Genomic DNA, 144,179 nt, shown 5'->3' on the forward strand with positions numbered 1-144,179 from the left:
ACCTCAGACCGTGCTGCTTGATTTCAAAACGTGCAAAAGGCATGTACTAATTCTGCCATCACACAGTGGGAACACAGTGTATTGTGGTCACACAAATCAGTGTATTTATTTTTTAGAAGAAAAGGATGCCTGGAGCTATAGACCATAGATCAGGGGTGTCCAAACTTTTTTGTTGGGGGCCAGAAGAAGAAATATATTTGAAGTCACGGGCCACAGACTCTGTAATAAAACAAATAATGAAATATACCACTTTAAATAATACTTTTTCCTGATTATTTCATTTACACACCATTTTACTTGACTAACTATCTTTATCTTTGACAGTGTTGTGTAAACTAAGATTTTTCAAAGTGATGTTTAATTTCATGATGTCTCTTAATATAAAACTCCTTAATTATGGCAACTTTTAGACTCTTTTCTGCGCTAGAAATGCACACTCTCTCCGCTTTTAGACTCTTTTGCCCCGTTTTTCTGTGCTACAACTGCGCACCCTCTCCGCTTTTAGACTCTTTGGCCCGTTTTTCTGCGCTAGAAATGCGCACTCCCTCCCACTCTTTGGCCCATTTCTGACATCTAGCATTCAAACTTTGAATCTCACATTATAAAAACCTGCTTAACAGCGGGCCAACTTTCATTCTATTTCTAAAATACCTCGCGGGCCGCTCCAAAAAAGGAAACGGGCCGCAAATGGCCCGCGGGCCGTAGTTTGGACACCCCTGCCATAGATGAAAAGGAGCATCCAGACTGTTATCAGTGACAAGTTTAGAAGCTAAGGTCTGTCATGAGATGGGGGTGACTATAGTTCTGTGATGGAGCATCAATGCAGGTTTGTATTGCTAGTGATACCAGTAGATAACAGCGCATTATGCAGTATTTTGTGATAATAATAAACTGTATAATACTATTGCTTTACTGTTGATGTGTGGAGCAGCCATCTTGGATTCTTAACTTGGGGTTGTAGAGATTTGTCCGACTTTCCCAGCAGGAAATCCAGTTACAATTTCCTTCTCGGAACTAGGGAATTTTGACATCCCAGTTCAAATAAAACAGAGCATGAGAGCAATATTTTGGGCCTTTTTTAGTATACACAGTGCAAGTACGCAAGTACGCTCATTGCTATCTTACCACCATTTTTATGCCTACCACTTGCCTCGTTTAAATAGCAATGGTGCTTTTGAATACATCTAAGCTGATGGACGTGGAGGTCTGAAAATAATGTGTGTTCAGGTAAATTTCTGGCGTATTGTTATCTTGGCGATGAAAAACACAGGGGCACCAACGAGTAAAAACATATATAAAATGTATTTTATAGAGATTTTACTTGATGGACCAACACAAAGTAGCTCATGATTGTGAAGTGAAATAAAAATAATACACTGTTTTTAAAATTAAAATTTTTTAAATGCAGTGCACTTAATTAGAAGTCACTTAATTAGTTAGAGTCCAGCTGTGTGTAATTTATAAATACAGCTGTTCTGTGAAGACCTCAGTGGTTTGTTAGAGAACACTAGTGAACAAACAGCATCAAAGAAGACCAAGGAACTCACCAGACAGGTCAGAGATAAAGTTGTGGAGAAGTTTAAAGCAGGGTTAAGTTATAAAATAATATCACAAGCTTTAAGCATCCCAAGCAACACTGTTCCACAATCCATCATTAAAAAATAGAAAAAGTATTCTACACCTGCAAACCCAACAATTCATGGCCATTTACTCAAACTGACAGATGAAGCAAGGAGAGCACTGTTCAGAGAAGCAGACAAGAGGTCCATGGTCACTCTGGAGGAGCTGCAGAAATCCACAACTCAGGTGGGAGAATCTGTCGACCAGACCACTATCATAATCATGCGCTCCACAAATATGGCCTTAATGAAAGAGTGCCATAAAGAAATCCATTATTAAAAGAAACATATGAGTTGCAGTTTGCAGTTGCAGCAAACATGCGGAAGAAAGTTCTGTGGTCAGATGAGGCCAACGTTGAACAACTTTCTGGCCTTAATGCAAAAGCGCAATATGAGGAGAAAAGTAAAACAGCTCATCATCCCGAACACACCATCCCCACTGTGAAACATGGTGGTGGCAGCATCATGCTGTAGATATGCTTTTATTCAGCAGGGACAGAGTTGGGAATCTAGTCTGAGTTAATGGGAAGATGGATGGAGATAAATACAGAGCAATCCTGGAAGAAAACCTGTTAAAGGCAACAACTAAACTGCGCCTTATCAGCAGTTTAGCTCAAATAAATTGACTATATTTGATGACTGGATCAGATCAAGAACGGATTATGCTCTCATCACAAGCGTTTGGGACCCGAACCCCAATGCAATTACTGTTTTCGCACCTGCTCAATTGAACCACACTAAAGTTACAAACGACCGGACCAAATAGTGCTGGTGTGAAAACGCCCATAGCCATTCTGATCGAGGATGACAGTTGCGATGGGCAGGGCTGGGCTCAGCCAGACTGTAACTGTTACTGGTTGCATCCCGGACGAGCCCCCATTTAGTAACAACCCGGTCTATGGTCAGGTCGTAACAGTAAATTGAGGTGGGCTCCCCAGACTCTCTACCCAGAATAAACACCGGACACTTAAAATGATAAAATAGATGGGAAGTACTGCTTCATGAGTGAGCATAAGCTAAGATAGTAAAAAAAAAACTAACCAACCAACAACTAACTAACCTGAAAATAAAACAAAGCTCACAAAACTACCCTATTTCCCTGTTAGCAAACCAGGAGGCAAAGGACTTGAGACTGGGAAGGAGATTCACCATCCAGCAAGACAATGACCCTAAACCTAAACATACAGCCAGAGCTACAGTGGAATGGTTTAAATCAAAGAATACTCGTGTTATAATGTCCCAGTCTTAACCTAAGTTTCCTTCAGGATGAATAAAGTATCTATCTATCCATCCATCCATCCATCCAGTCTTAAATCACATTGAGCTTTTGTGGAAAGACATGAAAACTGCAGTTCACAGATGCTCTCCATCCAACCTGGCTGAGCTTGAGCTGTTTTGTAAAGAACAATGGGGCAAATATCTCAGTCTCTAGATGCACAAAGCTGGTAGAGACATACCCCAAAGCACTTACAGTTGTAATTGCAGCGAATGGTGGCTCTACTAAGTATACTTTTGAATACTGAATACTTTTTTGCACGTCACACTTTTCAGATTTTTATTTGATAAAAGATTTAAAAAACCATGTATCATTTTCTTTGTGTTGGTCTTTTTTTGAAGGCTTTTAAAACATCAGGCCTTTTACACTACTATCACTATGTGTCATGTCTTATTAGTTGCTCGTAATCTTCTAATGGGTTTTATCGACATTTAGATTTGTTTACAATCTATTTCTGATGCTGATCTCTTGTCTTATATAACAGTAACTACATTTCAGCTAATGAGGCCTGCCATTAATTTCCACTCTTCCACTCTTCGACTCCGTGTCGCCACCTGGCCTTTACCTTTCTCTGTGGATTGAGCTGCTCGGGCCCACCTGCTCTATACCCCACTGACCCCTTGGTTGGGCAGGGATTTTCTCTAGGCTATTTGTGGCGTTTGGAAGCCCCAGTATATTGGATTACCCCTTTAGAGCCAATTATGATGCTTTCAGGACAACAATATATTCCGTCTCCTTGTTCTGGGTGTGCTCTGGGACTTGCCCAGCATTTCTCCAGCCACATAGGATCAAGAAACAGACGATACAGGCTTGCGTAACGTCTTTATACTTTGATCTGATTCACTGGCACAGGTTTAAAGTTGGCTAAAAAAACAAACCGGTGCTTTATTTGGATTGAGATCTTCATTAAAGCTGCTCACATTTACAGTACATTTACATTTACTACATGTGATTCTAAAAGTACACTGATTACACTGTTTACACTGATTACACTGATCTAGCTTTAACACTTTTCTACTGTATCTTGTGATTCATAATAAATTGATTTAAATGTACCAATACCTTCCAAATAATTACTGACACACAGTATGTACTGTTTAATTACACTGGAAAATACTCTACACACATCTGTACATCCGTCACTTACATACTTTACCACCTGCTGAAGATTCACCTTAAAGACACTGACTGTCTCAGAGTGTGTGGTCTAAATATATATATATATACTCATCCTCAGGAAGATTTCTGGCGGAATGAGCTGTGTGAGACGTATGAGGTTGTGTAAGAGGGTGTTTCCTCCCATAATCCCTCTAATGCATTTGTTTTCAAGTACTGTAAATGTGATGAAGCGAGAGGCAAGTGTTATGCTGTCTACTCTAGGATAGTGCTGCAGGTTAGATAAGAAGATCTGAGAGACTGAAGAAGCACAGAGAGAGAGACAGCTCAGAGATACAAAAGTCAGATTCATTCACTTATTAATTCACTATAACTCAGGGAATCATGCTAGGCCTCCAAACATATTGCAGCTACTGTATCCACTGCCTGAGTAATATTTTAGTATGGGTTTTCTTTGGATGTATGTTTTTATTCTAATTTATTTCTAATTGTCTAATTTCCCTCCCTAATTTAAGCTGTCCATAAACTACACGACTTTAAAAAGACAATGAAAAGACTTTAACAGACTGAAGTCTGACACCCTCTCACATCTAAAGAATGCAACTAGATTATTTCCCCTCATGCTTCTGGTGGAGTTTATATACAATACATATTACATACTAAGTTACAAATAATGTGTATATCAATACTGTGATTTATCAGAGACTCATCAACAGTACATTTTTCTGCCACACTGTTAGTTCTTGATATTTTTTTAATAAAATGCATTTTGTGTTTATCTCTGCCTATAAGCTTTATTACCCCCTTATAACCTTAAATAGCAAAGAATCGCAGTTTCACTGCTGTACATTTGCCTTTATTTTAGATAGAATTAATGCAATAAATCATTCTTGCAAAATGTGTATTTATTAAACTTCTATGTTTTGGGTCGTTGTCCTGTTGCATCATCCATCCTCTGTTGAGCTTCAGTTGGTGGACAGATGGTCTTAAGTTTTCCTGCAAAATGTTTTGGTAAACTTGGGAATTAATTTTTCCGTTGATGACGGCAATCCGTTCAGGTCCTGAGGCAGCAAAGCAGCCCAAACCACAATGCCCCCTCCACCATGTTTCACAGTTGGGATGAGGTTATGATGATGGTGTGCTGTGTGTGTTTTTTCTCCACACATAGCTTTGTGGGTTCCTTCCAAACAACTCAATTTGGTTTCATCTGTTCACAGTATATTTAGCCAGCAGTGCTGTGGAACATCCAGGTGAATTTTTGCAAACTATAAACGTGCAGCAGTGTTTTTTTTTTGGACAGCAGTGACTTCCTTTGTGGTGTCCTCCCATGAATTCTTGTTTCATTCTTGTTTCATGTTTTCCTTATTGTAGATTTATGTAAGCATGTGTCAGAGATTTCTATAAGTCTTTAGCTGACACTCTAGGATTCTTCCTCACCTCATTGATCATTCTGCGCTGTGCTCTTGCAGTCATCTTTACAGGATGACCACGCCTAGGGAGAGTTTCATGATTCACATCAAGCAATGCTTCTTAAGAACAGCAAGCTGAAGAACAAAAAACTGGTGTGCTCTTAGAAAAGTCATTAGCCTAGGGGTTCACGTATTTTTTCCACCCTCACTGTGAATGTTAACATGTTGTGTTCAATAAAACCATGCAAACATAATTTTTTCGGTGGTATTAGTTCAAGCAGACTGTGTTTGTCTATTGTTGTGACTTAGATGAAGATCAGAACACATTTAATGACCAATTTATGCAGAAATTCAAGTAATCCCAAAGGGTTTATATACTTTATATATATATATATATATATATATATATATATTATATATAAATATATTATATACTTTGGAAAAACTATTTTTTGAGATTATTTTGTCTCCCTAAATGTTAGCCACACAGACAGGCGTTTCGTACAATGACTCAAAGACTGCTTTTGTCCTGACAAGACAAATCAGGCGAACAGAAACAGGATAAGCACACAAGAGAAACACCAACAGAGCCGAGCGAGGAGGGAAATTTCTGCTTAAAGACACATACACAAACACTCTCTCTCTCTCTCTTTAGCTTTCAGCCCAGAAAACAATGCGTCCCCTCAAAAACCCACCCTGTCCCGAGTCCTGAGTGCGGGAGGGTGAGAGGGGCGAGCGAGGGATGGAGGGAGCAGAGGAAGGGAGTGGGTTAGATAAATAGGAGGTAATGGCTCATAATGAAGCTTAATGACAGACGCGGCTTTCCTTCAGGACGCAAAAAAAAATGGTGGAAACAAACAAATGATAAGGAAAATAATAACATCAGGCTGGCCCTGCGCCGACACCAGCACATCTGCAGGTGGGGACGTGCCAAATAAAGGGCCACGGCTCCGGACCCTGCAGCCCCAGTCTGCACTTCCTCCCGCTGAGAGCAGGTATCCTTCAGAGAGCTTTTTTCAGAGAGATTTTTGGGGGATTTTGGGACATTTTGGGTCATTTTCATCCAGTGCACATTACAGCTGTCAGTGTAACGGCTGACCATGAAGCACTGCTGCAGCTCTCAGGGCCACTCTGCTTCTCTTACAGCCTGATTTCTGACACATCTGTAGAGGAGCGTAGAGGAACATATCACCTTCCTTCTTCAGATGAACTGTGAAATCGCTGGTTTATATTTGTGAGAGGAGGTAAGTGAAGCATTACTGTTTCTGTTATTTTTGTTCTTTACATTAAGATTTTAGTGTAATTTATCGTAGATTTATGAATTTTGTAAACTGAAAAAGTTAAAAAAAAGTTAAAGAAGTCTATATTCTAGTCTATGTTCTTTACTTTTTTATTAAAAACATTTTTATTTAATAAATTCAACAATATACAGCAAATGGTATCAATTCAACACACATAATATACATATATATATATATATATATATATTCTCCATGAAATTTCAAAATTGTCCATAAGTGTCCTTTATTCATTTTATAGTGCATCTTAGTGCATCAGTTCTTTTCACAACTCATTCACTTGATACAAAAAGTTGATCTGTAGTTATTTTACATCTTGTCTTCTATAATTTGTATTTCGTTCTATTTGAGATAAAGAATCATCTAATAATCCAAATGCTAATGTTTTCATGTTTATTACAAGTTATTTTTTTATTATTTCATTACGATTGCCCCAGACTATATTTAATTTAGGGCATTCTAATAAAAATGTTCTAGCGTTTAATCTCCATTGCAATTAGGCTTCATAAAACAACTCCATTTGACCACAGCTTGAACTGGTAATCTTCTCACACTAATTAACCAAGTGATATATCTCATCTTAAAAAAAAATGTATTCAAAATATGTTTTACTATCATTTTTGTTCATGTACTTCTAAATCTCTATACTTAACCCTCTGGGTTTTTATATCTAGTTTCATGAGACCAATGTAAAGATTTTAATAAGAAGAAGAAATTTAATGTATAGACATTTAGAAATCCAATATATGAAGAAAAACAATTGAAATTATAAAGTAAATTAAAAAGTGTTAAACAAACCAGAATATGTTCCACCAGAATATGTTTTATTTATATTTTAGATTCTTCAAAGTAGCACCTCTTGCTTAGATGACAACTTTTTCACATCTTGTGTGGTAGAGTTGGTGAAATACAGTGAATAGCTCTGTTTGATTAATGTTCGAATCCATATTATGGCAAAAAACTACTCAACTAAATAAAGGAAAAACTACTTTTAAGAAATGAAGGTCAGTTAATCCGAAACATTTCAAGAACTCTGAAAAAGTATCCTCAAGTGCAGTCAAATAGACCAACAAAATGTTATGATGAAACTGGCTTTCATCAGGCCCGCCTTATGAAAGAAAGAGCAAGAGTTCCCTGGCCTTTTCACAACCACTATGTGGCCTCTTGAGAAAATGAATTGCCCACATTTGCTTTTTACCAAATATAAGGTGATTTCTTTTACAAAAAAAGTAAACATTTTTTTCTTCTACTGAACTGCTTAAAGAACTGTAATAGCACCTGTATTGCAATGGGTGTAGCATGTAGCAGTATAGAAGTTTAGATAGTTTAGAGTTTAGAGTCTGAGAACAGGTTCAAACTGTATTCCATCAGACGAAAGTTTATCCAATACATCGTTAAAGAAGAACTCGCCCGATTGTAAAATGGACTTTTGGTGTAGTAAAACATGCTAAAAAAGTTCTTACCTTTGATGAATAGCACACTTCCACTCTCCCACAGTGTTCCAAGATCTAGAAATTTTAACAGTTTGTTCAAACACCCTTCAGACTGGGCAACACGGGGCATAATTTGCCCTGATAAATCCCTTTTTCCACCATTATCCAGCTCAAAATAGCTCCACACCTCTTTGCTACAATCCGGAGAGCCCTGACATTTAAAATGAGGCAATAATTACTTAAAAAGTGCACAAGAAGCTTATTAAAAACCACAGCTTCAGCTCTGTGCGCCGCCATTACTGAACTGAAAATAACTTAGACATATATATACATAGACTGCGCACAACCTGCCTTCTGACGCAAGCTGCTATGCTACGCAGAGTCTATGTATATATATATATATGCCTATGTTATTTTCAGTTCAGTAATGGCGGCGCACTGAGGTAAAGCTAGCGTTATGGGATGTAAACAGTGGTTTTTAATAAGGTTCTTGTGCACTTTTTAAGTAATTAATGCCTCATTTTAAATGTCAGGGCTCTCTGGGTTCTAGCAAGGAGGTTTGGAGCTACTTTGAGCTGGATAATGGTGGAAAAAGTGATTTATCTGGGCAAATTATGACCCGTGTCACTCAGTCTGAAGAGTGTTTGAACAAACTGTTAAAATTTCTGGATCTCAGAACACTGTGGGAGAACGGAGGGGTGCTATTCATCAAAGGTAAGTACTTTTTATCATGTTTTACTACAGCAAAAGTCCATTTTAAACCAGAGTTCTCCTTTAAATTCCAAATACACTTGTGTTTTGGGGGCTGTATGCTTTGCAGTGCGCACTGCTAGACCTGTAAATAAATCCCCAGTGAAAAAACAGAATTGAATGCAAACCTTTTAAAAACTGTGGGTGTGTGAATGCACGTCACCAAGCAGCACAACTTCACAGAACCCAGCGGCTAAGCTAAGCTATGCTAAATCAAGCTAAGCTGGCCAAGATGTGTTAGTGCTAAGTAAATATGATGCTTTTTGACTAGTCAAAATGATAGTTTAAAATAAAAAAGATTGATTGTCAAGATTTAAACACATAACATAAGATATCTGTAAACAACTGTTTTATCAACTTTGTCGAGGGCCCAGCATTAGCCTTACCAATCACCTAGCAACACCTCAGCAACCACCTAGCAACTGCTTAGCAACATCTTAGCAACCACTACAGATACCATAGCAATGCCTTAGCAACCACCTAGCAACCCCATAGCAACCACCACAGACACGATAGCAACACCTTAGCAACCACCTAGCAACCGCTTAGCAACCTCCACAGACACCATAGCAAGCGCCTAGCAACATCATAGCAACACCCATAGCGGACAGTGGAAGCCATGTAATTGTGTGTAATTTTGTTGATTTTGTATACCACCATCAAAATTAGTATTTTTTTTAATGAGAACAAAATCCTATGAGTGAATAAAAATCCAGGTCATTACAGCCTCAGCTAAAAAATGTGCTACATCCAGCCAATAAGTAATATATCATATATTAAATGTGGGTTATCTGCACTTATCTGAAGTTCCATCTTTTAGACCGTATCCTTACTTACCTAACTTTTCCCTTCCATACCTATCCAGGCTTTTGGGAAAATAGACGCACATATCCGAAGTTAATCAAACCAGTACCAAGAGAAAATCCAAGCTGGACCTGAAAGAAGACAGCAGGCAGAATTAAGATCAACTGTCCATCTGCATCACTCTGCATCTGGAATCAACCCGGACTGGGAGTTTCCTCACTACAAGACAGCGAATCTCCTCCAAATCTTCTAGGAGACGATTGCAACATCTAACCTAATCAAAACCTACAAAAGTAATCATCTAAGTGACTTATGGTAATCAAGTAATGTTGAAGACATTTAAGACCACTGAACCAAAGCTATAAAAACAAGCCAAGACATATAAGAGATGTTTGGGACAACTGAAAAAAGTCAAGCTATCTAAAAAAAAACATTTGGGACCACTGACAATCAAACAATCTAATCAAACAGGTGATGTTTAGACCTACATAACAAGCCAAAACATCTAAGAGACATTCGTAATCAAGTAATATTAGAGCTGCTTAGGGCTACTGATCCTTGTCAAGCAATCTAAAAGACTTCTGGGATCACAGTACCTAATCAAGCCATTGAAAATACGTTTAGACCACTAAACCTAATCCAGTTATTGAGGTGTTGTTTAGACAGAGTCCAAGACATATAAAAGATGTTTGGGACCACTGAAAAAAGTCAGGCTATCTAAAAACGTTTGGGACCACTGACCCTAATCAATTCACCTAGGTGTTGTTTAGACCTACAAAACCAGCCAAAACATCTAAGAGACGTTCGTACTCAAGTAATATTAGAGCTGCTTAGGGCTACTGAACCTTGTCAAGCAATCTAAACGTTTTCTGGGATCACTGTACCCAATCAAACCTTCAAAAAGACGTTTGGACCACTAAACCTAATTAAGTCACCTAGTTGTTGTTTAGACCTATAAAACAAGCCAAAACATCTAAGAGACGTTGGTAATCAGTTAATATTAGAGCTGTTTAGGGCTACTGATCCTTTGTCAAGCAATCTAAACGTTTTCTGGGATCACTGTACCTAATCAAACCTTTAAAAAGACGTTTGGACCACTAAATCTAATCAAGTCACCCAGGAGTTGTTTAAACCTATAAAGACATCCAAGATATGTTTGTTATTCAAGACATCTAACAAACATTTGGAACTACTGAACCTGATAAAGGCATCTAAATATCTGATAATCAAAACATCTAAGAGACATCTGTAATCAAGTAGTATTAAAGCTGTTTAGGACTACTGAACCTAATCAAGCAATCTAAAAGACTTCTGGGATCACTGTACCTTGTTTATACCTATAAAACTTGCCAAGACATCTGAAATATGTTTGGTATTAGAGACATCTAAGAAACATTTGGAACTACTGAACCTGATAAAGGCATCAAAATATCTGATAATCAAAGCCTCTAAGAGACTTTTGGGACGACTAAGACTAAACGAGTCATCTAAAAGGCGTCCAAAAGACTATAAGTGATTATGGAAATCCTGGATCCCTCAGCCCTGCCTGACCCCGCTACCCCCACAGTGACGTTTGACCCCAGGTCTGAGACGGTCACCTTCCCCAGCAGGGTGGTCTCGGTGGCGGGCGTGACCGTGATTACCGGGGGCACGGAGATGTCGTGGGGCTCCTGTATCCTGGCGTTCGGGTTCTGGGGCACTCTGATTGGGCTGAGTATGGTCTGTGTGGGGCTGTGGGATTACTCCGTGCAGAAGGGTGGAGACCACTCCCTGCTGCTGGTTTTGGGTTTGGTGGTTCTGGCGGTGAGCTCGGGTTTTGTGCTGGGGGTGTTCGGGTTCAGGCTGCTGATGAAGAAGAGGAGAAGAATAAGGAGATCGAGAGAAGAAGGAAAGGTTGTGTTGGTGTCTGAGGAAGGAATGAACGTCATAAAAACGGTGACTGTGTAAAAAAAGATCAGGTTCCCACAAATTTACTTTAAAGATTTTAAGTTAATGAGAACCACAAAATGCATTTTATACTCATCACTTAATAGAATTGATATTAAACTTTTAATTTATATTGTTGCTGCTATTGTAAACTGTATATTTGTCCGTTTTTATTAAACGTATATTTTTTCTCCAAACATAGCAGAGTTTTATATGAAATCGCATTTTCAACACACACTCACTCACAGTTTTACTTTTATCCCGTCACAGCATTTAGTTTACCATAAATAAAACCCTGTCCCACTCAACCCCATCGCACTCAACCCTGTCACATCCAACCATTGCACACTCAACTACACCATACTTAAACCCTCTTACAATCAACCCCGTCACACTCAACCCCATCACAGTCAATCTGTCCCACTCAACCCTGTCATATTAAACCCTGTCACACTTAACCTGGTTACATTTAACCCTGCTACATTCAACCCCATCACATTCAACCCCTTTACACGCAACCCCGTTACCTTTAACCCAGTCACATTTAACTCTGTCACATTCAATCATTTCACACTCAACCACACCACACTTAACTCCATTACATTCAACCCTCTCACAATCAATCAACTCCATCACATTATACCCTGTCACACTTAATCCCGTTTCATTTAATCTTGTCACATTCAAACCCCTCACACTCAAACCTGTTACACTTAACCCCATCACATCCAACCCATCATATCCAACCCCGTCACACTCAACCCCGTCACATTTAACCATCTCACACTTAACCACACCACACTCAATCCCTGCTACATTCAACCCCATCACATTCAACCCCATCACATTAAATCCTGCTACATTCAACACCATTACATTTAACCCCATCACAATCAACCCTGCTACATTCAAGCCTGCTACATTCAACACCATCACATTCAATCCTGCTACATTCAACCCTGCTACATTCAACCCCATCACATTCAACCCTGCTACATTCAACCCTGCTACATTCAAACCTGCTACATTCAACCCTGCTACATTCAACCCCATCACATTAAATCCTGCTACATTCAACACCATTACATTTAACCCCATCACATTAAATCCTGCTACATTCAACACCATTACATTTAACCCCATCACATTCAATCCTGCTATATTCAACACCATTACATTTAACCCCATCACATTAAATCCTGCTATATTCAACACCATTACATTTAACCCCATCACATTAAATCCTGCTACATTCAACACCATTACATTTAACCCCATCACATTCAATCCTGCTACATTCAACACCATTACATTTAACCCCATCACATTCAATCCTGCTATATTCAACACCATTACATTTAACCCCATCACATTAAATCCTGCTACATTCAACAACATTACATTTAACCCCATCACATTCAAGCCTGCTACATTCAACGCCATTACATTTAACCCCATCACATTAAATCCTGCTACATTCAACACCATTACATTTAACCCCATCACATTCAATCCTGCTATATTCAACACCATTAAATTTAACCTATCACATTCAATCCTGCTACATTCAACACCATTAAATTTAACCCCATCACATTCAATCCTGCTACGTTCAACACCATTACATTCAACCCCATCACATTCAGCCCTGCTACATTCAACCCTGCTACATTCAACACCATTACATTCAACCCTGCTACATTCAACACCATTACATTTAACCCCATCACATTCAATCCTGCTACATTCAACACCATTACATTCAACCCTGCTACATTCAACCCCATCACATTCAACCCTGCTACAGTCAACCCTGCTACATTCAACACCATTACATTCAACCCTGCTACATTTAACCCTGCTACATTCAACCCTGCTACATTAACATCATTACATTCAACCCCATCACATTCAACACTGTTACACTCAACCCCTTTACATTCAACCCCGTTTTATTCCACCCTGTTAGGACTTTATGATGATGTGCAGGGCAGTGCTGTGTGCCCACATGTGATAAAGGTTTGTGTCCAAGAATAATGTTTATGCTTGTTGAATATGTGTTGTTGAACTATTAAAAAAAAAAAAAAATATATATATATATATATATATATATATATATATATATATATATATATATATATATATATATATATTTTTTTTTTTTTTTAATAGTTCATATATATATAATAGTTATATATATATAAAATCATTTTAATTAACGTTAATGTTAGCATTATCGTCAAAGAACTAAAGAATATAATTATATTTTAGTATTAGTTTTTGTTTTAAAGCCCAGGTTTATCACGTTACAAAGTTGTTTCTTTGAGCTGCTAACTGGACAGACTTACAGGAAATAATTTGCTGCATTTCCTGTGAGCAGAGGGAAAAGAATTTGGCATTTCCTGTGTAGCACAACAGTAAACACACTTGTGTGTTTTTTATTTTTTTTTTGTAAATAAGAATAGGATAAGAATAACAGAATGCAGTACTGAACAGAATGCAGTATACTGTATTTAACAATGGTTATAACATTATTTGCAGTATTTGTACAGATTATTTTATAGCTGTACATTTTTAGACGGCATTTTATTATAAAAAATATCTTTGTTTTTTATGCTACAAAAATCAATCTTATAGTTTTAAATCAATTTTAATATAAAAACCACTTCCTATAAATACTGTATTCATAATGCATCATGAATGCATGTATAATGCATTATATGGCATATATAATGATTGTCTGTTATAATAATTTCCATAAACTTGCATAACAACTTATAAGTACTTACAGTGATATACATGTTGGATAAGACTACACACTGTTGATAAGTTAGGCTTAGGGGGAAACCTTTTATGCAAATAAATTATGCCAGAACCCAATTTTGAAATTATGTTTTGTTTTATGTATATGAAAATAAAAATAAATAAATCATGAAGGGGCAAATACTTTTTACACCACTGTAAGTAAAATATTTATACATCCTAAAGAACAGGAAATTAACAAAACACAAAACAATATAATATAAACTGTATAATAATTAAAAGAACTCTTAAATCAGGCTAAAAAGAAGTTTAAACTGTAACACAGACTTTATAAAGAACTGTGAAATAATCTGCTGCTATAAAGGTAATGCTGAATGATATGTCTCCATCTGCTGACTGATTCCAGCATGACTGATTGCACAGAAAAAAATGGCATCTAAAATTTAAAGGTAAATGCAAATTTTAAGGCCATTCTTGAGAATTTTTGATGTAGCATTTAAAATGTAATTTTGAGCTGAAATTGAACGTTAATATTAATTAATGTTGAACAGGAAATAGATTTTACCATTTCATGGAAAATTTAAAAACTCAGAACTTGATGGAAGGAACATTTTCACATACTATATACAGACCCGTTTTTAGGCCGTTTTCACACCAGCACTATCTGATCCTGTTACAACAGACTCTGATTTGTTTGCACTCTTGGTGCAGTTTGGTTCTGCAGGTGTGAAATTAGTAATGACACTCAGGTGTGGACCAGAACAATCTCACCGAGGCCTGCGAGAGGAGATGTTCTCAGTCCAGTTCCAAGCAAATTACAGAGGGCCTGTCACAATCTGACCCGACTTTCGAACATACTCCTTTCATTTGAGCTAAACGGCTGTTCAGGTGCAGTTTATCCTGATATATTAGCCATGTAACTACAATAGCTATGTCTCTGATGCTGCTGGTAACGCTTTATAATACTCTCTAATCTCTGGATGAACCAGTACATTCAAAATACTTACAGAGTCCTACAGGTACTTTAACTGTAGGTCGAAATAGAGTACAACCAGGAACAAGGGTGTAACAACTAGATAACTTTCTGAAACCTACCTTGTACTTTTCCAACACTTATGGTGTAACTGTTCTCTATGAATCAGTAAATACAAAATACTTAAATTTAGGTACCAATAAAGCACCGGAGAACCTACAATTTTCATATAAAATAATATATAATCATTTTGCCCTTTGTTCATGGCAGTTATGAAGGCTTTATTACAGTGACACTCCAGGGATTTATAATTCTAATAATTTCATGAGTTTGAAAAAGATGAGAATTTGATTTATGCTTTTAAAACTGTTAAGGGTGGAGCAGCTAAAAACAGTCAGGGTGGAGCAGGAAGAAATTGTATAGTTTGTAAGTCAAGACTAAAATATAATGATATTGATATATCTTCAATAGCACAATCAGGAATGCTGAAATTTTAAGAAAATGTAATCATTAATATACAGAAACAACAAGGTTTTATATTAATGGTTAATAAACGCACACCTCACCTGATTTTTACTGTTGTTACTCTATAAATACACAGTACTTACTCAGTAAACACTCAGAAACAACAGGGAGCTGTGGGCTGTATTATGTAGTGTACAGTGTTTTACCATTCTTAGTGTGTAGGTACACAGTACTTACCCTCTAAAACACAGGCTGTATTAAAAAGCGCTGCCGCAAAATTTTTTTTGTATTAAGTGTTCTATCAGCTTTACACTGCACAACTATACACGCTATTCTGAAACATAGAACCTTATTTCTGTATTTACTTTCTTGCTTCCGCACCAGACAGCTCTGACCAATCAAGGAAGACAACATGCTCACGTGGTTTATGGGTGAGCATTTTGGTGCGTTTAGGTTTGTGCCGGTGTCAAACCAAACCAACACAAGGAGGGAAACACTCCAAGCAAACAAATTCATCAACTGATTCGGACCAGAGAAACAAACTACCGGTGTAAAATAGCCGTCTCCAATTTGGGAGCATGTTGAGAGCATGAAATAATCCAAAATCGCTTGGTATGCTTAAGCATTAAGAGTTCATTTTACTGGAGCTAACTGACTAAAATGGAAAACAACCCTATACCATAATCCCCCCTCTACCAAACTTTGCACATGGCAAAATACAGTGTGACAAGTTCTCCTGGCAACTGCCAAATCCAGATCCATCAGATTACCAGATGAAGAAGCGTGATTCATCACTCCAGAGAACACAACTCCACTGCTCTAGAGTCCAGTGACTCTGAAGGTCACATGAAGTTTGGAGGTCTGTAGTAATAGATAGATAGTAGTAATAGATTAGTTATTATTTATTAGTTTATTGTACTGTATTGTATTGTATTAATTAGTTTATTTCTAACAGAAAATGTGCCATTTGCATTAAACCAAAATTTTACCGGTGCAAAAGTATGGGCACCCTTATCATTTTATTGATTTGAATACTTCAAACTACTTTTTACTGACTTACTGAAGTACAAAATTGGTTTGGTAACCTCATTGAGCTTTGAACCTCATAGCCAGGTGTATCCAATCATGAGAAAAGGTATTTAAGGTGGCCAATTGCAAGTTGAATCTCCTCTGAAGAGTGGCATCATGGGCTCATCAAAACTCTCAAATGATCTAAAAACAAAGATTGTTCAACATAGTTTTTCAGGGGAAGGATACAAAAAGTCGTCTCAGAGATTTAACGAAGCCATTTCTGCAAGCACGCCACAAACAGAGTCGCCTGAGGTATGCAAAAGCATAAATATTACTGTGTCCATCAGTTATTAGATATATTAAACTGAAATGGCTGTTGCAAACACCCAAATATTTAGAACTAAAAATGATTAAGATTAATAGGGGTGCCCAAACTTTTTCATATGAATGTAGATAGTACACTATTTTCAGTATGTGATGTAATTGCAGGCCTGCATATCAGAGCAGTGATTTCCCACAACCCTAAACCAAAGTACACTTCAGCATTCAGCATGAGGAAGTTCAGACTTCACCTTAGCCCGTCCTTGTTTTACACACACACACACACACCTCAACACCGCAGTGTATGAATGTGACTGACCACAATAGCATGAAGTAACATAAACTAACCATGGACAGAACTTTCCTGACCACCCTGACCCTCGTCCTGCTAACAGGTAAAACATGATTCATTTAAAACTCATTATTAATTAGTGATATATAGCTGAAAACTGAATAAACAGATACAGCTAGAACAGATACAGATAAAACCGATACCTGGACAGGTGTGTGTTTGCTTTGCTGCTATAAATATGCCAAAGAATGGAGTGAATCAGTGTCTTTATAGTGTTTTAATAAGTGAACTCTGAAAGTTTTCAAAAACATTAATATATAAATAAGGATTTCAATCATTTTTGAGAAATGACTTGAGAAATCCTCTTTTCTGTACACGTAAAGGACCAATAAGGATTCTTTTTTCTGTAGTAATTCATGAAATAATCAGAATAAAAAAAAAACAATAATAAATTCAATCACTGGCATATCCTGACAGCAGAGCTTCAGTCAGTATGTTCTTACTTAAACCTGCCCAGGGCCCATTCTCCAGTCCCATTTCCACACTCTGGGTTGCTAGGTATAGAACACTAGCAGGCAAAAAGTTTAGGCAGATATAGAAAATAGTAAGCAAACTGGTTCAGCATTATGGTTCTACACAGAGACAAAAAGAGTAAAATGAGAGTAAATATTGTTAATGAGTTCGGCAGCTTCAGAAAAGGTCCCTAACCAAATCTCTATAATTTATCACAACAACCACTAAGATAGTAAGGAGGGGCAGGAGCAGATGTGCCACAGCTGATTACTGCCTCATAACAGAAACATAAGACAGAAACTGACAGTTACTTTCTTTACTGAGGAGTCACTCCAAGTACACAATGTTTTTATTTTCAGAGCAGTGGGCTTTTTAGGGTTAAATGAGCAACAGGGTTATATAAAATCCGCATGAGCTGGTTTATAATGTGCAAACAATAAAATCGCTGCACCGTCTCTGGGGAGGGTGGGCGGGGCAGTGTTTGGAATTCTGTATATATGATATCTTCAAAATGATTTCTCAGTTTCTTTTAATGTACAATTTATAGATGAATATTTCTACTGACAACATTATTTCCTAATTCCAAATAAAAATATTGTAATGTAGACCATTTATTTTCAGAAATTAATAAATGGGCAAATAATAAAAAAGACCTTTCATGTTTTAAGAGTTCATAAATCATTATTTTAGTTCATAAAACAGTATATCCCTTATTTTATATCATAGCTTTCATGCATCTTGGCATGCTCTCCACCAGTCTTACACACTGCTTTTAAGGGACCTTGTGTCAATTCAAGTTCAGATTTGTTTTATGTCTTGTTTGATGGATACCCATCCATCTTCCTCCTGATTACATCCAGAGGTTTTCAATGAGGTTCAGGTCTGGTGATTGACCTTCAACTTATTTAACCCTTGTGTGGTGTTCATATTTTTGTTACTCGTTTACTTTGTTACTCGTATTTAATTCAGCGAAATTAAGCAATTTTACATTAAAATGCTTTACACATGCTTGCTTCACCTAAATTGCAAGCAATAGAAACAGCTTACATGGTTAATATTTGCCCTTTACCTTTCTTATGTTACATTTCTTTCAAAAAGTGCTACTCTTTTTTTATTAGTTTTTTAATAAAATGTAAAAGAAAATAAATTAAACTCAAGATATGAGTAGAACATTTGTTTAGTTTCAAATTTACAAATGAAGCAATGTTTATTAGCCCTTGGCTAAACATACTGAATGTAATATAAATGTGTGTGTGTGTGTGGGGGGGGGGGGGGGGGGGCTGTGTACAGTGTGTGTTTATCGAAAATGTGTTTTGATATATGTTTTTCACAAAAAATGAGCCAATGCCAATGAGTTTGAGGTTTTTTAGTATCATTTGATGAAAAATGAAAACGGACCCGAACACCATACAAGGGTTAAATGTCAAGTGACCTACAAAAAGAATAGAAAATGGCAACTTGGGTAAAGTTTAGGTAAAAAACAGCCAGAAAAATATTGTTTGTAGTTTATAAAATAAAACAACAATGATAATTTTACTCAAACAAATACCGATAAATAGTAATATCTAAGAAACCAGTCATTTTGAAGTGGTCTCTTGTTTTTGGAACTGTATCGTCTCAGGAATAATAATTACTAATTTTCTTTTAAACAATTAATACAGGATCAGTAAATATTTGATCAAATGCTTTTTTGTTATTTTAAAATCTTTACTTTTAAACGTAATATTTTGGAAAATAAGAATCTAAATATAAATAGGTAAATAAAAGAGAATTATTACTAAGCTTACGGTGCTCAGAGGGAGCAAAATTGGCCCTGCTCCCTCCGGGTGGATAGATGGTGCTCTCTCCCCACATCACTCCTAGGGTGATGTCCCCAGCACAGGGCGTCTGTGAGCTGATGTATCAGAACCGAGTCTCTGCGCTTTCCTCCTAGTGCGCTGTGATGCTGCTCGGCAATGCTGGTGGCTGACTTCACATGTATCAGAGGAGGCATGTGTTAGTCTTCACCCTCCTGGTGTGTTGGGGCATCACTAGTGATAGGTGGAGTCCTAGTGAGTGGGTTGGGTAATTGGCTGTGTAAATTGGGGAGAAAATGGAAAAAATTGTAAATAAAATTATAAATAAAAAATGAGAATTATTAAATTTTTTAGATACAAAGAACATTTTAAAAATGAAAGGATTTGGAATAAAACATTGAGACAATACTTTAAGAAAATCCAAAAATAATTAAAAGTCATTGTTTTAATTTAAATTTAGTAAAAATATTCAGAATGTGTGCCATGTGTTATCTGGTCCTCAGGGTCACTGTCTGCTGTTGTCATCATCGGTCCGGAGGATGCTCTGATTGAGAATAAAAGCTGGGCTAATCTCACATGTGTAGGAAATAACATGGACCTCGTCCTCACCGTGGAGTGGATGAAGAATGGGCGGAGTCTGTCTCCATCCGACAGAATCCAGTTCTCACCAGATAACACCTCAATACTGATCCAACCAGTGAACAGAACAGACAGCGGAGTCTATGAATGTACCCTTAACAAGAACAGCAGCGCCACCTACAGCCTCACTGTCAACTGTCAGTTCACTACACATCAAAACACAGGCTGCTAATTCAATTATTACATTATTTATTGCATTACAATACAGTAATTACCTAGTTTTTATTTATTCAGATTATTATAACTTAATTCTGGATATTAATGCCATTAGAAGTTTATTCTGGAAATGATTGTTGCTAGACTGTGAATGTCATTGTGAGTATAAATGATATTAGAATGTGACTGAGTATTGTTGTTAGAATGTGATTGTTGGTATTATTGTTTGTTAAAATGTGATTGTTGTTGTTAGAATGTGGTTGTAGGTATTACTGTTGTTAGAGTGTGATTTAAGGTATTACTGTTGTAAAAATGTGATTTTAGGTTTTATTGGTGTTAGAATGTGATTGTAGGTATTACTGTTTTTAGAGTGTGATTAAAGATATTAGTGTTCTTAGAATGTGATTGTGGGTATTGCAGTTGTTAGAGTGTGATTGAAGGTATTAGTGTTGTTAGAATGTGATTGTGGGTATTATTGTTGTTAGAATGTGATTGTGAGTATTATTGTTGTTAGAATGTGATTGTGGGTATTATTGTTGTTAGAATGTGATTGTAGGTATTATTGTTATTAGAATGTGATCAAAGGTATTATGGTTGTTGGAATGTGATTGCGAGTATTACTGTTGATAGAATGTGATTGTGAGTATTAATGCTATTATAATGTGATTGTGGGTATTATTGTTGTTAGAATGTGATTGTGAGTATTATTGTTGTTAGAATGTGATTGTGAGTATTATTGTTGTTAGAATGTGATTGTGAGTATTATTGTTGATAGAATGTGATTGCAAGTATTACTGTTGTTAGAATGTGATTGTGGGTATTATTGTTGTTAGAATGTGATTGCAAGTATTACTGTTGTTAGAATGTGATTGTGGGTATTATTATTGTTATTAGAATGTGATTGTGGGTATTATTATTGTTATTAGAATGTGATTGTAGGTATAACTGTTGTTAGAATGTGATTGCGGGTATTGTTATTGTTAGAAGGTGATTGTAGGTATTATTTTTGTTGGAATGTCATTATGGGTATTATTGTTGTTATTAGAATGTGATTGTGGGTATAACTGTTGTTAGAATGTGATTGTGGGTATTATTATTGTTGTTAGAATGTGATTGCAGGTATAACTGTTGTTAGAATGTGATTGTGAGTATTATTATTGTTATTAGAATGTGATTGTAGGTATTACTTTTGTTGGAATGTCATTATGGGTATTATTGTTGTTAGAATGTGATTGTAGGTATAACTGTTGTTAGAATGTGATTGCGGGTATTGTTATTGTTAGAATGTGATTGTAGATATTATTGTTGTTGGAATGTGATTGTAGATATTATTGTTGTTGGAATGTGATTGTGAGTATTATTGTTGTAAGAATGTAATTGTGGTTGTTAATGTTATTCGAATGTAATCATGGGTATTACTGATATTAGAATGTAACCGTGGGTATTGTTGATATTGTGATGTGATTGTGTATTATTATTATTATTATTATTATTATTATTATGTGATCATGGATATTTCTGTTGTTAGAATGTGATCGTGGGCATTATTGTTCTTGTGTTTCAACTGTGTGTATTGTATATATAATGTTATTAGAATGTGATTGTGGTTAATTTTTTGTTATTGTGATTAGTGTGGTTATATTGTTATTGTGATGCGAATGTGATTACGACTGTGGTGTGTGTGTGTGTGTGTGTGTGTGTGCAGATGGGCCAGACGTAATGGTTTTGGGTGCGACTCGTCTGGAGGAAGGTTCTGATATTGTGTTCCACTGCTGGGCTGATTCTTACCCCTTGGTCTCCATAAACTGGACAGTAAATGATAAAACTGTTGAAGACCCTCAGCTGATATTAATCCCCAACTGTGATTCCAGCAACAGTGGAAACTACACCTGCACTGCGTTCAACAACATCACCGGAATTACAGGGTCTGCACAGCACTTCCTGACTGTCACAGGTACTATAGTGAAACTGACTGTGTTCAATCTTTAAGGCTACGTTCACATTACCAGACTGAAGTGACTCAAACCTGATTTTTTGCTCAATGTGGCTCAGATATGATTTTTCCATGGCTGGGTGTACGTGTCAAATCAGATTTCTTTAAATCAGATCTGAGCCACTTCTATATGTGGTCCTAAATCGAATACATATCTGATCCATGGACATACGACATGAATGTGAACGGTCAAATTTATGGAATTCATGTGTCTTTTATCTTTTACACATGCGCTATGTGCTTCTCTCTTGTACCCACACTGCATCTCTTGGTGCAGCTGTGCAGCTATAGCTGCAAAAACAGCAAAAGCAAACCACCTGGCCAACTGTTTACTCTCCACTCCAGCTAAAGATGACCCACACATGAGCTGCTAACTCATCCATTTCCCTTTATTAAGCTCATATTTAAAGAGTCATCTCTTGAATATGAGATTTTTATTGTTGGTGAAGAAGGCAACGTTTATACACGTATCAACGTGCACATGTGAGGCGTTTCAGGGACAGATACAGATCACTTACCTTTGTGAATGTGAACCGTCAACATATTCAAAAATGAAATGAGTAAAAAATCGGATTTGAACAATGTGGCTTGTAATGTGAACGTAGCCAAGGAGTTGAATTTAATTCGGTCCTGGATTAAATATGTTCCAACTCTATACAGTGTTAAAATAATTTTACCAAAATTAATATTGTGGGTATTACTGTTATTGAAGTGGGATTGTGGGTATTAGTACTTTTGAAATGTGATTTATAGTATTCTTGTTGTTAGAATGTGATTGTGAGTATTATTGTTATCGAAGTTTGATTGTGGTTTCAATGCTATTAGAGTGTGTTTGTGGGTATTGTAAGAATGTGATTGTGAGTATTAACATTAATAGGATTTGATATTGAGTATTATTGCTTTTAGAATGTGATTGTGGGTATTATCATAAATGGAATTTGATTGTGAGTATTATTGCTATTAGAGTGTGATTGTGAGTATTATTGTTGTTAGAATGTGATTGTGAGTATTTTCATTATTGGAATATGATTGTGAGTATTATCATTAATGGAATTTGATTGTGAGTATTATTGCTGTTAGAATGTGATTGTGGGTATTGTTATTTTAATGTGGTCATTAATGTTATTAGAATGTAATTGTGGGTATTGTTATTGTGATGGGATTGTGTATAATAACTCTGTCCCTGTTACATCTAGTTAAACTTTTTACAGTCTACTAAAATAGTTAATATTTTTGAGTTAAATCAACATGTTATTAAGATATATATTAACTCACATTTTTTCCCACAGTTTCTACAACTTTCAAACCTTTTGTCCTTAAATGTTAATATTTTTCACACCTTTGCTGTGTGTGTGTGTGTGTGTGTGTGTGTGTGTGTAGGTAAACACTCAGGGGGGCTCAGTCCTGGGGCTGCAGCCGGAATCACAGCAGGTGTTATTCTGGGATTAGAAGCTTTGATTGTGCTCCTGTTTTTCCTCATAATGCACTTTAAGTAAGTCTGTATCACAGTCAGGCACTATCAGCATTAGCATTTTAATAGTAAGCATCACAGTATCACATAAATGTAAAAATATTTTGGTATAATTAATGTCATTATTACTTTTTGTTTTTACAGAAAGTCATCTGAGCCCATCTGTACAATCCCAAAACCAAGTGAGTAATAAGTACATCTACAGCATTTCTAACACAACATTAGCAATATTGGAAGAGGCTGGTAGCTGCATAAAAACACACAGTTTTCCATTAAGCATTTAATTAGCTGGGCGGTTGTGTGTTAATGTGACAGGGTTGAATGTGTCACAGTTAAATGTGAGTGTTAGGAATGTCTCTGACTCCAAGTCATTTCATTTTCATCCTGATGCAATACTTTGACAATGCAGTAAAAAATAACAAATCCAAGTTGTCCCTTAAGGTTCTTTGAAGGAATTTTTATTTAATTACCGTATTTTTCTGACTATACAATCTCACCGGATTATAAAGTGCACTATTAATGAATGTCTAACTTCTGGTCTATTTTCATACATAAGGCACACTAGATTATAAGGCGCATTAAACAACACTAGTAAAATGTATACTTGAACAAGAACAAGAGTGTTGCCATGATTCCCCTTCTAATTCAGCAGCTCTTGTCGCTGGGGAAAACGCCAGTAAGTAAACAAAACTGTAATAATTTTAAAAACACTTTTCTTTCAAAGACAAACAAGCGCTGGATGTTAATCTATAAGGATTTCTCTCTTGCAAACTGTTTATTTGGGGGAGTAAAGCACCTCCGTTTACAGTAAGCTTAGAATTCAAGTATTTTGTACAAGGATCAGTGCTAGTCGCTATTAGCAAGCACTCGGCCAGCCCCAGTGGTTAGCAGCGCTAGTCAGCCCCAGTTAGCAGCGCTAGCCAGCCATGGTTAGCAGCGCTAGCCAGCCATGGTTAGCAGTGCTAGTCAGTCGCTGTTAGCAGCGCTAGCCAGCTCCAGTTAGCGCTAGTAAATGCTTCCTGCTAGCGGTAGACTTAAAAACCCTGAGTGTTCCGGTAAACCAGCGTTTCATCCCACGAAGCTTGTTTTAACAATGTAAACATGCAGACTACAGTCTGATATACTCACCTCTGAACAGCAAAAGAGCTAGCTAACGCTGCTGTTAGCGGCTAATGCTAATACTGCTCCAGCCTCAGTGCTGGAGAACTAAACAGAAACTGCTGTATAACGCTGTACTTCAGCAGAGTGGCTTTACTGCTCCTTACAATCTGACTGGTAAAATTCATACATAAATACATAAAGCGCACAGGATTATAAGGTGCACTGATGATTTTTGGAAGAATTTAAGGATTTAAAGTACGCCTTATAGTGTGAAAAATATTGCATTATTAAAACGGTGTCAAAACATATAATTTTATCACAAAATAACAAGTACTATTCACAACTAAATATACATAGTTTCATAAATAAACTAATTGTTTGATGAGGAGATGCATATTCCTTGTGAATCTGTTGAAATAATGCATAAATAGTTTAATATTACCACTTTGATATATCTGTTTCTATATTCTGACTTACCAGAGGGAAATAAATAAGGGTGATGCACGCAAACACAGACACAAAGGGAGAGAAGTGTGTTAGCAGTGCTGTGACTAATTTTACTGTCCAGAGCCTTTCGGTAATAAATAAAAGGGAAGTTCTACCTCAGACTCAAAACTGGTTATTTTTCCAACCCCTGTCTGAATGATACCCCACTCAAATATTATGAATTAAATGGGTCATAGAGCCTTAATGACGCGACTAGTGCTAGTCTATTGTTTACTGTCTACTGGTGCTATGCTCCCATTCACTGCTTTCTGTAAATCTGTGATGTTTATAGCATGGACGTATGGACAACGTAACATTTAATTTTTTATAAATCAGTGATCCATATCTTTTCCACCCGATTCCGATGCTTTGAAAATGATTGATTGTGATTTTACCCGATTTTCAATCACATGATCGAAACGGGGACATCCATTAACGATGTTGATTGTGATAGTGTTAAATGTTACAGGGTTGAATGTTACAGGGTTGATTATGAAAGTATGGAATATGTTGTTGTTTAATGTGACGTTGTTGAATATGACAGTGTTAAATGTAATGGGGTTGAGTTTTGTGGGGTTGAATGTGGCAGTGATGAATGTGATGAGGTTGTATGTGATGGGGTTGAATGTTACAGGGTTGAATGTAACTGGGTTTGGTGTGATGGAGTTGATTTTCTTTAGCTAATCCATATTCAGCTAAGATAGTAGCACCACGTGGTTTAAACCCTTTGAACTCTAGGCTATTTTGGTGTATTTTTTCTCTGTTTTTGTCAGTTCCTCTTTTTCAGGTCTTATAACACAGTAATTATATCAGACAGTCACATGCCCTGATCTCTTTTACTCCAGAAGACATACGGCTGCTCAAAAATATAATCATTTAAAATGTAAAAGGAAGCAGAATTGTTATATTTTCCTGGAACTGATCATGTTTTGCTTAACATTTCAAAAATTGATTTGGCTTATTACTTTGACAAAATACATAGAGAGCATCAGGCAAACATATTTTTCTTAATAATCACACCTCTAGGATACATGTAGATACTAAAAACCTGACACTCAGAGCAGCCTATACCTTTCAGTATCAGGTCCAATATATCCAAAAGTCCATTTAATAGCAAGACTGATTTACTATACTAGATATTTATTTTCTGCTGCTTATAATAATAAATATTATAAGAGGTATTTCACAAAATGATGAGAAAACACTATTTTTTAGGACACACAGTAAAAAAATATATATAAAAATGTAAACGTTTTAGTCTAAATAAAAATGTAAAAATTGGGGAGAAAATGGGAAAAAAATAAATAAAAAGATGATGGTCAGTGGGACAGATATGAGTTGGACAGTACTGTGTGTAGGACTGAATTTGTGAGACAATAATAGATAGAAGTGTTAATATACAGTATAATACTACTGCTTTACTACTGATGACTGGAATGAATGGAATTTAAAAGGAGTCTCTATTCAGATGGACTGTATGAGTTTTGGCCGATAATGTGTCTGATCGTGTTGAACTTCACAGAGAAAGGCAAGCAGAAGCGCAAAGTGTCCAGGAGCTCCACAGGGCTGGAGTTTAAAAACCCTAACACTACACGAGCCACACCCAAAGCTCGAACTGAAAGTAAGTAATATAGATAGGATGGGAGGGAGGGAGGTATTTATGATGTGAGTGAAGTAAACTTGGTTGACTGGATATGGATTTTTATTTACTGAACGTTTTCTACTCAGGTCGTCCAGCTACACCTTTGCCAGCTATAACTCGTGAAAACGTGAGTTCTGAATTTAATCTAAATTTCTGAAAACCTGAAAAAAATTATATAATTCATAATAAGAATTTTAAATCAAAAGTATCTGATCTTATTTTTTTTTTTTTGTAAATCACATTTATTAACTTCAGACATTGATAAAGATTCAGCTACTATCTGTTAGAATACTCATTATCCTTTTCTTCTGCTTTAGAAACCAAAAGAGTCCATTTATGAGAACATCCGTGAGGTAAAAAAAATTCTCCTAATGCCACCCCTCTCTCTCTCTCTTTTTTCTTTCTCTCTCCCCCTCTTTCTCTCTTTCTGTTTACAGTATGTATCCATATACACAACTCACATTTGAATGTATTCAGTGTGCAGCTTCTAACAAAAACATGAACTTTATTCTTCTTGACCCATCCTTCGATAGAACGACTTGTGTTTTTAGGGTAACACTTTATTTTAAGGAACACAAATTGGGCGCTTATTAATGTCTTATTATTTGCTTAATAAAGCCTTAATTAGTAATACATTTAGGGATCTATTATGTGGAAATGATTAATAATGGCTGTATTAGTTCTTATAGTGTGTTTATGTATGTATAATCTGTTAAGCAGATTATTAAGCATTAACTCTTAGCTAATTCTACATGTTATTAGTGTTATTATAATTGGCAGCGGTTTGAGTTTATCTATGTGAGTTTGGCAAGGTTATGGCTGTGCTGGAGTTTATTGAGTTTATAAGAGGTTAATAAATCACTAATAGACCAAGATGTGACTAAAGTACCATATTCTAAAATGAGGTTCTGTTCATCACTAATTAGACATGAAAAAGAACTAAATAAATATTTCATCAATTACAGACCCCTAATTAAGCACCAATAACACTTACACAGAATAAAGCCTAATATGTAGTGAATAAATCATTTACAAATGTCTTATTATGGCTTTATTAAGCAAATAATAAGACATTAATAAGTGTTTTTTTTTATTTGTGTTCCTTAAAATAAAATGTCCATTTTTAGGCTCATTGTTTGATTGATTGAGAATTTTCAAATTCTCTGATATAATTCAGAATTTATGGTTCCATCAATGAAGGCAAGCAAGCAGTCCTGGCCCAGCTGCAGCAAAACAGTCCAAACCGTGATACTACCACCACCATGTTTCACAGATAGCATAAAGCTCTCATGCTGGAATGCAGTGTTTTCCTTTCTCCAAACATAACACTTTTCCTTCAAACACAAAATGTTTTATTTTGGTTTCATGCATCAAAAAACTTTCTTCCAGTGTCCTGCTGCCTTGTCCTTGTGATCTTTAGCGAACTGCAGATGAGCAGTAATGTATTTTTTTGGAGAACAGTAGCTTTCTACCTGCAACCCTTCCATGCATACCATTGTTGTTCAGTGTTCTCCTGATGGTGGACTCGTGAATATTAATATTAGCCAAGGTAAGGGAGGCCTTCAGTTGCTTAGAAGTTACCCTGGCGTTCTTTTAACCTTGCCTTACTGTGGATTGGTGGAGTCCAAAGTCTTTAGAGATGGTTTTGTAAGCTTGAGGCTCTCAGAAATGTGCTTTTTTCATGCCATGATACACTTACAGATACATGTAATGTGAAGAGCAGACTTTAATAGATCCCTGTTCTCTCATCACACTGATTGAAAACACCTGACTCTAATTTTACCTTCAGATTAACTGCTAATCCTAGAGGTTCACATGCTTTTGCCACTCATAAATACGTAATATGGGTTAATTCCCCTCAATAAATAAATGACCAAGTATAATATTTTTTTATTGTTCAATTGGGTTCTCTTTATCTACCTTCAGGAAAGTTTTGATTATCTTTAAGGTCATATTTGTGCATATTTGTGCACTCACTCCTGTTACTGGAACCCACCCCTGTTACTGGCACTCATTCCTGTTACTGGCACTCATTCCTGTTACTTTTTATGTTTTGAGTAACAGAAATAAAAGTAACAGGAATAAGTTTTTAGCATAGAATTAGCAAAAACATTTAAAATAGCTAAATGATTGCTATGCAAATAGCGTGAGGACACTGAGCACATTCTAGTGATTTTCCCCAAAACATCTAATTACTAATTTAGGTAACAGAAATGAATGTTGAGATTGAGCTCCTCAGACAATGAGATCAAATATAGAGAAAAACTAATAAGGAAACTTTATTTTGGTTTTCTCATGATCTTTAAAAGAACCAACGGATGTCACTTCCTGTTGTATTGGATTTTCAGAATGAAGTGTACTGCACTACTTTACCTGGACGTTAGAAGATGAGGTAGGTTCAGCTGTGCTTTGCCCTGCAGTAATAATGCTGTGCAGATGATTGGAGGAATTTAATAGACTTACTGATAATTTAGACCACATCTAAAGTTAAAATAAAAAGTTTGAATATTATGTAATAATTATCTTTTTGTCTGTGTTTTTAGCTTTTGGACCACGAGAACAAGAGAGGAGAAGACTTTCTCTTTCATTTTGAACAAAAAATTAAATCACTGGAATTTTCTAAAATTGTGTGTTTTTTTCTGGTTTTCTGACAATAAAAAATCTATTAAAGAACTGTAGAAAAAAGAAAAGAAAAAGCCAGTGATGTTTGATTTTCACAAATATTAGATGTATACTAGATGGTTCTGATGATCAGGTGTATTATTTGGTGGCAGAGAGGCGAGGCTGTGGTGATTCAGTGACCTTTGATCATATAGAGAGTAATAAACAGTAGATGCAGTATGATTTTATATCTGTACACAGGCACACATATATTACTGTAACTGGAAAAACAGGTGACTCCACACTGTGAACACAATAGTGTAGAGTTGTGATCAGGGCTAAACTGGGAACTAAATTAAAAGCCCTTGACTTTATTCTATATTAGAAAACTACAATCACATCTACACTTAAAAAACGTGTAAAAACACACAGCTTCCCTTATCAGTGGGACAAACCTTAAATTCAGTGTTTTTTCCCCTAGTGAAAAAAAAATTAGGTTAAAGTACACTAAGCATTATTATGCTACAGTGCACTAAAGTGTACAGCTGTTTCAAGTGTTTGTTTTTTCTTTAAATAATACATATATAGGCTAATACAATAAATTAATAATTGATAAATAAATTATTTTAACAAAATCACAATATATTTATGTAGCAATAGCATTATACGGATGTTTTAAACTTTAACATTTTCTTTAAAAATGCTCATATAAAGTAAACGCATAAATAAATGAATTAATTCATGAATTAAGAACAATACAAAACATCAAATAATAATATGTCTGCGTATCAGGAGAATTCTACAGATGTTTAAAACTGGGGATTTGGCATTTTATCAAAAAAAAAACACATATAAGGCAAAAGAAAAAAATAAGGAGAAGCATATAGTATATGTTTAGTTTTATATATATATATATTTATTATTGATTGTTTTAATGCATTTTTAATGCTTGGATATTATGTAAGTAAAGTATAATTTTCAAATATAAATATTTTGAGAGATTTTACTGGAAAATAACTTAATTATTTAAAATAAAAATAATTACAAAATTATGTTTATGTCTAAATAGAATTTGACAGATGTTTAAAACAGTTGTATTTCAGATTTTGTCTTGTTCTTACAACCTACAACATAGAAACCAGGCGATGACACACCCAGTATGCAAATAATTTGGAAAAGAAGCTGCCGATTTCAACGGATTTATCTCAGTTTAAATATATGTGTGCCCACAAATTTTCGCCTAATTTAAAATAGTTGAGTAATATTTGGAAAATCCAATTTGATATATTTATTATAACTTAGTTTATTTAAGTTCAAACTAATTGTGGGTTTAGAGTTTAATGGTCTGTTTCATTTTGTTCACAGTGTTTTCTGTTTACTCTATATTGTTCTGTATTTTATGGTTCCAGAGGAACTACTTTTTGTTCCTCTCTCAGCCTCATTGTTTGTGCCCTCTAGTGTTCAGTTTAATTTCCTATACTGACTTTCTGATTCTCAGAATTCTACTGAAGCTCATTCACCTTTATTACATCACAGGCATGTGAACATTATACACTATTACACTGACTGATTCTAAATCTTACATTATTAACCAAGAGCAAAGACATTAATAATAAAATAACCTGAATTAAATTCAGTAGTGAAAGTGTGGGGTTCTGTGTAAGGCTAAAAGTGTTTGTATCTGCCCTGGTGAAAAAAAATATATACTTAATTGCACTTAAAACATATTGAGAAATGTGTAAGTATGCTGTAAATATACTAATAGATTTATGTACTTACCTAAAATATATTAAAAAGTACATTGATATTATGCAAAGTAAACTTTGATTATACTTTTTAAAAAGTACAATATAGTGTATTTAAAAAAAAAGACTTTTACACTTTTTTTTACCTTTTTAGTTTAATGTCATTCAATATAATTCTAAAATACTTATTTCCAAATATACTTAAGTACATTTTTAGCAAAAGTGTGTTAAAAACAACTGTTACAGTAGTTCACTTAAAGTACAATGTATCATGTATTTTTTTTTTTAAGTAAATTAAATTCCATTACATTGGTAAAAAGTTAAAAAATTAAATAATATGATACCGTTATTAAATAGCACATTTAAATGTCAAATAAAAATATTAAGTAAATTTGCAACACGCCAAAAATTATAGTACAGTATATTAAAATATATTTTTATACCCAACGAATTATACTAGGAGTGTGCTACCTACAAAACACAGGAACAAGAAGCAAATTTGTACTCTAATGTAAATATATTTAACATCAATTCTTAGTACATTTCTAATATACCTGGTGTATAATAGTGATACAGTTGTAATAATCATTAAATGTATTTTAATTTTACTAATATGGGATTATATACATGAAGTAATATGTTTAAATGTTGCAAAAGTATATTAAAAATAGTTCCATTTTAGTAGAGTTAAATAAAGACTTTTGTACTATTTTTATACAATTAAAGTTTAATAAGTACAAAAAAGTTAAATAAAAGCTGAATAATAATGTGGCTACAAAAAGGACACTGTAGTGCACTATAGCATAATAAGCTTAGTATACTTTAATCTCCTTTTTTACTAGGGTGGTAGTTGGAACAGGAACATGTTTAAATAAACAGCAGTAACCAGATTAAACTTTTCAATTTAACATGAAAAATGTTAGATGTTCTTTTTTACAGGCAGCTTATTGTGATAATTATACACTTTATTGCCAAAAGTATTCGCCCACCAATCAAAATCCTTACATTCAGGTGTTCCAATCACTTCCATGGCCACATGTGTGTAAAGCCAAGCACCTAAGCATGCAGACTAATTCTTGGAAAAAATAAGTGAAAGAAAGAATAACATAAGGTAATAAAATGAATAAATTAATTAAAAAAGTATGTTAATAATAAATATAAAGAATTACATTATGTTTACATATCAACAGAATTGCACAGCTGTTTAAAGTGTTTGTATATGATATATGATATATGATAATAAAATTAATTAATAATTAAGAAATAAATTATTTTTAAAAAATCACAATATATTTATGTATCAATAGGATTATACAGATGTTTAAAATTTTTGTTTGGTTTTTCTTTTAAAATACTTATATAAAGTAATAAAATAAATAAATTAATAAATTCATTACTTTAATTAATTAATTAATTATCAGTAAAGTTATACAGATGTTTGAAACTTTTGCTTTAAACTTTAACTTTTTTCTTTAAAACATACACACATAAAGTAATAAAATAAAGTAAATCAGATATTTTTTTAAATATTGATTGTATTAAAGCATTTGTATTACTTGGATATTCTATATTCTATAAGTGTAATTATAAATCTTTAAAAAATAAATGAAATTCGGTTTTGAAAAAGTTTATTGGAAAATAACTTAATTTAACTTAATTCAATTTAACTTCATTTGTGCTTAATTTAAAATAAAAATAATTACGGAATGATGTTCATGTGTACATAGAATTCTACAGATGTATTTCGGATTTTTCCGAATGTATATAAAATTTATATAATAATAAAAAATGTATTATTTAAAATAAAAATCATCTCATAATGATATGTATCAATATAATTACATTTGGTTTTGAGAGATATTATTGGAAAAAAAAGTTGAGAGTACCATATGGATTGATCTATTTGATGTATTGTTTAATTTTCGAGGTGATAAATTGGAAGCGAAAAGAAATGTATCTCACACAGTTGGTTTCTGATATTAGGGAAACTTCATAAATCATTGCTTCACTGTAGCTTGACTCGCCTCTCTGAGCAACATCAGATGGATCCCCTGACTTTAACTCCGCCCATCTAGACCTCCTATTGGCTGCTCGATCTGGAGTCCATCCTCGTCCGATCGCTCTGTCCAATGGGAGCGCTCATACGTCACATGATGCCGTCTCTTCCAGGGCTCACCAGAGCGGTTGCACAGGTGCTTGGTAGTTGTAGTTTGCGGGTGCCTGTGTAAAACTTATGTGAAGGGCGGGGAAAACTACAATACCCATAATTCCATCGGCTTAACCTGACATTTGTGTCTTCTTAGGCAAAATAAAAGCACACTGTGCAGTAGTAGTAATGGTCTTAGCCCTGTCATTGGATTAGAGGAGGACAGCAGAGAAAATGGTGAGATTTAATACGAGCGTCTTTTGTTTTTTTATTATTATTTATGTGCAGTTTATCGTTTTAACTAAGTGTTTTAACCTTAAAGTAACTTTTATGTTGTACCAGGGCTGAACTTGCTCTCTTTTCTTAATTTTCCGTTCCACCTTAAATCCTGCCGTTTGGACCATCAGGCACCTGATTAGCCACATTAGTATATAACTATTGCAGCATTTAAAGTGGAACGAATAATTTGACCAAGACCTCAAGTTCAGTTTTTCCCTGTAGCAGCCGTGTTTACCACTGTCTGTGAGGTGACTACTAAGAATAGAAACAAGCTGACAGATATTAAGGTGGTCAGCTGTAGGAAAATGAGTCTGATTTAAGGTGGAATATTATGGTTTTAGATTGTGACGCTCTTTCTATTTATGTCAGAAGCAACTGAGGGATTATTTGCTCTTCTATTAAAGATTTTAGTTTAATTTGTATTTATTTGTTAGATAGGTTTCAGTGTTTACATGTACAGTAGCCTATGCAACCAGTAGTCAAACTGTAAAACTAGTGACTGGACAGTAATGTTTTGTTGCTTAACATTAACAACATGTTTTTGTAAATGAATGAATACTGAACTCATTCAGCGTATGAAGGAACACATAAGGAATCATTTAGTAACTTAAAAGTGCTAAACAAAGTGCAACAGAGGTAATTCTTGGGGCTCTAGCTTATCTTTTCACTCCTTCCACCTTAGATGTTTAAATAGCAACGGTGCTTTTGCATATATCTACGCTGATGTGCCTGCTGGTCTAGAGGTGATGTGTGTTCAGGTAAATTTCTGGCACATTGTTATCTTGGCAGCGGAAAACACAGGTTCACCACTGACTGATCAAATCCCTGAGAACAGTCATCAGTCAGACATTCATTGCTATCTTGGCAAATCCACGCATACACCCCTGCTCGTTATGCACACAAGCACAGGTTCATTTCACGATACGCCCACATAACACTGATGATTAATTAAGAGAATTAGTACATGTCTTTCATGCAGTTCGAGCCGTGCATACTTTTCCTGTCATTACGATAGCAAAGACACAATGACACACCTAAAATCAAGCTGCACAATGCGCGGTCTTGGTCCTTAATTCATTTCAGGTCTTTTTTTTTCTTTACTTAGTTGAGTAGTTCTTGCCATAATATAGTTTGTATGTCTTTAGTATTAATCTACAATGCAGAACAAAACAGAAAAAAACCTATATTGTCATTTTAAGACCATTAAATGCCACTAACACAATAGCAGAACAAAGCATTCATAACCTTTGAAGAAAACTAATAAATGTGTAATTAATCATAGATTGGGAAATAAATAATTTTTCCCTCACTTTGTATATCGAGTAACAAGTCATGATCCAATACTTTGGTGATGCAGTAAAAAAAAAATTGTTTAAGTAATTTTTTTATTATTATTTAAACAGAAAGAGCGCACTCGAGAGCATTCATCAAATTGAGAGTGCGGAAATTTGCAGTGCACACTTGCAGCTTGCAGAGTCTATAGTGGAATAACAGTTTAACATTATGTTTTTGATAAATTGGTGATCCAGATTTATCCACCAGATTCCCATCCTTTTAGGTAATTGGCCCGATTATCGATCACATGATTGGATCGGTCATAACCCTACTGTTCACAGTTCTAAATGTGAACAAACATACAAATTAACACAATAGACAACATCACCTTTATTAAATATTGTTGAGATCATGTCCATTTATTATATGATTAGTCGATAATGTAATTACCGTGACATACAGTTTTTAATTAGTTTTGATGTCTGCAATATTAATGTACAATGTAGAAAATAATAAAAATAAAGAAATCCCCATTGTGGGATTAATAAAGGATTATCTTATCTTATCTTATCTTAACAATGATTTGAACTTCTGACTGTTACTGTATACAGGCAGTAGTGTGATGAACACTGCTCTGTACTGTTTTCTCCCTCTTGTGTTCTCACTGCTGCCTGTATACCCATTGTTTTCAGGGAGACCCCAATGGCGTCCAGTTATCTGACTCAAAGCTTTTCGACAGGCAGTTTGAGAAGCTGGTGTGTGAGCTGACGGAGCAGGATATGACTGATCCAGTCCTCACTGACGCTCTGAACAGACTCCGCGAGGTGAGTGTAATTATACTGAACCCAGTGAACTGTGGGTCTGGGTAGAGAAATGTTTAGATTAATTTACAGTGAAGGTGAACAGAACCATATATATAGCAACTAATAATTTATAATTTATTATATAGTCGATTTATATATTAGGGGTGTCACGATTCTCTTAATCCTCAATTCGATTTTTATTTCTGATTTTAGGGTCACGATTCGATTCAATTCTCGATTTTCTTTTTTTTTTATACAGCAGAGAGGCCTATGCCAGTTTTAGATTAGTCTATGATCAGTCATTGGTTTGATTCATCAAATTTACAATATCTTATTTCAAAAGGTGGGCTTGATATAAGTGATACAATAGATCTGTAAAACACCAAATTTAAATAATTTAAATAATGTGCATAACAAAAGAAATAATAAAAAACAGGATCAGTCATGTACAAAATAATAGAACAATTAGAGCCTTAACAAACTGAACCCTATCCTACTATACCAGGTAAACATGAAAAATAAGACTTTAAGACTTTCGGTCAAGTTTTTTTATATTATTAACTTTATCTAAAAAAAGGTACCAAAACTATTAACATATTTGAGGGTAGAAAAAAACAGCTGTTATTTTTATATTTTCAAGTTTGTCTTTAAGGAGATGAGAATGTCCACATTTTCTGGAGAAAGGGCTGCTCTTTGAGCAGTCACAATATCTGCGGCGTTGGCAGCGGCGATGAAATATCGAAATCATGACACCCCCAATAAATATATATATATATATATATATATATATATATATATATATATATATATACATTTACGTCCTCACTCCCGCACCAAGATTAAGCTTTTTTGTAAAGCACATCATTCTGCTTTTCAGATCATGAAATCTGAAGATTAAGGATTTTAAAGGTTTGCAGTGTATGACCCAGTGTCAGAAAGCTGGGTTTGCGTCCTAGGGCATGGGTCTTCCAGCAGGACAATGACCCCAAACATATCTCAAATCAAACCCAGAGACAGATGGAAACAAAGCGCTGGAGATTTCCGAAGTGACTAGAACACCAGTGAATGATGTTAATATTTGCTTTTGGGAGAAGGTACTCTTCAAATATGAGAGTTCTGGAGCAGTTTGCAAAAGAAAAGTGGGCCAAAATTCCAGTTAAATCTTCTTGATGAATATATTAAGTATTTGATTTTAGTTATTTTATCCAAAAGGTGTGCAACCAAATATTAAGTTGAAAGTGGCAATCATTTTGCCTGGCTTAGTTTTTCCTAAAAATATAGATATATATTTTTTCCTATGTTGCTCTTGTTCACACAACATGAACATTTGTTATATTAAAGATTTCAGAGGTTCACTTTCACCGATGACTGCAGATGTTGCAAACCTAATATTGATTCTATTCTTTACATTTAAATATATACCATTCAAATCTTAAGTCTTAAGAGGAAGAAAAATTATAATTTTTGTCAATCGATTTACAGCACTAATAGTTATATGAGAATGAGGAAATAAAGTATGGGGTTTGGGGCATATTTTTGTGTGTGACTATGTATTCACCTGCTTGTTTCTGATCTGTAGATTTTACATTATAACGCTCCAGGAGGTAAGAGGAACCGGGGCTTATCTGTGATTGGCTCACTACGGGAATTTGTCCCTCCCTCTAAGCTGACACCTGAAGAAGTAGAGCGCGCCCTGCTGGTCGGATGGTGCATCGAGCTGGTAACTGCCAAAGGCTTTTTATTCAAAGATTCAATTATTAGAGCTTCATTCTGGATATAAATGTTAGTTATACACTGTATACACTCTATACACCATATAACATTGCTTAGATACACCACTGTTTAAACACAGTAACAGAGCTCCAGTAACATATGATTTAAAGTTTTTTTTCTTCTTCTTTTTATCTCTTCTCAGCTCCAGGCGTTCTTCTTGGTTGCTGATGATATAATGGACGCATCTGTAACCCGGAGAGGTCAGCCATGCTGGTACAAGAAGGTGAGACACTACTGGGCTTTAATAAATTTATATAAATATATATATATATATATTTTTTTTATACTTATATTTTATTGATTTATCAAAGCTTATTATTTAAAAGAACATACAAACAAGGCTGCCAGGGAACAAATAACAGTACAATTGACATTATGGTGGTATTATCCAAAAATAAGAAAAATCTTGCTTACAAATCAAGAATAAAATGAGCAAACATGGGTTAAGAAAAAAAATATAAAAATATATATATATACATATATGCATACATACACACCTGCATATATCCATGCACATACATACACATTCACAAAGAGACCAGGGTTAGGGTAAAATTCTCCAACATTCAAGGCTATTAAATACAGTCAGGTGTTAATGTAGTCTAGCCACTTTCCCCATTTCTTTTTAATTTTAACTTTGTTTAATCTCAGGACAAAGGTAAGGGATTCCATCTCATATATCTCATTAACAATATCTTTCCACAGCTCTATGGTAGGGGGATCAGCCTGCAGCCATTTTCAAGTAATTGCTTTCTTGCTGGCTACTAAAAAAATCTGCATCAGGTATCTATCTGCTCCGACAAGACAATCTGGTAGATTTCCCATACAAAGCACCAAGAACTCCTTGGGAATATCCAGCGAGAGGATTTTGGTAATATGGTTCCAGACTTCATCCCAGTAGTAGTGGATTTTAATACATTCCCAAAAAATATGGAATTGTCCTACGTCAAGGCAGCCACAGTTCTTATGTAAATATTAATATGATTATCGTCCATGATTGGATTATGCCATGCTGCTAGTAGATACCAAATAAAGGAGTTTAAATTTCACCATAATTTAATTCTAATCTTTTAATGATTATATTTATTTATTTGTTTGTTTGTTTTTATTGATTATGTTTAAAATGTATGTGTAGCAAACTAAGCTACAGAACCAAATATTTTTTAATGTATTAATTTGAACAAAGAAAACACTGCTTATCTGGTATCAAGACGTGCAATCTTTGATGTTGCTGTTTCTGTATTGAAGTATTTATAATTAAATAAACTAATGTTAATTAAGAAAATAGTTTATAAAAAAAACGATATTATGAAAAAATGTGATTAATAACAATAATCCATAAATTCTGCAGCTGAATCTCCATCTTCGGATAACTGCAACAAAGAGCAAACTTTGTATAGAGTGATATATAAAATCAGGTTATGGCTGCAGATGTCTAATGACTACATTAGGATTACATGTATTATGGTGATGATGTAATATTTGTTTACTAATATGTGTTTATTTGTCTGTTTATCAGGAAGGCATTGGGCTGGACGCCATTAATGACGCTTTTCTTTTGGAGGGGTCCATCTACCGCCTTCTGCGCAGGCACTGCAGAGGACAGCCCTACTATCTCCATCTACTGGAGCTTTTTACTGAGGTAACATAACCTGCATATTATTGTTATTACAACTTCATACTGGATATTAATGTTATTATAAGAGCTACTTTCTGGATATTAATGTTATTAGAGATTCATACTGGATATTAATGTTATTAGAACTTCATTCTGGATATTAATGTTATTAGAACTTCTTTCTGGATATTAATGTTATTAGAGCTTCATTCTGGATATTAATGTTATTAGAGCTTCATTCTGGATATTAATGTTATTATTAGAGCTTCATTCTGGATATTAATGTTATTAGAGCTTCATTCTGGATATTAATGTTATTAGAACTTCATTCTGGATATTAATGTTATTAGAGCTTCATACTGGATATTAATGTTATTATTAGAGCTTCATACTGGATATTAATGTTATTAGAGCTTCATACTGGATATTAATGTTATTAGAGCTTCATTCTGGATATTAATGTTATTAGAGCTTCATTCTAGATATTAATGTTATTAGAGCTTCATTCTAGATATTAATGTTATTAGAGCTTCATTCTAGATATTAATGTTATTAGAGCTTCATACTGGATATTAATGTTATTAGAGCTTCATTCTGGATATTAATGTTATTAGAGCTTCATTCTGGATATTAATGTTATTAGAGCTTCATTCTGGATATTAATGTTATTAGAGCTTCATACTGGATATTAATGTTATTAGAGCTTCATTCTGGATATTAATGTTATTAGAGCTTCATTCTGGATATTAATGTTATTAGAGCTTCATTCTGGATATTAATGTTATTAGAGCTTCATTCTAGATATTAATGTTATTAGAGCTTCATTCTAGATATTAATGTTATTAGAGCTTCATTCTAGATATTAATGTTATTAGAGTGTCATTCTGGATATTATTGTTATTAGAGTGTCATTCTGGATATTAATATTATTAGAGCTTCATTCTGGATATTAATGTTATTAGAGCTTCATTCTAGATATTAATGTTATTAGAGCTTCTTCATTCTGGATATTAATGTTATTAGAGCTTCATTCTGGATATTAATGTTATTAGAGCTTCATTCTGGATATTAATGTTATTAAAGCTTCTTTCTGGATATTAATGTTATTAGAGCTTCATTCTGGATATTAATGTTATTAGAGCTTCATACTGGATATTAATGTTATTAGAGCTTCATTCTGGATATTAATGTTATTAGAGCTTCATTCTGGATATTAATATGATTAGCGCTTCATTTAGGATATTATGTTGTGTTATTTCTTTAGACGTCGTTCCAGACAGAACTGGGTCAGGCGCTGGATCTGATGACCGCTCCTCCTCACAAGGTGGACTTGGACCGTTTTACAGTAGAGAGGTGAGAATCAGATGGAAGTTCTGGATGATTAAGGATTTATTGGAGAGAAATGTATTTATTAATGTAGAATGATTGACTCTGTCTGTGTGCAGATATAAAGCCATAGTGAAATATAAGACTGCTTTCTACTCATTTTACCTGCCAGTGGCTGCAGCCATGTACATGGTGAGTAGATCTAATTCATTTCAATTATCCCTATTGAATCCCTATGTATTAGTTCAGCTCAGACATTTGTTCATTTGTTCATTGTGCAGCAGAGCTACAAGGCTAATGTTAATAGTTTTGGAAACTATTGCTCTACCAGTTAGCATGGCTAAGTACAAAAATAATTACTCACTCCCTTTAAACTACAGTACTAAAAGTCAAAGGTTCAGACACACCTTCTCATTTCTGTATATAATTTTTGCTCTACATTGTAGATTAATATTAAAGACACGAAAACATGTATTAAGTGACCCCTGATAATTTGTATTAATTTTCTTAAGAAATCATTGGTTGTTTGGATCAGCAATTTAGCAGATGAACACAGTGATATTTAAGCTTATAGTATTTATAGTATTTATAGAAAGTGTGCAACAATTCTTTAAAGGAGAACTCTGGTGTAAAATGGACTTTTGTTGTAATAATATATAATAAAAAGTACTTTCCTTTGATGAATAGCACACCTCCGTTCTTCCACAGCGTTCCAAACACCCTTCAGACTGGGTGACTTAGGGCATAATTTGCCTTGATAAATCACTTTTTTTTACCGTTATCCAGCTCAAAGTAGCTCCACAACTCCTTGCTAGAATCCGGAGAGCCCTGACATTTAAAACAAGGCATTAATAACTTAAAAAGTACAGAAGAAGCTTATTAAAAAGCTTCAGCTCCGAGCGCCGCCATTACTCCAGGCACCGCCTGCTACGCTATGCAGAGTCTATGTATAGCGTAGCAGCTGGCGCCAGGAGTAATGGCGGCGCTCGGAGCTGAAGCTAGCATTATAGGATCTCCAGATTCTAGCAAAAAGGTGTGGAGCTAATTTGAGCTGGATAACGGTGGATAACGCTGGATAACGGGGGCAAATTATGCCCTAAGTCACCCAGTCTAAAGGGTGTTTGGACAAACTGTTAAAATTTCTAGATCTTGTAACGCTGTGGGAGAGCGGAGGTGTGCTATTCATCAAAGGTAAGTACTTTTTATCATGTTTTACTACAACAAAAGTCCATTTTACACCAGAGTTCTCCTTTAAACTAAATTAGGCAGGTGCATACATTTGGGAACCCCAACAGAAAAATTACATTAATATTTTTTTAGATCCTCCTTTTGCAGAAATAACAGCCTCTAAACATTTCCTACAGCTTCCAATGAGAGTTTGACTTTTGGTTAAATGCTTAATGCTTAGAGCAGACCACTCTGTATTTAATACATCTATATACTATATGAATTTCACATTTTTAACTGAATTACTAAAATAAAGTAACATTTTAATGATATTCTGTATTTTTGAGATGCAGCTGTAAGTATGATATTATCACATTAGTACAGTATATGTTTCTCATCGTTGTCGTCTATGTCTAAGTCTCTGCTGCTATCGTTTATCACAGGCAGGAATTGACAGTGAGGTGGAACACAGCAATGCTAAACACATCTTACTGGAAATGGGCGAGTTCTTTCAGATCCAGGTATGAACCTGCAGCACATTCACTCACTGTTTATTTACAGCTAATCCACTGCAGTATGTTACACACTGTGTGTGTGTGTGTGTGTGTGTCTGTCTGTGTGTGTCTGTGTGTGTGTGTGTGTTGGTGCAGGATGACTATTTGGACTGCTATGGTGACCCTGCAGTGACGGGGAAGATCGGCACTGATATCCAAGATAACAAGTGCAGCTGGCTGGTGGTAACGGCTCTGGGCATTATGACTCCAGAGCAGAGGGCGGAGCTAGAGGTGAGATACGGGCTCAGTTTCAAAACTTCAGACAGAGGTTTATCTCTCCTTCTGTCTCAGTTTAACACTAATCACTATACAGGGTATGTATGGTAGATGTACAGTCATATGAAAAAGTTTGGGCACCCCTATTAATCTTAATCATTTTTAGTTCTAAATATTTGGGTGATTGCAACAGCCATTTCAGTTTGATATATCTAATAACTGATTGTTGTTAGCGCAGAAAAACGGGCCAAAGATTCTAATAGCGGAGAGAGTGCGCAGTTGTTGCGCAGAAAAACGGGCCAAAGAGTCTAATAGCGGAGAGGGTGAAGTTGTAGCGAAGAAAAACGGGCCAAAGAGTCTAAAAGCGGAGAGGGTGCGCAGTTGTAGCGAAGAAAAACGGGCCAAAGAGTCTAAAAACAAAGAGGGTGCGCATTTCTAGTGCAGAAAAACAGACCAAAGGGTCTAAAAGCGGAGAGGGTGCGCATTTCTAGCGCAGAAAAACGGGCCAAAGAGTCTAAAAGCAGAGAGAGTGCGCATTTCTAGAGCAGAAAAACAGGCCAAAGGGTCTAAAAGCAGAGAGGGTGCGCATTTCTAGCGCAGAAAAACGGGGCAAAGAGTCTAAAAGCAGAGAGAGTGCGCAGTTGTAGCACAGAAAAACGGGCCAAAGAGAGAGTGTTCAGTTGTTGTGCAGAAAAAGGGCAAAAGAGTCTAAAAGTTGCCGTAATTAAGAAATTTAATATCAAGAGACATCAAAAAATGAAACATCAATTTGAAAAATCTTCACTGTCAAAGATAAAGATAGTGAGTCAAGTAAAATGGTGTGTAAATGAAATAATCAGGAAAAAAGTATTATTTGAAGTGGTATATTTCATTATTTGTTTTATTACAGAGTGTGGCCCGTGACTTCAAATATATTTCTCCTTCTGGCCCCCAACAAAAAAAGTTTGGACACCCCTAATGTGTCTAGAACTGTAGATAATGCTTATTATTCTCTCTCTCAGGTGTGTTATGGAAAGACCGATGCTGAAAGTGTGGAGCGAGTGAAGGCTCTGTATGACACTCTGGAAATGCCAGTTAGATATCACCAGTACGAGGAGGAGAGCTACCGGCGCCTCCAGAACCTCATCCAGCAGCACGCGCAGAACCTCCCTCATGCCGTCTTCCTCAACTTCGCCAAAAAGATCTACAAGAGGAACAAGTGAGGCCGGGTTCTGTGGATTGAGGCGAATATTCTGGACTTTTTTCTGCTGCTGTGGAGGCGGGTCAAGCGTGCTAAGGACGGGCTGGAGTGTGGTTCAACACTGCGTAGTAATTGTACAAAATATTGGGTCTGTGTGTTTTTATCAGTGTATAGTATAAATGATGGCCAGAGTGTGGATTTTTCTGCCTGGAATGTTTAAAAAACAGTATATAAAGTACTATATATGTCACTAAAACTGTATTGATATGGTTGTATGGATACATAGAAATGATCGTAGAAATTATTTGCATTTAACTGGATTGAAATTAAAGGTTTTCCAGTAACACAATGGTAATAACATTACCACACTAACAGTTTTATCATATACACATATCAGTTAAGGTAAGATGTACGTTTGTATACAGTAAGTAATCAGGAGAATAAGATACAACCTAAAAAGCATGCATGTGGGATGTGGCATAGGAATTACACTGCCTCGCCAAAAAAAATAAGTCGCCACCTGGATTTAAGTAAGTAAATAATGTGGGGGTTGATGCTGCAGTTGGTCTGCAGGTTTAGGTTCAGCAACAGTATGTGCTGAAAGAATGAGGTCAGCTGACTACCTGAATATACTGAATAAAGACCAGGTTATTCCATCAATTGATTTTTTTTTCTCTGATGAACACGAACATATTCCAAGATGACAATGTCAGGATTCATGGGGCTGGAACTGTAAAAGAGTGATTCAGGGAGCATGAGATCATCATTTTCACACATGGATTGTTCACCACAGAGTCCAGATCTTATTGTGTTATGGTATGTTATGGTATTCCAGCTAAATGAGTCTCAATTCACAATAGAAGATGAAGCTCCAAAACTGCAAACAGTCAAGTGATGTCCGGAGAGTTCAGACTCCTTTATCCTTATAAAGAAGGTGAACAGTAGTCTTAAGCTTGTGCTGGTGGGTTTGGCTAAATAAAGCCTTATTTTTCATGCTGTAATTAATTACGATTCATTTAATATTAGTCACTGTTTGGAAGCGGCTGTGTTTTAAAGCCATTATTTGAAGCCATTTGATTCAGCTGGACACCAAACACACACAGCCCAGCACTGCTCACCAGCGAAACGCCTCATCTCCACAGCATGTGCTCAGCTTTATGAATAGCGTTCTGGATGCTGCTACAGGTCACAGGGTCATTCGTTCAGTTTTTTACGTTTATTACAGTTGTTTAAGTGTATGACTCACTGCAAGTTTGAGAAAGTTTATTGCTGGATAAAAACTGATGTAATAAAATAAAAAAAATGGCATTAAAGTTTGAGCTCATTTCCTTACAACTACAATATATATATAATTCATTTTTGCAAAAGTATCAAATCACTTGAACTTTTTCACATGTTGTCACCTTACAACCACAAACTTGTATTTTATTGATTTTTTTTTTAAGTACCATTATTGTAAAATGAAGTGAAATGAAAAAGATTCATAGTTTTTAAAATATTTATCAAATAACAAATCTAAAACGTGTAAAGTGCAAAAATCTTTACCCTCCCTATATCAATTCTTAGTAGTGCCACCTTTTGCTGCAATTACAGCTGCAAGTCTTTTGGGGTTTGTCTCTACCATCTTTGCGCAGCTAAAAAAGCATGACTTATAGTCGTCCAGTGAACAGATTCTCCCACCAGAGCTGTGGATTTCTGCAGCTCTTCCAGAGTGACCATGGGCCTCTTGGCTGCTTCCCTGATCAGTGCTCTTCTTGCTCGATCTGTCAGTTTGGGTGGACGCCATATCTTGGTAGGTTTGCAGTTGTAGAATATTTTTTCCATTTTTGGATGATGGATTGGGGAACAGTGCTCATCGGGATGCTAAGAGCTCGGGATATGTTTTTATAACCTAACCCTGCTTTTAAACTTCTCCACAACTTTATCTCTGATCTGTCTGGTGAGTTCATTGGTCTTCATGATGCTGTTTGTTCAGTAGTGTTCTCTAACAAACCACTGTGGTCCTCACAGAACAGCTGTATTTATACTGAGACTAAATTACACACAGCTGGACTCTATTAACTAAGTAAATGGCTTTTGAAGGTTTTTGAACTAATTGCACTGAACTTTGTTTAGGGGGTCAGAGTAATAGAGTAATGCATTAAAATTGGGAAAACCATGTATCATTTTTGTTCCACTTCACAATTGTGTGCTACTTTGTGTTGGTCCATCACCCAAAATCTCAATAAAATACATTTAAGTTTGTGGTTGTAAGGTGACAAAATGTAAAAAGGTAAAAAAAATATATATCTCACAGCCATCAATCTCTTTTTCAATTTGTTCAACCTCTGCAGCAATGCTGGCAGCACTCATGCATGTCTTTTTTTTTTAACTAACTTCTGGATATGACGCAGAAAATGTGGAATCAGCTTCTTTGGTCGACCCTGGCGATGCCAGTTCTGATTAAAACAGGTCCTGGAAAACTACAGTATGACCTTGGCCATCGTGTTGTAGCTCAGTTTCAGGGTGTTGGCAGTCTTATTATAGCCTAGGTCATCTTTGTGGAGGGCAACACTTCTGTTCCTCATATCCTCAGAGAGTTATTTGCCATGAGGTGCCATGTTGAATATCCATTAGCCAGAATGAAATAATTGGAACAGCCCTGCTCCCCATTCACACATGGAACCATGCAAGTCCAACGAGCCTCATGACACCAGGGAGGGACAGCAACACTATTGGGCACAATTTGGACACATTCACTGTGAAGTGTACTCAATTGTGTTGCCAGATATTACAGGACAGCAAAGCTATACTGATGATAATAATATACATAAATATAAAACCAGTCAAACGTTTCTTATTCAACTTACTCTTCCTTTACCGGAGCATTTCTAAAGTCTTTGTGATTAAATTTGAGGATACTTTCAGAGTTCTTGAGATGTCATTTTAGAACATTACTCAAATAGAGCTATTCACTGTATTATACCAACTCTACCTCTTTACAACTTTACAACTGATGGATGCTCTCAAACACATTAAAAGGCAAGAAATTCAAGTAAATAACTCTTGACGAGTTCAGCACAGCTGTTAACTGAAAGGTATTCCATGTGATTTTACCTCATAAAGCTTACTGAAAAAATGCTAATATGTGCAAACTGTCAGAACTGTTAAGAGGTTCTACTTTAAATAATCTATGATATATTTAAAAAATCTGGTTTGTTTAACCCTTGTGTGGTGTTCCTATTTTTGTTACTCGTTTACTTTGTTACTTGTATTTAATTTAGCAAAATGAAGCAATTTTACATTAAAATGCTTTACACATGCTTGCTTCACCTAAAAGCAATATAAACAGCTTACATGGTTAATATTTGCCTGTTACCTTTCTTATGTTACATTTCTTTAAAAAAATGCTACTCTTTTTTTTATTAGTCTTTAACAAAATGTAAAAGAAAATGAATTAAACTCAAGATATGAGTAGAAAATTTGTTTAGTTTCAAATTTACAAATGAAGCAATGTTTATTAGCCCTTGGCCAAACATACTGTATGTAATATAAATGGGGGGGGTGTACAGTGTGTGTTTATCGAAAATGTGTTTTGATATATGTTTTTCACAAAAAATGAGCCAATGCCAATGAGTTTGAGTTAGAAAAAATTTTTTTTTAGTATCATTTGATGAAAAATGAAAACGGGTCCCACAGACCCGAACACCACACGAGGGTTAACGCTTTTTTTTGCTAAATAATTCCATATTTTTTTATTTATAGTTTTAATCTACAATTCAGAACATTTTAAAATAGTGAAAAACAAGTGTGTGTGTGTGTGTGTGTGAGCTGTACCAGGCTGTGTGATGCTGTGTTGAGGGGTGTGGTTAGAGGGGCAGCAGAAGGAGGGGTGGATGACGGAGGGAACAGCAGGCAGGGCAGGAAGAGCTTCTCCTCCTCCAGCATCCATCACTGCTCCTGCTCCCATCCATCCAGCGTCCGGAGCGTCCCGACCACCCAACCGCCCGACCACCAGACCCTCTGTACCCTGTTACCTGCTGACGGTGGGTTTACTATATACTACATATATAACATATAGATATACATATATATGCATATAGCTGCATTCTGGGATATTTTATCGGTTTATTATTTTTTTATTTGGATATCTCTTTATAATATCGACTGTGTTTGAGGTGAGATGATCTGAATGCTCGTTTTAATTCGAATTAGTGACGATGTATCCTGAGTATTTCGCTAATATCTCGATTATGGGCTGGAAGCGCTGGAGATACGTGTTGTTTGCAGCATCAGCAGCAGCAGCAGTAGCAGCGCAGAGCGGGGGATGGATGTAGCCGGACGGAGCCATTAGCATCATCCACCCCAGCACCACCTCCATCACTATCCACCATCATTCAGCCTGATTATATATCATATACTAATATAATAAACATACATGTGCAGAATAGTCGCCTATATTTGGTATTATGGTCTGTTCACAGCATCTTTTTGTGTGTAACGTTATATATAGCTAGCTAGTTGAGGGCTAGGCCTGCTGTGTGTGTGTGTGTGTGTGTGTGTGTGTGTGTATATATATATATTTATATACGTGTGTGTGTGTGATAATGTGTGTGTGTGAGTAGGCCCAGCATCAGCATCCAAGGACACTGGGTGGATGTAAGCCCAACCTACAATGCATGTGCAAAAAAAGAAAAAAAGAAGAAAAAGAAAAGAAAAATAGAAAATTCGACATTAGCCATAACATTAAAACCACCCACCTATTAGCATGTAGCCAAAATAGCTCTGACTGACTCCTGTTTTGTCGAGGCCTCCCAATAACAGAGCTCTGAAGGTGTCCTGAGAAATCTGACACCAATACGTTTCCTTCACCACATGTAAGTCACAGGGCCAGTCAAAAGTTTGGACACACCCAGAATTCAGTGATTTTTATTATTTAAAAAATGTTCTGAGTTGTAGATTAATACTAAGTCATCCAAACTATGAAGAACAACATATGTAATTAATTAGTAAACAAAATTGTTAAACAAACCAGAATATATTTTATATTTTAGATTCTCCAATGTCGCACCTGGGACATTCCAGGATTTTGGTACTTTTCAGGGGTGATCACTTCTGAAAATTTGATCTTCAGTTTGATTATTTTTAGTCATATATTTATTAAATAAAGGTAATAAACTATCAAAAAGTTTGATTCGTCAAGCTCAGGTATCAAAGCAGTTTTTTTAATTAGATTATGCAATATATTTGGTAACTTACAGTAACAGGGTTGCGAGTAACAGGGTTGCGGTTGTGGTTGTAACAGGGTTGCGGTTGTGGTTGTAACAGGGTTGCGGATTCTAACTGTAAAATTTAGCTATGTATACAAGATCAAGGACAAACATGGTTATATAAGTATATAAAGTAAATTTTGACTCTACTCATTATTAGTCTTACAATATGAGTAACAGGGTTGCGTTGAATGACACAAACAAACTTGGACAAACATGCTTGGAAAAAAAACTTGAAAATTGTTAGAGCACTTACTCTTGATCTTGCCATGGGGGCAGAAAATGTCCTTGCGATTTAACTTTAACCTTTGTGCCAGTAGACAAATATTTTTAATTCTTTCTCTGCCAGGTAAAATTCCTTATGGTAACAGGGTTGAGGGCATGTTGTGGGACACAAATTAATAGCGTAAAAACTGTAACATGCAAAACAATGTAGACCAAAGAAGTTGTTTTCATAAGTAAAGGAGATGCAGATCAACAATATACAAGAGGAAGTCATTTATTTAGAGCTTATTTTAATTGTTAAATTTGCCAAAAGAGTTGGTCACGCAATGTGTGGGACAGGAGAAAACGGATATTTTTGAGGTGGTCCAAAGGTATTCAGTCTTTTGAATAATATCTAAGGAGCTTATTTTTCTACCATATTTTACAGTTTGTTAACAAGTACATTTTTCACAAAAAAAGTAATTTAGATATTTTGGATATGTACATTTGAAATTTAAGTGGTGGGACAGGAAATGTACCAAAATCCTGGAATGTCCCACCTCTTGCTTAGATTAAACAATCCACATCTCCGTAAAATTTGCCAGCAGATGGAAGAAGCATGGAGTGCTGCTGTAACAAACAAAACTGCACTGACTTTGGACTTATAAATATAAAACACAGTGGATCAACACCAGCAGATGGCATGTCTCTTTATCCAAACCATCACTGATCATCAGTAAATTTTACTTTATTTCATTTGTAAATCAAGGGATCAGAGTCTGGAGGAAGAGTGGAGAGACACATAGTCCAAACTGCTCGAGGTCTAGTGTGAAGTTTCCACCAATCAGTGATGGTTTGGAGAGACATGTCTCTCATCTGCTGGTGTTGATCCACTGTGTTCTATCAAGTCCAATATCAAGTCAGTGCAGTTTTGTTTTCCCACAAAATCTTACAGCACTTCATGCTTCCCTCTGCTGAATTTTTTTATGTAGATGCAGATTTTATTTTCCAGCAGGACTTGGCACACTGCCAAAAGTACCAATTGGTCTTATATAATATTCTAAATTTCTGAGACACTGGTTTTTGGGTTTTGGCATTAACCAAAAACATGAACATAAATTGCAGCAAACTCTTTCTAACAAATCAGTTTATTAATGTCCTTCAATCCTTAATTCAGCACAGCAATTTGCTTCAGTGCGTATCATCCATTCACTTAGATATACCACATGCATATTGGTATATTCTGAATTTGGATTTTGTTTTGCTTTGCAATGCTTGTGGCTATTGGAAGCTAGTTATTTGCGAGTTATTACATTCCCACACCAAACAGCCAGCTAACACAAAGAAAACAGAAAACAGTATGATTTGGGCATTTGTAGTCAGTACAGAACCTAAAAAACCGAATTCACAGTTTTTGGTTATCATATTCTGTATTTATATCTGAATTCCACTTATATTCCTCAATTCCGTGATTCTGTTTCTGTTCTTCTCATTGCGGGAATCCTATAGCCTCGGGTCCTTAGTTTTTGAGCTCAGTGTACTGGTAGGTATCAATCGGCTCAATTTAAGTGAACATTGGAACTCAGCAGTATGCTGATGCTAACTGTTTTCCCACAAATTTTTAAAAAGACTTACTTTTTTAGATACTCAGGTCTTCAGCATGTAGTTATCGGCTCAATGCGGCCCTCAAAATATCAAAAATGTCTTATTATATTACTGTTATTAAAATGTTTTCTATCGCAATAAATAATTCTGTGTCTGTTTTCTTGATGTTTCAGGAGCAGAACTGAAACAGGATGTGACCGAAAGGTGGAATAAGTCTGATCGGGAACTCCGTATCCCTTTTTTCGAAAGTTGTAAAGTTAAGACTTTTTGCTCTAAATTCTCACAATGCACTCAGCTCGGCCCTCCGTTCCTCCGAGGGCGCGCCGGTATGACCATGGTAGGCGCACAGAAGCGCAGAAACCGCCCAACCACGCAGGCAGGAGGGAGGACAAAAGCGTAAGCAGTGTTGCCTCGTCCCCTCGCCGTGTCACTCGAGGACCTCCTGAGCCTTCCAGGTTAAAGAGCCAGGCTCCACGCTCCTCTGTGACCCAGCCTAGACTGGCCCGGCTGCAGAAAAACGGCGCTCAGCCTGTGGCGGGAAACCCCAAACCAAAAGTCGGACATGCTGCAAAAACCAACAACGTTGGCCCAGCCGCGGTGGATCCGAACTGCAATGAACCCGGTCTGCCTTGCCTGTGTTGCGATGGCCAATCCCACCAGGATAGCAATAGCCTGTTCAATCACAATCATAACAACAATAACACTGTAGCCATCAGGCAACAGCTAAAGCTAGCATCTCCACCTCTAAAGGACAAGGAGGAAGAGAAGAAGCCAGAAGTAGGAAGGAAAGCCAAAAGTAAGCCAGAGGAAGAGCAGCAGCCGGTGTCTCTCGATGTTCCTGTGGTCAACAACGTGGAAGACAAAGAGGAGAAAAATGGCAATGAGGACAAACAGGATAAAGCTGACCTCAAAGATGATGAAGCTGGTGCTAATCTGAAAGGCAAAGTAGATGAGAACGGCAACGATCACAATCACAATGAAGCTCCTGCTGAAGAGGTTGTTGAGGACGCTGTGGTGAACGACGTGGTTGTTGATGATAATGCTGATGATGGTGATGCTGATGACGTTGATGATGCCGATGATGACGATGACGACGATGATGATGACGATGAGGATGACAACACCCTTGTACCTTCATGCTGCGACTGTCCGGCATCCATGCTGGACTTTTCTCTCACCTCTTCTACCTCATCTTCATCCACCTCCATCAGTAGCTGCTCAGATCTGGAGTCTGATTGCCCCGATACGTTTTCATTGTCGCTGCAGGAGCACAAGCAGGAGGAGCACTATCCTGCCGCACCTCACTACCCAGAATCCCACTCCAGTTTTTTCCAACCTTGCTCCCTGCCTCTGGACCTTAGTACCTCCGTCAGACCACCACCATCACCTTGCTCCCCTGATGAAGGATACCCTTCAGCCCCCTCGTCTCCCTCTTCTGACTTCATTGAAAGCAAGAGATCAGAGGAAGACAAGGGGATCAAAGTAGATCTTCTCAACTTTTTGGACTCTATAGATGAACTTGGCAAGGTTGATCGCTTCTATCGAATTGTTCAAGTGGCGCGCTGGGAGCTTGAGACTGACCTGGATCTGAGAGACAGGCTGGTTCACCAGGAAAGGCTTGAGAAGGTCAACAAGCAGGTGAAACTTGTCCATCTGGAAAGACTTCAGGAAGCCGGCCTTGAATTAGACGAGGAAGATCTTTCTGGTGTGCTAGACGAAATGGGCAATATTGACCTTTCCTGGAAGATGTACAAAAGTGATCAATCAAGCGATTCCCAGGAATACAGTGATGCAGGGGTAGATATGACAGCCCCATCTGACCTTGATGAACCTTCTGCGCCCGATTCCCTTGTGCCATCTCCTGTGGATCCTCCTCCAAGGCCACCTAAACCTCCGGCGAGGCACATCAGTGCACAACCAGAATTGCACACATACATGAACATCAGTGGGAACACTCCTTCAGTTTCTTCACCCTCCTCCCCAGTCAAGTCGTTTAGTCTTGTGGTTTCTGCGTCTGAACCTCCACCACCACCTTCGGCATCGGCTTTGGCATCAAAACCTCCTGCTTTGCCTCCTCCACCATCCCAGCCTGTTCCTTACTTCACCCTTTATTCTGATTCGCCCTCCTTCCCTTCTCCTACTCCACCTATTCCACCTCCTAGAAGGCGCCACAAAGCCCGATTGGAGGCTCAGAGGCTTGCTGAACTTGCGAAAGAGAAGACACCGCAATCTCTTCCTGCTCCAACCTCCAGACCCCCACCGCTACCACCGCCACCAACCGTCCAGCCGTCTCCTCCTGTCATTCCACCTCCTCCATCACTCCCACCTCCTCCATCCTTCCACGCTCTGGACGTGGAGATCCGTAAACTGCTGGCACTGGCTGGGATCACTCAAGCTGAGCTGCTGAGGCTTAGCCCAGAGCTGGGGGTTTGTGTGGATGGTGTACTGGAGGAGAGTGAGATGTCTGAGATCTCAAAGACACACAAAGACATGCAGAAGGAGGATGTTGACCAGGGGAGCGATTTAAGCTGGAGGGATGAGCTTAGAAAAGAAGATCAGCTTGGGAAAGGTGTGAAAGATTTAGAAACATCCAATAAAGAAAAAAATGAAGAGTCTGTGGAAGAAATGAAAGAAAGGAGCAAGGACACTTTCAAAACGACGTCCTTTACTGAGATGGCTCGCCGACGCAGGCGAAATGGAGGCAGCAGCAACTCTAGCTGTGGATACAGTTATGGAGATAATGATAGCTTGGCCTCTGACTCATATTACAGCACTGATATTAGCAATAAGCATCTCCCAAATGTAAGCCATGGCAGTTTTGATTATGCCTCAATGATACCCGATTCCCCGCCTCCTCCTCCCCCTCCTCGGCCTCTACCACCACGGCCACAGATACTGTCCAACCCCCCTGAGCTTCCACCTATAAAGCCGTGCACTCTGATGGCCAACGCATCCCGGCCAGACCGATTCGACTGGCTGATAGCCTTCACCCCGGACACAGAGACTCCACCGCTGGCTGTTAAAAAGTCTACCGAAGCTGTACCCCAAAAAGCAAGCACTGGTCCAAAAGTCACCACCTTTAAAGAACTGCGAAACAGAGGCAAACAGGTTTCCCCACCAACCCAAGTCCAAGATCCCGAGCCGTCTGTTGTCACCCCAGACCCAGATTTCCTCTACAACCTCAAGTGGAGGCGAGAGAAAGCAGATGGGGATGGCACACAGTGGGAATACACGTCCCAAGCACAGGCCACTTTCCTCCAGCCTCCACCTACACCTGCTTCACTGGCCCTGTTCAGGGAAATGCGCCACCTGAACTTTCAAGGAGATGCTTCTCTGCAGCACAGTATCCAAAATCCCACCAGTAGGCACGATTCGCATGGTTTTGACCAAAAAGCAGAGCGCAAAGAAGATGAGCTGGAGAAGACAGAGGTCAGGGGCACGGCCGATGGAGGACGAACGCTGGAATCAAGAACAAGAGGTCAGTTAATTTTTGAAAATTTCCTTTATGACTGCAAAGAATGGCCTTATTTCCTATTGTTTTAGTTGTAAGAAAAACAACATTTTCTTGCTTCAAATACTGCCAGACAAGGTGGACACCCAGTTAACCCAGATTTGCAAACTTTTTGAATTGTTCACACGTACATTGGGGAAAGTTTTAACAGACATCTCGCCCTCCTCTAACTGCTTTCTCATATATATATATATATATATATAGCACATTTTCTGTAAATTTAGTTTTTATTTTATTTTTTTAATTAATCACACAGAAGACATATTTCTCATTACATATTTAGTTACAGCCAACAAGTAAAAGTATTTTCTCATATTTTATTATACTTCTCATTTTATCTCATGAGAACGTTTCAACTGAAATAAAATTGCGCATATATCTAACAACAGCATGCATTTAGTTTTGCAAAAAGGTTGTTGCATTTTGCAACAATATTCTCAATAGAGCATCATACAGGACACAATATATGTTTTTCTATTATCAAACTAAATATATTGTCATATCGCACAGCGTCATTGTTTCTTGTGTCATTGTTTTTATTTATTAACACTTCCTCATGATTTATTTATGAGTGTGGAAGTAGAAAGTTTTCAAAATTACCAGAAAAAAACTCTTTTTACATTGACTTATATTGAAAGTTAAGAAGGTTTATCTCTTGCTTGTAAACTTACTGTTTTTTTATAGTTTAACAGATAACAAAGAGAGACAGAGAGAGAGAGACAGAGAGAGAGATGTCGGTGTGGGCACAGGTGTGTGGTGCAGGTGAAACACTATAGTGTGTCAGGACCCGAGTTGGAAAACACTTAATTAGATAGCTCCAGGCCAACTCCAGGCTGCTGTGTTTGGGTGTCAAATCCTACATGGCTCCCTACACCCTAGAAAATGTATAAAAAGATTACAAAAGTATTTTACCTACAATGAAATCCTGCACACTATGTCCAATAGGGAAATGTGCTGTGTGTGCTTCAAATATTATTGTTGCACTTCTATGCTCTCTTAGCTAACCAAAAATAAAAATGCTGGTATAAGACTTGTTTCCATGTTAAGTTCACAGACTAAATTAATCACTGATGTTTGATAACATATAGCCATAAGGTGGATTCTGAGTGATATTAAAATTGAAAAAATATGTTCAAAAATGATATCCCTATTGGCTTCAAGTGGTCCAGCGGACTAAGGCGCTGCCACAATGATCGGGAGATTGAAGTTTGAATCCCATTCATGTAGCTTGCCATCGGCTACCGGAGCCCCAAAACAACACAACTGGCCTTGCTCTCTCTGGGTGGGTAGATGGCACTCTCTCCCCACATTACTCCAAAGGGTGATGTCAATCAGCACAAGGCGTCTGTGAGCTGATGTATCGGAACCGAGTCGCTGCGCTTTCCTCCGGTAATGCTCGGCAGCAGTTGGAAAAGAGGCGGTGGCTGATTTCATATGTGTCGGAGGAGGCATGTGCTAGGCTTTATCCTCCTGGTGTTGGGGCATCACTAATGATAGGGCGAGTCCTAATGAGCAGGTTGGATAGTTGGCCTTGTAAATTGGGAAGAAAATGGGATAAAAATTTGAAATAAAAATGTAAAAAAAATGATATCACCATTATTTAAATATTTGCTATTGCGATAAATATCGATATCCAATTAGTGTTCAGCCCTAATTGTATTCAGCCCCGCCCTCAATAAGCCCTTAGTATTGGCAATCAGTATCAACCCCTGAATCACTGATCGGTCCATGTCCATAGAGCATAGTCCATGTCTCCAGTTATTGCAGGAACGCAGGTACAGCCAGCATATAAAACTGGGTCAGGTGACTCTTATAGACATACAGAAATAAAGACACCAAATTAGAGAGAGAGAAGGACAGAGAGAGAAAGAGAGAGAGTGAGAAAGAGAAAGTGAGTGAGAGTTAAAGAGTGAGAAAGAGAGAGAGAGAGAAATGCCATTAGCCTTCAAGCCTGCAGAGCGCATGAATAATTGAATAACCTGAGATGACATCACGGGACGCAGCAGAGCAGGATGGAGATCTCTGCTGAGAGTCTATCAGCCCTCCTGTGCTCTCATGTGCGGGCAGCACCGATCAGCCCATCTGTCCCAGAATTTACCTCTCGTCATCCTGAGTCACCACCTCCCCGTTCCCTGAGCTCACATCATTCTCCTGTATTCCTGAGGTCACTGATCTTCTGTTGCAGAGATCCATCTCAGATTTAAAGGCCCACAAAGTGCTGGGAAACCCTACCGTGTGTCAGAATTCATATTTACACAACCATTTCCTAACTTTTCTTTATGCTTTAGAATGAAGCAGACTTTTACCTGAGCAGTCAGGAAATTAAACAGAATTTTTATTTATTCTTATGTGAAAATCTGAAATCTAGTGCCACTTGCTCGTAGACACTGTTGTTTCTTTTCAGTATAAATAAAATCCCATTGTGATTATTTTATTTTAAGTTTAAATATTGATTATTGAATATTGAAGTATTAATGAATGAAATGCAATTTATCTTTATTAATCAAGGCAAATTGTGTAAATAATTTTAATCATGTTTTTTTTTTATCAATCAACAGCCCATATATAATCGCTGTCCAATGAACACAGACACAGACACACCCGTCGTAAAAAATTGCCAAAATTACCCCAAATAAAGTTGCTGTTGTTTTGCACAACAGTATGATAATTTACCAGATAACAGAGAGAGATGTTGGAGTTAAAGAGAGAGAGAGAGAGAGAGAGAGAGAGTGAGTAAGTGAGTGAGTGAGTGAGTGAGTGAGAGTGTGAGTGTGAGTGTGAGTGTGAGTGTGAGTGTGAGTGTGAGTGTGTGTGTGTGTGTGTGTGTGTGTGTGTGTGTGTGTGTGTGTGTGTGTGTGTGTGTGTGTGTGTGTGTGTGTGCGCCTTTAAGAGGGAGAGGGGGCGTGTCCAAAGCTCTCCCCAGCCAATGACAGAGCAGAAAGTGCAACAGAAGCAAAACAGGAAAAGCAAAGCAAAGCAAAACTGTGGAAGGATCAGGCAGGGAGAGCAGCACAGTAAGGTAACTCTGCTTTCCTGTAAATCAGATTAACACAGGGGTGACTGTGCAGCTCTGTGTTCTGCCCTGTGTGGAGGTCAGCCCAAGCTCAGGGTCTCAGAAGCCTGGGTTTAAGGAAACTCAGCCTGGGACAGTGTAGAGCTGTAGTCACTGTGCAGATGGAGAAAGTGCTTAGAAGTGCTTGTTTATGGCCGGTGTGTCTCTTAGCTCACCGGTGCGGTCAGCAGGGCTGCTTAAGCTGTTGAAATCTGACCCCAGATCAGGTCCATGAGGATGGTTTAGCTTTCAGAGGGTGATAAACACAGCAGCAGAGTCAGCACTGCTCCTGAGCTGATTTAGTACACATTTCTCTTTAAGAATCTAACAGTGGGAGTGGTCTTTTAAATTACATGGTTTATTTGTAGTTGATACATTATGTTTTAGGTTAAAGGTGTTGTGGGGTGGTCAAAATGTGAATACTGCAGTAATAAAGTCCTAAATTATAATTATGTTTGTTTACAGTTAGCTTGTTGTAGACTGAATTAAACCTCATTGTTAGAGTTAAACCTGTTAGCCAGCTAGTTAAAGTTATCTTGTCTTAGTCTGAGTTAAACCAGTAAACTGGATTAAGGTTGGCTTAGTGCATGTTAAACTGTGTTAATCTAGTAAGCTAGACTTAGACTTAGCTCGAGTTAACTTGTTTTAGTCTGTGTAAATCCCTTTAGCCTGATTTGAGTTAATTTAGCTTGACTTATACCTGAATATACACTGACTTATACACTGAATTATACCTGTTCAGCTTGAGTTTCATTGGCTTAGATTTAAAAGCCCTTTTAGCTAAAGTTAGCTTGTCATAGACTGAATGAAACACTTTAGCTAGTCTTAGCTTGTCTTAATAAGTTTTAAGCCCTAATAGTGATAATTTATAAATAGTGATAGCTTGTTATAGACTGAGTTAAACCAGTTAGATAGATAAAGTTAGCTTTCAAAGACTCAATTAAACAATTTAGCTAGTCTTAGCTTGTCTTAATAAGTTTTAAGCCCTTTAAATAGTGATAGCTTGTCCTAGACTGAGTTAAACCCTTCATCTAGAGTTAAACCTTTTAAGCACTATCCGGACGAGATTTTATGGGAGGGGATGAACATGTATGTGTTTTTCTCAGATGTCCTCTGAGAAAATTACAGGCTGAATTACCTACTGTTTTTCGCTGAACTCCGTGGTCGTCCGGTAATTTTAGTCCCGTCACCTCAGATTTAATAAATTAACTTGTCATAGTATGTGTTAAGCCCTGGGAAGAGTTAAAACTAGGAAGAGGAAGAGTTAAAACAGCTAAAGTTAGCTTGTCATAAACTGAATTAAACCCCTTATCTAAAGTAACGTTAAATATATTAGCTAGAATTAGCTTGTCTTAGTCTGAAGTGATCCTTTTAGCTAAAGTAAGCTTGTTTTAGTCTGTGTTAAAACCTTTTAGCTAACGTTAGCTTTCATAAATGAATTAAACATGTTAGCTAGAGGTAAACCTGTTTAACTAGACTTAGCTTGTCTAAACCGTCTTTAAGCTCTTTAGCTAGAGGTAAACATATTTAGTTAAACTTAGCTTGTCATAATAAACCCTTTATCTAGAGTTTCACCTCTTAGCTAGGTTTAGCTTGTCTTAGTCTGAAGTGAACCTTTTAGCTAGCGTTAGCTTGATACCTGTTTAGCTTAAATTTAATTGTCTTAGTCTTTGAGCCTTTTAGCTTTCATAAGCTGAATTAAACATGTTAGCTAGAGTTAAACCTGTTTAGCTAGACTTGTTTTAAGTCTGTGTAAAACCCTTTTGATAGATTTAAACTTATTCGTTAAACTTAGCTTGTCTTAATTGGTTTCAATCCCTTTAACTACTGATAGCTTGTCATGAACAGAGTTTAACATCTTAGCAAGAGGTAAACCTGTTTAACTAGACTTAGCTTTATACAGGCATTAAGGCCTTTAGGTAGAGCTAAACATATTTAGTTACGCTTAGCTTGTCATAGTATGTGTTAAGCCCTGAAGCTAGAGTTAAAACACTTTGTTAGCTAAAGTTAGCTTGTCATAGATTTAAATCCCTTATTTAGAGTTAAACCTCTTAGCTATGTTAAGACCTTTAGCTAGATTTAAGCCTGTTTAACTATACTTAGCATGTTCTACACTGAATTATTTTAGCCTGTTTAGCTTGAGTTAGATTGTCTTAGTCTTAAAAGTAGTATGGAAGCTAAAGTTAGATTTCATAGGCTGAATTAAACCCCTTAGCTAGAGTTAAACCTTTTAGCTAAAGTTTGCTTGTCTTAGTCTGAAGTAAAACTTTAAGCTAAAGTTAGCTTGTCATAGATGAATTAAACATGTTTAGCTTGAGTGTTTATCACATACTATTAGCTGTTAGCTAAAGTTAGCTTTCACATGTTAGCTAGAGGTAAACTGGTTTAACTAGATTTAGCTTGCCTTAACCGGTTTTAAGCCCTTTAGCTAGAGGTTAAAATATTTAGTTAAACTTAGGTTGTAATAGTATGTTTTAGTTAGTTTGTTTTATACTGAATTATTCCCCTGAGTTAAAACTGTTTATCTTGCTAGCTTGGTCTGTGTTGACCACTGAGCTAAACCTATTAATTAAATAAATAAATAAATAGTTTAGCTGGCCTTAGCTTGTCTTAGGTCTTGTTAGTAAACCTGTTCATTTCAAGATATCAAACATGTCTTTTTGAGGACCATTGATCAGTCATGTTGACTTTTATTGATATATTGGTGAACTGTTCCTTTATACCAACCATATGCTTGAAGTCTTCGAGAAGACTGCCACTCTCTAACATCCAAAGACAATTTGTCATTGCTCAGCAAAGACCAAAGATTTTGCAAAGTCACTGGTGGACTAGTGGACAGCCCTGGTGTAAATTTACAAGAACAGAAACTGTTGTACAGTGGAGCACAAACAGAAGGGTTTTTTGGCCATAACTGTCCTTGTGTGTGCAGAGAATTGTTAGTAAAAAGATGCTATAGCTGTCGCAGCTCTACTATTGGTTATTCACAATTTACTGTGCACAATAATCAGGTTGATTTTGAGGGTGATTTGCTCTCTGAAAATCCAAAATTCTGGTTGATAGTAAATTATGATCTTCCCAGATGATCCAGTAGTGGAAGGAATCTTTAGTCTCAAGACATTTTTCCAGAGCATGTGCTTCGCTCCAGTTGTGAATTGTAAATATGAAACCTTTAATATTTATGACTTCTTATGCTGTAGTGTGGGGTGGAAAAAGTGACTTGTACCTCATATTGGTTATAGGGGTGGGAATCACAGGGCATTTCACAATATGATATTATCATAATATGTTGCCCGCTATAATGATGTTATCACAATACTATGATCTTGTGATACTTGATATATCCCAAGACAATTCTCTATGATACTTCACAGCATTTGTGTTAAGGAAGTTGTCTTAAGGACTTTAGAGCACTTTGTTTTAATTAAAATATTAATATTTGATGTCGTAATACAATATGATCGATATTATATGATATATTGCAATATCAGTATTCAATATATATTAGTATATTAGTATTGTCCCACCCCTATTGTTTTCATGCAGTTTGTGAGAAACTCTGGCGAGGTTTTGCCGATGTGAGCCACCAGCTGGGAATGTATAATCTTAAAGCATGTGGTGTTTAATTCAGTTCAGATGGGCACGATTAAAGACAGAACATTCTGTGAAAAAACTTTTTCAACATTAAGTTAATTTTGTCAGTGACTGTGAAATGGCTTAAATTGTTTAGTGTAAGGCCAGTACAGTCTGATTCAGAAAATCTTAACACAAGGGTCCCAGACAGGGATTTAGTCTAGTCTTGCACTACACAGCATTTTGAATGTACATTTACCATTGAAAGGAATGTTTAGTCTAGTTAAGTTTAGTCTAGTCTAGTCCAGGCTTAATTCCCCTCTGGGAAGCTGATCCTAAAAGGCTTGGCCTGAGGTAATATGTCCTGAAGAAATTGCAAAAATGCCAAATTCACTGATTTATTGTTGTTATTTTTATGTATGTCCATCTTTATGTTTCATTAATATTTGCTCTATCCATATAATATTGAAATGTTATTTATTATCTGCTCATTCCTGCTGCCAAAATCTGATATATATGTGTGAGATGCTATGGTGTTGGGGTGCTATGATGTGTGTGTGTTTTGTTATGAAGATGATTTGCTCTTGTATAGAACAGGCATGCTTATTATTACGGTGCTACTTTCCTCCATTTCACTTGTGCATTTATTGCTCTCTCAAAATGACGCTATTAACATTCTCTCCATTTTTCTTCTCTTTTTCTCCCTTTTCCTTTGCTGTGTGCTTGTCTGGAACATTCTAAACTTTTCCATCTTCTTCCCATTCTACCGGTTTACTCGTTCACTGCTGCACCCATTCCTTCTTTTCTGTGTTTTGTTGCACTTCTTGCTGCTGCACCTTGCCAACATGCAACCGCTACCGCTAAAAAGTATCCTCACCTCCTCTGTCTTTAGCCTTTCCTGATCCTTTACCTTCCTCTCCCTATTACCTCCACTCCACTCCTCCTTCCCAGCCGCCCTTGTTCTATCGTTCTGACTTTTATAGGAGCCAGTCTAAGGCCTATCCTTTTCCGCAGGTCTCCAGAATTCCCACTGATTCCATTAGAGACACCTACCCTGACTCGCTGTACCGCTCTGAAAACGGCGGGGAATTTTCCTGTCGCCATAAAAATCCTTTCAGCGCTAATGCTAACAGCAGTTCGAGCAGCATTATAGATTCCTTATACCAGTACTCTCAATATTCTGAAAAGAAAGCTAAACTTCAAAGCTATGACTATGAAAAGGACTCCATCCATGCTAGCAACCACTTTACTTCAGAGGGTGCTAGCTGCTACGATTCCAACTGCAACGTAGACTCACTTTACTGCGACAACAAATACAAGACAAAAACCTTGACGTTTGTAGACTTTCCCCAACCGGATATTAGCACGCTCACTGATGGCAACACCACCCCATACAAAAACATTGACATGATAAATTTGATAAACGCAGGAAAGCTCAACGATTTAAGCGATGCTAGCGCTAAAGATAGTTCTAAAGTTGAAGAAAGCAGCACCTCATGGTTTGCTACGAGAAGTTATGAGAAGGCTAGCGACAAAACAATGGAAAACAAACCACAAATGTTCCCCACCCTCTACCTCTACCACCCTAAAAACTGCCCCATGCACAAGGGCGCCCCCCCACGCCTGTCTCCAGTTGGAGCTATCTCACCCCCCTTCAGAGCCGGCTCTCTCTCCCCAGGTGCCGACGTATCCCGCTTGGCCTCGCCCCTTTTCCCCCGCAGCCACACCCTCCCTGCTCTTGCTGCCCCACTTTACTACCCCTACCTTTACACCCCCCGTGCTCCGGCTCCGCTACCTGAGCCCAAACTCCACTCTCAGCAGCGTCCATCACCACCACTCTCTCTGAGTAAGGCATCGATCAGTACATCTTTCTCATTCTTACTCTGTTTGTTCTTTATCGCCCCGTCATCCCCTTTATTTTACGTTGATGGTTTGGTTAAAAATAAAACTGCAGATCTTTGGCTTTACTCCAAATGTAGCCATCAGTCAGGTTATGTCTGGTGTTGTATTTAGCCTCTGTAGCAACAAGGCTAATGCAGCTTATTACAAGGATAATGTTATTCTATTAAAAAGTGAGTGTTTTTAGCATTTTTCACGATAGAAACACCAAGGTGCATATTGTCTATAGAAACATGCTATGTTTATATACAATTTTTCCAAAAAATGAAGTATTTCTTCCAGAAAATTATTGCAATTACACATGCTTTGTTATTCATGTTTATTTATTTTGTGTCTATTGGTAAACAAAGATAACGGAGAAAAATACCAAAATTGACAATTTCATGCAAAACTCTCAACTGGAATCTGCTCCAGGTCTTGAAGGGTTCCTTCTCCCATAAGCAATTTAATATCTCTTCAGATGCTGGCCACTCCAGAAATCGCCAGACATTTCCATTCATCTCTGGGTGCTTTTTGACCTATGTTTGCGGTCACTGTCCTCCTGGAAGACCCATGACCTAGGACACTGGGTCCTACATTGTGACTTTAAATCCTTTAATAATCTTTAGATTTCAAGATGCCTTGAACAGTGAAACCAACAAGTGACATAAGCAGCAAAACAACCCCAAAACATAATTTAACCTTCACTGTATTTAACTGTAGCTTTTGTTGTTCTTTTATTGTTTTATTTGGATCCTCATTAGCTGCTATCCCAATAGGTCCAACCGATTTGTCAAACTGCAGTCAAGCTTTTTTTCTGTCTGTGGGGTCCTCCAGGGTCTCCTGCCGTAGCTTTACTTTTCAATAAAATGTCGACAGATAGTTTGTGCTGACACTGATGCACCCTGAGCCTGCAGGACAGCTTGAATTTATTTGAAGCTTAGTTGGGGCTGCTTATCCACTATTCACCTTGCAACTTACTTCTGTCTACATCCAGTGAAATTAGCTTTTTAAACTTTTTGATTATAATTCTACACCATGTACAAATGAGCATCAAGATCTCTGGCTAATTTTTTTGTGTGAAATTATGTCAAATTTGCCTATTTTTTCTGCTTTGTTGTGTTGTCTCAATACAAACAGGAAATAAACATGCCTATAATTGCAATAATTTTCTGGAGAAAAAAAAATCACGGGTGCCAACATATTTGGGCATAACTGTATAAGGATTAATAAGATTCTATTATTTTTCATCATTAAATATCGAATGTAACTGTTTAAATGTAAAATATTTTATAATAATGCCACTGTGACAACAATACCTCTTGTTTATTTTTTATTTACACCTTTTACTGACATGCTAGTTTAGCAAATAGCGCGTGCTTCTCTAGTTATCTACATTAGCCTGTAGCTCAGGGGTTTAAATAGAAAAACACAGTTTAGACAACAAAACATGACATGGCTGATTGGCTACATTTGGAGTGAAGTGAAAAACGTAAATTAGATTTTTTAGTCAAACTGTCGCTGTCTGTCACATATCTTTTTGCCCATTTTTTTCTCTGTTTAATCACACTCTTGTTTTTTGAAAAGAATTAGCGCTGTAGGTGATTTCTGTTGGATTTTCTGTGCATGGACTTCCCCATAATCTGATTAAGTTTTTGTTGGTTTTTAAATGTTTTTATGTATATAATTAAAGCCATTTGGAGCTCTGATAATCATGACAATGCTGTCTTTGATTATTGTTGCCTGTGATACTGTGTAATCTTTTCAATATAAATGTTGTTTTAAGTACTGATGCTTTTTTCTACTATTAATTTGCTTTTTTATATGAACTTGCATGTGCTGTTTTCCCTTTCCTCCTTTTACTGTATTCATGGTGACATTGGATTTTTCAGTAACCAAAATATGTTTCCAGGTGAACTTTATTTCACCTCTTCAGTCCATAGATATGGTAATTCATACACAAATTCTACAACTGGTTTGTAAAATACCGGTCAACATTTTTAGAACACCCCTATTGTTTAGTAATTCAGTAATGGTGGTGTATGACCCAAGCAGTTTTTTTTTTTTTTTATCTTAGCAATGATTTTATTACTGCACTTCACCGGTCAGACCTAATTCTTCTCTTCACTGCTGAAACTGAGACTTAGTCTAAGCTGAGCTAAAGGTTTCAGTTTTCTCCAGTTTCTGAGAGTTTCGTGAAGGTATAAGGCCAATTGAGCTCTCTCAGGGCTCCGGCAGCTGATGGCAAGCTGAATGACCGGGATTTGAACCAGTGATCTTCCGATTATAGTGGCAGCGGTGCTACTTACCAGCTGTGAACTGTTAACTAATATTTAAATTACTTTTTTCCATTTGTAGCTTATTTGTTTTTATTATAGGGCCTGGCAGTTTACTGCGAAATTTGTACACTGGATTTTGTAACATTTCCACTTGTTGAGTGAACCTGAAGAGCTTAAATGGCAAAAATAAATTGGGGTGTTGTAAAACTTTTGACCGGTAGTGTATGTTTAATTTATAGATTTACTCCAGTTATCTCTAAAAGTGAAAAATGCATAATTGTGATTGCATTATGATATTTAGTATACTATTCAGTAAGATATACAATTATTTATTTTATCTGATTTCTTTGTCAGATTAAAACAATCATATGTAGTTGACTTACATAACACATGTACAACCCTCATAAATATTTAGTGAAATGTTTGAGAAGGTGGGCTGATTATGGGTTGTGTTTGCTGGTGTCTGCAGCGGTCCGCAGCCTGTCCTTCGCTGGTTCTGCAGCTAAAGCGGCGTGGATGGGCAGCGATGTGAGGCCCCCACTGAGAGGTGATGGGCTGTCCTCCCTCTTCCTGCAGGAAAAAAGAGGTTATTATACTCTGCACAGACACCTATATTTAGTACATCTCACAGTGAACTTGTCCAAATTGTGCCCAATTGTGTCATTGTCCCTACCTGGTTTCAAATGTGAATGGAAAGCAGGTGTGTTAAATTTGATGTTTTGGGTAAATTATCTTCTACTGGTTACTGGATATTCAACAGGGTTCCACTCATGGCAAATAACTCTCTGAGGATGTAAGAAACAGAATTGTTGCTCTCCACAAAGATGACCTAGGCTATAAGAAGATTACTAGCACCCTAAAACTGAGATGATAGGAGTGATGGTCAAGGTCATACACAATTTGTCCAAGACAGGCCTTGCTAGGGTCGACCAAAAAATATATAACCAGGTTGAGGAAGCGAAAGGTCATTCTGCAGTGCCATGACCATACGCCACACACTGTATCAACTCTGTCTGCATGGCCATCATTCCAGAAGGTAGCCTCTACTGAAGCTGAAGCTTGCAAACAGTTTGCGGAAATCAAGCAGTCCAAGAGCATGAATTACTGGAACCATGTTTTGTGGTCTGAAAAGACCAAGATAAACTTGGCTCAGATGGTATCCAGCATTTATGACGGCGCCCTGGTGATGAGTACCAAGACAACTGTCCCTTGTCTAGAGTCAAGCATGGTGGTGGTAGCATCATGGTCTTGCACTGGCAAGCTGAATTCCAACATGTACTGTGATATTCTGTTTATTCCTAATTTTTTCCCAATTTCTCTAGCCAATTTTCATGGTTCAAACGGAAGGTGGAGGAGTGCAAGGTGTCTAACATCCATCAGCTCTGTGATGTCATCATGGAGAAGTGCAAGAGGATTCTAGTAGCAACCTTTGCAGCTCTGGTTCCATGCCCAGGGTTATTTAGGCAATGCTAGATATTAATAGGGGTCACACAAAACTTTTTGGCTGCAGTTTGGACATGTTCACTGGGAGGAACACTCAAATATATTTGTATAATATGTAAAATAATACTATATATAATTGTATTAGAATATATTTCTGGATAAAGTTGCACTAGAATATTCTTTTATCTGAAAAGGTTTTATATTACTGATAACTCACTGTGACTGATGTTCTGACTGTGACTAAACATGTATAATGTTTTGCTTGTTTCCAGCTTTGGTCAGTGTGGTCAGTGTGGCGGTGGAGGCCATTCTGGCTCAGTTCAGTTCATCTAGGACTCTGGTGCAGAAGGTCAGTTTCAGTGAAACTGTAAAGTGTCTCCTGTTACTACCAAAGCTTCATTTATTTTCTGTTATTTATATCCTGTTATTTGTAAATGCTGCAGTGTAGACCTGTCACAATAAATACTTTTATTATAATTAACAATAATTATTTATACTTAAATAGACATAAGATGAACATGACCTCAATATTTCCACAAGTCCATAATCCCCCCTCCACCAAACTTTACACTTGGCACAATGCAGTCAGACCAAGTGCCGTTCTCCTCCTATATCATTCATCGGATTGCCAGACAGAGAAGGTGATTCATCACTCCATCTGCATTGACTGCATCTGATGCTTTGCATTACGTTTGGTGATTTTATACTTAGATGGAGATGCTCTGCCATAAAAACCCATTCCATGAAACTCTCTACTTTTTACTGTTCTTGATCTAATCTGAAGCCACATGAAGTTTGGAGGTCTGTAGTGTTTAACTCTGCAGAAAATTGGAGATCACTGTGCACTCAGCTCCTCAGTATCCGCTCACCCTGCTCTGTTATTAATAATATCACTGACAGTTGGCTGTGGAATATTTAGTAGTGAGTAGTGAAATTTCACGACTGGACTTGTTGCACAGGTGCTGCATCCTGTCACGGTATCACACTGGAATTCACTGATTTCCTTTCAGTGACCCATTATTTCACTGATGTGTGTAGAAGCAGTCTGCATACCTTGGGTGCTTGATGGTGGGTAATATAGTGTATTATAATTAGGTCAATTATTTTTCTGACAATATATATCGTCAGAAAATATATATATTCTGACAATATTTCATCAAAATCGATCAAAATTATGTCATGGTCTCGAGCCTCGAAGTCAAAAAGAGGATCGACAATCCCTCCCTCTAAGCTACGCAAATGGCGCAGCACACTGTAGCCGACACCGCGGTCATTGTGACTGCTCAAAGAGGATGTGGACATTCTCATCTTCTAAAAGATAAACTTGAAAATATAAAAATAACAGTTGTTTTGTCTAGCCTTAAATATGTTAATAGTTTTGGTACCTTAAAGAGCATCTTTCTCTCAGATAAAGTTAAAAATATATCTTCATTAAAGAAAAAAACTTTTAATTCTCAGGGACCGAAAAAGTCTTAAAGTCTTATTTTTCATGTTTAACTGTTATAGTGGGATAGAGTTCAGTTTGTTAATGCTCTAATTGTTCTATTATTTTGTACATGGCTGTTCTGTTTTTTATTATTTATTTTGTTATGTTGCACATTGCTGTGTTAATAGTGCACACTGCTGCTACCAAAAAAGCCACTAGATGGCATTACATATATATCTTAATTAAATTATTTAAATTTGACCATTAGTACCTAATGTGGTGTATTACAGATCACTTGTATCACTTTGCATCACTTATATCAAGCCCACCTTTTGAAATAAGATATTGTAAATTTGATGACTGACCATAGACTAATCTAAAGCTGGCATAGGCCTCTCTGCTGTAAAAAAAAAAATCGAGAATCGAATGGAATTGTGACCCTAAAATCGGAAATAAAATCGAGGATTTAGAGAATCGTGACACCCCTAATAAATACAAAAATACAAATAAACATAATAGATACTGTCACGATAATCAACTATTATTGAGGTCATGTTCATTTATTGTACGATAAGTCGATAATGTAATTATTGTGACAGGTCAATGACAGGCCTATAAGAATGTGATATTATGCGTTTTTTTACCCTTTACTCTATCTTTGTCTTTGCTTTACATTTCTGTTTTTATCTTCCTTTGTTCTGTCTTGCATTCCATTTTGCTTTGCATTTGCTTTACACTCGATTTCTTTTTCCTTTCGTTCTCTCTTCAGTTCCCCTCAGTAGAACAGGTATTTTAAACGTTCATAAACATCTTTGCTTGATCGGTAACGTCACTAACCCACTTGCGCCGCTCCTTTGTTTTCCGTCCTTTCGTCTTTTCTTTTCCTCACATTTTCTCTTCTTTCTCATGTCCAAAATGCCTCCCTCCCTGCTCCTCTCCACTCCTGCCTCGCCCTGCCTCTCTCTCTCTCTCTCTCCCTTTCTCTCTCTCTCTCTCGCTCTATCTCTCTCTCTTTCAGGCTCTCTCCGGGGACAGCAGTGTGAACCCGACGTTGGGCCGGTTGGTGCTGCAGTGTCTTTGTCCCGCTCTGCGTGATCTCCTCAGCGACGGACTCAAACCACATCAGAGTGACCTCATCGCTGGCAGGAGGCCAAATTCGCCATGGGGTTTGGTTCAGGCCTCCACCAAACCCGGTACGAATCCGTGATCGGTGTAGTTCTTCACACTAGTGGCTGTATAGACGCATGAGCAGTACAGTATTAATCAATAGTAAAGCCATTACCCTGGTTCAGAGTGGTCTATCAGACTAAAGTGCCGCCACTATGAACCAAGGATTTGAATCCTGGATCATGTTTCTGCTACATCAGCAGCAGAAGTCAGAGAGAGCACAATAGGTCATGCTCTTTCTGGGTGGGTAGATTCATTACACTCCTAGTGTAATTTTGGTCAGCACAGGCTTCTGTTAGCTGATGTATCAGAGCTGGGTCGCTGCGCTTTCCTCCAAATGTGCTGCAATGCTACTCATTGATGTTGCATCAGCATCAGTAGTTAGAAAAGAGGCAGAGTTTGTCTCCTCCAATACATGTGAAGTCAGTCACCGTCGTGAGGAGAGAGCACCATCTAACCCACCCAGAGAAAGCAAGGCCAATTGTGCTCTCTCAGGGCTCCAGCAGCTGATGGCAAGCTGCAATGAACTACCTAGCGCCCCGAATCATGTAGTAACTTTAAAGAGATAAACTAACCAAAATACTCTGTGAAGCATTTAGGTGCTCTTATCTGGGGGAGCAGTTAACTTGCGCTTTCTGAGGCTGGTAACTCTGATGAACTTATACTGTACAACAGAGAGAACTCTTGCTCTTCCTTTCCTGGGGCGGTCCTGATGAGAGCCAGTTTCATCATAACGTTTTTCATCTTGTCTCGTCTTTGCGACTGCAACTGAGAATTTAAATGTTTCTGATTGACTGACTGATTGAATTTTTTAGTCATTTTTTCTTTATATAGTTGAGTAGTTTTTGCCATAATCTGGATTCGAACATTACTCAAATAGAGCTATTCACTGTATACCTGTAACTCTACCTCTTCACTACTTTACAACTGATGCTCTCAAACACATTAAGAGACAAGAAGTTCAAGTAATTAAAGTATCTCTTAATAAGTTGAAAGCCTAACTGACACTACCTCATAAAGCTGGGATGATATGTTTTTCTTCATAGTTTAGTTTTAGTTTAGTAATAATCTACAATGCTGAACATTTTATAATGATAAAGTCAAATAAGGAAAATCGGAAAATGATACACATAAAGGTGAATTCATAATATTATATTATATGATTATAATACATTTTGGTGTAATATTCAGACACTTTTTGTGTCAAAAATATAGATATTGAATAGCTGAAAGTGCTAAATTGTCCATGCCTAGTAACAAATTCCTCCACACGCTTCTTTCTCTCGCTCTCTCTTCCTTTTAAACCATCTTCCTCTGTGTCTCTCTGTTTTTCTGCAGTGTTGAATCACCCATTCGTCATCCCTCCGACTCCTCTGTTTTCTCTCCCCTGCCTGTCCAAGACTGTGACTAATTTAGGTTGCAGTTTATAAGGCAGAAGGAAATGAGGGCTGCAGCTGACAGTAGTTTCTATAATATACTGTGCATGCTGTTGAATGTTGATCAAATATAGTTCATTATAGTGCATCCCCATGCTTCCTATAGTGTGTAGAATTTATGTAGATTGAGACTGTAGATCAAATGAACATTATAATGCTCCTAATACACTTTATGTAGTCTATTACAGTTTGTCATAATGAGCTTGTGGATCATGTTACCATTACACAGCAATATACAACTCCCCCTACAGTTCATGTAGTTTATTACAGTCTGTCAGAATGAGCTTATAAATTATATAAACATTTTAGGGAATTATAGAGCTCCCCCTACACTTCCTGTAGTGTATTACAATCTGTCAGAATGAGCTAGTGGATCTTATAAACATTACACAACATAATACAGCGCTCGCTACATTTCTTGTAATGTATTTCAGTCTGTCAGAATGAGCGTGTCGATCATGTGAACATAATAGAGCGCCCCCTACACATCCTGTAGGGTATTACAGTCTGTCAGAATGAGCGTGTCGATCATATGAACATTATAGAGCATTATAGAGAGCCCCTGCACTTCCTGTAGTGTATTACAGTCTGTCAGAATGAGCGTGTAGATTATATGAACATTATAGAGCATTATATTGCGCCCCCTACACTTCCTGTAGTTTATTACAGTCTGTCAGAATAAGTGTGTTTGTCTTCCAGGCTCCAACACCCAGGCCCTGTACATCCTGCAGGCTAAAGTAGCTGCTCTTCCCCAGTTGAAGCACAGCCGTCACAGGTTCAACTCCTTCCTTCTGGGCCTCCTCAAGTAAGCACCAAATCACAGTTTTGCACTTTTATATTGTAAAAAAAAAAAAAAAAAAAAAAAGCTAATATTTTTACAGGTATGAGGTATGAATATTGGGCCTGACTGATATAACTGTTGGCTGATGTTTCTCCAAAAACATGATTAAACAGCTTGACTGGAAAGAATCTGCTAATACCATAATCACCAATATTTATATCTGCTTATTTATTATTTATTTTGAATATTTTTCCACAGCTTTTTATCTCTTTCAATTTAACTGAACTACGACTCTTATGCAATATGGGCTGAAATACTGCTAATCACTTCAGTATGTATGGGTGGAGCTTGTGTATATACACCCTGCCTGGCCAAAAAAAGGTCACCACCATGATTTAACTGAACTAACAGGTAAGAGCCTCCTCTAATTGGACATTTGGAAAACGGCATGGGTGATTATGTTTCAGTTGGCAACAACTTGTTGAACCCTAATTGATGCAGTGAGTAGCTTCTCATTTATTAAACAACCATATGGAAAGATAATTGGGTTAAGAACAATCTAACACATTATTAAATATTGGAGTGCCAGTTCGGAAACAACATATTCCAGAAAGGAATGTCGTTGGAAAAAATCTTGGATCATGGTGATTTGTGATCAATTAAACGTTTGGTTAAATCAAAATATAAAAAAACAACACTACAACTCAGGGAATGTTTAATAGTGAAAGTAAGAGCATTTCCAGAAACACAGTGTGAAGGGAACTGATGGCATTGGGACTAAACAGTTGTGTAGCCTTAAGAAAACCACTTACCAGTGAGGATAAGAAGTGAGGCAGGTGAAGTGATGCACCCATCATGCCTAGTGCTACTGTACAAGTGTATGGGGGTGGTGCTATGATCGAGGGTTGCTGCAGTTGGTCTGCAGGTCTAGGTTCAGCAACAGTAAGTGCTGAAAGAATGAGGTCAGCTGACTAAGATCTTGGGGAAAAGATTATGCAACTCTGGACAGAAATACATAATACAGAATTGCTAGAGGGCACTCCAACCAAATATTAGAGTGTGTGACCTGTTTTCGGCCAGGCAGTCTATATTTGCTGATGTGTATATGAAAATAAATAACAATATCAGTATGCCTAGAAATGTTAACAGCACCTACATAGTACACTAAGTTAGTAAAACACTCTATATATATACTGATATGTTTAACTTGACTTTTGTTCATTCCTATCTTGTTTGTCCTCATCTATATCTGTCTGTCTTTCACAGTATCAAGCGCCTTGATTTCTGGCTTTCCCATCTGCAGTCCTGCAGTGGTAAGTGCTTTACTGGTTTGGTTTCTCAAAAAGAATTGCTGACATGTTTTCTTTTTTTTTTTTTTACACTTCATATGTCTTATGAACATTATAAAGCTCCATCTATCAAGAGAACTATTAAGAAGTTTCTAGAACTGTCCAGAACTGTAAAGGACTTTCTACAAAATATATATTGGCAAAAAAATCAACAAAATATATGTAACTTTAAGACATAAATGTTTATATTAATGGGGTAAGCACATTTTTCTTAAGATGTCTTTAAATAAGCAATCTCAATCTTAAAATGAGTGAAGTAAGACTGAATTATAGACTGAAAATAAAAATTACTGAATTATCAGAACAACTTGACCAATGAGTTTTGCACTATAGGCTTCTGTGGCTCAGCCTTAGCTTTTGTCCTTAATGGCTTTATTTTTTCACCTTACATTACTTTTACTTTTATACTTTTAGCATTTTTCAAAGCAGTACTTTTACTCTTTTACTTAAAGAGTAAAAAGCTTGAGTTGATACTTAAACTTAAAATTTTTATTGAAACATAAGTGCCCTAAACTCTTTAAGACTCTTTATAGTGGCGCTATAATTAAATGAATATGGTAAACCTGCGGTAAAAACCTTGGTTTTTAAGTTCTGTGAAACTGACACCAATGAATCCGAAATTTCTGGTATTTTCTTATTTAGGAGTATTTTATCCGCTTCAGTAACACAGATGCTGTGAAGTATCATACTGAACTATCTTGTGATATAGAGAGATGAGAGATGTCCCAAAATCCCTGTAATGCTCATTCCTAATCCTTTCTCTCTCCTCTCTTTCCTCAGATGTGTTGGAGACATACTACCGCCCCACCGCCTTCATGCGCCTTTCATCTACTTCCTGCCAGCATCTCTTTGAGGAGCTCCTCCTCCTGCTGCAGCCACTGTCCCTCCTGACCTTCAACCTCGACCTTCTCTTCCAGCACCACCATCTCGACCCCTCTTCTCCCGACCTCACCCCAGTTACCTACAGCAGCCCCGGCATGAGCAGACCACCCAACCGGGGCTTCAGCTTCCACCTGCTGCCCACCTACCAGTCTGAAGCCAGTGCCGGGCATCTGAAGGGCGCGTCCAAACAGGAACCTGCTGGTGTCCAGAGTGGCCTGAAATCAAGCTCCTCTACGCTCTCCTTCAGTCCAGCTCCCGTCCAGGTCCAGTGCAGACCACCAGCAGCCATAGCTAAGGGGGAGACCAGCCCTCAACTGCAGTGGCTGAAGGAGAAGGAGATAGAAGCGCCACCAAGTGACGGAAGCGGGAACAGCCTCTCTCAGCAGGCGGGTCAGGCTCTGCAGCAAGGCTGGGGGGCAGTGATGCGCTGGGGGGAGCGATTAGGGCAGAATTTGGGTGGGCTGGCGTCTGCCGGCTGGTCAGAAGAAGGTAAAGGGTTTGACACAGTGAGGGATCTGAATACCTACCCCGCTACAAATGCCCTGAAGAGCCCGGGCCAGGAAGACATGATGGTGGACGGTGTTCCTTGGGGTTTGGGTCGGCTGTTCGGAGCTTCCAAAAGCCCCAGCAATCCACCATCAAAAAGGTGAGGTGGGAGAAGGAGCGATTTTTATTTGATTTTTTTGTGAAAACAGTATACAGTCGTGACTAGGTATGGAAAAAAATATATATTGATATTTTGATATATTGTATCGATACGTATTATCAATATATTATCAATATGTGGCATTTCCTGCTTTGCTACAATTTTAAAGCAAAAATTTCCATTCACTTTTTTTTAGGGTTGAATTCACTCTATATTTTTAGTACATATGTAACAAACTGAACAGCTGAGATGCTAAATAAGCTTACATACCTTATATTCTGTAGTACACTATAAAGAAAGGACAACTTCCCTGTCATTTCCTTACATCATTTCTTTGTATGGCGGGCATGTCTCTATCCTTTTCTCACCATCAGTGTGTAGGTATGCACTGCAAATTGAATAGAGCTGCGAAAACACAAAACATATCCATCAGAATGACAACACAGGTGCTGCAAATACAGAAACGTGCTGCAAAAACAAAACTTGCGACACCACAGAATTTCTCCAAGGGACCCCAAAAGATGCTGTACCTCTACGCCACGTCTTTAATAACGTCTGGGACTTTGCTGTGTGTACAGAGGACTATTAGTGGGAACTGAACTTCTTATGTTATGTTACAGTTATGTTTGTTAACTGTGATTACCACGGTTGTACGCATATTAAAAGTGGTGCTCCGAACGTTATTGAAGATTAGGCTCCCTGTCATGGTGGGGCACAGAATACAGACACTCGCGGAACCAGTCAAGGATTTTATTAAAAACCCACAGGGTACAGAGAATGAGATTAGCAGTAGAAACAAAACACCAGTAAAGGTATACCTGGGAGCGGAGAGCTTAACAGGATAGTGAGGCAGTCCAGTGGTCATACACGAAGTAAGCAGTATCAGAGGCAATCCAAAAACAGAAACGATAAACAGTCCAATGGTCATATACAAGGCAGGCAGTATCAAAGGTGATCCGAAAAACATAAACGATAAACAGTCCAGGGTAATACACGAAAAAATCCACAACGAAGGCAAAGGCAAAAATCGGTAGTCAAAAAGCAAGGTCATACACAGAAAATAATCACAGAAATAACGCTTTGTAATGTCGGACGAAACCTAGGCAATACGCGGCGCAGATGAGCGTCTGAGCAGTGCTTTTATACTAATGCTAATACTCAGGGCTTCCTGGCCGGAGCAGGTGAGGTGTCACGTGATCAGCAGTGTGTGTGTTGTCAGCGGGTGGTGCATTCTGGGTATTGTAGTTGTTAGGCTGACAACCTCCGTTGGAGACCAGTGTGGAAGGACAGGAAGTGCCTACAGCACCAGACATGACACTCCCCTGGGGAAATTCTGCTCTGTTGTGACTCATTTCCGTGTAGGGGCTATATTTGAAAAGTTTGATTCCAAAACTCGATAAACGCCGTTTTAAAAAAAATTGAGTTAGAGCCAGAATCATAATGTTATGTGACCACTCTTGAAAAGCTAATATTCAATTTTCATCAAAACGCCACATCCACCGTGTAATACTGCCCTGCTTTCTCCCTTTCTTTCCAAAATGCAACAAACGCCAGTCTTGTTTTCCCTCAGAACGCCACATCTCCACTCATCCAATCACAGTGCAGCATTCAACGAGCTATGGAATGTAAACATCATAGCACGCGCCCTGTTGAGCCGGCCGGTATTTCGTGTAGCCTACTTTCACTTTCGTTTTTCACTCTCAAAGTCCGCAAAAATGATCGGGTTTGATGGTATAGAGGAGCCTGTTCGTGAAGCAGTTATTGGAAAAAAGAGAAAGCCATCAAAAGAGTCTCATGTAGGTGAAAAGGTAAAGAAAATGAGGCATTCAGGAGGGGGGGAAAATGCCGACTGTCATCTGCAGTTCACACACACATGCACGCACACACACACACACACACACACACACACAATACACACTATACTACACTACACTACACTACACTACAGCACATGAATGTAACGTGATTTTGGGGATTTTATAGTCTTAATGTCTTGTTCGTTAATGAAATTTTGCACTTTTTCGAAAATGTTTTGAAATTTGTGTTTTTAGGCCCAATGGTCAAACTATTATATTCAGATGTACAATTTACTCTTATTTATTATTGTATTTTGCACATTTTCAGTAAAAAAAAAATGTTCTATTGATGCCAAAGGATATGTAAGACATTTTGAAAAAAAAAACCATGGCATGGATTTATTGCGTTTTGCGAAAAAACGAATTATTTTTAAAAATAAATCTTTAATTATTAAAATCTTGATTTGATTTTTTTGTGTTATTTTAACCTTAGTATGGTACTTTCTTGCTAAAGAAAACACATTTTTACTTAAATTGATAAAAATGGATTTATAGCATTTTGGGACCAAACTCTTCATTTGCAGCACGTTTCTGTATTTGCAGTGTTGTTTCTGTATTTTGCAGTGCCTGTGTTATCATTTTGATGGATATGTTATTTTCAATTTGATGTGTGTTAGGCCTCCTTAGCCACCATAGTCTTTTAAACTCCTTTCCTGAATAAATGATGGTAGGTCAAATTAAGTAACTAAAAACAAATGTGACATAGAACCACTAAAACCTTCATATTTGCCCCTCCTTGAGCCTGCATTTAGCCCCACCTTTTCCATGTAAAGTTACAGGGGTTGGACAATGAAACTGAAACACCGTCATTTAGTGTGGGAGGTTTCATCATGGCTAAATTGGAGCAGCCTGGTGGCCAATCTTCATTAATTGCACATTATTGCACCAGTAAGAGCAGAGTGTGAAGGTTGGTTCAATTAGCAGGGTAAGAGCTCTTATTTCTAAATATTGCAATGCGCTCAACATTATGGGTGACATAACAGAGTTCAAAATAGGACAAATTGTTGGTGCACGTCTTGCTGGAGCACCTGTGACCAAGACAGCAAGTCTTTGTGATGCATCAAGAGCCACGATATCCAGGGTAATGTCAGCATACCACCAAGAAGGACCAACCACATCCAACAGGATTAACTGTGGACGCTGTTAGAGGAAGCTGTCTGAAAGGGATGTTTGGGTGCTAAACCGGATTGTATCCAAAAAACATAAAACCACGGCTGATCAAATCACGGCAGAATTCAATGTGCACCTCAACTCTCCTGTTTCCACCAGAACTGTCCGTCACCACAATAAATTATTGTGGTCTAAAACAAGGTGTTTCAGTTTCATTGTCCAACCCCTGTATATACTGTTAAGTTCTGTTAAGTAAGTTACTGTAAGTATCTACAGTTACTTACATTTTGGTAATTCACTGTCATTTCCATAACGGGAACATTGATAGTAATTAAAGCGTGTGTTTGTGCATGTGTGGGTGTGTGAGAAAGTGTCCAGAAACTTGTTTTATCCTCCATCTGTGCATAACAAGCCACAGTTATGTAATGAAGTTGTGTCTCTCTCTCAGGCGTCCCTCTCAGTGGCTGTCTCCTGGTATAACGGCTCTTACCCGGATGACGGGAGCAGGTCATGCTTTCCTACCTGACAAGATTGAACCTGGAAGAAAAGAAGAGAAGGAGAAAGACAGAAACGAAGAGAGAAAACAGGCTGACGATCAGCCAAAACCCTTGAGGTACAACTGTCCTTCATTTACTTACTGTAGAGAATATTACTGTATTAATACTATATATTTATGCTAATGAGAGAGTGTAGCTATACCTTAGATTATATCATGTATATCTCCATTTAAAGTGTTATTTTACGCACTGTATATTTACCCTAATGAGAGACTGTAGCTCCTCCTCCTCTTGAGGGTATAACATCACAATATCTACATTTAGAGTGTTATTAATATACGACTGTGTATTCACCCTAATGAGAGACAGTAGCTCCTCCTCCTCAGTGTATAACATCACAATAACTACATTTAGAATGTTATTAATGTTGTTATATATATATATATATCACAATAACTAAATTATTAATGTTAAATATTCACCATAATGAGAGATTGTAGCTCTAACTCTCTTAGTGTGTATAATCACAATGCCTACATTTAGTATTATTAATTATAAATATTTATTAATGTTATATATCTACTCTAATAAGAGACTGTAGCTCCACCTCCTCAGTCTATAATATTACAAAACCTACATTTAGAGTGTTAATAATTTTGTTATATATTCACCCTAATAAGAGACTGTAGCTCCACCTACCACAGTGTATACCACAATTAGACATTTATACATTTAGCGTGTTATTAATATACATTTACCCTAACTGTATTTTTCAATGTCTCGTGACTCGTCCTGCAGGGCGGTCCGAACCCTGTGCGACCATGCTGGCACGGGGGCGGAGCTGACCTTCAGGAAAGGGGAGGAGCTCATCGTGCTGGGCGGCGTGGACCAAGACTGGATTCGCTGTCGCCAAGGAGACAAGGAGGGCCTTGTTCCTATCGGTTACGCCTCACTGATTGCATGACGCGGAGGCTCCCCATTGGACGATGAGCGGAGCGGAGCGGCACGCCAGGTCGCTGTCGAGTGTCTGTCGAGTGTAGTGTTTTAGAAACTGCGTCAAGTGTTCTCACCTCTGTTGCCTGGTTTGTGACGTCACAAATGTTTGTTTTTTGATTTATTTGCTTCTTTTTTTTTTCTCTCTTTGCAACTCTTAGCATTCTGTTATACACAAGCATATATATACATATACGCGTTACTGTATAAATTCTGCATATACATAAAGCTATATATACATATATATAAAAAAAAAATAGATTCATACTATTTAAAAAAAAATAAAAAATTAACAAGATAGATAGACAGATAGACAAACAAGACATAAAGCTGAATAGTCAGTATAGTGTAGTGATTCCGTCCGCGATAATAGTTTTCAGATAGATTTCAGATTCCATCGTGTATCGTTGCATTATGAAACATCGCACTCATGTTGTTGTACAGCTTAGCCCAAATTTAAAGCTTGCTGATGATGGATTGTAAAGGACAGCTTAGTCTATTGGCGCTACTTTTGGGGTTTTACTCAATCAGGAATATAGCAATGAAGAAGCCCCTTGCACTGTATTACAAAGTAGCATCGTTATAACGTACAATTATGGAGATATTAAGATGTATTGCGTATATTTCAGATGGGTTAGGCCTAAAACTCAGTAATGAAGTCCAGTACTATATTTAACGTGCACTGGAAATTAGTTTCTGAGACATGAACTCATGTGTGTTTATGTGTGTTTATGTTTATTCATACATTTTTACCCATCCCCCTTCACGCCATCTTTATCTCATCTATATCTCATGATCCTGACCTTGTTCCAACTATTATCGCAGTTGTTTCTCTCAGTAGTGCTAATAGAGTGTTTTAGCGTGCTAGTGTGCTGAGCGTCCCTATCCGTTCTCGTTAGAAGATCCCATCACTTTAGGCTTGATATCGATGACTATGCATACACCGTACTGTACTATTCGCAAGACTCGTCGTCAGGGGCAACCACGTATGACAGACTTCATATATTTTACTCATTTTTAATCGGTAACCTGTTCGTGAACGTGAATCGTAAGTTGCATGAGGAAACTCCATATATTGTCAGTCTCAGAAACAAATAACAGTGCAATATCACGTGTATCACTGCATTTCAGCCTTAAAGGAACACTTGAAAATTTTACATCCTTGTCCGTAGGCCAGTCACAATAATTACGTTACGAATTATGAAACAATAAATGAAAATGACGTTGATCGTTTTTGTGCTTTTGAAATTGTATACTGTATACACACACCTAGTACAGATTTACTGCTGCTGTAGTCTTTCACACAGTTAATTTAAAATCTTTACTTCTGTTTGAACGCAGATCATTACTTGAATTTCTTGTCTCTTAATGTGTTTGAGAGCATCAGTTGTAAAGTTGTGAAGAGGTAGAGTTACAGGTATACAGTGAATAACTCTGTTTGATTAATGGGAAAGTCAGTCAATTCGAAACATTTCAAAAACTTATACAAAATATCCTCAAATGCAGTCAAAAAGACCATAAAAACATTATGATGAAACTGGTTCTCATCAGGACCACCCCAGTAAAGAAAGAGCAAGAGTTATCTCTGTTGTACAGGATAAATTCATCAGAGTTACCAGCCTCAGAAACCGCAAGTTAACAAACAGCTCTGCAGATAAGAGAACCTAAATGCTTCACAGAGTATTTTGGTTTTCACTTTTAAGTTATTATTTTTCTGAATTTATGTTCACAGTGATCGTGATCGTGACAGGCCTACAGCTCTGTATCTGCTGTGTTTGTAGCATCCGCTCGATTAGCACACACAGACCATCCTTTAAACACGATTATCGAACATAGAACAAAACACTGCAGATGCAGCCGACAGAGATTAGGATGAAATGCTGAAGTGTTCCTTTAAGTGCACATCAAAATACGCAGGGGCAATCGCTGTCACAGTGGCTGATGAGTCGACTTCGGTTGATTGATGGCCATCTGTGCCTGCTGCGACATGCTAGTTTTGCATGGATGTTGGCTTCATTTCTTTCTTTCTTTCTCTCTCTCTCTCTCTCTCTCTCTCTCTCTCGCTCTCTCACTCTCTCTCTCTCACAAACACACACACACACACACACACACAAATGTGCCGCTAAAACTCAGAAACTGTGCCAGTTTACAGCCGCAGAGCCATTGGCAACACACAGCACCGAAAACGCAGAGCCTTTCCAGCACTTTCTCGCTTATCCGTCTGTGCATGTGTGACTTAAACCTCCATCTACATTCTTTAGGGCTTTATTCTAGAGCAGGGGTGTATAATTTTAGCTGATTTGGAAGTTTAAATCCATCAGATTGATTCTAATCCACTAGAAAATCTAGCAAATAAAGTTCTGTTTATTTTAAGACATCTTTTTCTAAAGCATTCTAACTGATTTAACTGAGTCAGCCAAGACTGGCCATACTGTTTGCTGTCCATAATTGTGCTTCTTTGATTTAGTGCTGGCGCTACGATGCACTACTCACATTACAAACAATATAATTCAAAAGTTACTAAATACACACACATACAAACACATACTTTTGCTAAAGCTCTTGGAACCTAAATATAAGTCTGAGCAACCGGAACCAGCACGGTGGAAAACTGACCAATCAAAAGGCTATTGTGGCTCTGCTCTCTCATTAAGTCTAAGCCACCGTCTGAGGGTGTAATCTCACCAATTAAAAGGCTAACAAAACTCCGCCCTCTCTTTAATAATTTATAGTCCCCACCTATAATCTAGTGTGAGCCTGTATTTATATGGGAAATAGAATTAGGTGATTGATGCTAGTAGCTACATTAGCTGTGGAGCTCCAGCGCTAATCTAAACAAGCTACAATTGGACACCAACCACGTCTTGATTGATTGTATCATCTGGCTTATGAAAACTGAAGCTACATTAGTTTTTTTTCACTAAACCATTTCTGTACCAGGACAGTGGTGTTAGTGCAAATGAACCGGAATGAGCTGCGAACATGTTAAACAGCTTTTTAAAGTTGAGAATAATGTTTAAGACATACTTGAGCTGATTGGCCAGTCCTGCCTCACCTGCACTATTCTAAGTTATTATTTTATTTCATCATTTAAAATCCTCCACCTCTGCTTTTGTATCTTCCAATGAATTTAGGACACATAAAAAATATAAATTATAAAGCTAATAATTGTTTAATTGGAGCATTTTTCCTGATTTTATGTTCAGCAATAACTGAACTAATATCTGAGGGCCTTAAGTATGGAGGTCCAGGCTTGCCAAAAGATAAATAAAATATAACAAAAATAAAAAGATAAAAATCAGCAGAAACAAAGAAAAAAGAAACAATTCATTATTTTTGTTTTTACATTTATATATTCTTTGATTTATTTATTTATGAATTAATTACTATTTTATAAGTTCTGTATGTGTATTTTTTACTTTTGTTGAATTTATATTTATTTAATATTTTTTTCTCATTTACTAATGTCTGTATTTCTTCCTTTGTATGATAATGATTGAAAGATTTTATGTCCCATGATAATTAAATCATTTTTTTTTTCTTTGTTTATTGTTTTTATTTATTAATTTGTTCATTTTTTTTGGGCAGAGTTGGTCCTCTATATTTGGGGCCCAATAATAAGGAAATGTAAAGTTTATGGCCTTAATAAATAATAAAATTATACATCCAATTAAGACCAAAATTACGCACCAATTAGAAACCAAAACAGTTTATCGAACAAAACTGATGCTAGTTTTGAGATTTCTTTGAAGTCTGTCCCTGTCACTTTTGATCTTTCTTTGATCTAATATTTAGAATCATACCAAAAAAAAACAAAAGAAACCGAATCAAATCGAGATATCATTTCTTAAAATAGAATCATAATTAAAGATTTGACTGAGATTCTGATATTTTTTTCTGATTCATCCCGCTGTTATACGATCTTCTCTGAAACTGCTTGATGTAATTTTTGATGAAGTGGGTTTACATGCAGATTCTACACTGGATTAAATGTTTAGATCTGTAGGGTGAGAATGTGGAATAAGTTTTTCATTTATTTATAATATTAAAATTGTGACTTGGTGTTGTTGTAGCGAGTTCCATATTTCCATATATTTCCATATTTTGAGCATTGTTGTTCTGTTCTTACCTCAAAGGGGAAAACTGCAATGATGTGTGGACCATTACAGGGATTTCTGCCAATGCTGGTGTCTTTTATTTTTATTTAATTATTTTTTGGGGGGTTTGGTCATTAATATGCATTTACCCTTTGTGAAATGAAGCCTTGGTTTGGTGGTAAACATGAAAAAACAGGTATATAAATATCGAGTAATAGTATATTAGTGTAGTATTGTTTTTGTTGATGTTGATTTGGCTGCTCTATTTATCCCTTTCTCGTCTATCTCTCTATCTTTCTATCTATCTATCTACAATCTATCGATCTGTATTCTATCTATCTATTTATCTTATCTATCTGCTGTTGTGTGTTAAGAGTGTATGGGTGTGTGTGTGTGTGTGTGTGTGTGTATGCCTTTGCGTGGCAGTGGGTTGCATAGCTCTGTGTGATTTAGCCCGCCGCTAGTAGCACACTTTAAACGCATATATAGAAGTCTGTACTCTGTTGCTGCAGTGTCCTTCTACAGTCAGTCGCTTCCTTGCATGTGGGTGTTTGTAAATATACCCAATAAAGTATCAAAATTAATACACCCGTCTCAAAGTGTCTTCATTCAGTTACAAATAAACCAGAGACACTAATGAGGAACTCAACCCAGCATCTGTACAAGAATAAAGTCCTGCCCTTCAACAAAAAAAGCGGCCAATCAGTTTTCTCCCTACAGTGAGCATGACGGGGGTCTGGATGAAGGAGATCTGTGCAGGCGCAGTAGCCACAACAAGCTGAAAAATCTACTTTTTGTGCATTATGGATCCAAATGCTACAAACTAAGCATTAAGATTTTTATCAGTGATGTAAAATACAGTGGCATGAAAAGGTATTTGCCTTTTGTTTTTTGCGTTTTTGTCATATATACATTTTTCAGAATATCAAACAAACTTTAATATCAGACAAATATAACCTAAGTAAAGATAAAAAGCACAGGGGCGTCGAGTGGTTAAGTGGTGTAAAGCGCTGTCTGTATGAGGGGGAGGTCGCAGGGTCGAACCCCCGCTCATGCAGCTTTGCCATCAAGCTGTCGGCACTCAGAGGGAGCACAATTGGCCCTCCGGGTGTGGATCCCCACATCATTCCTAGGGTGATGTCCACAGCACAGGGCGTCTGTGAGCTGATGTATCAGAACCGAGTCGCTGCGCTTTCCTCTGAGCGCGCTGTGATGCTTCTCAGCAATGCTGCATCAGCAGCAGCTCGAAAAGAAGCGGTGGCTGACTTTCCATGTATCGGAGGAAGCATGTGTTAGTCTTTACCCTCCTGGTGTGTTGAGGCATCACTAGTGATAGGGGGAGTCCTAATGATTGGGTTGGGTAATTGGCCGTGTAAAGTGGGGAGAAAATGGGGAAAAAAAAGAAACTTAAACATTTATTTAGAGAAAAAAAAAACTATCCAAACCTACAATGCATCTACTAGCATCATCAAGCCCTTTCTTAAAAAAATGTTTGCCCGCCCAATAAATAAACTGTGATTAATCACATTTTTTGAAAAGCTGAGTTTAATTTCACTACTAACCACAACCAGGCCTGATTACTACCAGACCTGTAGAATCAAGAAATCTGTTAAATAGAACCTGTCTGACAACATGAAGCAGATAAAAGATCAAAAATCAATAAATTATGGGCCGATCTAAACAAATACAAAAGAAGATAAGGGAAAAAAAAAGTCTTTGGTTGTTTAGTCTGTTGCCAATGGCAGCAGACTTTTATATTGGCTTATGCCACAAACTGTTTGCATACTGGGTGTGGTCCACTTTTTCTGACTCTCACCATCAGTGTGTAGTCATTCCCACATTCAGTAAACTTGTAAAAAATATCATATATTATAACTGCCTGGACTCAATGTTGTAGGCTGTAAATCTGAGCATTGTTTTCCGAGCTGCTGACTCTGTGTTTCAAATGTATATTTTAGTTTAAAAAAGAAGACTAAACAATAAAATCATTCACCTGACTATAAAATGCAAAGCAGGATTATTGATATAACAAAAACAAATAAATTAAATTAACTCACAAATTAGGCATAAATAAAATTCCAAGATTCCAAGGTAAATAGTAAGGTAAGCTAGTTTTCTCAAATTATTTAAGTAAAGTCAATTTATCCAGGCTTACAGTGATGACTGATTTCAAGAGACACTAACAAATATAAGTGATAAAAACTGTATAGTATTACTGCTTTTAATACTTACTGCTGATAACCTCTGGGTTGGTGAGCCTCCCTTTGGTTTTCTAAGCTGAGCAGATGTTCCAGTTGAACTTTTAATACTCAACACTTGGAAATTCTGACATTTATGTCGCAGAGAAATGCAGTAAAAGCTTTCCATAGCAAACAATAAGACCCCCCACCACCTACCCCCCAGCATCATCAAACATTCTTTTTTTGACCAAATTTGTGAAAGTCCTTTTCATTTTGCTATACAGTGCCTTGAAAAAATATTTATACCCCTGGAACTTAAAGTGGCAGTACGTATTATTTTGTCTCTAAACTGAAAGAGTGGAGAAGGGATAAAATATTGTTTAATGGTTCCAGGGTGCAGAACCGACCATCCCTGCTAAGACTGATATATTCATTCTAAAAACTGGGGTGTCGGGTAGCTTTTTGTGCCCCGTCACGCATCTTTATGTATGTACGTCACATGTACAGCCTCTAAAAGAGGATCCGGCTCAGTTTTACTGAGCGCAGGCTGCTGGTGAAGCAATGGAGACTTCAGAAGTACTCGGTACTCAGTAGCTAAGTTGCTTGTTCACAAATAGTAAAACCAAAGAAACGAAGGAGTGAAAATATATATATCCCCCAAATCCCAAAACTTCACATCAGCTTCAAATGTATTTTATTGGGATTTTATGTGATAGACCAACACAAAGTAGCAAGTAATTATGAAGTGAAATGAAAATAATAAATGAAAATCTGAAAAGCTGTTTTGTGAAGGCTGTTCTGCTTTTCTAGAGAACATGATCATAATCAAACAGCATCATAAAACCCAAGGAACACAACCCAAGGTGTGTGGCTTACTGTTATGGCTGAGCCACAAGAACTCATATAGAGCTGTGATTGGTCAGGAACTCACAATTGGGCTTAATAAACCACAGGATCAACATTGCAATAACCAGCACTACAGTAAACACGCAATATACTGTCCAACTCTTACATATGAAGTCTGTACTGTATATAAGATAGGTATAGAAGGGATAATAACACAGATACAGCAGAAAGAGATTAGGATGATGCACACTGGATCTGTTCTAAGTTATAAATGAGTTTAGGGTCAGTGGGCCCTATCATACACCCTGCACAAGTCGCATCACAATGCCCATTGCTATCTTACACCTCGCCTACGGTATATTTTCATGCCTTCCACTAGTTGTTTAAATAGCAATGATGCTTGTAAATATATCTTTGCTGAAGGCTGTGGTGGGCTGGAATTGGGGTGTGTTCAGGTCAGTTTCTGATTTATTGCTATCTTTACAACTGAAAACACAGGTGGGGACTTTGGAATCTTTGGTGGATTCCTGTTTGTTTTTATTTTAATTCTTATTTTTCCCCTTTTTTATCCCAATTTGGCTATCCAATTGTCCCACCCCTTTGTGTGTCCCCATCTCCAGTGGCGCCTGCGACCCTAGGAGGGTGCGGATGAGCACACGCCTCCTCTGACACGCCAGTCACCACTTTTTTGGAGCTGCTGCTGATGCATCATTGCCTAGTGCCACCCGGTACCACCTTTGAGCGTGATGGGGAGAGACTATCATCTACGCACCTGGAAGGAGTAAGTCCAAATTTGCTTCATCTGGCACCGACAGCTAACAGCAGGGCTACATGAACTAGAGATTCCTGCTTTTCCCGTAAATGGCCTGGACACATCCAGGTTGCTGCGCTGTTAAAATAGCAATCTGCCAAAATCAGAGCACACCTGGCTCTTAAAGAGAATGGCAAGTAACACGCTGATTGGTTTGTTTCATGTTACACACATACTTTTGTGCTTTTTGAGTGGTGAAAGGCATACTTTTCCTGTTGTTACGATCGCAAAGACACACCAACATGCCCTAAATCAATCTGCATGGTGCGCAGTTGGCGGCTTGCCTACAGATCACTAAAATAAAGCCCAGTGTGTGTGTGTTCAGATAGAGATTAGGGTGGGAAAGACTGGAACCTGTATAAAAGTCATGGATTGTCAGTTCCAGCAGACGGTCAGGGGGTCAGCATTCCTGTCCTGCAGGTAGACCCCAGGTGAGAGACTGAGGGAGTACGGAGTTGAGGACGGATAGACAGAGGAATGGAGGAGAGTCATATCATCCGCATTATAAAAGCACACCTGCCGCCGGTCACAGTCCAGGTACAGGCCGATCCGCCGCGGCTTCACGCTCAGCTCCTTATCGCTCTCTGTGCCGTTCTCTTTAACGCAGTAACCCTGACTGTGCTTCAGCTGCAGCCGGATGTCTTTGTTGGTGTTGCTTATGCAGCCTTCGTCCACGCCCACGCTCCAGTCCCGCTTCTCCCCCACGTCCACCTCCCAGTAATGCTGCCCCGACTGGAAGGTCTTGTGGGTCCGGGCCAGCGGTCTGTAATCTCTCTGCCGGTAGAAAAGACCCTTCTTGGCTGTGCGGGTGACGCTGCGGCCATCTGACGAAACCCGCAGGTACGGATCATGGCAGTCTGATATGACGTTACGATCTGGAACTGTGAAGAAAGAAGCAGAGACAGACTGTTAAACTACACACTGCTGATTCATACTGGATTAAGAAAACATCATGTTAGAGTTAATAATATCCGACTCTAAATCTACACACACTGCAGATTCATACTGGATTAAGAAAACATCACTAAACAGATATCACTATCAGACTGTAAAACTACACACACTGCAGATTCATACTGGATTAAGAAAACATCACTACACAGATATCACTATCAGACTGTAAAACTACACACACTGCAGATTCATACTGGATTAACAAAACATCACTCCATAGTTATTACTGTCAGAATGTGAAGCTACACACACTGCAAATTCATACTGGATTAACAAAAGATAAATCCACAGTTATTACTGTCAGACTGTAAATCTACACACACTGCAGATTCATACTGGATTAAGAAAACATCACTCCACAGTTATTACTGTCAGACTATAAAACTACACACACTGCAGATTCATACTGGATTAACAAAACATTACTTCACAGTTATTATTCATACTGTAAAACTACACACACTGCAGATTCATACTGGTATAACAAAACATCACTCCACAGTTAATAGTCATACTGTAAAACTATACACACTACAGATTCATACTGGATTAAAATAACATCACTCCATAGTTATTACTGTCAGACTGTGAAACTACACACACTGCAGATTCATACTGGATTAAGAAAATATCATTCCACAGATATTACTATCAGACTGTGAAGCCAGACACACTGCAGATTCATACTGGATTAACAAAACATCACTCCACAGTTATTACTGTCAGACTGTAAAATTACACACACTGCAGATTCATACTGGATTAAAATAGCTCTACAGTTACTACTGTCAGACTGTAAAACTACACACACTGCAGATTCATAATGGATTAACAAAACATCACTACACAGGTATCACTGTCAGAATGTGAAGCTACACACACTACAGATTCATACTGGATTAACTAATTACCACTCCTCAGTTATTAATGTCATACTGTAAAATTACACACACTGCAGATTCATACTGGATTAAAATAGTTCTACAGTTATTACTGTCACACTGTAAAACTACACACACTGCAGATTCATACTGGATTAAATTAGCTCTAGTTATTATCGTTAGGCTGTAAAGCTGGGTTAAAATCTCGTAGTATTTTACCTGGTTTTATCGACCCAAGCATCTCCCTCCACACAAAAAACTGCAGATGGGTTTCATAGGGGCCGAGGAACAGCGAGTCGGGCAGGATGCTGAGACCTTTCAGACTGGACTTAAACCTGCAATAGAGACCAATTATAACACCACAGTTCTGACCACATTAATCAGATTTACTGTGGTGATCTCAACCAGTACTCACTCTAGAGTCTCAGATCCAGTTTCCCTCATTCTCATTCCTTCAACTAAATCCAACCCAGTCTCAATCCACCACTGAAAACAGAGACAGACAGGAAGACAGAGTTAAATAGCTTTAATTGGACTAGACTGTAGAGTGTTAAAGTTATTATTTTACTTATATAAAGCAAAAGTCACAGCTACGCCTAGTCCTGTCACGATAACAACTTTTTCAGGACGATATATTGTCCCAGAAATTATAGAGATAAACGATAATATTGTCATTTTAAAGTGTCACTATAAAAAATGCTTTTTTTATATACTAGCGTAATAATACTATTACACTATTTTTCAATTAAACTAACTTTTTTTATTAAGAGCAGACATTAGGCTCCCAATATAAAAATATTTTAATATCCTAAATAAATTAATATTTAATTTAAATAAAGTGCCCTGGGACTCTGTGGATTCTGAGAACTGCACTAAATATTAAACAGACCTTTATACAAATATAAAGTAACAACAAATAGATTAAACTAACATTTACATTAATTACTTTTTTTAACCCTGGACACAAAGGCACTTGCAGATACCTTTTTTCTGAACATACATGTATATGCTATAAAACACACATTAGCTCAAAAACACACGTGTCCATATGATCAAAGGCATAGATGGCTCAGCAGACCAGAGCTATTGCTATAAATGTATTTTTAATGTATCTGTCAGACAAGTGCATGCGTGTGTGCATGCGTGCGTGAGTGTGTAGCGGCACCATCACTGCTCACTCTGACTGCTGCATAAACTCTGTGTGCACTTATTTTCCTAACCGGCTGTTATCGACATATGCAAAAATTATCGCGATTTAAAAAATGATCGTACGATAAGTCGATAACATAGTTATCGACTATGATATCGACTATAGATAACACGCCCTTACCCTAAATGTTGTCGAGGATCAGCGAGGATATATTTGCTATCTGGCGTGTGCTTGTTAGAGTACAATGGGTGAAAATGTTTTGGGATCAGGGCTACTCTTCGTTACTCTTTAGTGGTGTAGTATTCCAGAGTTTGTCCAAAATGTGTTGAGGAGTTTTATTAATCTCTCCTACTGTTGATTAGGGCTTCAAATAACGTCTATTTTAGAAGTTGACTAATCTGCCGATTACTTGTTTGATTACTCGATTAGTTGCAATACATTTTTATCATGTCCTCCATTTGTACTTCCTACTGGTGAGGAGAGCTATATATTTAGGCCCCAAGACCAATTTTGCAGTATATTTTAATAGTTTGAAGCACCTATATTACACTAAAAATTACAAGGTAAATTATAGGAAACACTCACACTTTCACACAATTCTATCATACTTGTTTATTTTTTTCTTACATTATTTTCAAGAAGATACTTCCCTGAAATAATTGTTTGTCTGAGAAAATGACAGTAAATTCTGCATCAACAATTTTTTTATAGTTGACATTGTCGATTACGCCAACTAATCGTGGCAGCCCACTGTTGATGTATCACTTTTATCATGTATCATTTTCATTCCACTGCACAGAATGGTTCGAGCAGACATATTAACATTTGGATGGATGTGTTCCATAAAACATTCGTTAAATGACCCTCAAATAGCTGTAGTAAACTCCAGAACTCCAGTTGGTTTGTTTCACATGGCAGTTTAGTGACTGAGAGCACTAAAGAAATGTATTTAAAAAAAAAAAACTCTCTATACTTCACACTGGTCAGTTTATAGAATATTGTCAGATTCTGACTCTTTCAAGAATAAGTGTAACTAATTATCCTCGGATTCCAGCAGATACCAGAATCACCAGTGTACAATCATTTGTACCCTCACTGGACATGACGCACCTAGCATGTTTTAAAGAGCCACTAAACCATGTTTTTTTATTAATAGCTAAAATGTGTTCCTTTAACGTTGTGAAACACACCAGTACTTTTAAAAAATGTATAAACATTTCCTAACCTTTAAAAAAATACTTTTATTGTGATAATTTCTGTCTCTGCAGCGCACTCACAGGTTCAACTGTGCTATAGGCGTGGATGATGGTTTTTCTTTGTACTTTGGTACACAGACACATCACAATATGCAAATCAATCAATCAATAATACCGGCCCCCTGCTGACGTCCAATTCCCTGGGTCTTCCCACTATAAGAGGCACACTGCTGCTGTTGCTGCTGCTCAGCCAATCACCTCTCCCTCCTGCCCTACCTCTAAACCCAAACATCACCCACTGCCTCTCCCAAACTACCACTCCCATGTTTTTAAATTTAAGGGTGGAATCAGCTAAAATCAGGGGGTTTAGTGCCCCTTTAAAGCTGATGACAATCTGACTCAACTTTCTGTAATTGTCTGATCCGGACCGAGACCACTTTTTTGTTTTTTTGGTGGTTCACAGACCCTTTCACACCTGCTATTTTGATTAAGACCAAACTAAAAAAGTCTGAAAGTCTAGACCAAATAAGTACCCAAATAAGTATTAGAGATCACTGAACACCTCCACACAGTTTTAGAAAAGTAAGAGATGATTTGGCATGTGTAGTCACGGATATAAAATCCAAACCTGCAGAAACCCATCAGGCCGATCTGTTTCCAGGACTGAATGAAGAACAGCCTCCTCCTCTCTTCCTCTGTTTAGTTTCTCTTCTATCTCGATTTTGTTCTTCTGCATCGTCTCCACCACGGCTTTCTCCTCCTTCTCCAGCAGCGCCTTCACCTTCTGCTCCTTTTCCCTGAGGAACTTGTGCATCTCCTCAAACTGAGCCGAGATCTGAGCCGACAGCTGCTTAGATTTCTCCTGAAAAACAAGAACACAGTCTTATTTGTGCGAAGCAACAAGCTTTGCTTTACTTGAGAAGTGTCAAAATTTTCTCAAATCTGCTAAACATGAGTGAGTGAGTTTCTAGCCAGTCCGACCAACAAAAGTAGGTCCCAGTACCAGATACGTTCATTCTCAAAGGGGACCAAAGAACACTAGGTTCTCCAGCGCGAACTGTGACGACATCTGTGGGTGTGTGTGTCTGTGGGCTTCTGTTCACCGCCCCTGTGCAGCGCCCCCTGTTGATGACGTAGGATGTGACGTTTTGATGGTTCCACTAAAACTGGTGAAAACATGGTCTGGGTCACTGAAAAGCTACCCGGTTCTTAATAAACACAAATGGAACTGGTTCAAAAATAGTTCTTTTTGTGAAAAAGCGCTCATTGTGGCACTGAGAATTTTTTTATTTATATGGACAAATGTGTACCCTGACTGTTTGGACCTTAAGGGAAAGGTTTTTTCACCCCATAAACATAGTTGTACCTTTTATACACAATAGTAACAGGTACAAATATTTCTATAACCTTTCTTGAATTGTTTTGATTGTTTTGATTGAAGTTGTAGTCAAACTTGGTGGTGTAATTAATTTGCATTAAAAAGGTACAACGCATTACTGATTCCAAATTAACTGTATGCGATGACAGCTATAAATTATATATATGTTATATATGGCTGTTCCTCTGTCTCGGCTAAAGCGCAAGGCTGATCAAGCCTTTGCAGTTGTAGCATTGAGACTTACTAAAAATGTGGGGTTTAAATCAGGCTTGGGCTCAATGCCAGTGATAGTTTTTTTAAAATACCCAGTCAACTTGGGGATCTTTTTTAAGCATCTCCTGTGAATGTGAGTCCTTTAGTTAAATTGCTTTTCCTTTTGAGTGAAGTTTGAATGTTTGAGAGTTGTCCCATGCTGCTTGTAGTCTCACCTCAGTTTTAGTGATCTCTGTAGTCTGTTTCTTTATCAGCTCCTCCAACTCTTTGTTCTCCTTCGACAGGAAGCTTAGCGGTTCTCTCAGCATTTCCTGCCACACAGAGAGAGAAAATCATATTAACAGATCTTAGAGTATAGTGTAGGATCCACTCAGGCTGCCAGAACATCTCTGAACCATAAGGGTTTTAATGGGTTTTAGAGGGTGCACATTTCTAGCGCAGAAAAACGTGGGCAAAGAGTCTAAAAGTGGAGAGAGTGTGCAGTTGTAGCGCAGAAAAACGGGCCAAAGAGTCTAAAAGCTGAGAGGGTGCACAGTTGTAGCGCAGAAAAACGGGGCAAAAGAGTCTAAAAGCAGAGAGGGTGCGCATTTCTAGCGCAGAAAAACGGGCCAAAGAGTCTAAATGTTGCCATAATTAAGGAGTTTTATATTAAGAGACATCATGAAATTAAACATCAATTTGAAAAATCTTAGTTTACACAACACTGTCAAACATAAAGATAGTAAGTAAAGTAAAATGGTGTGTAAATGAAATAATCAGGAAAAAAGTATTATTTAAAGTGGTATATTTCATAATTTGGTTTATTACAGAGTCTGTGGCCCGTGACTTCAAATATATTTCTCCTTCTGGCCCCCCAAACAAAAACGTTTGGACACCCCTGATATACAATATTAACTATATACAGTCATTGTTAAGTCCTTCAGTTAACTAACTTGATGACACTAACTGAAGCAAAGACAGATACAGAGATGGTGAGAGAGACAGGGGTGGATATAGAGATAAACACAGGGACAGACCTTTAGCACCATGGACAGAGGCCCAATCACATGACCTGACCTTTAAGGCTTTAAGGCCTTAGAGAACCACAGTGAACACCTGATCAACTGACTAGTGGCTAGGGATGGGCGGTATGTATTTTTGTGATGATGTTGGCGATATGACGAAACACTAAAAAATATTTTACACTACTGCAGAAAACAAATGTCTATGACTTTGTATAAAATAATAATGATGTCAAAAATAAATTATGTAATGAATGTAGGAAAAAACACTAAAGTGCAGAATAAACTCCAAACATGGCTCTGGCCCAAAAAATGTCATAATTAATATCTGGCTGTGTTTATGAATAATTATAGGGTCAATACAGACACCCAATATGCCATGTCTGCTTTTCAGTTATCTAGCCTATTTAGCTGTATTTTCTTTCACAAAATAAACATTTAAGGCGAAATATGTCTTTTTTTTATTTAAAATATGATTCATTTGCATATTTGCATTTTCATCAGGAGCAGATGAATAATATATCTAACCAGTGAAAGGAAGCTGTTCATAATTTTACGTGGTGGATGTAAACATCTGATATAGAGCTGCAAAAGCACTTCCATATAAATATACATGCATATAAATATTTTATTTCATTTTATTGATCTGAAAATAAATAATAAAAATAGAAAATCTGAAAAGCACAATTTTTTGTTGTTTTTATAATATTTCATTTTATCGATCTGAAAATAAACAATAAAAATAGAAAATCTGAAAAGCGCCAGTATTTTTTTTACATTTACATTTACATTTTTAATTGTTTTAATTGAATAATTGTTATAATATAATACTGATATTGAAAAATAAGTGTTTTCAATTAATTTTGTAAAGGTTTCTAAGTAATATTATTTCATAAAAAAGCCTTAACATCTGTATATTTAATTTCAGGCAGAAATTGGTAACATTAGACTTCTGAACCAGAAGACAGAAGTTCAGCGCCGGATTAAGATTAACCGGCAGAGCTGGGACAAGTTCCAGCGTGGGCAATTCAGCTGTCCCAAAAGGAACGAGAAATACGCCCACAAACCTGCAAACACTACACTCTCTGTTACTGTTGACTGTGAGACAAATCAGCCAACTACCACAGAGATAAGGAACAGACTGCAGGATGAAGTTAAAGATCATCAGGTGGAGCTTCTACCAAAGAAGAAGACGGTGGAAGAGACAACATGGTACTTTCTATCATCTAACCAGATAGACTGATAGTTCTGATTCATCAACACTGTTCTTTACTCTTTACTCTATACTGATGCTCATTTCAACATGTTCTTTAACCATTCCCCTACAGGAGACGTGAGAACCGTGTGGAGCGCCTCTCCAGAAAGAGAACCACCTGCATGAGGGAGCTGAAGAACGCACACAAGGACGCTCCACTGCTGAAAAGGGCCAGACTGGAGCTGGAGAAAGGTGCATTATGGGAAATAAGTAAGTTTAAGTAAAGTTTACATCAAACTTTAAATGTTTATTTTAATACTGTAGTGATGATAATCTGCCACAATGCTGTTAATGTGTTGCAGAGACGGTCGTTATCACCAAGAACCTGGCCGTCGCTGATGTTCCTGGTTGTGTGTCTGATGAACGGTACAGGATTTCATTTACAAATTCAATTTTTGTTGTAGAAAATGAAAAATGATCATGTGAAAAACATCAGCCTCCAACATGAGTATTTAACTGAGTTATGAAACCCTGTCAGTTTGAAATAAAACTCCTCATTTACTGAAGGTGTTATGGTACTGTCCTCCTGTAGAGCTCCTGTGGAGAGAAGGGATCTCATCCCCAAGCGCCGCCTCCACACTGATAAACAGGACTGTCCAATTCCATCCAAACGAGCCCGACTAGAGCCGCCTGTCCTTCAGTTCAATGGTACCGGTCTTCTCTTCTTCAGCTGATTTGCTGAACTGTCATCTATCTTTTGTGTGTATTCAGACTGTGTGAAGGATTTGGATGAACTGTGTGAAGTTTTTGTGAGTGAGTATTAGAAAATGAACTGCAGTAGGTTGAGTTAAAATAAGTTCAATTAGTTTAAGTTCCTGTTCTTATGGATTCTAAAAGTCTTATTGATTGCTGTTGTTTCCATTTAAGGACTGCCTTGGACCTTCCGTCCTGCCGCGTCGGTCGTGCTGTGCCCAATGGGGTGAAATGGGATTGGGCCTTACTGTCCTGTGAAGAAGTGTTGGAGCTGTCCGGTGTCGACCAGAGGAGGACTGGTTCCTCTTTTGAGCCTTGGTTCCTCTCAAGGTTTCTTCCTGATGATCTCAGGGAGTTTTTCCTTGCCTCCGTTGCTCAAAAGAGGCTCGGACCCGGATGCAGGGAGACTGCAGGGACAGTCTCTTCCTCATCAATAAACACGCTGGCAGTGAATTTAAATCCTCAGTGACGGTGTATTGTTTTATATTGCAGAGATTTGAGGGTGAATAGAGAGGTCATTGTTCCTCTTAATATAAAAACTTCTAGGGATGCCTCTTTTCTCCACTAGAATGTTTTTATTCTTGTGTTTGATATCCAGTATAATTCGTTTACATATTTTTTTTACCTATTACATTAATGACGATTTGATATTGCATTCAGAAAGCACAGTACAGTAAAGTTTGGACACCTCTGATCATTTTTGTGATTTTCCTTTATAAATCACTGGTTGTTCATATTAGCAATTTCAGTTTAATAAATCATATATTAGTTAAACAGTGATATTTAAGACGTGAAATGAAGTTATAATATAGGATTTACAGAAAGTGTGCAATAATCCTTTAAACCAAATTACACCCTTGTCATTTTACTGATTTGAATACCTAATATTTATCACTAATTATTGGAACACGAAAGGTTTGTAGTTTGCAGGGTTTTCTCTTCTTTGCTTCTTCTCTGAAGAGTGGCACCATGTTAACCTTAAAACACAACTCTCAAATGTCCTGAAAACAAAGATTGTTCAACATCATGGTTTAGAGAAAGGATGTAAAAAGCTATTTCAGAGATTTCAGCTGTCAGTTTCCACTGTGAGGAACACAGTGAGGAAATGGAAGAACCACAGACACAGTTCTAGTTAAAGCCCAAAGTGGTAGAACAAGAAAAATCTCAGATAAGTAGAGGAGAAGGATGGTGAGAACAGTCATAGTCAACCCACAGACCTCCAGAGTTCCAAAGACCTCCATCATCATCTTGCTACAGATGGAGGCACTGTGCACCGTTCAGCTATTCAGCACACTCTGCACAAGGAGAGGCTGTATGAGAGAGTAATTAATGCAGAAGAAGCCTTTTCTAAGCACACGCCACAAACAACTAAACTATTTCTGTGACAACCCCAATAAATCAATATACTGCACACCTCAACAACACAAGAGAGTTTTATTAAACTCTGCCCACCTATTTAACTTCTGTGTTTGTTGACAACGAGCCATTGGCACCATTCTAAAACCCTAATACAGACAAAGAAAACTAACTACAGAATATACTCAATACATTTAAAGCGACAAATTGCTCTGACTTCGTTTTTGTTTTAGGTAGAGATCACCCCATATACTCAGTAAATATTACCTACATTTAACAGCTGAGACACATGAAATAAATAAGATAAATTCTACCTAACATTTGTTAGTACATTTCAATTAATGTAATTGTGCAGTCTTGCCCATCAGCCCTATCTTTCCTTGAGTATGCAGTTATATATTATATAATGGTTGTTTGCTTAGCCACAGTGTTGTAGGCTATAAGAGCAAGTTGTCAATATCTGTGCTGTTATAGTATGACAAAGTGCTGGTAGTGCACTGAGAACTGCAGTGGGTTAAGTGGCTGTTCTGGATTGAATATAGCGAGAAAATTGTGTTTTATTTAGTCTTGAAAAGTAAAAACACAAGCTAATTTTCTCTGATTTAGTAATTATTAGTTCTAGTAATCAATTAATTTGACTTAATTGAGTATTAGTTGAACAGTTTAGGGAGTTAAAAGGAAACTTTGGCATGGTGTTGAATGTTTAACCCTTGTGTGGTGTTCGGGTCTGTGGGACCTGTTTTCATTTTTCATCAAATGATACTTCTAACTCAAACTCATTGGCATTGGCTCATTTTTTGTGAAAAACATATATCAAAACACATTTTCAATAAACACACACTGTACACCCCCCCCCCCCCTACACTTTTATATTACATACAGTATGTTTGGCCAAGGGTTAATAAACATTGCTTTGAAACTAAACAAATTTTCTACTCATATCTTGAGTTTAATTCATTTTCTTTTACATTTTATTAAACAACTAATAAAAAAAGAGTAGCACTTTTTGAAAGAAATGTAACATAAGAAAGGTAAAGGGCAAATATTAACCATGTAAGCTGTTTATATTGCTTGCAATTTAGGTGAAGCAAGCATGTGTAAAGCATTTTAATGTAAAATTGCTTAATTTTAATGAATTAAATACAAGTAACAAAGTAAACGAGTAACAAAAATATGAACACCACACAAGGGTTAACTATTTTGAAAGGGTTGATTTGACTTCAAAAAGTAAGAAGCTACAGTTTATAAATCTTATAAACTCTACAGGAGTTAATTTAACACCTGATATTCTGCTGTGTGTAGTTAAGGCCAATGTGTACTACCATGTCAGACCACCATCGTAGCCTACATGAACTTTGCGCATAGCCACAGACAACACACACCTCCCCAGAAATGCAACTGTGTGCAAACGAAGTCCACAGCAGCAGCTGTGATTGGTCCGGTGAGCCCCCCACACCTTTGCGGTTTAAACTGGAGAGCGACACAGAGATATAAATGCAAAAATGCTGTAGTATAAACGTGCCTAAGACTGTGCCATAGAAAATGCATTGACTCAACACTGAAGGATACATCGACCATATTATTTTGAATTTTGCCTAGAACCCCAAAGAAGTCGGAACCTTCTCTGCAGCTACATGATCATAGCAACACCTTCCACTGACCTTCTTGGGTCCTGCTGCTTCGTCCACCGGTTTGAACTTGTGGCCTTGGTGGTTGTCGCCGTCCCTGCAGATCAGGCACACTAACTGCTGATCCGTCTCGCAGAACAGCTTCAGTCTTTCGTCGTGTTCAGGACACAACAGCATCTCTGACTCCAGCACCGGCCCGGTTGTGGTCCTGTCTGTGCCGGCAGCGGACGCACCCCTGTCTCTGAGGGACTGCTGCTCCGAGAGATGCTCCCTGACGGCATCCACCATGTTACGGAGCACCCGGTTAGACCGCAGGTCCCACATGGTGTAGGGTCGGCGGCATTCTGGACACAGCCTGAGGCCGCGGCTGCTCTGGGAGTGGTTACTGATGCACTGTCTGCAGAACGTGTGGTCACACAGCAGACTGACCGGGTCCACGAAGTCTCCCAGGCACACGGAGCACTGGATCTGCTTGGAGAGACGGGAGTCCATGCTGGTCGCCACTGTGAAGTCCTGAAGCCCAGGATGATTATATATATATATATATATATATATATATATATATACTCTCTAGTAGCTCAGCTGCTGCTAAAGGTCCAAGAAAACACATACACCGGTGGATAAAACAAACCCAAACCCAAGTCACTGCCTCCACCGAGCGACTCTAGCCATTCACTGGCAGCGACAGTGCATTCAGAACCTGCCTGGTCCCAACAACAGCTGCTGTCCGGCAGCAAATGTCCACAACACCAGGGGGGTTTCTGAGCTAGTCGCACCCGTGCCCCCTCCAAACTAACTCTACAGCAACACATGCTTCCTCCAGTGTTCTATTTTTAACCCTTTAACCATGTGGTGCGAAATGCTGACAAACATTCCCTGCTGCAAATGCAGGACGGCGCTCAGGTTACTGTACAACTGGGTTCAACACACAGGGCTACAATATCAGGTTAGCAGCAGCTTGTTAGCATTAGCTACACTGCACTGTGTAGGTGAAAGATAATATAATAGATTATATTTTAAATGAGGATGAGGTAAAATCTAACATAACATAACTTTAAATCCTGTAGAAATGAGGCATCACTGAAAGGGCCACTAAACCCTAAACCATATATTTTTCAATAAAAGTTGATGTGTTCCTTCGAAGTAATAAAACATACCTGTCCTGCTTAAAATTTTTATACACATTTTATAATTTTTAAAAAACGGTAATTTTTTAGGTGATAATTATGTGTTTGTGTAATTTGGTATGCAGACACATCCCAATATGCAGATCAGACTATAGACTGTGTATAGCTGGACAGAGCATCGTCTCTCAAAAGTGAAGCCACCACAGGTCAGGCGCCCCCTGCTGTTCGGTTTCAGAAAGCTGTGTAACCCCACCCATCCCCATAGGTTTCAATGGCAAAACAGACAACTTTCAATCAGATTTTTTTTTCTAATATACTGTAATTCTACCTCCATTATTTAAATGCAGCAGCTAGTGTAACCTCTGCTTATATTGTCACATTTTTTTATATCCCCACAGAATTCGTTTTTTAAAACGTTATTCAGCTCTATTCAAAAAAGGTGTGGTTATTGTAAAAGGGCTGGTTATGGGCGGGACCAATAACAGACCGTCAGCTCCACTCCGCTCCGCTCTGCAGCCTGTGACCTCGAGGCAGCCCTCAGGGGCGGGATTATTTAAATGAGTAAGCTGTCTCTCCACAGTCTTTCTCCCTCCTCTGGTCTCTACTGCGACTCAGACTCGGGGTTTAAGGATTGGCTTCATTTTCATTGAATGAATGGGAACGGCGACGCGATGTCCATCTGGGTCTCACCGCTATCAGAGGTACACTGCTTCTGCTGTGCCCTCCTGCCCCGCCTCTAAACCTATACATCATCAAATGCTCCTCCCAAACTAAACCTTACAATTTTCAAGCCTTTTTAAAATTTGAGCTGAGGGAGTCAGTAAAAATCAGGGGGTTTAGGGCCCCTTTAGATGTGTCTAATTTTTAGTTAGACACCTTTGCCATAGACTCCTGGCACCCTCTATCTGCATACCGTTTTGGCTCCTTCACCTTTATTCTTCATCAATGAGTAGTCATTTGCCCCAGGCTACCATGATTAATATCCACATAAATATAGTAGCTACAGTTTGAGTAATTTGCTTAATTATTTTGTACTTGATGCAATGTGTTGTTTAAGCACAAATTGTTGAAGTTGTTAAAGCTTATATAGTTTGAGTTGCTTTGTACTAAATTTATGATCCTTTAATACAGACTGTTACTTTGAAAGCAGTTACTTAATTATGGTTGTGTGCTGATCTAAAGAAACTGTGTCCATTTAATTTGTTAAGTTGATTCAGAAATGCCAAATACAATTGTGTTACCACTTTTTATAGTTGGTTCAACAATGGTCTTTTATAATATTAAACTCAAATAAAAGCTAACACTGTAGCCTGTTGTGCAGTAAGTATTAGACTGTAAAGTGAAAGCCTCCCTTGCTGTTCACCAACAAACAGCATTAGCTTAAAATGCTAATAATTCAGCTTTGAATTTTTACTTTCGACCTTTGGTCTGTAAGTGAAAGAGATGGACAGGTGACTGGATTTGTCACATGGAAATAAAATGAGTCAGCGCTCCAGCCTAACACTCCTAACACTCTGTTGTCCCCTCACTCTATAATTAGCGTAGCTGTTATCCTCAGCTGGATCAGCCCCATGCACTGCAGCTAAACAAACAGGCCACAAAAACACTATGTGAAAGATTTTATTTAAATATTTTTTACAGTTTTATTCATTATTTAAATAATGTTAAGATTACAGTGCTGTGAAAATGAATGCGTATTGTAACACATTTTATTATCAGTCAAAGATAATCAGAATAAATATAAAAAGCAGATTTTAAATGATAATTTTATTTATTAAGGGAAAAAAAATACCCAAACCAACCTGTGCCTGTGTGAAAAAGTGTTTGCCCGTAAACCTTATCACTTGGTTGTGTCAATCTTGGTGGCAACAACTGTAACTAAGCTTTGACAATAACTGACAACAAGTCTTTTACATCTCTGTGGAGGGATTTTGTTCCACTCTTCTTTACAGAAATGTTTTAATTCAGCCACATTAGAGGGTTTTCCAGCATGAACGATTTAAGATCATTTAAGAAAATGTTCTGCATAATAGATGAATATTAAAGTCATCCAAACTATGAGGAACAACATATTGAATTATTTAGAAAATAAAAAAGTGTTAAACAAACCAGAATATGTTGTAGATTTTTAGATTCTTCAAAGTAGCACATCTTAAATGACAGTTTTGCACATATTGGCTGGATTTTCTCTTGTCAGGTTTATAAGGAAGAGTCACTTGGAATAGCTTTCACTTCTCAAGAGTTAATTACTTGAATTTCTTGTCTTTTAATGTGTTTAAGAGCATCCGTTGTAAAGTGTGAATAGGTATAAAGATCAGTCAATCTGAAAAAAATCAAGAAATTTTTAAATATCCTCAAGTGCAGTCACAAAGACCATAAAAACATTATGATGAAACTGGCTCTCATCAGGACCACTACAGGAAAGGAAGAGCAAGAGTTTCCTCTGTTGCACAGAATTTTTTTTTTAGAGTTACCAGCCTCAGAAACCTCAAGTTAACAGCACCCAAAATAAGAGCACCTAAATGCTTCATACATCACACAGTATTTTGGTTTGTTTAACACTTTTAAGTTACTACATGATTCCTTATGTGTTCCTTCATAGTGACTATGTTAATTTCTATATTCATTTACAATGTTGAAAAAATAAAATAAAATCAATGAATGAGAAGGAGGGTCCAAACGTTTAAGTGTTACTGTATTCATTTTAATGTTAAAATTTTACATTACGTCACATTATGTGGGTTTTACAATTTTATAGTTTAACCAAATGTTGATGTTTCAAAAATGTTGGCTTATAATTACCCAAAATCACTACTTAAATCACATGTTCTCACTGTTTTACGTCAAATGGGTGATGGCAGTAGACACTGTCTGCTATTAAAATTATTTTGGTCATCCAACATAAAACCCAGATAACAGAGAATGAACAGATATAACAGAGAACAAAGCTCGAGTGTATTATTGTGATTATACCACAGTTCCATTATCGCTGTTTATTGAAGGATTTTGAGTTGAAGAGGATCTGTTTGGTTATAAAAACTCCGCAAGTTAAAATAGTTCCATTGCTGGTTTGGTTTGTAAGTGCTGCATCATTGCTAGGTTACCTTAATGTGGTGGAGTAATACATGGAGAGCTTCGGTTACAGTATATTACCGGCTGATAACGGCACTCTTAGAACACCTCTCAGCCAATCACATTGCACGGTCAAAACGAACTGTGACATAAAAACAGTTTGCATCAAGGTTTGTCACATAACATTCCCAGATAGATAAAAATTCCCAAAACTACAAATTAAAACACTGACACAAGTAATGCAGCAGAAATATTAACAGAACATTCAAAATTGAAACATTCAAATGTTAAATAAAAATGTTCTAAGAACTTCCAGAATATTTCAACTTTAAAGAACGTTAACTGTAACTTTCAAATAATGTTCTACTAACCACAAATTGTTATCTGGGAGCCTATATTCAACCACATAACAATGTCTATACTCAGAGCCGGCACTAACCGTGATTCAATAATTTAATAACACAGTAATTCAGTATGTCAGATTCTGGTTTATGCAAGTTTGACCTTTAATTACTCCAAATTGCTACAGTAATATCACTTGAATTCATGAGAGTGAGATATTTACAAATTCAGTCGTGGTGTTATGATTGCCCTTTAATTTTTATGTTTGTTTTAAGACTTTTAACTTTGATCTATATACAACCAAATAGGCATCCCATTAATTAAAATTCCTACTTAAGTATTATTACTTAAAACATGCATAATAAATACTAAACTAAATATGTATTGAGGACTTCAGTTGTGTCATTTAATAATGCTTTGATTTTCTTACTGTATAGGAGTCTAAATTCTGGTCTACTGTATATACAATCAAATTATATACAATCAATTTATATAATGTTGCCATCTCATTACTCCAGATTGCTACAATAATATTTTTTTAAATTAAATATGATGATGAATACCATGGAAAGGTTTTTTTTAAGATATTAGTGGTTATATTTTATAGTACCTTAAATTGTGGTCTGCATATAATGTAATGTTTAAAATATGAAATATAGAAAATGTGACTTGAAAACAGATGTTTCATTTTTATTAAGAGAAATGTCTGCATTTACAGAATGACAACATAGTTCTATATATAGGTAGATATAGGTAGTTGTCATTCTGGTGTATATCTGTTGATTTGAGCTGATTAAATTATGTTTATTGAGCTGTAAAATATGTTATATTTGTCCCCCAGCTCTACTGTGCAAGCGGCTACTGAAAGATATTTTTTTTATTAAGAAGATGTTACTTTTTTATCGCTTATATCTATTAACATGCTTTACATATGTTTTGTCATATGTTCAGTATTGTGCAAATGTTTCAGGGAATTTAAGTAAAGAAATTCTGTGAATCTTATCTGTGCAGTAAGTGTTTTTTAGCTCAGTAAAACACCAGCATTACAGTAAATACAAAAAGTTACAGCCCTTTTTTCTTTAAAACATCTCCTAATCTCTTCTGTCCTGGTGAAAAAAGTAGATTAAAGTATACTAAGCATTATTATGTTTTAGTGCACTAAAGTGTTCTTGTAGCCACATTATTAATCAGTATATTTAAAGAGCTAAAGCTAAAATGGAACAACGTTTTTTGTACTTATTACATTTTAATTGTATATATAAGTATACTTAAAAAAAGTCTTACTTAAATTGTGCTAAATGTACTTAACATTAATAAAATGAAACTATTTTAAATTTACTTAAGTAACAATTAAACATACTTTTTCATGTATGTATTCCTATATTTTAAATATGCTTACAGTAAAATTATAATACATTTAATGAATATTACAACTGTATCCCTATTATACACCAGGTGTATTAGAATTGATGTTAAATATATAATATATACACTTCTAGTATATTTTTTTGGGTATAAAAATATATATAAAAAATATTATATATATATATATATATATATATATATATATATATATATATATATATATATATATAATATTTGTTATATATATTTTTATATTCAACTCATATACTAAAATCATATACTTAAGTTAGTAAAAGGCAAATTCCACTGTAAATCACTTGGTGTTTAATAATTATGTACTTAACCTAAAATATATTAAAAGTACATTAATTTGAATTAATATTAAAAAGTACATTATTTGAATTAATATTAAATGTTCAAAAAGTAAACTTTGATCATTCTTTTTAAAAAGTACATATATATATATATATATATATATATATATATATATATATAAAATATATATTTAATATACTGTACTACAATTTTTAGCGTATTAGAAATGTTATTATTTTTTTGAACACACTTACACTAAAAATGTACAAAAGTATATTTGGAAATAAGTATTTTGGAAGTATATTGAATTACATTAAACTAAAAATGTACTTCATAGTGGTCAATTTTTATAGTTTTATATACATTATATTGTAATTTTTTTAAAAAGTAGGGTCAGTTTACTTTCAAACATTTGATGAAAGCATAACATTAATGTATTTTTAATATATTTTAAATCTGTTAAGTATATTTACAGCATACTTAGACATATTTTTTCACCAGGTTCATCTGATTTTAATAGAGTTATTATTTCTAGTTCTCCTCATATCAACACCTGGTTTGGTAAATTACTGGTAAATGTGGTAAATCAGGTGAGCTGCTGATGGAACTGAACTGAATATACACATGCTGGCTGAGGAGCATCCAGGAGAAATCTGGAGAAACTACACTTTTTTCTTCAGCTTGGCTCACAGGATATAACATACTTAGTTAAAATGAGAATTCCTTGTTACGTTTTACTGTATTTATGTTTATTTGCACCTGTTCAAATCATATGTGCTTTTTTTAGGTAAAAACACTCAAATTGCTGAGATAAATGGATTAGTGTAATTTGCTATGGTGCCTAAAACTTTTGCACAGTGCTGTAAATAGTATAGACAGAGCCAGCGCTCCACCCACTTAAAACTTCCTGCAGATATGAGATTCTGTTGTCCTCAGTACCAGCAGACCGTGACTGGATCAGAGTTCTTCCCGTTCAGGTAGTGTCCGGGGGAGATGCAGAGGGAATGGGAGGATGACGTGTCAGACAGCACTGATGTGTCGATGAGAGTCATGCTATCGGCATTAAAGAATGAAACCTGGTTCCTTGCACAGTCCAGATACACGCCTATCTTTCTGGGATGTGGTGAAACCTGCACCGTCCTTTTGTCCCCCTGCTGGACGTGGTACCCGGAGTCGGAGCTGTAGCACAGCATCGTGTCTTTGTTGACCTTTTCTGATGCACAGCTGCAAATCCCAACCTCCCATTCCAACTTCTGCCCCACTTCCACCTCCCAGTAGTTCTGCCCGGTTCTGAACGAAGACCCAGCCTTCAGCCAGGGGGCACCGAGTTTGTTCTTGGTGGAGCCCTTCCTGCACTGGACGTGGAGACCACTGGAGGACACTTTCATACTCTGGTTGCTTTTAAATTCCATGGAGGGGTGATGGGGCACTAAAGAGGAGACAACAGTAAAGATTAAACACTCCCAGCCTTATTTCCACACTCAGGGTTACCAAGTATAGACACCAGCATGAAAACAGTGCGCTGCAGCCATGGAAACAGGAAAAAAATCTATTTTTTTCTGCTGAACTGGTAATCACTGAGCTTCAAGAAGGTTTGCTAACCATAGCTGGGTAATTATCACCACCCTTACCATAGTAGAGATGGGCATTTTGGACATTGAAACATATATACATATTTAGTAATCAACTACAGAGTAATTTGCCAATAACCTTGAACAAACTCCTCCTTCTCAGCCCTATAAATATTCTCTTCTTTTACGACATCTTCGCTTTAAACAACATCACGTGTTGACTGACATCAACCTCACACTCACCTGCTTTGCCAACCCACCACTACCATGCACATTGACCTCGTCATATCCGATAAGGAAATCTTTTCCTCCAAGACTTTGCCTCCAAGACTTCTGCCTCCTGCCTGTACTACCTTGCCCACTCTGAGACCTTGATCAGTGGTCTCCATCTCTCCATCTGACTTTCATCTGTTGCCCCAGATGCCTCCACAAGCCCAGGATGCTTTCACTGTTTGCATTCTGTATCAAGGCTCATCCACTGCTCCTCTACAACTTTTCACTCCCTTCTAAAGGTCACTGTGTCTCAGAGGGTAATCCAGCTTTCCACCTTCCCCTGTCGCTCAGGACCAACCTCACCCTTCACCAGCCATCTCCAGCTGGCACTTGCAGGTCTCCTCACCTGGCCCTGCACCCTCCGTAATTGCTGTGATTCCCATCCCTTTCATCTCTGCCCCAGCTCCTTCCCCGGACCCCCCTGTTGGACCAGCTACTGTTCAAAGATCTTCCATTCCTTCCTCCTCTTCCATGCCTCTCATAGCTTCATCATTCCATTCCTTCCTCTTTTATTCCTACCCTGCCTTGGTTTCATCCACCACTCCTTACCTTGTCACCCCAGCCCATCTTCCATCATCCCAACCCCTCCTCTGTTCAGGCCACAAACAGTGGCTTGCAAGCCTGGGATCATCTCTGCTCACCTTTGCTCTTCCTGCAGGTGCTCATCCAGATCAACCTTCGATTGGGGTTTCCCTGGACCTCTAAAGAAGCTTTTTCTTTCTTGACTGCTGCACCAGCTGTTCATCCTACTGCTGCTCATCTTGCCTGCCTTCCTCCACAGGATTCTACAAGGTGCTGACACTGATCTCACCTCCCTATCCGCTCTACATCCGCCTGCAACCACTGCCGACCCTTGCACTAAAGACATTGGGGATGATACTCTGACCCTAAGTGAAAGACCCTTCTTATCCACATCTTTTCACGGTCTTCAACATTCCTGAATTTGCCCTGACCTTCTCTCCATACTACCTTCGTGACATCCTCTGCTCAGTTTTGTTGCCCGTCATCAAGAGCTAGATGATTATCTTTCTATCGCACTTGACCTTGCTGTTTGCTTCGTGGCACTGGCTTTTGGGAAAACCACTGTTTTTGCAACCTTGATTTAGACATTTAATGCTAAATGTTCACCAGCAGGAATGACCTAGGACCCTAACATCTCTCTTTTGCCTGTTCCCTCGTCACCCTGGTTCCTCTATGTGCCTTCCCCATCTGCCATCTGCACATAGTCGCCTGGGCATTGCCCTTTTATCCAAGACGCTTGGCCCTCCCAACTCTCTTGAGTTTTTCAACATTCAGCAGGAAAACAGGCAGTGTTTCAGGCATTTTCACTATTTTCATCACATGCCCTTCCCATCCTTCGTTCTGCTTACCATTTACGTGAAGACCCGAACACCACACAAGGGTTAAGGTGCACTGGATTATAAGACGCACATACAACTTTTGGGAAAATCAAAGGAATTAAATGTGCCTTATAGTGCGAAAAATACGGTACACATAATTTATACTTAGTGTTACCTATTTAACCATTAAAAAATGACAGCCCTGTTTTACAAAACAGCAGCTCCTTTTTCTTTTTCTTTTCCTTTTCCTTAACTTTGCTATGTATCTTATTTCCCAGGACTCCTCTCACACAGTCTAATTTTGGATTCCCTTGCCCACAAAACACTCCCTACCTACTGGACAGGATGGCATTTTCACTATTTTCAATCTTTCATTCTGCTTACAACCATCCATCGTATTTTAAGCCCTGCCCGAAAACACTGTCCAAAATCTCAGTCGCAGGTCCTCCCAAGCCTCTCCACACATCCACCACAAGGCCCCCGAGAACTCAGGCACAAAAAGGCTCCTGAGTTGAGTAATCACCCAAACTTTCTTTACAAAAAAAAAACCATTCGGTTAGAAAACGTTCTGACTCTGACTCTCACCTGGCTTGATGGATTTAAGCATGTCTTTCCACACAAAGAACTGCAGGTGAGTCTCATACGGGCCGAGGAACAGCGAGTCCTGGGTGACTCTAAGATCCCCCACAGGTGACAGCCTAATAAACACACATATATCACATATATTTGCAATTAAGCTTAGATTACAGAAAGACAGAATTCCAGTACTACTCTGCTGTTTGTAATATACTCACACTCCACTAGATGATGCTGTTTCCCCAATCAGTGACCCTCCACATTCAGACCACCACTGTGAGCACAAGTATAAAGACAGGGATTTTATTTACATATGTACAATTTTATTGCTGTATTTTATTACTGTATAGTCCCTCTCTCTGACTAAGACCAAGATAAGATTAGCTGAGATAAAGGTAAAATTGTTAACGGGTAACTAAACTCCCTGATTCACTTTTTATGACAAAGTGTTCACATACTTTCTCTTGCAACTGTACATGACAATATTGAAAACCCAAAGGAAGGGAGTCCTAGTGGGCAAGACGATGGCAAACTCGAAATTCAGATTCGTACTGAATCGATTCTTTTAAATGAATTTTAGTTTCGATACACTGATTCGAAGTCCGTATCATAATTTAAAAAGCCATGTGACTGTCCCAAATTAGGTTTTGTTTTGCCACTAACCGGTAGGAACTGGCAGGGTTGCTCCATATCCAGCGCAGACATAATCGTCCCTTGGTTTACTCTCACATCCGACAACAGCTCTTCCATGGTGAACAGCTTTACCTCCATGTCATCTAAAAGCTTATCTTCCTCCACCAGCAGCAGTGCCTTTACTTCCTCCTCTTTCTCTCTCAGAAACTGGTGCATCTGATCAAACTGTGTGGAAATCTGATTTGACAGCGTCTTGGCTTTCTCCTGGGATGTAAAATGAACAGAAAACAGCTTTATTTATTTTGACTCATTGTGGTTAAACTCATTTGCTCAGATGTGAATTATTTTTTTGTCATACCCGTGTTTTGATGATCTCCCGAGTTTGCTTCTCGATCAGGTCGACCAGCGTCTCGCTTTCACTGAACAAAGTGTCCAACTTGTCGACTATCTTCTCCTAAAGGATTGGAGATTGGAACAGCATGTGGGTGAGCAAAAACAGGACCAAAGTCATCTCACAAAAACAAACCATTTTAAAACAGACACTACAGGATGAAAGAATGCCAAGAATGGAAGTGTTAGGTTAGTAACTGAAAGGTTAGAGCAGGGGTGTCCAAACTACGGCCCGCGGGCCATTTGCGGCCCGTTTCCTTTTTTGGAGCGGCCCGCGAGATATTTTAGAAATAGAATGAAAGTTGGCCCGCTGTTAAGCAGGTTTTATAATGTGAGATTCAAAGTTTGAACGAAGTGTCAGACACGGGCCAAAGAGTCTAAAAGCAGAGAGGGTGCGCATTTCTAGCGCAGAAAAACGGGCCAAAGAGTCTAAAAGTGAAGAGGGTGCGCATTTCTAGTGCAGAAAAACGGGCCAAAGAGTCTAAAAGCGGAGAGAGTGCACATTTCTAGCGCAGAAAAACGGGCCAAAGATTCTAAAAGCGGAGAGAGTGCACATTTCTAGCGCAGAAAAACGGGCCAAAGAGTCTAAAAGCGGAGAGAGTGCACATTTCTAGCGCAGAAAAACGGGCCAAAGAGTCTAAAAGCAGAGAGAGTGCACATTTCTAGCGCAGAAAAACGGGCCAAAGAGTCTAAAAGCGGAGAGGGTGCGCATTTCTAGGGCAGAAAAACGGGCCAAAGAGTCTAAAAGCGGACAGAGTGCACATTTCTAGCGCAGAAAACGGGCCAAAGAGTCTAAAAGCGGAGAGAGTGCGCATTTTTAGCGCAGAAAAATGGGGTAAAAGAGTCTAAAAGCGGAGAGGGTGCTCATTTCTAGCGCAGAAAAACGGGGCAAAAGAGTCTAAAAGTGGAAAGAGTGCGCATTTCTAGGGCAGAAAATTAATTTAATATTAAATTAAGCATCAATTTGAAAAATCTTAGTTTACACAACACTGTCAAAGATAAAGATAGTAAGTCAAGTAAAATGGTGTGTAAATGAAATAATCAGGAAAAAAGGATTATTTAAAGTGGTATATTTCATTATTTGTTTTATTACAGAGTCTGTGGCCCGTGACTTCAAATATATTTCTCCTTCTGGCCCCCAACAAAAAATGTTTGGACACCCCTGATTTAGAGAGATTTAACCCTTGTGTGGTGTTCGGGTCTGTGGGCCCCGTTTTCATTTTTCATCAAATGATACTAAAAAAATATTTTTTCTAACTCAAACTCATTGGCATACACCCCCCCCCCCCACACACACACATTTATATTACATACAGTATGTTGGGCCAAGGGCTAATAAACATTGCTTCATTTGTAAATTTGAAACTAAACACATGTTCTACTCATATCTTGAGTTAAATTCATTTTCTTTTACATTTTATTAAAAAACTAATTAAAAAAGAGTAGCACTTTTTGAAAGAAATGTAACATAAGAAAGGAAAAGGGCAAATATTAACCATGTAAGCTGTTTATATTGCTTGCAGTTTAGGTGAAGTAAGCATGTGTAAAGCATTTTAATGTAGAATTGCTTAATTTTGCTGAATTAAATACAAGTAACAAAGTAAACGAGTAACAAAAATATGAACACCACACAAGGGTTAAAGTGATAAATATACTTCGACTACCTTCCTGGTCTGAAGGGCATCTCTCAGACTTTTAGAACTGTGCCCCTGATGTCGAGCTTCTTCTTTGCAGACCACGCAGATGAGTTTTTGATCCGTCTCGCAGAAGAACCTGAATGCCTCGTCGTGATCAGGACACTGGCCGATGGAGGAGGACTGGTCTTGTCTCATCCGGAAGGCTCTCGCTCTTTCTCTGAAGGCCTCGTGTTCTTCGAGATGGGCTCTGGCGGCATCAACGATGTTTCTTAAAGTTCGATTGACCCTGATATTGTCCCTGCTGAAGGGCTGCCGGCACTCCGGACAAAAGCTTCCGCTTGTGCTGACGGCCGCATGACTGGTGATGCACACTCTACAGTAAGAGTGTTCACATGGAAGACACACCGGATCCCTAAAGCTGCCCAGACACACCGGACATTGGATCTGCATGGACAGCATGGACGCCATTGTAGAGTTTCTGATGATCTTGATCCAGAGTCACTCGTGATATTCTCCCCTCTTGTTTTCAGTTCTCTCCAGTCTTTGACTTCCTTCTCCTTCTTGTTTTCATTTTTCAGTTCTCTCCAGTCCTTTAACTTCCTTCAACTAAACTGAAAGTATCTGAGTTTGCACTCTGTATAAGATAATCAGACCCTGTAATCAGGAATGACAGGTATTCTCAGAAATGTAAGAAGTTGTTCTCAGAAAGGGAAAACCGGTTTTCCGGCTGTCCTGCTATGTGAGCAATTAGTTCAAGAAAACTGAATTAATGGATTAATAAATGTATTAAAACATGGTTTACTAATGGTTTACACAAACTATTGTATTATTATTATTATTATTATTATACAAAGTTTAGATGTTCTAAACCCATCAAGTAATAGTTTCCACAAGACCTCTGTGTCCCACCATGTGTAGACCAGGGTTAAATCAGAACCTTGGTCTTGAACTTTTCTAACCTAAACCTTGAAATATATTTTGTTGAAATGTTTTCTAACAAGTAAGGGCTTTTAAGCAGACAGGGCACGGCTATGGAGTAAAATGTGTGCCAAAAGTTTTACACAAAAAAAATCTGTAATTAAAATTTTATTATTTAAAAAAAATTGTATGTTGCAAATTCAAAAGTGAAAAAATATATAGCATATATATATATATATATATATATATATATATATATATATATATATATATATATATATATATATATTTAAATATACTTGGTTACTTCATTATCTGTCACGTCCTGGCCTTGTCTCATGTCTCTGTGTGTTTCCCCCCACGTGACCTGTGCTCCTCTGTGTCTCCTGTCTCAGTAGTTTTCCACCACATGTCTCATTTGTAGCTCCACCCCTTCCCCAGGTGTTTCCACTTCTAGTGTGTTTCCTGTTTGGTTATATAGATCCCCTGTGCCACTTGTCCCTCGTCGGTCTTTGCACTAACCCCTGTTGTTTGTCTCTTCGTGTCTCTTTGTATTAAAGCCTTAGCCCTAGCCCTAGTTCCATGTTTATATCTTCTTGTTTATTTCTTGTTTCCTATAGTTCCCTGTTTATTTCCCTTGTTTCTCCCCTTTGCCCTGTTTAGTTATTTATTCTAGTCTAGTTTAGTTCTTCCTTGTCTAGTTTAGCTTCTTGTTGTTTTCCATATATATATATATATATATATATATATATATATATATATATATATATATATATATATATATCCTTGCCCTGTTTAGTTTTGTATTTATTCAGTCCCTCGTTTGTTTATTTGTTTATTTACTCCCTGTTTGTTTATATCATTAGTGCTTCTTGTTTGTTTAGTTTATGTTCTCTAGTTTCTCTCGTTTGTTTTGGTTTACTTTATTATTATATATTTCTTAAATTTCCCCTTTACCTGCACTTGCGCCCGTCTCCTCGTCTCCCTGCCTGGGTCATTCCTGACATTATCCTTTACAGTTATTTAAAAATTATTACTGTTTGATTTAGATATTTGATATGACCTTTTTAATTAGTAAAATTGTTAAAGTATCTGCTGCTGCTGCTGCTGAGCACTGAAACCTGCTTGCTTCCATTGTTGGGAAGAACGCTTGAAGCCGGTGTGGGGGGCGTGGTCAGTCTCAGACGAGGGTTCAGGGAACCAGCGCTCATTCCAAAACAAGCTGACCAATAGGATTCAAGGGGAAGTAAAAAACTGAAGCAGAAACAAACGTGAGATTCCAGAAGCAAAAGTCTTTAACAGAAAAAAAAAAAAAATCCACAGAAAATTCAAAGCAAAAACTAACAAAATCCAAACTGAAATAATTTTCAAATAACTGCAAAGAAAAAAAAAGTAACCAAGTATATTTAATAATATGTTTTTGCTATATATTTTTCTCTTTTGAATTTGCAACATACGATTTGTCTTTTGATCTTTAAAATTTTGACTGCAGATTTTTTTTACGTAAAACTTTTGGCACAAAATTCTGGTGATATCACGGGTCCTACATTTTTTTTATATTGCCCTATATATTGTAGAAAAAAAATATTGCAATGTTCAGTTTTTCCAGTATCGTACCGCCCTAGTACTGACCACTGCATACCAGGAACTCTACACAAAGACCGAGCTGATGTTTTGGAGAGATTCTGACCCAGTTGTGTAGAAGGAACATCGTCATTTTTTGCAAGAAGTGACACCCAGGCAATCAATCCCTTTTCCCAACTAAAAATGCAGCCAATAGGGTCTATTTTTGTTACTTTGAAGGACTCATTTCATGGCATTTTCATTCATTCTGAGGTGGACTCTAGTGTGATTGAATGTTCTCTGAGCCAGTATTTGTGAAAAATGTGGTCCAGTGCTCCTGTTTTAGGCTGTTTTAGTTTGTTTAGTTTAGGAGTAGGCACGGAGAAAGGACATGCTTTCGGCTATTATTCCTAAATATTCATGAAATGCAAACATATCACCTGTCATTGACTAACAGCAGTGTGTTAGCCAATCACGACAAAAAAAAAAACACTTGAAAAAAGACATGAACACATTGAAAAAACTGTGGGTGTGTGAAGGCACAGATCCTCTAAACAAAACTAAACTAAGCTGCATTAGATGTGGTTATAGTATTATGTAAATCTGATTCTTTTTTTTATATAATTTTGTTTCAAATTTTTCCCATTTTCTCCCCACTTTACACGGCCAATTACCCAACACACTCACTAGGACTCCCCTCATCACTAGTGATGCCCCAACACACCAGGAGGGTGAAGACTAGCACATGCTTCCTCCGATACATGTGAAGTCAGCCACCGCTTCCTTTCGAGCTGCTGCTGATGCAGCATTGCAGAGCAGCATCACAGAGCGCCCGGAGGAAAGCACAGCGACTCGGTTCTGATACATCAGCTCACAGATGCCCTGTGCTGCGGACATCACTCTAGGAATGATGTGGGGAGAGAGCGCCATCTACCCACCCGGAGGGAGCAGGGCCAACTGTGCTCCCTCTGAGCGCCGGCAGCTTGATGGCAAAGCTGCATTAACGGGGGTTCGAACCTGCGACCTCCCGCTCATAAATCTGATTCTTTTTTACTAGTCAGGATGATCATTCTAAATATGTACAAACACAAGATATCTATAAACACCTATTTTGTCAACATTTATTGAGGTACCTGTAAGCTACTAGTTTTAACATTTACCATTGCCAAAGACAGAAATTGTATCCTAAAGATTGGTCCTATTTTTCTTAGACTTTAGACCTATAGGAATATCTGTTACACTGGAAATCAGAACAGTGACGTTCCTGCAGCAGTAAGATCCACACCCACACCCAGAGGCATAAAGTTCTGCTAAAAGTGACTTCTATATTATCTTTCTCTTCAGCACACAATAACTCAGACTGTACAGAATTCAACTTAAAATTTTGCATATAAATACAATAGGTGTTCTCTGTAAAAATGTAGCCAATATGGTCTCTTTTTGTTACTTTGAAGGACTCTTTATGTGTTTTTTTTTTCATTCATTCATTTTGAGGTGGTCTCTAGTGTGGATGAAAGTCCTGTGAGACAGTTTTGGTGAAAAAGTGCTCCAGTGCTCCTGTTTCAGGCTGTTTTAGTTGGGTGGAGGAGTAGGCACAGAGGAAGTCAGTCCGGGGGCTTTTCCTGATTCAGTCATTTTTCTGCCTATTTTCTTATATTGGCTAATTCAGGTAGAAGAACATTTTCACTGTATTGTTTCATTAATAGCTGAAATGTTTTTATTTAAAGTTGTGAAACATATTAGTCCTTCTTAAATTTTGCACTGAATGGGTGCCATTTGCTTCCAAATTATTTTTTTTTTTTACTCTTTTTTCAACTTTGAAAAAAATCTAATACCACATATATTTAACTATGCAAAACATGTACTGGTCAAAATCAGGCAACTTTTCTTAATTTTTACATGACATTAAGGCAAGTCCACTAATTCCCTTGATTTTTTCCTAAGACCATTCAAGAAACGGTCAAACAATAGATATTTATGACAAATAAACACTCCTGTTAATGGCACTCATTCCTGTTACTGGCACTTATTCCTGGTACTGGCACTCATTCCTGTTCTTGAAAGTAGCAGGAATGAGTTTTTAGCATTAAATTAGCAAAAAACATGAAAATAGCTGAATAGCAGCTGTGCTTTTCCATGTACCGAACCATATACAGAAAAACAAATAAGGGAATTTAATGTTGTCTTCCTGTGATCTTCAAAAGAACCAGCTGATGTCACTTCCTGTTGTAGATGTGACTTGTAGTAGAATGTTCCAGATGTTTCAGATGGGGTAATGTGTTACAGTTACAGGAATAAGTGAAAACCCAGGGACACTACTAAAATGTGTATTTTATCCTAAATATTATGGATTCATCATGAAATTTTTTTTTAAAGCATAGATGGGATTTGGAGTCACACAAAAATGCAAAAGAATATATATATATATATATATATATATATATATATATATATATATATATATATATATATATATATATATATATATATATATATTTGTAATTTTTACAGGGACTGAAATGGCACAGATTCAGCAGAAAATGCCATAAACATTTCCTCTGCAGCGCCCTTACCGGTTCATCTGTGCTGTAGGAGAGAATTATGTGTCTGTGTACTTTGGTGCCTCAAAACTTCACAATAAGCAAACACATTATAACCCCGATTTATGCAAATATGTTACTTAGCAACCACCTAGCAATCACTTAACACCAGAGCAACACCTTAGCAACCACATTAGCAACCATTTAGCAACTGCTTAGCAACATCATAGCAAGCACCACAGACTTCATTGCAACACCTTAGCAACCACCTATTAACTCCTTAGCAACCACCTAGCAACTGCTTAGAAATACCATAGCAACCACCATGGATACCATAGCAATGGCTTAGCAACCACCTAGCAACTGCTTAGCAACACCCTAGCAACCACCACTGATACCATAGCAACGCCTTAGCAACCACCTAGCAACACCTTAGCAACCACCTAGCAACTGTTTGGCAACACCAGAGCAACCACCACAGATACCATAGCAATGCCTAAGCAACCACCTAGCAACTGCTTAGCAACACCATAGCAACCACCACTGATACCAAAGCAACACCTTAGCAACCACCTAGCAAGTGCTTAGCAACACCATAGCAACCACCACGGATACCATAGCAACACCTTAGCAACCACCAAGCAACTTCTTAGCAACCACCTAGCAACTGCTTAGAAATACCATAGCAACCACCGTGGATACCTTAGCAACCACCTAGCAACTGCTTAGCAACACCATAGCAACCACCACTGATACCATAGCAACACCTTAGAAACCACCTAGCAACTGCTTAGCAACATTATAGCAACCACCACGGATACCATAGCAACGCCTTAGTAACCACCTAGCAACTGTTTAGAAATACCATAGCAACCACCATGGATACCATAGCAACGCCTTAGCAACCACCTAGCAACTGCTTAGCAACATTATAGCATGGATACCACGGATACTATAGCAACGCCTTAGCAACCACCTAGCAACACCCTAGTAACCACCTAGTAACTGCTTAGAAATAGCATAGCAACCACTATGGATACCTTAGCAACCACCTAGCAACTGCTTAGCAACACCATAGCAACCACCACTGATACCATAGCAATACCTTAGCAACCACCTAGCAACTGCTTAGCAACACCATAGCAACCACCACGGATACCATAGCAACGCCTTAGCAACCACCTAGCAACTTCTTAGCAACCACCTAGCAACTGCTTAGAAATACCATAGCAACCACCATGGATACCTTAGCAACCACCTAGCAACTGCTTAGCAACACCATAGCAACCACCACTGATACCATAGCAACACCTTAGAAACCACCTAGCAACTGCTTAACAACATTATAGCAACCACCACGGATACCATAGCAACGCCTTAGTAACCACCTAGCAACTGTTTAGAAATACCATAGCAACCACCATGGATACCAGAGCAATGTCTTAGCAACCACCTAGCAACTGCTTAGCAACACCATAGCAACCACCACTGATACCATAGCAACACCTTAGCAACCACCTAGCAACTGCTTAGCAACATTATAGCATGGATACCACGGATACTATAGCAACGCCTTAGCAACCACCTAGCAACACCCTAGTAACCACCTAGTAACTGCTTAGAAATAGCATAGCAACCACTATGGATACCTTAGCAACCACCTAGCAACTGCTTAGCAACACCATAGCAACCACCACTGATACCATAGCAATACCTTAGCAACCACCTAGCAACTGCTTAGCAACACCATAGCAACCACCACTGATACCATAGCAACACCTTAGCAACCACCTAGCAACACCATAGCAACACCATAGCAACCACTACTGATACCATAACAACGCTTTAGCAACCACCTAGCAACACCCTAGCAACCGCCTAGCAACTGCTTGGCAACACCATAGCAACCACCACAGATACCATAGCAATACTTTAGCAACCACCTAGCAACACCTTAGCAACACCATAGCAACCACCACTGATACCATAACAACGCCTTAGAAACCACCTAGCAACACCCTAGCAACACCATAGCAACCACCACAGATACCATAGCAATGCCTTAGCAACCACCAAGCAACACCTTAGCAACATCATAGCAAACAGGAAATGCACAGGAAATGCACTTTTCTAGTTTAAAACAGATATGCTATTTGTAAGTTCTCTACTGATGGGATGTGCAGCTAATGCTAATGACATACCCATACAACAATCCGGTTTACCTAAACCCTATCGGGACGGTATTCATTTCTCAAGGGGACGTCTGTAAAAAATATTTCACACTTTTCCTCAGTGATAAAACTCTTGCTTCCAGACTGCAAATAATTTTTTGTTGTTGCACTTAAACAGTATTTATTGCCACAACATATATTTTATACCACTACAATGTTCAATGTAAAGCATACTGCTTAAAAATACATGTTATGTAAATAGATAGCCTATTTAATGTGTATTTTATTTAAAGTATACGAAATAAAAAAAAATACTTTTAGCATTCTTTACCTAATTTGAACATACTTTTAATGCTCCTAAGTTTTGCTTCTTTCACAAGAGTGTGACGCTTAATCAGTCTATAGAAGTTAATACATTTATAGCAAAATAAGGCAATTACACACTTTTAAGAATATATTCAGCCACTGGATTTAAATCAGGCTCTCATTGCTGAGTAAAAACAATGGGTAGCATATAGCTAAGCAAAACATGATAGGGGTTTTGTCCATATATTATAAGATAAGTCAATAATATAATTATCATGACATGTTCATCAGTATAAAACATGATATTAAATTAGTTGTCAGTTGTTTTTGCAGTTAGATCCTACCTTGTATGTCACTGAAGAGGAAAGTAAACAAGGAAGCTGATAATGTCCCCGACTTGGTTTAATATGTTTCGTTGCACATAGACTCATCCTTTTTATATCTCCACACTTCCACAGCCCCATCACTCATAAGGAAAATGCACCATGCAGAACTCTGTTTGGTGTTCTGTTTTGTCCTGATATGGTCATAAGGAAGCACAATAGACAAAGCCAGTGGAATAAATAGACTATCATATATCTTCACATGCACTCAAATGAAAAAAAAAAAAAAAAACCCACATCCTTGGGATACTTAGCCTGGTTCAATGTGGTACAATGTGGCATACAAAAGCCTGCCTTTGCCAACAAGCCAAAAGCCTGACCATTAAATGCAATATTCACCAGACATAAGGATTTGTTTCTCATCAGGGAGAAAAAGCCTTATTTTAAAGCAGCAGTACCTAATAATTTATCTTTTAAAGTGAAAGTAGTAGTATTCCTGATTTGAGAGGGAACAAATATTCTAATATTCTAATTGTAATTATGTTTATCACTGTCCTGGAACGACATGATAGATAGATAGATAGATAGATAGATAGATAGATAGATAGATAGATAGATAGATAGATAGATAGATAGATAGATAGATAGATAGATAGATAGATAGATAGATAGATAGATAGATAGATAGATAGATAGATAGATAGATAGATAGATAGATCGCATCACTCTCCCATACAGCTGTATTGTTGACCGATGCACAGTGACACCATCTGCAGCAAGATGATGCTGCAGCTCTTTGGAGGTGGTATGTGGATTGTCCTTGACTGTTCTCACCATTCTTCTTCTCTGCCTTTCTGATATTTTTCTTGTTCTGCCACTTCTGGGCTTAACAAGAACTGTCCCTGTGCTCTTCCATTTCCTTACTATGTTCCTCACAGTGGAAACTGACAGGTTAAATCTCTGAGACAACTTTTTGCATCCTTCCCCTGAACAACTATGTTGAACAATCTTTGTTTTTAGATCATTTAAGAGTTGTTTTGATGAGCCCATGATGCCACTCTTCAGAGGAGATTCAAATAGGAGAACAACTTGCAATTGGCCACCTTAAATACCTTTTCTCATGATTGGATACACCTGGCTATGAAGTTCAAAGCTCAGTGAGGTTACCAAACCAATTTTGTGCTTCAGTAAGTCAGTAAAAAGTAGTTAGGAGTATTCAAATCAATAAAATGATAAGGGTGCTCATACTTTTGCACCAGTCAAATTTTGGTTTAATGCATATTGCACATTTTCTGTTAGTACAATAAACCTCATTTCAATCCTGAAATATTACTGTGTCCATCAGTTATTAGATATATCAAACTGAAATGGCTGAAATGGCGAACACCCAAATATTTAGAACTAAAAATGATTAAGATTAATAGGGGTGCTCAAACTTTTTCATATGACTGTAGATAGATAGATAGATAGATAGATAGATAGATAGATAGATAGATAGATAGATAGATAGATAGATAGATAGATAGATAGATAGATAGATAGATAGATAGATAGATAGATACTTTTCTGAGAAACTGATAATCATCAACAATAAAATAAATAAACCATTAAAACAGATCACTCTGTTAGTAATACATCTATATATATATATATATATATATATATATATATATATATATATATATATATGAGTTTCACATTCTGAACTGAATCACTGAAATAAAGCAACTTTTTGAATGATACTCTATTTTTGTAGATTCACTAGTATAATACTGTATTATACTGTAATACTATAATACTATAATACTATAATACTGTACTATGCTGCACCAGTGTTCTTTTAAGAGCAAAGGCGAAGTAGCTCCCTTGAAGAAGCTGCAGCTTGGTACATTGTGGCAGGACAGCAATGAGCTCCAACAGGAGATGATGTTATGTATGTCCATTGTCCAACTGACCTCCATTGATGCTGTGAGAACCAAAATGCTGCAAAAGATGGTGGGTGTTAACAGAGCCCTGGATGCAAGTTTTAAAGTAGACAGAGTAAACTACAGGGTTTCCTGCTAAAAAAGGACAGATCAGCCAAAATCTGAAAGGCCAAACCCTTACGATCAGGGCACGGGTTGGGAGAAGACAATGGAAGAGGGGGTGTTGGAGCCGGTCTGGTCAGTTTGCCCCATCTTCCCTCCTTCTCTTGACATTTTTGCAAGAGCAGAAGAGACAGGATTGATTGGAGAGGGGACAGATGATCAGGAGGAAGGGACAGAGATTTAAAAGATAGACTTTGATGATCTCTTCAGTGGTGATAATGAGGATTAAAATGATTAGTACCACACTATACTAATACTTTATTTTAGTACATTGTTGGATTTTTATCATCAATTAGTTCTGCAGCTTATTACATTTTTCATCCTGTTACCTGTCAGGATCTAAAAGTAGACTTTTCATAATGTGAACATAATGTATAATGTAAAAAACATACAGGCGACCATAACATTTTCTGCTATTTTTTATCTTTTTGTCCCAGAATTGAGTCAAAATGTGTGAAAAACTACAAAATAACCATTCTATGGAATTCACTGGTCCAAAATTGTATGGAAAAGTGTGCTCATTTGACTGTATAGGTTTTTAACTGAAGGAGCTATGCCAATTTCTACATATTTTTTTAGGTTCGTATTTGGGATAGGTGTAGTAAAGGGTTAAAAATAAGCCCCACAGGACATTTTTTGTCCTGTTACCTGTCAGAATCTTAAAGTAGACACTTTAAGGATTAAGAAAAATCTCAAGATGTTTTTATCCAGTGCACAGAATTTTAGTATAATGTGAAAACATACAGGCGACCTTAACATTTTCTGCTATTTTTTAAAATCTCTTTGTCCCAGAATTAAGTCAAAATGTGTCAAAAACTTAAAAATGACCATTTTATTGAATTCCATGGCCCAGAATTGTATGGAAAAGTGTGCTCATTTGTCTGTATATGTTTTTAACTGAAGTAGCTATGCCAATTTCTTGATTATTTTTCAGGTTCAGCATTGGGATAGATGTAGTCAAAAGTTAAAAATAAGCCCCACAGGACATTTTTTGTCCTGTTACTTGTCATAATCTTAAAGTAGACACTTCAACGTTTAAGAAAAACCCCAAGATGTTTTTATTTAATACACAGGATTTTAGTGTAATGTGAAAACATACAGGCAAATTTACATTTTTTGCTATTTTTTATATTTTTGTCCCAAAATCAAGTCAAAATGTGTAAAAAACTTAAAAATAACCATTCCGTTAAATTCCTTGGCCCAGAATTGTATGGGAAAGTGTGCTCATTTGTCTGTATAGGTTGTTAACTCAAGGAGCTATGCCATTTTCTTCATATTTTTTTCCGGTTCAGAATTAGCATAAATGCATTAAAGGGTTAAAAATAAATGTCATGGGACATTATTTCATCCTGTTACCTGTCAGAACCTTAAAATAGACACTTCAAAGATTAAGAAAAAACAGGTGGCGAAAAAAAATCCACTATGTGCTCGTGGACCCCTGTTTCCATCTAGACTACAGTAAGTTGCTGTGAAAAGCTCTTCCTGTCACAAGCGGCTATCTGACACTTCCAGCTTCCGGCTGTCACTCATGAGCATCAGGTCCCAGCAGCATCATTTCCTGACAGCACAGTAACAGCTCAGCTCAGCCGCTGGGTGAAATTGAGTGTGTAGACTGGCACTGTAGTAAATTCAGTAGTAGTAGTAAATATATAGCAGGTGATCACAGAGTTCTCTTCAGGCATTTCCTGTAGACAGAAACAGCACCTGGCTGTACATCATGAAACAACAGTCTTCCTTTACTATAATTTTGTTCTTCACCATGGCTAACAACACTGTTCCATGCTGCAGAGCCACAGTCCATGGAATGACTGTCGCATTTTCTCTTTTTCCCCTCTTTTTATTTATGGACATATACAGATTAACAAATTTGTAGCAGTATAGAGAGAAAGAAATATTTACAAAACAGACCAGCAACATATAATAAGACAAGACAACAGACAGGGGGTGTTATTGTAATATTAAGTATTGAGCACAGGGATTGGAGGTACAGGGGTTGGACAATGAAACTGAAACACCTGTCATCATTTTAGTGTGGGAGGTTTCATGGCTAAATTGGAGCAGCCTGGTGGCCAATCTTCATTAATTGCACATTAAGAGCACCAGTAAGAGCAGAGTGTGAAAGTTCAATAAGCAGGGTAAGAGCACAGTTCTGCTCTAAATACTGCAATGCACACAACATTATAGGTGACACACCAGAATTCAAAAGAGGACAAATTGTTGGTGCACGTCTTGCTGGAGCATCTGTGACCAAGACAGCAAGTCTTTGTGATGTATCAAGAGCCACGGTATCCAGGTTAATTTCAGCATACCACCAAGAAGGACCAACCACATCCAACAGGATTAACTGTGGACGCTGTAAGAGGAAGCTGTCTGAAAGGGATGTTCGGGTGCTAACCCAGATTGTATTAAAAAAAAACATAAAACCACGGCTGCCCAAATCACGGCAGAATTCAATGTGCACCTCGATTCTCCTGTTACCACCAGAACTGTCCGTCACCACAATCAATTACTGTGGTCTAAAACCAGGTGTTTCAGTTTCATTGTCCAGCCCCTGTATGTTGAAATTTGAGATTTTTTTTAACAAACAGGAGGAATTAGCTCTGAATAAGTTCAAAAAAAGGGGCCCGGATGTTGTAGTGATTGATATTATCTTTTATGGTAAATGTAAGTCTTTCCAAATTTGAGTGTTCAGTTCGCTGATTGTGACTAAATACAAAAATGAGCAGATTGTAACAGTGCCTTTTTGATAAATTTGTTCGGTCTTTCCAGTTGAGTAGAGTAATTTTTTTAGCCACTGTTATAGAAATAGAAAAGATGAATGCAGATATTTCAAAGTTGATATACATAAAAAAAGTCACTAAGCAGGGCTACAAAGGAGAGAGTGGGATGCTAAGGCTGAGGATCTTGGATAGCTCTCCCATGACCTCCGACCAAAACTGTCTGACAGGGGGGGCAGTTGTTCCAGAATGCATGATGGTGGTCTTTATTGTGCTTGGACAGTGTGTACAGGTGTCGGTGTCGGTGAGGCTCATCAGGTGCATTTTATGAGTAGTGAATTGTATTCTATATAATATTTTGTATTTAATTAACTGTATATTAGAATTGGGTGACACTGTGAATGTGTTGTTACAGATTGTGTGTCAGTTATTTTTCGTTTGGGTGCTAAGGTCTGTAGTGAAGTAGGGTTGTCATGGTGTGAGAAAAGTTTATAGATTTGGGAGAGTAGTGTCTTGGTTTTGAGTGAGTGTATTTTCAGTAGTAGAGGATGGGTAAAGGGTTGGTTCTTGGACGTTTTTGATACCAATGACTTTTTTAATAATCTTGTTTGGTGGTAAGTTGTATGTCTGTTTCAGAAGGTCGAAGGTCATGAGGGAGCCATAACTGAAGAGGTCTCCCAGGCTCTTTATTCCTCTTATTTTCCATGTTGTGAAGATGATTGGTGTATTGTTATTTTTGAACATAGGGTTGTGTCTTATAGGGGTGGATTTACATGGGGTGAGTTGTAAGTTGAGGATCTAATTTGCTTTCCACCAGTAGTGTCTATTGTCTAATATTCGAAGCATTCATGGGTTCTAATTGATTTATCCATACAAAAAATATACATCTTGGGTGGTTAGGTTTTTGCAAACGTTTGGATTGTTGGTCCAATTAATATATAGTCATTGATTAGCAAGAAAAATTGGGGCATGCAGTCCACCATACTGTTTTGTTTTTTGAAGAGTGGTTAATTTGATCCGGGTTTTTTTTTTACCTTTCCAGTAGAATGAATTTACTACTTAGTTCAGAGAGGAAAACCAGCCCAGAGGTGGGTTAAAGGTAGTCATGGCGAAGAGATAGTTAACTTTGGGGAGAATGTTTATTTTAACAGATGCAATATGACCAATACTTTGAAGATCCTCTTTGATGTTTTGTAGTAGTGGTGTAAAATTCAGTTCAAATAAGTCCTTTAATTTGGTTGATATATGGATTCCAAGGTATTTGATGGATTCAGTAAGAGGCTGAATCTCATATTTGGACCAATTTATGGAGTAGCCAGAAACCTTAACAAAACTACTGATGAGACTATAGACTGACAAAAGGAAGGTGAATGGGACTGTTAGATATAGTAAAAAAAAAAAAAAAACAGGAGGACCAGTGAGTTTTTGGCTTTCTCAGTCACGTGACATCGGGTTCAGTAGCTCCTCCATTTCCACTTTCTGTTTTGTTTACGTGGATCTTTGTGGAAATGCACTCCCAAAGTGTAATTACAGTGCATGGCAGTGGACAAATAGCTATTTTATTAAACGTGAGGAGATGAAACTCAGAGGTATGCGTCCGTCCGGACAGGACTAAAATTACTGGAAGACCACGGAGTTCTGAGAAAAACAGTAGGTAATTCAGCCTTTAATTTTCTCAGAGGTTGTCTAAGAAAAACACATACATGGTTGTTCCAGACGGGAATAAAATCACAGAAGACCTCACATAAAATAGAAAATTACCCCAGGACACCCTGAGAAACTAATTTGTCTGGATGCTGTTTTTAATGTGTAATTGCTCTGCTGGTGAAATAGGCACCAACGTAGTTAGGGTACATTTTTCTGTTGATTTCTGTTGCTTGTCCGTTAACTCAGATTGTATAATACACCAAAGAAAAACAGAATTATGACAAAAAAACTCATGAAAACATTAAAAGCATTAAATCTTCTAAACTAAACTAAGCTAAGCTGGTTATGGTATTATGTAAATCAGATTATTTTTGACTAGTCAAGATGATTATTCAAAATATGTACAAACACAAGATATCTATAAACACCTATTTTATTGACATTAGTTGAGGTACCTTTAAGCTCCTAATTTTAGCTATCGTTTTACCGTTGACCATTGTCAGAAATTATATCCCAGAGATTAGTTCTATTATTCTTAGACCCTAGACCTATAGGAATATCTGTTACACTATCAGAACAGTGACGTTCCTGCAGCAGTAAGATCCTCACCCACACCCAGAGGCATGAAGTTCTGCTAAAAGTGACTTCTATATTATCTGATAAGAACTAGTAAGAAGCTTTCTCTTTCTCTTCAGCACACAATAACTCAGACTGTACAGAGCCACCTGTCAATACTACTAAAAATGCTCATGGAAAACTGGAAAAAACATAAATTTCTCTCTTTTTATGTTTTTTAATACAATACACGTGATCTGTGAACTTTGTTGATGTCTAATCTCAAAACACTCCTCTTTCCTTTGTGTATACTAAATAATTCATGGTGAACACTGAATTCTTCACAGTAAAAACTGGTTAATTTATAGTACATACTGAATAATTCATGACTAAAAAGACTATTCAGCAAATTTGTGGAGAGGGTGGAGATTATCTGGAGTTAGAGTAACGTGTGAAACTGATTTTTGAGTTTAATCTCTGAATTAAACTACAGATTGAGTTCAGGACTACTTTTTAGACCAGGCGTGTCCAAACTTTTTTTGTTGGGGGCCAGAAGGAGAAATATATTTGAAGTCACGAGCCACAGACTAAATAATGACAAATAATGAAATATACTTTTAGACTCTTTGCTCCGTTTTTTTGCACTAGAAATGCGCACCCTCTCCGCTTTTAGACTCTTTGGCTCGTTTCTGACACCTAGCGTTCAAACTTTGAATCTCACATTATAAAAACCTGCTTAACAGCGGGCCAACTTTCATTCTATTTCTAATATACCTCGCGGGCTGCTCCATAAAAGAAAACGGGCCGCAAATGGCCTGCGGGCCGTAGTTTGGACACCCCTGTTTTAGACTTTATTCAGAAAGTGTTGAGGAGCATGACTCAGCTCTCCTGTGGTTAAATCAGCTTCACTGCTTTGCTGAAGTTCAAAATAACAATTTTCTCTCACTATACAAAAGATTGGGTGATGTAGTAAATTAAGAAATTAAACTTTACCCTTACTCCTGAAAAGAGATAAAACATTAACTCTCTACACTAGAGTCTATTCTGTCGTCACACAAATACACTCAGATGATTAAACTTACAGTATCAGTTGTGTACCGAATAATATAGAGTAGATACCGTAATGATAATAAAATACATAACAATAAATGTAAAAATATTCTAAATATTTACTTTTGAACATAATAAATACATACTGTACAATGTAGATGAATAAATAAGAAATACAAATCCGTGAATAATTAATTGTAGGTACTGGAAATTATATTTGCAGCTGAATATGCTGAATACTTTATACTGGATTCCAAATAAATTATAGTAGATCAAAAAAATTGATGGTACATATGTTTATGTGTAATTAAAATATATTAAATATTACATTGAAATCCAATACATTTTCAAAAGTCTTGGTAAAATCATGCAAATAAAAAAAAAAATAAAGTAAATAAAGTTCTCTAAAATAAATAATAAACTAGTAAAACAGCACATGCCATTATGAATCTGTATTTATTAGTGCCAAAATACACCTCATTTTACAAAAGACAGAAAAATGTAAAATATACACACAGCAATTTTTTTTTATTACATTTGTATTAAATTAATACCCAGACTGATGTTATAGTAAATACTTAGACTGCCTGATATTTTAGAAAGTATTAAATATTGAGGCAAATGACTTGTATATTTAGTACATGTAGCTATAGTGCATTTTTTGTCATATATATGAACTAGTTTGAAATATATTGGGATGTAAAGTTATACTACATATAAAACAACATAACCTGCTTACATAATAACGGTGGTTCCATATATATTTGTGTACAGGCTAGTGTAAACATGCTACTGCCACTAAAACAATGATGCTTTCGGATGAGCCGGGCCTGACTGAGCGCTGACTGAGGTAACAGAAACACTGGAGGCAGAAATAAACACAGCGTTTATTGAGAGACTTAATAACATAAATATTAAAACATTCAATTAAAAAGGGTCTCAGTCCGGTCCTTTAGAATGAGCTGGAAGCGTAGTTTGTGTGCTGAGAGATGAGATTTATAGAATTTAATAAAGTTCTCCTGGGGTTCCAATCGTTTCTAAGCAGCATCTCTAAATAGGTTATCAAGCGCTTGAGCTAATTAGGCAAATCTCCAAAATAATCTCCATAAACGACAACTTTTATAAAGAGGAACATTCACACAGATATAAAAAGCAGCATAGAGACCATAAAAACAGCAGCTTATTGCTTTGATATACTAGGCACATCTCACATGATATAAATTCATTGGCACAAATGTGCAGTGAACTGGCAAGACAACTTAGAAATGATGCATTATAATATCATATAAGACGAAATTAAAAATAACAACCCATTATGTACATTCTATAAATATGAAAAAAGTATGTCTACTATGTTTATCACGTCCTTGATCGAAGTTAGACTCACTAAACAACAGCTCATATATTGTAATGTACTCCATGCTGAATTATTATTAATACAATCTGAATATGGAAAAAAGAAGTGCATATTAGAGTCGGATAGAAATGGAATGAAAGTCTGACACTCGTTTTCTCTTCTCTTTGATCTTCTGTCCGTCCACTCCTCTTAAAGAAGTACAGATGGGTCAGCTTCAGACAATGTGTTCACTCCGGATATCTGTTTCCCCAGCAAGCATTCCATCCAGCAGGGGGCTCTGCACCAGAACACACACGAGTATATTAATATTAATTAATATTAAAATTAATATGCAAAATGAAATTTCAATTACATTAATATCCAGAACAGACTTCTAATACACTGTAAAAAAAAAACAAATCTCACAGAAATCATATAGTAGATCCTGATGGAAATTGATGGTATATTTAAATACAAAATATACAAAAAATATTAAATACTCAGACCTCCCTCTCTCCCCTTGCACTATTTCTCCTTGGGGATGACTCCACTCTTAATTTGCATATCTCTCAAAGGAAAATAATAATGGCAGCTGTTACAGCAGCCATAAAATCCATATTAAAATTCCGTTAGGAGAAAATTCTTTTAAAACATACTTTCTTATATGTTTTTCTTGACGTTCTTATGCTGGATATGATATGATCCGATACTGGTCAGAAGCTTTTGCTTTCATAAAAGATAAGTCATCCTGAAATAAACTAATGAATGAGTATTTGTTACAAAGTACCGTATAGGGGTGCTTTGAGTGCTTGTATGTAAATTTTTATGTAGGCGGATATATGTGAATAAGTCTGCTATATATTTTCTATGGGGTGTGTTCAAAGTGTGGTGGGTTAATCATGGTCTTTTATTTTGTGTCTATATGTTCCTGTTCTTTGGAAAAAAGGAGAAAACTATAAAAATATATTCATAAAAAAATTATATATAAAATATATAAAATATATAAAATATCCACATTTTCCTAAGTCTAAAATCTGGTAAAATCCAATGTAAATTTTAAATACATAAAGGTCTATAAAGTAACTAATTAACTAATAAACCAGTAAAACCTGCTATTATGACATAATGAATCTGTATTTATATATACCTATTTTTACAAAAGACAGAAAAATGTAAAATATACACACACCAATTCCCATTACATTTTATGCTATTAAATTAATAGCCAGAATTATGTTATAGTAAATACCTAGATTGCCTGATACTTAAGAAAAAAGTTATTAATATTAAATTATTTAAATAAATTAAGGAAACAACAATATCCATCATGAACTTCTAATTACTGTAATATCCAGAATGAAGCTTAAGAGAAAATATGTAATAATATATATGTAAAAATGCCTGTATCTAGAGAAGAATGTTTATTTTTATAAACATTTATTCTCATATCTAAACATTAAAAAATGATAATAATTACACTGGAAATGAGTTGAAGTGATCTGTGTTTGATTGATTTATTGATTGTATATAACTAAGACATTTTATCTTGATATGTGTGTTTTAACTGACCTGTGCAATGCCCGTGGTTGGGTTAGGTCTTTGGTCTGGGCGGGCGAGGTCTGCCTCCTCTGACAGCCCATCATGCCTGTGGGACTGTTACCACGGTCACCGCCAGGACCAGCCCTGGGCTGTGGGTGTGTGGGTGGGGCTTCGTATCCCTTACTGGGTGTGGCTGGTGTGGACGGAGACTTCCTGGTGAACCTGGTTGTATAAGACCCTCAGCTGGCTCACGTCCCGGCCCACCGAGGAGTCACAGCCGTAGTATTTCTGACCAACACAGGAGAGGAGAGGAACCAATCAGAACTTACCATAACCCATCAACCCATTTCAGATATATATCACCCCAATACTGCACTGGAACTAAAAGAGGAAACCCCAACAGTAAAGTACAGCACCCTATCTTACAGTTTCATAATTACAGTAAATACCTGCAAATAGCAATGCATGCTGGGAGATCAGCTGCTTGAATCTTGTGTTATTTTGCTTAAATTAAATCATCACTTCTTTATAAAGAGGTAGTAAAGTTTCTAAAGTTATTTTCTATTGGCTCCAAGCATTATTTATTTGCATATTGGGTGTGTCTTCCCAACCCTCGCTATAAATTAGAGCTTAGATTCTCTACCCGAACTCGGGTCAGGCTCAAGAAAAGAATCTGTGACGTAGGCGTCTTTTTTAAATACTATTTTTATTTTATATAAAGCTATATAGTGATAATCACAATATAGCAAAGCAGCAAATCAAACCGTTCCTCCATTTGCAGCGCTGTGTGTAGCTGTTCTTACAAAAACATTTTTATTAAATAATAGGTCAGTGTTGCAATGTTAATTAACATCATTTTGAACAGATTTTGTTAATTTAAACAGCCTGAAAATGTTTTTAAAAAGCTCAGTTTTAATGCTCTACTTACTAAAAATATGTCAGATTTAAATCAGGCTCAGGCTCACAATGACGGTTTATTGGGCGGATCGAATCGCGCTCAAGCAGAACATACACGAGGCTTGGGCCGGGTTGGGTTGGATTTTTTGGGCCCGATCTAAGCTCGACCATCACTGTGTAATCTTGCCCAGCAGGGCTACCTACCCTTGATATAGTTTGTTTAATGCTTACAAGCCCCTATAGGAAAGATAACATGCTGGAATTAAATACACAGTAAATTACAGTTTATGAACTGTAAAATAACAGTAAAAAGCTGATGATGCCAGTTAATTACTGTAATTTTACAGGGCAATTTTTTCACAGTGTGAAACTGTCAGTTTAATTCAGTTTTAATAAAAGTTATTGGGAGGTGTAGCCAGATTTTCACCATCAGCTGAGAGGAACCTCGCTAAAGTGGTCAGGAAAATGATCATAGACAACAGAGAGAGAGCTCACTGGGGGTTCTGTATTCTGTATTTTATGTTTTGCCTGATTCTTTGTCCTGTGATCATGTTTCTGTGAAGCTGCTTTGTGACAATATCAGTTGTAAAAAGCGCTATACAAATAAATTTGATTTGATTTGACTCTTCACACTGTAGACAATGATCATGTGACATAAAGAGGCTGGAGGTAGAGTGAGGCAAAGCAAAGCCAAGGGAGGTACAGTGGACTATTCTCAGTCTAAGAGTGACAATTAGGTGTTTAATAACTCCAGCAGCACTGCTGTGTCTTATCCACATAATGTCTGAAATAATCCTTAATTCACACTAGTTTACATTATTGTTTAAATTGACATTATTAAACATTACCCAATGTTAATAAATCAGAATGATGTAAGTATTAATGAATTGAGACATCAGTTATGTTAAATTTTAAAGGATTAATATTAGTGACTAGTGTTAATAATTATTTGAGACATTTTGTTGTGACTACTGTTAATTAATGTAACTTTAGTGTAAAGTGTTTCCAGAGACTTTTAGTTTTAGTTAACTTTATGCAGAACTATTCAGTAGTATTGCTAGTCTGCCAGACGAACCAATGGCACACTTCCTATGCTGCAGACTCAAACGAAGAGCATTTATATTCACGAACGCAGAACACACACACACACACACACACACACACACTGACCTCAGCGCACTGGAACACTCTGAGCATGTCTGTGTGAAACGCCTCCAGACTATCATAGTGCCCTGAGTGGAGCTGCTTCTTGACCACTGTCAGATCCAGGAGTGCTGAGTCTGACCTTAAATTACACACAACACACACACCCAATCACATAATCAGAAAAAAATACACATCATACTACTATATTTCCATTGTACATATTATTTTATTATATACACTACCTGTCAGTAGTTTTAGAACACCCTATTTTTCAGTAGTGCAGTAGCAGTATTACCTGTCAGACTTCTAATTCTTCTCTTCACGGCTAAACTTAGTTGAGACTTAGTCCAGTGTAAAAGGCTAAGCACATACAGCCAGTGTTGGGCACGTTACTTTGAAAAAGTAATTAGTTATAGTTACTAGTTACTTCTCCAAAAAAGGGACTGAGTTACTAACTGACTTACTCCACTATAAAAGTAACTAGTTACCAGTAAAAGTAACTATTGCCTTACTATTGCGTTACCCCCCCCCCCCCCCCCCCCGTGACATTTATATTCATACAAATCAAGCAACAGGTGTAGTCAATCGTAAGTTTAAGTTTTTTTATCAACCTCACTGTGATCTATAGTTCTATAAATCCGTTTTCAGCTTCTCCTCCGTCCGCTCCGTGTGTGTGAGGCTCGTATCACACACAGCTGAACTGTTTTGTCAGAGGGCGGGGCTGCGCTCACGCAGCGGCTCTCTCTATGTAAATGAATAGGATGCGCTGGGCTGGTGGACGGGTAGAGGATGCGTCTTTCTTGCGTGCACGCCGCACTAACACTAAAATTAAATTTCAAGTCGCGGCCACAAAATATCGCTCTGCAGGCCGCGAGTTTGAGATTCCTGATTACAGCGCTCACTACAGAATACTGTTTCCCTCTGAGGATGTGCCTGCAGACCCCTAGAGAAACCCTGGTCTCATCCTCCCCTCCCTTGTGACTCGCACACACACTTACGTCTTTGTATGTATGCGCAAAGTTAAAAAAAAGTTCATTGAGCGACTAAAGAAACGTGCAGTAATGGGGTGTGGGAAATGGTAACGGCGTTATAGTGACAGTCAGAGTAATTAGTTACTGAAAAAAGTATCAGCGTTAGTAGCGCCGTTTATTTCAACGCTGTTTCTTCCATCACCTACAGCTAATATGAATTAGCAAACACATAAATACAGCCTAAGCTGAGTTCCTAACTTGTGAAATTGATGGCTTAAAAGACTTTTATTTGGCAACGCAGAGTCTTTCACCATCTACGTTATGTATGACATGTGCGACAAACAACCCAAGAAGTTGAACCAGATTAACTGAAGATGATGCAAAATGACAAAAAGATGTGTTGTTTTTGACTTCAGTAATTTTATGTAAAGTGGGACACCTGTGCACAAACGGCCCAAAGACTCCAAAATATCTAAAAATGTACAAAATTTGTAAACTTTAAAAGGACAGACTGGAAAGGACCGCCCATGCATTCCGTTATCTGTAGTGCTCACTTTACTCCTGAACATACAACTATAGGATGTGGAAAGCCGGTGTTGTGCCAAATTTTGCACCCCACCAGGAAAAGCAACCCCTCTGGTTATTGATTTGTGAAATGAGACATACTCAAGTCTGTTTTATCAAAATAAACAAATTAATGTCAGCAGATTGTCTCAGCTTTTGATTCAAAAGATATAGTGTGCGCTCCAGAGAGAGGGTGCTTTTCCTGGCAGGGGTGCTGAATTCGGCACAACACCAGACTCGCATGATGACTGGATATTAAAACTGGCACTATTTCAACAATATGAGCACGGGAAGAAGTTAATGGAAGTAAACAGGGTAAGTGCAATTACTTCGCCCATTTTCACTAGCATTTATGAGCCTTGCTTGTTAGTAATATAGCTAATTAGCTTAGCACCATACTCAGATCCGTCCTGCCCTGCAGTCAGAAAAGCGGACTTGCAGAGCTCTGTAGCTTCTAGGCTAAAACTAGTTCAGGTAGTTGAGTTATGGAGATTTGTAGAGCTGTTTATGAACGACTTTTAGCACATATCTTTAATAGCTCACTGCAAAGTTTCTAATATTCGTTATTCAGTTAGTTAGCGCTTGTTGGCTAACATAGGTTAGCTAACTAGATGCCTGGCTTGGTCACTTAGATATGTGACATGTTTACACTCTGCTTTTGTGCGTGTAGTTTGACTAAAATGTCAGGAACAAATAACATTGTTGTCTGTTTTGTTACTTTGCAGTCTTTTTAGAGAGAATTAAATCCCCTGCAAAGCACTACATATTATTACTATTCTGTACATATTATAACTAAACTGCAATAGGCTAATTGGACATGGTTTAAGGGGCAACAAACCCCCTGATTTTTGCTCAAATTTAAAAAAAGGGAGAGCAGATTGGCTGAGCTGCAGCAGCAGCAGTGTGCCTCTGATAGCAGTGAGACGCAGATGGTTGGACGTATTATTGATTGATTGATCTGCATATTGTGATGTGTCTGCCCTACAAATTACCACAGTAAAAGGTTCTAAAAGGTTAGAAAATGTTTATAAACATGTAAAAAAGACAGGTATGTTTTATTACTTCAAATGAACACATTTAAGCTATTAATGGAAAAAAAATATGGCTTAAGGTTTAGTGGCTAAATTAGTGCAAACAGTATAAGCAAGGCATGGACCAAACAGGTGGGCAACGCAGCTACAGCTCTGGAAAACATTAAGAGACCACTTCAGTTTCTGAATCAGTTTCTTTGCTTTTGCTATTTATAGGTATATGTTAGAGTAAAATGAACTGCAAAGTCTGCAAAGCACTACATATTATTACTATTCTGTACTGTCAATTTGCTTGAATTCATGGATTTTTGAGTAAATTAAATATGTGATTGTCATTTTTTTTCACGTTTACCTTTTTAGAAGCTAAAATGATGTGAAATCTTCAGGGAGGTCCTTTAGGAAGTGCTTAGCCTTCAAGTTGAGCTAAATGTGCTTTTGCCATGTGGTTCAGCCAGACGTAAGTCTTTTAAAGGTGTAGGAAACAACACTCACCACTCTCTGGCTTCATCTTTAATTTCTCTGAAGGTAAGACTGTTGTGTAAATGCTGCAGTAGAGTGCAGTAACACAGTCTATTTCAATGTCATATTTTGCATCTATTTCCAAAGCTTAGTTTATTTCCATATTTTGCTGCAGACCAGCTGTACATTATTTTCTTCTGTTAAAAGCCGTGGCATATCTATTCATTCCTTTATTTCCTTCAGGATTAACAAAGCCCCAGTAACAGTTCACTGCCAAGGAAAACAACATCTCCATCTAGTGGTCAGTGGTGCCACTGCTCCCAAACAAAACACACCTCTTTCTGGAGCACAGGTTCAGGAGAGGAGCCGTAAGTGTTTGTCCAGATGATCCTGTAGAGAAGTGTGGAAAACAGAAAGGGGCAGAGAGAAATTTTGATTTACTCTTTTATGACTTTTCAATATGATGCTACAGTGCCTTGCCAAAGTATTCGGCCCCCTTGAACCTTTCAACCTTTTCCCATATTTCAGGCTTCAAACATAAAAATATGAAATTGTATTTTTTTATTAACAACAAGTGGGACACAATTGTGAAGTAGAACAAAATTAATTAGATATTTGAAACTTTAAAATATAATAAAAAACTGAAAGGTGAGGCGTGCAATATTATTCGGCCCTCTTGCGGTAATACTTTGTAGCGCCACCTTTTGCTGTGATTACAGCTGCAAGTCTCTTGGGGTTTGTCTCCATCAGTTTTACACATCGAGAGACTTTTTTGAATTTTTGCCCATTTTTCCCTGCAAAACAGCTGGAACTCAGTGAGGCTGGATGGAGAGTGTTTGTTTGTGAACAGCAGTTTTCAGCTCTTTCCATAGATTCTCCATTTAATTCAGGTCTAAACTTTGACTTGGCCGTTCTAACACCTAGATACGTTTACTCTCCCTACTTTTAAGTTTTTTATTTCTAAAAAAAAGTTTAAAATATCCAATAAATTTCGTTCCACTTCACGATTGTGTCCCACTTGTTGATTCTTCACAAAAAATTACAATTTCATACATTTAAGTTTGAAGCCTGAAATGTGGCAAAAGGATGCACAGTTCAAGGGGGCTGAGTACTTTTGCAAATCACTGTATATTTTATATAATTTCCAAAAACACTGCTAAAGGCTAAATGTTTAAACAGTATTCATTTTAGCTCAGTGCTAAAATGAAAATCATTTTTCATAAATCTGAGCATTCATGTATGTGCTAGTTTTCTGTGTGTAATACTGGACAGCGCTGTGTTCTCGTACCCTTGCAGCTGATGATTCTGTTCCAGATCTCCTGCAGAGTGTGTTTAAGAGTTCGACTCCTCCCTCCAGTCTGCTTCTCTTCCTCAGGACTCGACCTCTGATCACTCAGGCACCTGTCTGCAGAACACACACACACACACACACACACACAGAGACAGATGCTTTCACAGAGTTTTAAGAGCTTACATCATCCTGAGCTAAACTGGTGTGAGCAATATGTGGGCAACATTACTGCACATAAAATAATAGGTCATATACTGATTAGAGAGTCTAAATTATCTGAGGCTCAGTGGGTGGGGCATAGACTGAATAGGTGGATCTAAACTGCAATAGGCTAATTGGACATGGTTCAAGGGGCAATAAGGCTCCTGATTTTTGCTCAAATTTAAGTGGCTTAAAAAAATTGATGGGGTAGTTTGGGAGGGGCACTGGGTGATGTATGGGTTTAGAGGCAGGACAGGAGGGAGAGCTGATTGGCTAAGCTGCAGCAGCAGCAGTGTGCCTCTAATAGTTGTGAGATGCAGATAGTTGGACGTCAGCAGGGGTAGTACTAGTGATTGTCTGATCTGCATATTGTGACAAAAAATACATGGAAATATCATCCACACCCATATCTCAGAAGAACCTGAGAGGGCACTGCAGAGGCTGAAATTACCAGAATAAAAGTGTTTTTTAAAGATTAGGAAATGTTTTTAAAAAAGTGAAGCAGGACTGGGATGGTTCATTACTAAATGAACATATTTCATCTATTAATGAAAAAAAATATGGTTTAAGGTTTAGCCGCATTTTAAACTGTTTCAGCCTGATGGGTGGGGCTAAACTAGTGCATGCAGTAAAAGCAAGGCATGGACCAAACAGGTGGGCAACGTAGCTACAGCTCTGGAAAACATTAAGAGACCACTAAAGTTTCTGAATCAGTTTCTCTGTTTTTGCTATTTATAGGTTTATGGTTGAATAAAATGAACATTGTTGTTTTATTTTATAAACTACAGACAAAATTTCTCCCAAATTCCAAATAAAAATATTATCATTTAGAGCATTTATTTGCAGAAAATGAGAAATGGCTGAAATAACAAAAAAGATGCAGGAGTACAGAAATATATTGGTGGAAAAATATATTCCAAATATTTGGTGGAAAAACCCTGGTTTTTAATCACAGTTTTCATGCATCTTGGCTTGTTCTCCTCCACCAGTCTTACACACTGCTTTTGGATGATAATTTTATGCAACTTCAGCTTGGTTTGACGGTATTATTCCAGAGGTTTAAAATTTGGTAAAATCAAATTCACAAAGAAACTCGTAATTTTTAAGTGATCTCTTATTTTTATCCAGAGCTGCATAAACTAAAAGTGTGGGACAAGGACTAAATGGGTGGAGCTAAACTGCTATGTGCTCAGTGGGTGGGGCTATAGTGTTGTACATTGAAAGGAAAGGGCATGGATTGAATAGGTGGGGTTAAACTGCTATATGCTGAATGGGCGGAGCTAAAGTGTTGTAATGGAAGGGGATTAAATGCTGGAGGCTAAATGGACTGAGCTGAAGTGAAACAAGGTGAGTGTGTTCTCTTTCTGGGCCATTTAGCTCCTCGCTCAGGGACCACGTCCAAACCTACGACCTACAGAACACCAAGAAAAGATGAAGGACGCTGAGGAGAGAGAGAGAGAGAGAGAGAGAGAGAGAGAGAGAGCAGAAGGGCAGAGGAAAGCTGGGGTAGAAAAGGAGGACAGTGTGATAAGCTCCAGCCCCAGCATGTCTCTATATCAATTTATAACAAATCTAAATGGACCATCTGTAAAACACGTAGAACAGTAGTAATGATTACAAACTGGAGATAGATATGGAGTCTAAATGGTACTTAGCATCAGGGTTTAAATGCTGTTGCTATATTCACACAGTCACACTAACACTAGTTTATTTAACGTTTCCTTCACACCTTAAACACTGAAGCAGTTACAGGTGCCTAGACGAAAGTGCTGCACCTTTTAAGGTGACAAATTTAACAGCTATGCTGGTTGCTTTTTCGTCTATTCCACCTTAAGGTGCTGCAGCTGTTATAGCTTTTTTTTCTATTTTACCTTAAATAGACAGGAGTTAAATTTAAGTGCTACACTTTGGTTTCTTACCAATATAGTTGTTCCATAAAGACTGAGCTGAATAAATCTGATTTTTTGTTAGCTGTGTGTACTGGGCAATACACCGTATTATATTACATTATATTACATACAAGGTGTGCGCCGGATTATAAAACGCATTTTAAACGACAATATTAAGGTATAGGGGGGTCGCTATGTTTCCTTTCTAATTCAGTAGGTAAACAAAAATGTAATTCTTAAAAAAACATTTTCTTACAAAGTCAAAATAACACAAACTCTATATTGAAAACTGTTTATTTGGGTGAATAAAGCACTTCTGCCTAGATATCCAGTATTTATGCGTGGTTAGCAGCAGCACTGGACATGGTTAGCAGCAGCGCTAGCCGCGGTTGGCAGTGCTAACCCCGCGGTCACACAGGAAAGAGACTGGAAATGAATCATGAAGCGATAAAGCGTTATGCTAACCCGACTGGCTACTAAGGGTGGGCAGGGATGGCCCTAAAATAATATCACAATATTTCGTGGTATTTCCGCGATAACGATACTCTTAGTGATATGGTGAAATACTGAATGAGTGATTTCAAGAATACACTAATGCAACAAAATGAATATAATTTTTTCTTTTTGCATCGATATGGTATGGCACACCCTTACAGGAGGTTTCTTCTCCAGTCCCTTCATCCTCCTCCTCTCGCTCGCCCACTCCCTCTCTTAGCAGCAGCAGGGCCTGTCTCGCCCTCATCTTCTCATAGTTCCGCACCAGGAAGACGCCGTGGCTCATCACAAAAGTCCTGCAACAAGATAATGTAACCGTCTGGCTCGCATTAACCCTGTACTGCCTTAAACCTTAGTTCAAAAGTAAAAATACAAAAGTATTCATACCCCTTCATCATCTTAAAACCACAAATTTGAATGTATTTTATTGAGATTTTAAGTGATAAACCAACACAAAGGAAATCAGTACTTTGTAGAGCCACCTTTCTCTGCAAAAAGCTGCAGTTCTTTTGGGGTTTGTCTCAACCAGCTTTGATTGCACTGGATTTTATTTAGGGGTTTCAGAGTAAAGGGGGCTGAATACTTTTGTACCTCACACTTTTCAGTTTTTGTTTTGATAATTATTTTTTAAATCATGTATCATTTTCTTTTCACTTCACAATTATGTGCTACTTTGTGTAAAATAAAAAAAAAAATACATTTAAGTTTGTGGTTGTAAGGTGACATATAAATATATATATATATATATATATATATATATATATATATATATATATATATATATATATATATATATATATATATATTTATTTTTTATTATTATTATTATTTTTTGACATTTTTGGTATAATTGTTTCGTAACATAACATTTAAATCTGGTTACCGGTAAATGTTACATTTAGTATTTTAAAATGATAAGTCTGTATGTATTGTTCTGTTGCATGTAGTGCACATACTAAAGTCAACAGGGAGTTTTTCACTTGTTCCTGCAATTCATTATTCTTTATTAAACTTATTCGTTAGATTTTTTTTTTAAACTTTTTACTGTGTTTTTTTCTAAAACACACTGATCGCACTTACACTACAGAGCTCTTAGTAACTCAAATATGTATAAAATATGAAACACTAATCTGTGAAGGGGTCAGAAAGTGTCAGAGTGCTCGTGCTGTGGAAGAATGATCTGATGAATAAATCTGACTGTATTAAACAGATTTTTCCGGTACCTTTCCTCACTGGATAACGGCGAGGGGAAATCCTCACTGTCCCGGATTTCTTCCTGTCAGCAGAACAGAGGGAGAGAAGCCCAGACTGAGCGATGCTGAGGTTAAACACGCTCGGGCAGTACGCTGAGCTGAGTCCGGGTGTTTTCTTACCTGCTGCTGGAGAGGCTGGAGACATGGCTCGTCCTCCTCCTGCAGCTGCAGCACATCTGCCTGCTTACTGCTGTCAGGGAGCCTGTGAGTGATTAATGGTAAGCTTAGCTCACATTCTACTGTGTTACTGTAAGTGTGTATGTATCTATATATATCCAGTACCAAGTTTGGACACACTATAAATTAAGTGGTCATCCAAACTATAAAGAAAAAATATTCAATTATTTAGTAAAACAAAGTGTTAAACGAACTAGAATACGTTTTATATTTTAGATATGTTAAAATAGCAACTCTCGCTTAGATGACAGTTTTGCACATCTTGGCTTTTTCTTAGTCATCTTGAGTTTCTTGTCTCTTAATGTGTTTGAGAGCATCAGTTGTAAAGCTGTAAAGTTGGTATTCAGTGATAAACTCGATTTGAGTAAAGTTCTAATCCAGATTATGGCTAAAACTACTCAACTAAGTAAAGAAAAAATACTTTAAGAAATGAAGGTCAGTCAATCTGAAACATTTTAAGAAATTTGAAAGTATCCTCAAGTGCGGTCACAAAGACCATCAATCAAATTGTGATGAAACTGGCTTTCATCAGGACCAGTCCAGGAAAGGAAGAGCAAGAGTTCCTCTGTTGCACAGGATAAGTTCATCAGAGTTACCAGCCTCAGAGATCACAAGTTAACAGCTCCCCAGATACGAGCACCTAAATGTATTTTGGTTTGTTTAACACTTTTAATTTACTACATAATTTCTTATGTGTTCCTTCATAATCTGATAGATTACTATAGTATTAATTTACAATGTAGGAAAAAAATGAAAACACTGAATGAGAAGGGGTGTCTAAACTTTTGATTGGTACTGTATATTTATGATTTATCTCCCAAATGTGAGTACAAATACTATAGAACTATAGAAATGAACCTTTTAATTAATAACTAGTTATAACTATTAATACTATAACGAGAAGTCATTGTACAGCTTGTATAACAACAGTATAGATTTACTGTACTCTGAAATTAACTCAACACACAGCCAAATCGTTCCTAGTTGTGTTTTTGTACCTCCCCGGTGTTGAGTTTCAAGCTTCCAGGTGTGATTGTGGAGCAGGGCTGTTAAATTTGGTGTTTTAACATGGCACCCCATGGCAAAGAACTCTCTGAGGATGTGAGCTTGTTTGCACACCATTCTTAAAAGCATTGTAACAACAAAACAAACAGCCCATTTACTGTAACAGTGAGGGGATGGAAGATGCAAAGGTTGCAGATGTTGTTGTGTAAAAATGAATTATTATATTTTCATTGGTATTAATACATAATACAACAATCCTGTAGGATGGTGCCCTTTAAAAAAGAGATGTAAATGACCCCTTTGCTGATTGTTTGCCCTGTTCTATAATGCCTTGTTCAAAATCAACAGTTTTGTAAGATATAGGCCCTTTAAATGAAGGTATAATTATCTAATACTCATGTTCAACAGCTCTAGGGAATTTACTGCTCTGCCTTGTGTCCTCCCACTGATCCCTTCCTGTTAGTAGCTACAGCTAACAGCTCACTGCTTTTTAAAGGTTACAAATTGATGTGTGTGTCTGTGAGAGAGAGAGAGTGTGTATGTGTGTGTCCTTACCTGATGTGTGGGCTGTCTTCAGTGCAGTGCTGAGGTGTGCTATCTTTAGCGGCTCTACAGGAATCGTCTGTAGTCAGAAATAGAGATTAGTTCCAACAGTTCCACCTTAAATCCAATGGAATGGCAAAAAGTCTGGACCTAGAAACATTATTTCATTAACATAATTATTATAATTATTAATATTTGACAAAATAATGTCAGTATGAACAGGACTAGGATAGTAACATAGTAACAATAGCAGAGCTAACTTAGCCTTGTAATTTGTTTGCTTACCAAAAACACTGGCTATACAGATCTGGAAAAAAATAACTTCTTTGATTTTACCAAATTGAAATCTTCTGGAATATAATCAAGAGGAAGATGGATGATCACAAGCCATCAAACCAAACTGAACTGCTTGAATTTCTGCACCAGGAGTAAAGCAGGATAAAGTTGATGCCAAGACATGATGCCAAGATGCATCAAAACTGTGATTAAACACCAGGATTATTCCACCAAATATTAATTAACTCTTAAAACTTTATCAATATGAGCTTGTTTTCTTTGCATTATTTGAGGTCTAAAAGCTCTGCATCTTTTTTTGTTATTTCAGCCATTTTTCATTTTCTGCAAATAAATGCTCTAAATATTGTTTGTAGTTTATAGAATAAAATCACAATGTTCATTTTACTCAAATATATACTTTTAAATAGCAAAATCAGAGAAACTGATTCAGAAACTAAAGTCGTCTCGTCGTATTTTTCTCCAGAGCTGTATTTCACTAAAATTTAAGAGACTTACGTAGCACTGCTGAGGTACATTTATGACTAGAATAGCACTACTGAAGTAAACATATTCTGCTGTGTTGATAAATCTACTGGGATATTAAAAAGTTAAGTGCAAATTTAACAAAAGTCCTGTAATAAACTTTGTTCATTTTGTTTAGTTTCAGCTTCAGCCAAACATTAAAATTTTAGCGGATCCTTGTATTGTTTATATACTGTAAAGATTTAAGTGAAAATAAATGATATTCTTTACAGACACATATCCATCTATCTATCTACAGTATGTATATTAATAATGAAAAGTTTGGACCTCATTCTCCTCATTTCTCATTCAGTGATTACATTATAAATTTACTATTGAAGACATTAAAGCTATGCAGGAACACATGCAGAATTATTCAGTAAACAAAAAGTGTTAAATAGAAAAACAGAATAAGTTTTATATTTTAAGAAGTACCACATTTAGATTTTATGACACATTTGCACATATATCTAGCCTAGTATCTGCTGCTGTAAAGAATCACGTCTGGGATCAGTAAGGAATAATGCCCCATCGATTTGTTCTCAGACACTTACTGCATGTTAGTGCTGGTGGGAGGTTGCCAGTTGTTTCAAAATTCTGCAGAGAAAAAAAGAAATGTCACGAAAGTTGTGGAATAGTCGAGTGTGATATAACGAATATGTAAAAGCTGCAGAAATGAAAGTCGAGAAATGACAAGCACCTTGCTGTGAGCACAGAGCCAGTGGATGTCGTAGGGCAACTGAAAGTCAATCCGCTTCAACCTCAGGTACTTTCCTGTTACACACACACACACACACAGGATATCAGGATAAAAATGTCTCCCCCTCCCTTTACTTCATAAGCAGTTTAGGTAATCATCAGATGAACTAGTTCTACTGAAAGTTTTCAGCCTGTTAGCTATCTGATGTTATACATACAGTACAGCTCTGGAAACATTTAAGAGACCACTTCAGTTTCTGAATCAGTTTCTCTGATTTTGCTATTTATAGGTTTATGTTTGAGTAAAATGAACATTGTTGTTTTATTCTATAAACTACAGACAACATTTTACCCAAATTGCAAATAAAAACATCGTAATTTTGAGCATGTATTTGCAGAAAATGAGAAATGAGAAAAAAGAATGCAGAGCCTTCAGACCTCAAATAATGTTCATAAAGTTCATATTCATAAAGTTTTAAGAGATTAGAAATCAATATTTGGTGGATATATTATAAAACCCTGGTTTTTAATTACAGTTTTCATGCATCTTGGCATCATGTTTTCCTCCACCAGTCTTACACACTGCTTTTGGATAACTTTATGTCTTTACTCCTGGTGCAAAAGTTCAAGCAGTTCAGTTTGGTTTGATGGCTTGTGATCATCCATCTTCCTCTTGATTATATTCCAGAGGTTTTCAGTTTGGTAAAATCAAAGAAACGCATAATTTTTAAGTGGTCTCTTATTTTTTACAGGGCTGTATGTTCAAAGGTTTGTGTACAGCACTTAGCGAGTAAATTCAGCTTCATTAAAGGGGAGATAGAATAGGTCTATGGTCATAAAGTTTTTTAGACAAAATCA

General features: G+C 37.3%; 7 protein-coding genes across 11 annotated transcripts in view; 4 read left to right on the plus strand and 3 right to left on the minus strand.

The window, feature by feature from the left end:
• Positions 1 to 6,375: 6,375 nt before the first annotated feature.
• On the plus strand, positions 6,376 to 11,816 carry LOC107197809 (transmembrane protein 100). Its single transcript, XM_022674029.2, has 2 exons — positions 6,376 to 6,664; positions 9,767 to 11,816. Exon 2 carries the CDS (start codon positions 11,224 to 11,226, stop codon positions 11,650 to 11,652), a length of 429 nt encoding a protein of 142 aa, XP_022529750.1. The 5' UTR covers positions 6,376 to 6,664; positions 9,767 to 11,223; the 3' UTR covers positions 11,653 to 11,816.
• Positions 11,817 to 17,417: 5,601 nt separating this feature from the next.
• LOC111188211 (carcinoembryonic antigen-related cell adhesion molecule 20) lies at positions 17,418 to 29,878 on the plus strand. 2 transcript variants are annotated; one of them, XM_049480613.1, is made up of 10 exons: positions 17,418 to 17,559; positions 20,269 to 20,541; positions 22,266 to 22,514; positions 23,934 to 24,045; positions 24,169 to 24,206; positions 27,134 to 27,232; positions 27,340 to 27,380; positions 27,571 to 27,606; positions 29,563 to 29,645; positions 29,797 to 29,878. In XM_049480613.1, the coding sequence occupies exons 1-9, from the start codon at positions 17,514 to 17,516 to the stop codon at positions 29,635 to 29,637; spliced, it is 969 nt and encodes a 322-aa protein (XP_049336570.1). In that variant the 5' UTR covers positions 17,418 to 17,513; the 3' UTR covers positions 29,638 to 29,645; positions 29,797 to 29,878. The 2 variants fall into 2 exon arrangements, with proteins under 2 accessions (XP_049336570.1, XP_049336571.1); XM_049480614.1 differs by having other exon boundaries at positions 17,419 to 17,559; positions 29,602 to 29,645.
• A 3,952-nt stretch (positions 29,879 to 33,830) lies between these two features.
• fdps (farnesyl diphosphate synthase (farnesyl pyrophosphate synthetase, dimethylallyltranstransferase, geranyltranstransferase)) lies at positions 33,831 to 45,277 on the plus strand. Its single transcript, XM_049480612.1, has 10 exons — positions 33,831 to 33,982; positions 35,992 to 36,123; positions 37,682 to 37,822; positions 38,018 to 38,098; positions 39,395 to 39,517; positions 40,758 to 40,846; positions 40,939 to 41,011; positions 42,430 to 42,507; positions 42,637 to 42,771; positions 43,758 to 45,277. The coding sequence occupies exons 1-10, from the start codon at positions 33,980 to 33,982 to the stop codon at positions 43,956 to 43,958; spliced, it is 1,056 nt and encodes a 351-aa protein (XP_049336569.1). The 5' UTR covers positions 33,831 to 33,979; the 3' UTR covers positions 43,959 to 45,277.
• Positions 45,278 to 47,810: 2,533 nt separating this feature from the next.
• rusc1 (RUN and SH3 domain containing 1) lies at positions 47,811 to 83,553 on the plus strand. 3 transcript variants are annotated; one of them, XM_049480609.1, is made up of 12 exons: positions 47,811 to 47,961; positions 51,168 to 54,472; positions 61,996 to 62,973; positions 65,754 to 65,870; positions 67,000 to 67,076; positions 68,923 to 68,940; positions 69,172 to 69,346; positions 71,456 to 71,561; positions 72,804 to 72,850; positions 73,667 to 74,414; positions 77,829 to 77,993; positions 78,676 to 83,553. In XM_049480609.1, exons 2-12 carry the CDS (start codon positions 51,280 to 51,282, stop codon positions 78,839 to 78,841), a joined length of 5,790 nt encoding a protein of 1,929 aa, XP_049336566.1. In that variant the 5' UTR covers positions 47,811 to 47,961; positions 51,168 to 51,279; the 3' UTR covers positions 78,842 to 83,553. The 3 variants fall into 3 exon arrangements, with proteins under 3 accessions (XP_049336566.1, XP_049336567.1, XP_049336568.1); XM_049480610.1 differs by lacking the exon at positions 68,923 to 68,940; XM_049480611.1 differs by lacking the exon at positions 61,996 to 62,973 and having other exon boundaries at positions 47,813 to 47,961.
• A 1,835-nt stretch (positions 83,554 to 85,388) lies between these two features.
• On the minus strand, positions 85,389 to 99,286 carry LOC111188192 (nuclear factor 7, brain). The gene is made up of 6 exons (XM_022674341.2): positions 98,543 to 99,286; positions 92,792 to 92,887; positions 91,614 to 91,847; positions 89,055 to 89,125; positions 88,859 to 88,974; positions 85,389 to 87,685 (listed from the first exon to the last, which is right to left on the minus strand). Exons 1-6 carry the CDS (start codon positions 98,999 to 99,001, stop codon positions 87,180 to 87,182), a joined length of 1,482 nt encoding a protein of 493 aa, XP_022530062.2. The 5' UTR covers positions 99,002 to 99,286; the 3' UTR covers positions 85,389 to 87,179.
• Positions 99,287 to 104,985: 5,699 nt separating this feature from the next.
• On the minus strand, positions 104,986 to 119,049 carry LOC103036103 (nuclear factor 7, brain). The gene is made up of 7 exons (XM_007256491.3): positions 118,993 to 119,049; positions 111,178 to 111,804; positions 109,482 to 109,577; positions 109,154 to 109,387; positions 108,709 to 108,764; positions 108,500 to 108,612; positions 104,986 to 106,159 (listed from the first exon to the last, which is right to left on the minus strand). The coding sequence occupies exons 2-7, from the start codon at positions 111,616 to 111,618 to the stop codon at positions 105,663 to 105,665; spliced, it is 1,437 nt and encodes a 478-aa protein (XP_007256553.3). The 5' UTR covers positions 111,619 to 111,804; positions 118,993 to 119,049; the 3' UTR covers positions 104,986 to 105,662.
• Positions 119,050 to 127,902: 8,853 nt separating this feature from the next.
• The window catches only part of LOC103036607 (histone-lysine N-methyltransferase ASH1L), a 48,669-nt gene continuing 32,392 nt past the window's right edge, over positions 127,903 to 144,179 (minus strand). The window contains exons 7-17 of one of the 2 annotated variants that reach the window (XM_007256493.4): positions 143,323 to 143,396; positions 143,177 to 143,219; positions 141,837 to 141,903; positions 140,220 to 140,301; positions 140,070 to 140,122; positions 139,006 to 139,142; positions 136,259 to 136,375; positions 135,306 to 135,360; positions 131,970 to 132,084; positions 129,933 to 130,190; positions 127,903 to 128,661 (exon numbers count right to left, since the gene is read on the minus strand). In XM_007256493.4, coding sequence (XP_007256555.3) covers positions 130,083 to 130,190; positions 131,970 to 132,084; positions 135,306 to 135,360; positions 136,259 to 136,375; positions 139,006 to 139,142; positions 140,070 to 140,122; positions 140,220 to 140,301; positions 141,837 to 141,903; positions 143,177 to 143,219; positions 143,323 to 143,396 — 851 coding nt within the window. In that variant the 3' untranslated portion in view covers positions 127,903 to 128,661; positions 129,933 to 130,082. Of the gene's footprint in view, positions 128,662 to 129,932; positions 130,191 to 131,969; positions 132,085 to 135,305; positions 135,361 to 136,258; positions 136,376 to 139,005; positions 139,143 to 140,069; positions 140,123 to 140,219; positions 140,302 to 141,836; positions 141,904 to 143,176; positions 143,220 to 143,322; positions 143,397 to 144,179 lie in introns of those variants that run through there. The other variant, XM_049480244.1, reaches the window with a different exon arrangement.

Source organism: Astyanax mexicanus, chromosome 6 (assembly GCF_023375975.1).
Source record: "Astyanax mexicanus isolate ESR-SI-001 chromosome 6, AstMex3_surface, whole genome shotgun sequence".
Lineage (NCBI taxonomy): Eukaryota > Metazoa > Chordata > Actinopteri > Characiformes > Acestrorhamphidae > Astyanax > Astyanax mexicanus.

Bases quoted from the DNA above. Each gene is read 5' to 3' on its own strand.
- LOC107197809 (XM_022674029.2), top strand. From the start codon at position 11,224: ATGGAAATCCTGGATCCCTCAGCCCTGCCTGACCCCGCTACCCCCACA.
- LOC111188211 (XM_049480613.1), top strand. From the start codon at position 17,514: ATGGACAGAACTTTCCTGACCACCCTGACCCTCGTCCTGCTAACAG. The intron at 27,233-27,339 runs GTAAGTAATATA...TTTTCTACTCAG, and splicing joins ACCCAAAGCTCGAACTGAAA to GTCGTCCAGCTACACCTTTG. The intron at 27,607-29,562 runs GTAAAAAAAATT...GATCTTTAAAAG, and splicing joins TTTATGAGAACATCCGTGAG to AACCAACGGATGTCACTTCC.
- fdps (XM_049480612.1), top strand. The intron at 42,508-42,636 runs GTATGAACCTGC...GTGTTGGTGCAG, and splicing joins GCGAGTTCTTTCAGATCCAG to GATGACTATTTGGACTGCTA. The intron at 42,772-43,757 runs GTGAGATACGGG...TCTCTCTCTCAG, and splicing joins AGCAGAGGGCGGAGCTAGAG to GTGTGTTATGGAAAGACCGA.
- rusc1 (XM_049480609.1), top strand. From the start codon at position 51,280: ATGCACTCAGCTCGGCCCTCCGTTCCTCCGAGGGCGCGCCGGTATGAC. The intron at 72,851-73,666 runs GTAAGTGCTTTA...CTCTTTCCTCAG, and splicing joins CCATCTGCAGTCCTGCAGTG to ATGTGTTGGAGACATACTAC. The intron at 77,994-78,675 runs GTACAACTGTCC...CTCGTCCTGCAG, and splicing joins GATCAGCCAAAACCCTTGAG to GGCGGTCCGAACCCTGTGCG.
- LOC111188192 (XM_022674341.2), bottom strand. From the start codon at position 99,001: ATGGACTCCCGTCTCTCCAAGCAGATCCAGTGCTCCGTGTGCCTGGGA. The intron at 89,126-91,613 runs GTTTGGATTTTA...CTCTGTTTTCAG, and splicing joins GGCCTGATGGGTTTCTGCAG to TGGTGGATTGAGACTGGGTT. The intron at 87,686-88,858 runs GTAAAATACTAC...CTTTCTTCACAG, and splicing joins GCTTGGGTCGATAAAACCAG to TTCCAGATCGTAACGTCATA.
- LOC103036103 (XM_007256491.3), bottom strand. From the start codon at position 111,618: ATGGCGTCCATGCTGTCCATGCAGATCCAATGTCCGGTGTGTCTGGGC. The intron at 108,765-109,153 runs GTTAGTGGCAAA...TTGTGCTCACAG, and splicing joins AACCCTGCCAGTTCCTACCG to TGGTGGTCTGAATGTGGAGG. The intron at 108,613-108,708 runs GTGAGTATATTA...TGTGTTTATTAG, and splicing joins ACAGCATCATCTAGTGGAGT to GCTGTCACCTGTGGGGGATC.